Source organism: Lolium rigidum, chromosome 3 (genome assembly GCF_022539505.1).
Source record: "Lolium rigidum isolate FL_2022 chromosome 3, APGP_CSIRO_Lrig_0.1, whole genome shotgun sequence".
NCBI classification, from domain to species: domain Eukaryota; kingdom Viridiplantae; phylum Streptophyta; class Magnoliopsida; order Poales; family Poaceae; genus Lolium; species Lolium rigidum.
In genome coordinates this window covers 260,388,348-260,532,526 of record NC_061510.1, presented here as the reverse complement: position 1 = coordinate 260,532,526, position 144,179 = coordinate 260,388,348, and the positions used below count along the sequence as shown (strand labels likewise).

The window sequence follows — 144,179 nt, the reverse complement described above, 5'->3', positions numbered from 1 at the left end:
ATAACAACAGTTTTTATTTTTTTGGTTTTTCAAAATTTTATGGATTTTCGGGTATATAAGAAAAATAAAACAAGACAAAAACAAACTAGAGAAAAGTAAACTAAGCAAAATAATACTAGACAGAAATAAACTAAGCACAAATAAACTAGACAAAAGTAAACTAAGCAAAACAAAATAAAATAAAAACAGAGAGAGAGGTAGAGTGTACTCCCCGTGTGAACTTACGAGTAGAGCTATGCTCCAGCAACGGCGCCAGAAAATAGTCTTGATAACCCACAAGTATAGGGGATCGCAACAGTCTTCGAGGGAAGTAAAACCCAAATTTATTGATTCGACACAAGGGGAGACAAAGAATACTTATAAGCCTTAACAACTGAGTTGTCAATTCAGCTGCACTTGGAAAAGCACTAGTAACAGGGGTGATGTGAAAGCTGCAGTAATATGAGAGCAATAGTAACAGTAACACAGCAGCAGTAGCAGTAACACAGAGGCAATGGCACCAGAAAATAGTTGATACTACTACTAATGGCATATAGGACCGAGCGAGTATTTGATGATGACAGATGGACCGGGGTTCCTAGCTATCTACACTAGTGGTAACTCTCCAATAACAAGTGATGGCGCGTAGTCGACACGTCCGTTGGGAACCCCAAGAGGAAGGTGTGATGCGCACAACAGTAAGTTTTCCCTCAGTAAGAAACCAAGGTTATCGAACCAGTAGGAGTCAAGGATAACGTGAAGGTTGTTGGTGGCGTAGTGTAGTGCGGCGCAACACCAGGGATTCCGGCGCCAACGTGGAACCTGCACAACACAATCAAAGTACTTTGCCCCAACGTAACGAGTGAGGTTGTCAATCTCACCGGCTTGCTGTAAACAAATGATTAGATGTATAGTGTGGATGATGATGTTTGTTTGCGAAGAACAGTTAAGAACAATTGCAGTAGATTGTATTTCAGATGTAAAGAATTGGACCGGGCTCCACAGTTCTGTTATCACCAGAATTTGACCGGATCAGAGGTGGGCCGCGATTGAAGAATATACATAGAAGAAATACATGAATCGGCCTTATATACCAAATTTGGGCTAGTTTGCCCGTGTATCTGTAACATAGTAGGATACGTGTCGGTTAGAAGGAGTTTGGGCTCGTGCCCGGTTGGGATTATTCCCACGTTAGAGAGTCTACGGACTATAAATATGTATCTAGGGTTTATGAAATAAACAACAATCACGTTCACCACAAACCAATCTAGGCGCATCGCCAACTCCCCCGTCTCGAGGGTTTCTTCCGGGTAAGCATCATGTTGCCTAGATCGCATCTTGCGATCTAGGCAGCACACGTTTATTCGTCGTTCATGCGTTGCTCGTGCTGAAGCCTTTTTGATGGCGAGCAACGTAGTTATCATAGGTGTTTTAGGGTTAGCATTGTTCTTCGTATCATATGCTATCGTCGTGCGACCCTTAGGCATCTAGCCGCCCTTACACCTATCTTGGGTGTAAGGGCGGCACCCCCTTGATCATTATTTAGTAGATCCGATCCGTTATGGTTGCTCCTTGTTCTTCAAGGATTAGTTTAATATCTGCATGGTTAGGCCTTACAAACGGGTTGAAGGATCCAGTGGCGCGTAGGGTGTAGTTTGCTAGCCCTAGACGAGGATGTTCCGAGGATCAACCTCGTGTTGGTTTTTAGGCCTTGTCTAGGGTCGGTTTACGATCACCGTGCGTGGCCGCCGAGCTCAATCACGAGTAGGATGTTCCGATTATGCGGTGAAAACCCTAAATCGTAGTAGGTCGTTTTAGCTTTGTTTTGATCAAGCAGGACCACCATCTGATCGTACACCTCGTACGCATCATGGGTGGATCGGCTCTTTGAGCTGATTCACAGGATAACCTGAGAGCCGATCGAGGCTCGTATTTAACGTTTACGAGGCATCATCCAACACCTTCCTGACCAGGTATAGGTCAGGTGGCACGCCCTTGCATCAGCATCGGACGTGCGTGCCGAAGGCTTTGCGGGCCGTCGCTCGGAGGGACCGGGGCCGGCCGCGAGTCCCGGGAGATTCCCGGCTCTACGGTGTTGCCCGTCGCTGCCCGCCGGTGGGTTTCGACCGCAACACATTCTGGCACGCCCGGTGGGACCATCTTCGACATCAACCGCATCGCCATCTACATCTGAGATGGCGGAAGGCACTCCAGTCAAGTACGAGGATCTGACTGAGGAGCTCAAGAAGAAGCATGACGAGATCAAAGCCGACCTCATCGGCTCTTTTCACAGAACCCGCTCACATGGCATCAGGTGGAAAGGATTCTCACCTGAAGGCGCGCTCGATGGAGTGGACCTGTCCACCCCGTCAGAAGAACGCACCGGGTCGCTGCGTCAGGAGATTAACTTCATGGTGGCTCATTCGCTACACCGCCATTCTGAGAGCCTGGTGAACACTTTGGAGCGTGTCGCTCTGCGCGTGATCCAGGAAATCATGAGCCATCAATATTCTCCGTCAGGACCAGCTCTGGGGACTCACCAAGGAGAGATGCCACTCCAGTCCCGTCCACCGCTGCCGTTCGCGTTGGCAGCACCAGAAGTGCCGAATTCACCGGCATACGTCGTCTACAATATCGGTGGTGACCCTAGTGACTACCAATTCTTGCATGAGGCGCCTAAGGAGATCCCTCACGGATACACGTGCACATATGTGCCGACGGCTAGCGATGCGGGCACTCTCGAACCGAGGCTGCAGCAGCGGGGACTTCCGGAACGACGGGGAGGAACTTCGGGAACCGATCTTGAGAAGCAGACGTGGCTAGCTAAGTATGCCCCCCCGACAAACCTCCGAGCTCAGCTCCTGCGGTTGGCTCGAGCTGGAAAAGCAAGCATGGCTGGCTAAGTATGCCACCCCGGCGAATCTTCGGAGTTCGACGCCTGCAGCCATCACCGCGGATCAGATCTGTACGATCTTGAAAGATCAGTTCGGCATGATGCCGAAAAGGAGGACAATCGGCTATTCCAAGCCGTACCCCAACGAGTACGAGTTGATCCCGCTACCACCCAAATATCGGCTCCCTGATTTCACCAAATTTAATGGATCAGATGGTTCCAGGCTCCATCGAGCATGTGAGCCGATATTTGGCACAGCTGGGCACGATCTCAGCATCGGACGAGCTGCGCGTGAGGTTCTTCGCACGGTCCCTCACGGGATCGGCTTTCGGGTGGTACACATCGCTGCCACCGAGACTCAATCCGGACTTGGAAGCAGTTGGAAGAGCGAGTTCCACATACGGTATCACTCGAGGCTTCCGAGGCTGGCATTGCCGATCTAGCACAGGTACGACGAAGCGCGGGGAAACGGTGGCGAGAATACGTCCGGCGCTTCGGGACCGTTAGGAACCGATGCTATTCGGTTCATGTGAGTGAAAAAGAAGCGAGTCGAGTTGGCGGTGGTGGGTCTCTCATCATCGATCAAAGACGTGGCCTCCCAAGCGGACTACCCTTCACCGGCGCACATGGTGCGAAGCTGTCGGCATATGAACAGCGCCACCCGGATGTTTACCGGGATAAATTCAAGCGTGCGGTGGTCCTGGTTGAGGCGGATGAAGATGAAGGTGCTGCGGGAGATCAAGAGGTAGCAGTGGCTGAATGGACTCGGGGGCAAGCCCCGTGTCCCGTAAATGGGTTAGGCCACAAGGTCCTCCAAAAGGGTTTGACTTCGACGTGACCAAAGCTGAGCAAATTTTCGACCTCTTACTCAAGGAGAAGCGGCTAAAGTTACCCGAAGGCCACAAGATCCCCACGGTGCAAGAGCTGAACGGAAAGCCATACCGCAAGTGGCATAACACGTTCACCCACGCCACCAACGACTTGCAGGGTGTGGCGTCGGCAGGTCCAAATGGCGATAGAACAAGGGCGGCTAATTTTCAGCCGGTACGCCATGAAGGTCGACACACACCCCTTCCCCGCCGTTAACATGGTGGAGTGCACCTACCATGGAGGGTGCCAGCCCGGGATTCTCGTGCAATATCAACATGGTAGGACCTGGGCACCACTGCGGTAAGGACGGAGATGAGGGCAGCTGCTCTCATAGCAAGGACACGAGAGGAAGCCGCTCCACGCGATCGGCTCCGTCACGATGGCAAGCGCTACATCACGAGAGGGAGAAGTGAGGAACGTAAGATATCAGCGACCTCTCTCTGATCACCTCCTCAACAAGTATGTGGGTCAATATGACCAACGCCGGCGATACAACGACGATGAGGAAAGAGATCGTCTGGCTAGGTACGCCAGGAGGCACCGTCGGCATGATCGCGACGAGGAGAGATATGAGCGCCACGCCAAGGAAAAGTCGAGAGAGCAAGACGACGTGGATAGGCATTGGGACTACCCCTTCTTCAGACACTGCTGGGATTCAGGAATGAGCCGATTGCCTACAATCGGCAACTGTCTAGAATGTAGACAAAAGAAGGAGGATGCAGCTAACGTGTCCGTGTTCAAACGTCTAGGGCCTCTCCCGCCTCGGAACAAGAACGCTGAGTCCGCTCGGGTAGAAGATCTCGAGGAACTAGAGGACGATGATGAAGAAGAAGACAGGTATCATCGCCCAAGGTGGTGCCCTGATGGGCTCAGCCGTTCCCAAAAGCGAAGGGTTCAGCGACTACATGGGTTGGAGGAAGCCGAAAGGTTATACCTGCACACGTTGAGGAAGGCGCGGCCTGATCTGGCCGCTAAAATTCAGCGGACCCTGGACGAAGAAGGTCGGCCACAAAGGAAAGAGTGGCGCCCCAGACAAAAGAAAGCCGATGATGAGACATCGGCTGGGACAAACATGGTGTTCATCCTTCCAACGGAGTTTAGTGCTCCAGGATTAGATGAAGCACCTGTGGCACAACTTGACTGCGGCCCGCGGCCGGTCATCTTTGAGAAGCCACGAGAAAGAAGCTACAGGCATCTGAAGGCCCTGTACTTGCGAGGTTACATCAATGGGCAGCCTGTCAACAAGATGCTGGTGGACACCGGAGCGGCAGTCAACATCATGTCATACTCCATGCTACGTCGGTTGGGACGCTCTAGCTCGGATTTGATCAAGACCAATGTGACACTGAGCGATTTCAACGGCCAAGCATCTGACGCACAAGGTGTTCTGAACGTGGATCTGACCGTAGGAAGGAAAACCGTCCCTACGACGTTCTTTATTGTCGACAGGCAAGAGCACCTATGCTGTCCTACTAGGGAGAGATTGGATCCACGCCAAGCTGTTGCATTCAATCCACAATGCACCAATGCCTAATACGGTGGGATGGAGATGAAGTAGAAGTCGTCCACGCAGATGATTCAGCCGAGATTTCAACGGCTGGCATGAGCGTTTGGGAGACATCAGGCCAAGAGCCACTCTCGAGCATCAATTTGGACGACTGCGAGCGCATCGACGTGACAAAGGACGGGGTTAGGCTGGTTTTATCCACCGGCCTGACCGTGTAACAAGAGCAACATCTATGGACAAACGTGGCGATGCCGATCCATGTGATCGGCCCCAAGGATCTATGGAGGAACATTGCAAAACCTTCATTGAGCAATTCAACATGGAGGCCGATTCCAGCAATCGGCCAAAATTATCCTCACCATACATTCTGCCTGGGTTCAACGTCGATCTAATGGGCAATGGGTTTGCGTCGGCTGATGAGTTGGAAGAAGTCCACACTGGTCCTAACATAGCCGACGTCCACATATAGTGCCTTGGCTAACCACAGAGCCGATATCAGCAGTTACCTGACAGAATCGGCTCGGGGGGCACCTAATCAGATGAACATGTGCGATACATGTGCAGTGAAATATTGGGGGCCGATAAAAAATCGGCCTAATCAGATGAACATGTGCGATACATGTGCAGTGAAATATTGGGGGCCGATAAAAAATCGGCCAGTAAAAAAAAATTCTCGCGCAGTTTCTCGCAATGTACAGCCGATGCATGGACATCGACTCTAGTACAAATTACACAGGATCACCTTCTGATTCCTGGAGGGAGTGAACAGTGAGAGCTTCCTCAGCGACAATGAGCCGATTTGGTGCCAGAACCTTCTCTTCAAGGACTTCCAACCCTTTGTCGGTTAAGCCGATTGATGCTTCGCCTTTGATATCGGCTTTCAAGGTAAGAAAAGGTGATCGATGGTGGCACGTTTGCTCAGATTCGCTCAAGTTCGGGTCCATTTATCTGAACTATATGTCTTCACCGCCGTTCTCGCCTTGACTGAGGCTCGGGGGGCAGCCGACTTGGCAGATGCTCTGTTTTTAGAAGCCGATTGGGGTGTCATCGGCTGGCTTTGCATCATGACCTTCTTCGAAGGCGGTGAGTTGTTGCGAGAAGAAGACCATCGAGCCGCTAGAAGGTATCCGAAAGGAGAGCCATCATTATCTACCGAGGTCCGGATCGTCTCGTTGTCGCAAATCACGGCTGGGTCGAGATGTGTCGGGACGACTGAAGGGTATGCAGCCTTGATAAGTGATAACGTTAAAGATCTTACAGAACTCAGGTTTTGGTCACTTGAGAGAATCAAGGAGTACAAAGTATCATGATCAGATAAAGACCGATACGCTGCTATCGGTTCTTTGCGTGGAGACTTAATTTGGCAATCGGCGAAACTGGTAAAAGGACAGAATCGGCTTAGAGATATTCTCTTCATTAATCGTGGGATTTCTTACAAGGAACGAGCCGATTGCTCAAGGGAGGAAGAACAAAAGAAGGGTATGTTGACCAATCTACTACTACTAGGCCTACACTAGTAGATCCTAGTCTACGGGCCGTCGCTGCCCTCGTCATCGTCCTCGGAGCTCTCATCGGCACTGCTGCCGGCGGGCTCTTCGTCACTGCTCCCGTAGCCCTCTACGGGAGCCTCATCCTCCTCGTCATCGTTACTGTCGTCGTCATCCCACCAGGTGCGGAGGCGTTTCGCCGGTGGGTAACCCTCGAGGGAGTCGTCGTCGTCTTCCTCCTCCTCTTCCTCAGAGGAGGTGTAACCGTCCCAGGGGAACAAGTCATCCTCGCTTTCCGATTCCAGCTCCCCATCGGCGAGGAACTGGAGATCTTCATCTCCGCTGGTCAAGGACTTGTCGTCCTCGGACCAGACGGAGGAGGCGTGGTCCTCCTGGTCCCACTCCTCTGGTGCGCGTATGTCCTCCGGCGTCGGCTCGCGGGAGGAGGAAGACCGATAGGAAAGACCGGAAGAGGAAGAGGAGGAAGAGTCCATGGTGGGAGGAGGGTTTTCGAGTGCTACGGAGGAACAGAGGATAAGGAGGGGATGGAGAAGCAAATTGCTCGATGCGGTTAAATAATGGGATATCGGGGAGAGTTAGTGCTACAACAATTTCCGAGGAGACGGTGCCAAAGAATTGTCGAATCGCGCATAGAAGTCAAGAAGGCAAGGCATCATGATGAAAGACTCTGCAGCGGTTCTGCTCTGCCACAACATGACCCGACGAAGGAAAAGCATAATGATTTTGGAAATATCATTTCCAAAACCAGGGGGGCATGTGTTATCACCAGAATTTGACCGGATCAGAGGTGGGCCGCGATTGAAGAATATACATAGAAGAAATACATGAATCGGCCTTATATACCAAATTTGGGCTAGTTTGCCCGTGTATCTGTAACATAGTAGGATACGTGTCGGTTAGAAGGAGTTTGGGCTCGTGCCCGGTTGGGATTATTCCCACGTTAGAGAGTCTACGGACTATAAATATGTATCTAGGGTTTATGAAATAAACAACAATCACGTTCACCACAAACCAATCTAGGCGCATCGCCAACTCCCCGTCTCGAGGGTTTCTTCCGGGTAAGCATCATGTTGCCTAGATCGCATCTTGCGATCTAGGCAGCACTACGTTTATTCGTCGTTCATGCGTTGCTCGTGCTTGAAGCCTTTTTGATGGCGAGCAACGTAGTTATCATAGGTGTTTTAGGGTTAGCATTGTTCTTCGTATCATATGCTATCGTCGTGCGACCCTTAGGCATCTAGCCGCCCTTACACCTATCTTGGGTGTAAGGGCGGCACCCCGCTTGATCATTATTTAGTAGATCCAATCCGTTATGGTTGCTCCTTGTTCTTCAAGGATTAGTTTAATATCTGCATGGTTAGGCCTTACAAACGGGTTGAAGGATCCAGTGGCGCGTAGGGTGTAGTTTGCTAGCCCTAGACAGGATGTTCCGAGGATCAACCTCGTGTTGGTTTTTAGGCCTTGTCTAGGAGTCGGTTTACGATCACCGTGCGTGGCCGCCGGGCTCAATCACGAGTAGGATGTTCCGATTATGCGGTGAAAACCCTAAATCGTAGTAGGTCGTTTTAGCTTTGTTTTGATCAAGCGGGACCACCATCCGATCGTACACCTCGTACGCATCATGGGTGGATCGGCTCTTTGAGCCGATTCACGAGGATAACTCGAGAGCCGATCGAGGCTCGTATTTAACGTTTACGTGTATGCCATGCAGGAAACTAAGCGAGGCATCATCCAACACCTTCACGACCGGGTATAGGTCAGGTGGCACGCCCTTGCATCAGCATCGGACGTGCGTGCCGAAGGCTTTGCGTGCCGTCGCTCGGAGGGACCAGGGCCAGCCGCAGTCCTGGGAGATTCCCGGCTCTACGGTGTTGCCCGTCGCTGCCCGCCGGTGGGTTTCTGACCGCAACAAGTTCACTAGTGGTGTCTCTCCCATAAGATAAACAGATGTTGGGTGAACAAATTACAGTTGGGTAATTGACAAATAAAGAAGGCATAACAATGCACATACATATATCATGATGAGTACTATGAGATTTAATCAGGGCATTACGACAAAGTACATAGACCGCTATCCAGGCATGCATCTATGCCTAAAAAGTCCACCTTCGAGGTTATCATGCGAACCCCTTCAAGTATTAAGTTGCAAACAACGGACAATTGCATTAAGTATGGTGCGTAATGTAATCAACACAAATATCCTTAGACAAAGCATCGATGTTTTATCCCTAGTGGCAACAGCACATCCACAACCTTAGAACTTTCTGTCACCGTCCGAGATTCAATGGAGCCATGAACCCACTATCGAGCATAAATACTCCCTCTTGGAGTTACAAGTATCAACTTGGCCAGAGCCTCTACTGGCAACGGAGAGCATGCAAGAACATAAACAATATATATGATAGATTGATAATCAACTTGACATAGTATTCAATATTCATCGGATCCCAACAAACACAACATGTAGGATTACAAATAGATGATCTTGATCATGATAGGCAGCTCACAAGATCTAACATGATAGCACAATGAGGAGAAGACAACCATCTAGCTACTGCTATGGACCCATAGTCCAGGGGTGGACTACTCACACATCGATCCGGAGGCGATCATGGCGATGAAGAGACCTCTGGGAGATGATTCCCCTCTCCGGCAGGGTGCCGGAGGCGATCTCCTGAATCCCCCGAGATGGGATTGGCGGCGGCGGCGTCTCTGGAAGATTTTCCGTATCGTGGCTCTCGATACTGGGGGTTTAGCGACGAATGCTTTAAGTAGGCGGAAGGGCAGGTCAGGAGGCGTCACGGGGGCCCCACAAGCTAGGGCCGCGCGGGCCCCCTCTAGGCCACGCCACCCTAGTGTGGCGGCGCCCCGTGGCCCCACCTCGTATCTCCTCCGGTCTTCTGGAAGCTTCATGGAAAAATAAGCCCCTGGGCGTTGATTTCGTCCAATTCCGAGAATATTTCCTTACTAGGATTTCTGAAACCAAAAACAGCAGAAAACATCAAGCGGCTCTTCGGCATCTCGTCAATAGGTTAGTGCCGGAAAATGCATAATAATGACATATAATGTGTATAAAACATGTGAGTATCATCATAAAAGTAGCATGGAACATAAGAAATTATAGATACGTTTGGGACGTATCAAGCATCCCCAAGCTTAGTTCCTACTCGCCCTCGAGTAGGTAAACGATAACAAAGATAATTTACTGAAGTGACATGCTATCATAATCTTGATCATACTATTGTAAAGCATATGAGATGAATGCAGCGATTCGAAGCAATGATGAAGATAATGAGTAAACAAATGAATCATATAGCAAAGACTTTTCATGAATAGTACTTTCAAGACAAGCATCAATAAGACTTGCATAAGAGTTACTCATAAAGCAATAAATTCTTAGTAGAGGCATTGAAGCAACACAAAGGAAGATATAAGTTTCAGCGGTTGCTTTCAACTTCAACATATTTATCTCATGGATAATTGTCAACACAAAGTAATATAACGAGTGCAATAGGTAAACATGTAAGAATCAATGCACACAGTTGATACAAGTGTTTGCTTCTAAGATAGAAAGAAGTAGGTAAACTGACTCAACAATAAAGTAAAAGAATGGCCCTTCGCAGAGGGAAGCATGGATTACTATTTTTGTGCTAGAGCTTTTCATTTTGAAAACAAGAAACAATTTTGTCAACGGTAGTAATAAAGCATATGTGTTATGTATAAGATATCCTATAAGTTGCAAGCCTCATGCGTAGTATACCAATAGTGCTCGCACCTTGTCCTAATTAGCTTGGATTAACATGGATTATCATTGCATAGCATATGTTTAAACCAAGTGTCACAAAGGGGTACCTCTATGCCGCCTGTACAAAGGTCTAAGGAGAAAGTTCGCATTGGATTTCTCGCTTTTGATTATTCTCAACTTAGACATCCATACCGGGACAACATAGACAACGAGATAATGGACTCCTCTTTAATGCATAAGCATTCAACAACGAGTTAAAATTCTCATAAGAGATTGAGGATTAATTGTCCAAACTGAAACTTCCACCATGGATCATGGCTTTAGTTAGCGGCCCAATGTTCTTCTCTAACAATATGCATACTCAAACCATATGATCATGAAAATCGCCCTTACTTCGGACAAGACGAACATGCATAGCAACTCACATGATATTCAACAAAGGTAAAAGTTGATGGCGTCCCCAGAAACATGGTTACCGCTCAACAAGCAACTTATTAAGAAATAAGACACATAAGTACATATTCTTCACCACAATAGTTTTTAGGCTATTTTCCCATGAGCTATATATTGCAAAGACAAAGGAATAGAATTTTAAAGGTAGCACTCAAGTAATATACTTTGGAATGGAAGAGAAATACCATGTAGTGGGTAGGTATGGTGGACACAAATGGCATAGTTTTTGGCTCAAGGATTTGGATGCACGAGAAGAATTCCTCTCAATACAAGGCTAGGCTAGCAAGGTTGTTTGAAGCAAACTCAAGTATAAAAGGTGCAGCAAAGCTCACATATGAACATATTGTAAGTATTATAAGACTTTACATTGTCTCCTTGTTGTTCAAACACCTTAACCCAGAAAATATCTAGACTCTAGAGACCAATCATGCAAACCAAATTTTAACAAGCTCTATGTAGTTCTTCATTAATAGGTACAAAGTACATGATGCAAGAGCTTAAACATGATCTATATGAGCACAAAAATTGCCAAGTATCTCATTATTCAAGACATTATACCATTTACCACATGCGGCATTTTCTGTTTCCAACCATATAACAATGAATGAAGTAGTTCAACTTTCGCAATGAACATTAAGAATAAAGCTAAGAACATATGTGTTCATACGAAACAGCGGAGCGTTCTCTCTCCCAAACAAAGAATGCTAGGATCCGAATTTATTCAAACAAAAACAAAAACAAAAACAAACAGACGCTCCAAGTAAAGCACATAAGATGTGACGGAATAAAAATATAGTTTCACTAGAGGTGATCTGATAAGTTGTCGATGAAGAAGGGATGCCTTGGGCATCCCCAAGCTTAGATGCTTGAGTCTTCTTAAAATATGCAGGGATGAACCACGGGGGCATCCCCAAGCTTAAACTTTTCACTCTTCTTGATCATATTGTATCATCCTCCTCTCTTGACCCTTGAAAACTTTCTCCACACCAAACTCAAAACAATCTCATTAGAGGGTCAGTGCATAATTCATATATTCAGAGGTGACATAATCATTCTTAACACTTCTGGACATTGCACAAAGCTACTGAAAGTTAATGGAACAAAGAAATTCATAAAACATAGCAAAACAGGCAATGCGAAATAAAAGGCAGAATCTGTCAAAACAGAACAGTCGGTAAAGATGAATTTTTTAGAGGCACCAGACTTGCTCAGATGAAAATGCCCAAATTTAATGAAAGTTGCGTACATATCCGAGGATCACGCACGTAAATTGGCAGATTTTTATAAATTTTCTACAGCAGGGGCGGCTCAATTTCGTGACAGCAAGAAATCTGTTCCTGCGCAGTAATCCAAATCTAGTATTGACTTTACTATCAAAGACTTTACTTGGCACAACAATGCAATAAAATAAAGATAAGGAGAGGTTGCTACAGTAATAACAACTTCCAAGACTCAAATATAAAACAAAGTGCAGAAGTAAAATAATGGGTTGTCTCCCATAAGCGCTTTTCTTTAACGCCTTTCAGCTAGACGCAGAAAGTGTGAATCAAGTATTATCAAGAGACGAAGCATCAACATCATAATTTGTTCTAATAATAGAATCATAAGGTAACTTCATTATCTTTCTAAGGAAGTGTTCCATACCTTTCTTGAGAGGAAATTGATATTTAATATTACCTTCCTTCATATCAATGGTAGCACCAACAGTTCGAAGAAAAGGTCTTCCCAATATAATGGGACAAGATGCATTGCATTCAATATCCAAGACAACAAAATCAACGGGGACAAGGTTATTGTTAACCATAATACGAACATTATCAATCCTCCCCAAAGGTTTCTTTATAGCATTATCAGCAAGATTAACATCCAAATAACAATTTCTCAATGGTGGCAAGTCCTCATATCATAAATTTTCTTAGGCATAACAGAAATACTTGCACCAAGATCACATAAAGCATTACAATCAAAATCATTGACCCTCATCTTAATGATAGGCTCCCAACCATCTTCCAACTTCCTAGGAATAGAGGTTTCAAGTTTTAGTTTCTCTTCTCTAGCTTTTATGAGAGCATTTGTAATATGTTTTGTAAAGGCCAAATTTATAGCACTAGCATTGGGACTTTTAGCAAGTTTTTGTAAGAACTTTATAACTTCAGAGATGTGACTATCATCAAAATCTAAACCATTATGATCTACAACAATGGAATTATTGTCCCCAATATTTTGAAAAATTTCAGCAGTTTTATCACAAGCAGTTTCAGCAGTTTTAGCTGTTTCAGGCAATTTTGCACGCTTTGCACTAGGAGTAGAAACATTGCCAACACCAATTATTTTACCATTGATAGTAGGGGGTGTAGCAACATGTGAAGCATTAACATTACTAGTGGTGGTAATAGTCCAAACTTTAGCTACATTATTCTCTTTAGCTAGTTTTTCGTTTTCTTCTCTTTCCCACCTAGCATGCAATTCAGCCATCAATCTAATATTTTCATTAATTAGAAATTGGGTGGCATTTTCTGTAGTAACAATTTTATTATCATTATCCTTATTAGGCATAACTTTCAATTTTAAAAGATCAACATCAGAGGCAAGTCTATCAACCTTAGAAGCAAGAATATCAATTTTATCAAGCTTTTCTTCAACAGATTTGTTAAAAGCGAGTTTGTGTACTAATAAATTCTTTAAGCATGGCTTCAAGACCAGGGGGTACACTCCTATTATTGTTGTAAGAATTCCCATAAGAATTACCATAACCGTTACCATTAGCGGAAGGATATGGCCTCGTAGTTGTTACCGAATTATTCCTATAAGCATTGTTGTTGAAATTATTACTTTTAATGAAATTCACATCAACATGTTCTTCTTGGGCAACCAATGAAGCTAAAGGAACATTATTAGGATCAACATTAGATCTACCATTCACAAGCATAGACATAATAGCATCAATCTTATCACTCAAGGAAGAGGTTTCTTCAACATAATTTACCTTCTTACCTTGTGGAGCTCTTTCCGTGTGCCATTCAGAGTAATTTGTCATCATATCATCAAGAAGCTTTGTTGCCGTCCCCAAAGTAATGTACATAAAGCTACCTCAAGCAGCTGAATCCAATAGGTTCCGCGAAGAAAAATTCAATCCTGCATAAAAGGTTTGGATGATCATCCAAGTAGTCAGTCCATGGGTAGGGCAATTCTTCACCAAAGATTTCATTCTCTCCCATGCTTGAGCAACATGTTCATTATCTAATTGCTTAAAATTCATTATGCTACTTCTCAAAGATATAATTTTAGCGGGAGGATAATATCTACCAATAAAAGCATCCTTACATTTAGTCCATGAATCAATACTATTTCTAGGCGAGAGATAGCAACCAATCTTTAGCTCTTCCTCTTAAGGAGAAAGGAAACAATTTCAATTTTATAATGTCACCATCTACATCCTTATACTTTTGCATTTCACATAGTTCAACAAAATTATTAAGATGGGCAGCAAGCATCATCGGAACTAACATCGGAAAATTGCTCTCTCATAACAAGATTCAGTAAAGCAGGTTTAATTTCAAAGAATTCTGCTGTAGTAGCAGGTGGAGCAATAGGTGTGCATAAGAAATCATTATTATTTGTGCTAGTGAAGTCACACAACTTAGTATTCTCAACAGTACCCATTTTAGCAGTAATAAATAAAACAAACTAAATAAAGTAAATGCAAGTAACTAATTTTTGTGTGTTTTCAATATAGAGAACAAGACAATAAATAAAGTAAAACTAGCAACTAATTTTTTTGTGTTTTTGATATAAAGAGCAAACAAAGCAGTAAATAAAGTAAAGTAAAGAAAGACAAAAACAAAGTAAAGAGATTGGATGTGGGAGACTCCCCTTGCAGCGTGTCTTGATCTCCCTGGCAACAGCGCCAGAAAACAGTTGCTGGCGTGTAGTTGACGTGGGAGTTAGAAATCTTTGTGGTGTAACTTTTCCTCAGGTCCCCGGCAACGGCGCCAGAAAACAGTCTTGATGGCGCGTAGTCGACACGTCCGTTGGGAACCCCAAGAGGAAGGTGTGATGCGCACAGCAGTAAGTTTTCCCTCAGTAAGAAACCAAGGTTATCGAACCAGTAGGAGTCAAGGATCACGTGAAGGTTGTTGGTGGCGTAGTGTAGTGCGGCGCAACACCAGGGATTCCGGCGCCAACGTGGAACCTGCACAACACAATCAAAGTACTTTGCCCCAACGTAACAGTGAGGTTGTCAATCTCACCGGCTTGCTCGTAAACAAAGGATTAGATGTATAGTGTGGATGATGATGTTTGTTTGCGAAGAACGAGAAAGAACAATTGCGGTAGATTGTATTTCAGATGTAAAGAATTGGACCGGGGTCCACGGTTCACTAGTGGTGTCTCTCCCATAAGATAAACAGATGTTGGGTGAACAAATTACGAGTTAGGCAATTGACAAATAAAGAAGGCATAACAATGCACATACATATATCATGATGAGTACTATGAGATTTAATCGTGGCATTACGACAAAGTACATAGACCGCTATCCAAGCATGCATCTATGCCTAAAAAGTCCACCTTCGAGGTTATCATCCGAACCCCTTCCAGTACTAAGTTGCAAACAACGAGACAATTGCATTAAGTATGGTGCGTAATGTAATCAACACAAATATCCTTAGACAAAGCATCGATGTTTTATCCCTAGTGGCAACAGCACATCCACAACCTTAGAACTTTCTGTCACTGTCCCAGATTCAATGGATGCATGAACCCACTATCGAGCATAAATACTCTCTCTTGGAGTTACAAGCATCAACTTGGCCAGAGCCTCTACTAGCAACGGAGAGCATGCAAGAACATAAACAACATATATGATAGATTGATAATCAACTTGACATAGTATTCAATATTCATCGGATCCCAACAAACACAACATGTAGGATTACAAATAGATGATCTTGATCATGATAGGCAGCTCACAAGATCTAATATGATAGCACAATGAGGAGAAGACAACCATCTAGCTACTGCTATGGACCCATAGTGCAGGGGTGGACTACTCACACATCGATCCGAAGGCGATCATGGCGATGAAGAGACCTCCGGGAGATGATTCCCCTCTCCGGCATGGTGCCAGAGGCGATCTCCTGAATCCCCCGAGATGGGATTGGTGATGCGTGTAGTTGACACACGTCCGTTGGGAACCCCAAGAGGAAGGTGTGATGCAGACAGTAGCAAGTTTTCCCTCAGAAAGAAACCAAGGTTTATCGAACCAGGAGGAGCCAAGAATGCACGTTGAAGGTTGATGGCGGCGGGATGTAGTGCGGCGCAACACCGGGATTCCGGCGCCAACGTGGAACCTGCACAACACAACCAAAGTACTTTGCCCCAACGAAACAGATGAGGTTGTCAATCTCACCGGCTTGCTGTAACAAAGGATTAACCGTATTGTGTGGAAGATGATTGTTTGCGAGAAAACAGTAAAACAAGTATTGCGAGTAGATTGTATGCGATGTAAAGAATAGGACCGGGGTCCACAGTTCACTAGAGGTGTCTCTCCCATAAGATAAAAGCATGTTGGGTGAACAAATTACAGTCGGGCAATTGACAAATAGAGAGGGCATAACAATGCACATACATGATATGATAAATATAGTGAGATTTAATTGGGCATTATGACAAAGTACATAGACCGCTATCCAGACATGCATCTATGCCTAAAAAGTCCACCTTCAAAGTTATCATCCGAACCCCTTCCGCATTAAGTTGCAAAACAACAGACAATTGCATTAAGTATGGTGCGTAATGTAATCAATAACTACATCCTCGGACATAGCATCAATGTTTTATCCCTAGTGGCAACAAGCACATCCACAACCTTAGAACTTTCTCGTCATCGTCCCGCATTTAATGGAGGCATGAACCCACTATCGAGCATAAATACTCCCTCTTGGAGTTAAGAGCAAAAACTTGGCCAGCAGCCTCTACTAATAACGGAGAGCATGCAAGATCATAAACAACACATAGGTAATAACTTGATAATTAACATAACATAGTATTCTCTATCCATCGGATCCCGACAAACACAACATATAGTATTACGGATAGATGATCTTAATCATGTTAGGCAGCTCACAAGATCCAACAATGAAGCACAATGAGGAGAAGACAACCATCTAGCTACCGCTATGGACCCATAGTCCAGGGGTGAACTACTCACTCATCACTCCGGAGGCGACCATGGCGGTGAAGAGTCCTCCGGGAGATGATTCCCTCTCCGGCAGGGTGCCGGAGGTGATCTCCAGAATCCCCCGAGATGGGATTGGCGGCGGCGGCGTCTCAGTAAGGTTTTCCGTATCGTGGCTCTCGGTACAGAGGGTTACGCGACGAAGGCTTTAAGTAGGCGGAAGGGCAACGCGGGGGGCCACACGAGGGCCCCACACGCTAGGCCGGCGCGGCCAGGGCTTGGGCCGCGCCGCCCTAGTGTGGCGGCGCCTCGTGGCCCCACTTCCTTTCCCCTCGGTCTTCTGGAAGCTTCGTGCAAAAATAGGCCCCTGGGCGTTGATTTCGTCCAATTCTGAGAATATTTCTTTACTAGGATTTCTGAAACCAAAAACAGCGAGAAAACAAGAATCGGCTCTTCGGCATCTTGTTAATAGGTTAGTGCCGGAAAATGCATAAATACGACATATAATGTGTATAAAACATGTAGATATCATCAATAATGTAGCATGGAACATAAGAAATTATCGATACGTCGGAGACGTCTCAGCATCCCCAAGCTTAGTTCTGCTCGTCCCGAGCAAGTAAACGATAACAAAGATAATTTCTGGAGTGACATGCCATCATAACCTTGATCATACTATTGTAAGCATATGTAATGAATGCAGCGATCAAAACAATGGTAATGACATGAGTAAACAAATGAATCATAAAGCAAAGACTTTTCATGAATAGTACTTCAAGACAAGCATCAATAAGTCTTGCATAAGAGTTAACTCATAAAGCAATAAATCAAAGTAAAGGTATTGAAGCAACACAAAGGAAGATTAAGTTTCAGCGGTTGCTTTCAACTTGTAACATGTATATCTCATGGATAGTGTCAATGTAAGGTAATATAACAAGTGCAATATGCAAGTATGTAGAAATCAATGCACAGTTCACACAAGTGTTTGCTTCTTGAGGTGGAGAGAGATAGGTGAACTCGACTCAACATAAAAGTAAAAGAATGGTCCTTCAAAGAGGAAAGCATCGATTGCTATATTTGTGCTAGAGCTTTTATTTTGAAAACATGAAACAATTTTGTCAACGGTAGTAATAAAGCATATGAGTTATGTAAATTATATCTTACAAGTTGCAAGCCTCATGCATAGTATACTAATAGTGCCAGCACCTTGTCCTAATTAGTTTGGACTACCGGATCATCGCAATACACATGTTTTAACCAAGTGTCACAAAGGGGTACCTCCATGCCGCTCGTACAAAGGTCTAAGGAGAAAGCTCGCATTTTGGATTTCTCGCTTTTGATTATTCTCAACTTAGACATCCATACCGGGACAACATGGACAACAGATAATGGAATCCTCTTTAATGCATAAGCATGTAGCAACAATTAGTGTTCTCATATGAGATTGAGGATATATGTCCAAAACTGAAACTTCCACCATGATTCATGGCTTTAGTTAGCGGCCCAATGTTCTTCTCTAACAATATGCATGCTCCAACCATTAAGGTGGTAGATCTCTCTTACTTCAGTACAAGACGGACATGCATAGCAACTCACATGATATTCAACAAAGAGTAGTTGATGGCGTCCCCGGGAACATGGTTATCGCACAACAAGCAACTTAATAAGAGATAAAGTGCATAAGTACATATTCAATACCACAATAGTTTTTAAGCTATTTGTCCCATGAGCTATATATTGTAAAGGTAAAGAATGGAAATTTTAAAGGTAGCACTCAAGCAATTTACTTTGGAATGGCGGAGAAATACCATGTAGTAGGTAGGTATGGTGGACACAAATGGCATAGTGGTTGGCTCAAGGATTTTGGATGCATGAGAAGTATTCCCTCTCGATACAAGGTTTAGGCTAGCAAGGTTTATTTGAAACAAACACAAGGATGAACGGTGCAGCAAAACTCACATAAAATACATATTGTAAACATTATAAGACTCTACACCGTCTTCCATGTTGTTCAAAACTCAATACTAGAAATTATCTAGACTTTAGAGAGACCAAATATGCAAACCAAATTTTAGCAAGCTCTATGTGTTTCTTCATTAATGGGTGCAAAGTATATGATGCAAGGGCTTAAACATGAGCACAACAATTGCCAAGTATCAAATTATTCAAGACATTTTAGAATTACTACATGTAGCATTTCCCGATTCCAACCATATAACAATTTAACGAAGAAGATTCAACCTTCGCCATGAATACTATGAGTAAAGCCTAAGGACATACTTGTCCATATGCAACGATGGAGCGTGTCTCTCTCCCACACAATGAATGCTAGGATCCATTTTATTCAAACAAAAACAAAAACAAAAACAAACCGACGCTCCAAGCAAAGCACATAAGATGTGACTCGAATAAAAATATAGTTTCGGGGGAGGAACTCGATAATGTTGTCGATGAAGAAGGGGATGCCTTGGGCATCCCCAAGCTTAGACGCTTGAGTCTTCTTAGAATATGCGGGGGTGAACCACCGGGGCATCCCCAAGCTTAGAGCTTTCACTCTCCTTGATCATATTGTATCATTCTCCTCTCTTGATCCTTGAAAACTTCCTCCACACCAAACTCGAAACAACTCATTAGAGGGTTAGTGTACAATAAAAATTAACATGTTCGGAGGTGACACAATCATTCTTAACACTTCGGACATTGCATAAAGCTACTGGACATTAATGGATCAAAGAAATTCATCCAACATAGCAAAAGTGGCAATGCGAAATAAAAGGCAGAATCTGTCAAAACAGAACAGTCCGTATCAATTGGTATAGCAAAAAAGGCTCTTCGGCATCTTGTTAATAGGTTAGTGCCGGAAAATGCATAAATACGACATATAATGTGTATAAAACATGTAGATATCATCAATAATGTAGCATGGAACATAAGAAATTATCGATACGTCGGAGACGTATCAATTGGCGGCGGCGGCGTCTCTGGAAGGTTTTCCGTATCATGGCTCTCAGTATGCGGGGGTTTCGCGACGAAGGCTTTAAGTAGGCGAAAGGGCGGGTCAGGAGGCGTCACGGGGGCCCCACACGCTAGGGCCGCGCGGGCCCCCTCTAGGCCGCGCCGCCCTAGTGTGGCGGCGCCCCGTGGCCCCACTTCGTATGTCCTCCGGTCTTCCGGAAGCTTCGTGGAAAAATAAGCCCCCGGGCGTTGATTTCGTCCAATTCCGAGAATATTTCCTTACTAGGGTTTCGAAACCAAAAACAACGAGAAAACAACAACTGGCTCTTCGGCATCTCGTCAATAGGTTAGTGCCGGAAAATGCATAATAATGACATATAATGTGTATAAAACATGTGAGTATCATCATAAAAGTAGCATGGAACATAAGAAATTATAGATACGTTTGGGACGTATCAATGAGTGACAAGTGTTGGGTGAACAAATTACAGTTGGGCAATTGATAGGATTGAAATAGCATTAAGATAGAACATCAAGTTTATTAATCATGTAGGCATGTTTTCCATATATAGTCATACGTGCTCGCAATGAGAAACTTGCATAACATCTTTTGTCCTACCAGCCGGTGGCAGCCGGGCCTCAAGGGAATCTATCGGTAATTAAGGTACTCCTTTTAATAGAGCACCGGAGCAAAGCATTAACACTTGGTGAAAACATGTGATCCTCATATCTAAGTCTTCCCTCCAGTTATCCCGAGTTGTTGTCGCTCCGGGGCCTCGGGTTCCGGACATAGACATGTGCAAACAACTTGTAGATACAATCTAAGCAATAATTATAGAGCTTAAATCTAAGATCATGCCACTCGTGCACTAGTGACAAGCATTAAACACAACAAGATTGCGAGCAACAATAACTTCACAACCTTTATAGATAGGCCGATCATAATGTAACAATTCATCGGATCCCAACAAACACAACACCGATTACATCGGATGGATCTCAATCATGTAAGGCAGCTCATGAGATCATTGTATTGAAGTACATGGGAGAGAGAGTACCAACTAGCTACTGCTAGAACCCGTAGTCCATGGGGGAACTACTCACGGAGCATGATGGAGGCGGTGGCATCGATGGAGAAGCTTCCGGGGGTCGATCCCCGTCCCGGCAGGGTGCCGAAACAGGAACTTCTGACCCCCGAAACTTGGTTTCGCGATGGCGGCGGCGCCCCTGGAGTCTTTCTGAAATATGATCTGTTGATGTAGGGTTTTCGCGTCGCGAGGGAATATATAGGCGAAAGGGCGGCGCGAGGGGGTGCCTGGGGGGGCCCACCCCATATGGCGGCGCGCCCCCCTCCTTGGCCGCACCCCCCTGTGGTCTGGAGGCCGTGGGCCTCCCCCCTGGATTGTCCTTCTGGCTCCGTGTGTCCCTCGGAGAAATAGGAGGTTTGGCTTTTGTTTCGTCGAATTCCGAGAATATTGCCCGAACAGCTTTTCTGGAACCAAAAATAGCGAGAAAACGAGAGCCGGCACCTCGGCATCTTGTTAATAGGTTAGTCCCGGAAAATGCATAAAATCATTATAAAGTGTGAGCAAAACATGTATGTATTGTCATAAAACTAGCATGGAACATCAGAAATTATAGATACGTTGGAGACGTATCACTCCCCTGACCTTGCCGCCGATACCACCTGAACCGCCGCGCGATGATCTGTCGATCTATCCGCACGGTTTCGCCGATCTCTTCCTCCTCTGGCAGATCGCCACCTTTCTGGATCTCGCAGAGAATCGCATCCGGCGATTGGCGATCTCCGGTGAGCTGGTGTCCTCGTCGTCGACGCGAGCGCGTGCCTGGGACCGACCTGGCGCGGGTGCTGTGCTGGCAGCGCCTGTGCTGTCGCTCCCCAGGTGCTGTGATGTGCTGGTGCTTGTCGGCGTAACGCCGGCGCCTTCCCTGGACTTGCAGCTGCTACGGCCACGCGGGCACTGCCTCGCCATGCTGTGGCTTCTGCTTCCAGGCGCTGGTAAGCTTCACCTGCTTCCCCTCCTTCTCATCACCATGCCTGTGCACCTCCCATGCTACTGTGCTTCTTCCTCCTGTGTCTTCCAGGCATTCTGCTGATCATATGATCATACAGGGCCTTGTTATTGTTGCCTACGCATCCTATGCCTCTTCTCTGCAAACCCTGGCCAATCCACCAAGCTCTGGTCACTGGCCAGTGTGTGCTTCTTGCTGTTCCTAGCCATTGTTGCTTGCTTACTGCTTCTATCATGCCATGCCTTGTCATGCCATGCTGTACATGATTATGGGGCTGCTTATGCTTACTGGCATTCTTTCCTTGCTTGTCTAGGTGTATAACTATGCCTGTGCTTGTTAATGATGCTTACAGTCATGCTGTGTTGTGTCCTTGACACTTGTGACTCCTATGAAATGCTTCTGTGCCTTCTGTGAGATCTAATGATCTATTGGATAAGTAAATCCTGGTGGCTATACTTTCTGTCTTGCTTGACTTGATCTAATTGATCCATTTGATCAATTAAATGTCAATGGTTGGTTACTGATGGTTTCTGTGGATGAATGGATGGTTTGCTTAACGATACTTGCTTGCTCAAGCAGGCTTATGCTACTGTGGTATGTGTTGTTTCCATCCATAGCTCTCTGGACTTGATCCAGTAGCTAGGATGCAATGATACAAGCTCTTGTTGCCTTTCAGTGGTGCTACTACATACTTGTGCATGGATTGATCATTTATTCATGCCTGTATGAATTACTTATTGATGAACTGCTTATGCAGTGTTGATTACATGACTTGCTATGCATGATTTAGTTTTCCATGCTTAATTGGAAAGCAAATGGAGTCTGAATCCATTACTGGATAGTGATGATTCAATTGTTTGGATTTACTTTGGATGGTTTTGTGTTTGTTGTGACCTTAATAGCCTTGCTACTGATTGGTTGCTCACACAATTAACTTGATTTGTTGGCTACTCATCTTTGCTGGCATATTTGGGAATCATAATTGATATGAATGCCAATATGTTTGCATGTGAAGAAATTTAGGGTTTTCCTGATGGTTACTTGCTTAGGGTCTTACTGTGTAGTCCTTGGTAACTTCTATTTCTAGTATACCATCTACTGGTGCTATCTGTGCATGTGTTCTTGTTGGTGTGCATATTTGTGCATGTGTTCTAGTCTATATGCACAAGATTGTATCTGGGTGGTTCTAGTTTTAGTGGTTCCTCTTCTGCCAGTGATCCTTGGTGAAAACCAAGTGATGATCTACCCCTTGAGCATCTGCTCAAGTCCATGACATATGTCATGCATGAACAATGGATTGGATCCACTCCAGGAACTAGGTATACCTTGTTCCAGCTCCTAGAAAGTAATTTTGTGTTGATGCAGACTTCTGATTTGTTTGGTCACATCCCTTCACCTCCAATTCTTGGTTGATTTCCTTAGGTCACCATGTTTCTCTGGTTGATTTCTTGATGGTTTTGGATGGATTATTGTTTCTGTGAGGTTTGTGCTGTTCTTGAGCAAGAACAGTGAAGAACACTAGATGTTCTTGGATATGGCTTGCTGAATGATGCTCTGATCGACTGTGCATGATTTCTAGGGTTTCTGTCCTATTTATTACTGCTGTGGTTCTCTTCTGACATTGACACCTTACCCTGGCCTGTCTAGTGACTCACCTATGGGTGTTGTGCTGTTGCTGCATAGCAACAACATGTGCTGTGGTGAAACTTGAACCCTGTGTGCTCAGTTTTGGTCTGCTGCCGCTCTTATCCTGGTACTGTCCAAGTCTTTGGACAGACACAAGTGTCAATGACACTTGGTTTACTGACCAAACTGAATATGTGTTAGTTTCTTAACCCCTGGCTAGTTTCATTGTTTGTTTTGCAGGTTTTTGAATGTGAATGTGACCATAGAAGAATCCTTCCAAGTCCTTAGTCTAGGTTTTTAGTTTAGGATCAAATAATGTAATCTTCTTTTTATTTCTGTTTATTTTCCATTAATTCTTGTATCAAGAATATTGTAAAAACAATGTATGTTGTGTTGTTATATCAATAAAGCTCAAATTTTGCTTATGAGCCTTATTTGGATTTGTAATAATTCTATTTATGAATAATTGTTGTATTTATAATTCAATTTGAAATTCAAAGTCATTTAAATTTATAAGTTGTATTTAAATTATGATTTCCTTTTTCTATAATCACTTTTGCTTATTGTTTAATATTATCAATTTATTATTACTTGTCAAATGAAATCAACTCCCAAATCAACAAGATACAAAAGAGATCATGTCGAAATTTACTAACTCACATTGCCTAACCCTAATTGCAAAATGAGAGAGAACCTCGATCCCTCTTAGGTTTAGTTGCAACAAAGCGCGAAAATTTTCCTCGTTTTGCGATGAAATGCACATCCCATTTCTAAATCTACCCTTCGTTGATCCTATGTTCTGGATTATTACACAGGCTCACTATCCTGCGCGCTCTACCTCCCCTCTGGAGTCGAAGTGCCCGTTCACTATGCACTTCGAGTTTTTCATCCACATCACCAAGAACCCTCTCGGCAGAAAGAAATTCCTAGATAAGTTCGTGGAATTTAACACTAGTCGAGAGCCAGCCTCCGTGAATCTATGAGAAGATAGTTGCGGCCAGTGCCGGTGGCCCATCAAGGTTCTCTTTGATGGACAAGACCAGATGTACTTTGAGGCTGGCTTAGAGAAGTTTGCCTACACTTACTTCCGGGGATCGAATGTCTCCTACTCCGTTCCTACGAGGACGATGATGACATGTACGATTTGCACAAGCACATCGACGACTCAGATCTCTAGGTCCCGAAAAGAAAAACACAAAATTGCTTGAAGAAAAGGCTTCCGTCGGTTAAAATAAATGAAGAAACGAAAAAAGAGGAAATTATTTCCTTGCAGCAGAATTTACGCGCCGCTTCAACCCTGAACCAAGCCCTCGCCGCCAACGCCGCCTTGCCGCTGACACCGAGGAGCAGCATCGCGGCGGCGGTGGTAGTGGTAGTGGTAGGCTGGTCCATAGGAGTCCCTGTGCATGGCGCGGGTGTTGGCGGCGCTCAGGCCGATAGTGCAATACTCCATCGGCGGCACCCTCGTCGGCCTCGCCATCTCCGACCGCTACTTCTCCCTCGCCGCCGTCCACGGCTCCTCCATGCACCCCACCTTCGAGGACAGGACAGGTAATTAAACAACCCCTGCCCCCTCTCACGGATTCGTCTCGCGCGACCTCATCTCTGACCGCCGCCCGCCGCCGCCGCCGCCGCCAGGTGAATACGCGCTCGTGCAGCGGTCCGACCTCGCACGCTACGACCTCTCCCGCGGCGAAGTCGTCACCTTCGTGTAAGCCCTCCTGCTCTCCGCCGCCGCCGAGTCCCCCGCCGGACGGGGGTTACCTGGGCGTTTTCTGAATTCTGATTGGTGCTCTCGACGGGCTGGATCTTGGTTCCTGATGCTGCTGTCTGTCGCCTGTGTGTGTGTATGCAGGTCGCCGGTGGACCACCGAATCAGGCTGGTCAAGAGGCTCATCGGGATGCCCGGCGACTGGATCAGTGTCCCGGAGACGGCGGAGATCCGGAAAGTACCGGAGGGGCACTGCTGGCTCGAAGGGGACAACGGCAGCGTCAGCTGGGACTCAAGAGTCTACGGCCCTGTAAGAAATTTCTTCTTCTCCCCTACTCAAGCGTCATCTTGCTAGTCACGAGTACATGACTGGGGTAGTAGGTCACTCCAGGCTGCAGAACTACATATGAATTGCACGATTCACATCTGAGTTTGATGCCGAGTCATGAAAAATAGTTGGTAGCTTAAGTTGCAAAATTTGGTTGGAAAAAAAAATAATTTTTATACAAGCTGGTGATGCATATATCAGCTTTAAAACTACAGCCCATCTCCTCACCCAGATTTGTTACAAGATAAAACTGTGATGTCTACCTATCGTTCAACTACTTGGACCCTCCTTTGTTCAGAACATAAAACTGAGCCAACATGAAGTCTCTCCTTTGTTCTGAGTCATTATTATTATTATTTTCAGCCGAAGTGCACGTTTATCTTGTATTAGCATCTTCAGCTGATGTATACGACTTTTATGTTCATGATAAGTCAGAGGACGCCGACTTTTATGATAGTCTTTATGCATCCATGTATTCCTCTGTTTAGATTATACTTATTGCATTAGCTCCTTCTGATCAAGAGCCTAATGGGAATGCTAAGCAGAGATGGAGCTCGCTGTTGGCTCAGAGCCAAATTTTTTATAGATTGGGTTGCAATTTTTCTGTAGTAAAATTGAGCAAGAAACCTGGTGCATAGCAGCGCTATAGCTTCTTTCCATGCCTGAATCTGTTACTTCCTCCGGTCCAAATTAATTGGCGCAGCCATAGACTGGTCCAGTACAAGTGTACTCTTGAGCTGCGTCATTTAATTTTGGCCGGAGGGAGTAACAAGATAAAAACTGTCCCAGACACTTATCGCTTGATTACTTGGCATGCTGAACACCGGATACGAACAAGTCAAATTCCTCAGCCCTTCTATGCCAATGAAGGCCAAATATCATCCATTGCAGTTCAGGTTTAAACATAAAACCTAGCCAATATGAAGTCGCTTGTTTCTTCTGAGTTTGTTTTATCTCAAAGTGCATTTTGATCTTGCATTGCCTCTTTATGCAGCCTTGAATTCCTGTTCTTTCATTATACATATTGAATTAGCTTGTACAATGAACAAACGCCTATTTGAGCTATGCAGAGCGGCGGCTCGCACTTGTCTTAGTGCTATTTGTGATACCTATATCATGTCGAGTTTGCTTGGTATTGTACCACTGATGTAAAAATCCAGAACACTGGTATTTCTTTCTATGTTTTTGGTTGAAAAAATGCCCCATTATGATATGGCAGTTTAAGTGCTCAATTGTGAGTGGTGATGCGAACATTCCGTAATCCATAGACTGCTTATTTTTGTATTGACATTTTTCTGTCGTTGTTTAAGCCCTAACTAGAACTTGAAAGATCCATCAAATCGTTATAACAATGCCTCCTGACTGTTTGCTATCTAATAATGCACGAATTGTGATATCCTCATAACAGAGTTTACCCAAACCATCTGGCGACCTCGACCATATTTAAACATGTGTGACTTGTCTCCAAGCCATAGTAATTGAATTTCTATGCAATCGGTTGTATTTTTAATGAACAACTTGTTTGTTCTGCAGATTCCTCTTGGCCTAGTGCAGGGGAGGGTTACACACGTGGTGTGGCCGCCTCACAAAATTGGCCGAGTCAACAAGAGGCTGCCAGAAGGAAGGGTCATGCCGCAGCGACACTTTTAGCCTCTCTTCTTGGTCGGTTGTCCTGCAGTTTTGTTTTCTCCATTGTAGTGCATGTAACATTAATGGCAAAAGCCTCTCAACTGATGAAGGTAGCAAAGTAGAGGACAGGACAATACTGTCGTTGAGAACTTCTCGAATTGTACTGACACATGCCCGTTTCAGGGTCGCTTCTGCACTTGAAGTGGTTGAACCTCTGTGGTGGTCTTTACCTCCCCACACCCGCGCACAATCAGGCGATACCTGAATCTGATCAATAGTAGTCAGTGGTTCATTTTGGAAGTGCTTGTTAGCAGTAGTTGTTTCTGATGAATCCCCTTGTGCTGATCCAGTGTGTGAATGAAACAGATGGGATAAAGCCGGTTAATTTAATTTTTGTCGCAGTCTCACTAATTTGTGTGCTGCAGACTGGTCCAAGTTCTAACAAAATTATTTGATGAATCAATCTTCCTCTTTTGATCAACCAATCTGTGCACCATCTTGGTATCTCTGTTGTTTCACATGTACTGAAACATGAGTGGCTGAGGACTAGGGTCCTTTGGGTTAGGTTATCTGCATGCGACTTGCTCTGCTGATTGTTTCAACCAGAGCACCTGTGTTTTGTATTACTTTTATCACGGGGCCTCCTTTGTTTGGGCTTTGGATTCTAAGATTCTGCTGTCAATCCTGATTCCTGAGAATCAGCTGTGATTCTTGATTTCTGGAATCAGAAGTAGTCTGTTTGTTTACCCTGTTGTGGGATACTATGAGAATCAGAATCTGTGTGTTTGTTTACTTTGCTGTTTGGACAGCTTTACGAATCGTAATTAATGTAAAATGTATGTTGTGTCTTTATTTGTGCGTGTTTTAGTTTCTGTCGGGATTTTATCGAAATGACAAGTATGTATACAAATATTTAAGAAATTGAAACCATCATCCAAAATGCACGTTCAATTACCAACCATCATCCTAAACGTACATCAACCATCACCCGAAAGTAGTGTGTAAAACTAAACTCCATCTGTAGCTGCCAATAATCCATCAACTATTCTCTCCCTGGTTACTTTCATGAGAGCATCATCACCATGAACAATGTTAGATACTCGACCAGTAGATGGAGGTAGTAGATCCCCCGGCATGTAGTACTCATCATGATCACATCTATCAAACTCTTTATCTCTCAAGTGGTTGTCCCTGATAAAATTATGAAGTGCCATACAAGCAACAATGATCAAAGCTTGCTTGTCACAAGGGTAAGATGGCATATGCAATAAAATACGCCACTTCATCTTTAACACACCAAATGCACGCTCAATGACATTGCGTAGCGACAAATGGGCATGGTTAAAGATTTATTTTTTACCATTGTGGGGGGGGGGGGGGGGTCACCATGGATAAATTCTGGCACATGGTATTTTGTCGACTTGTATGGAGCTAGATACCCCTCACAATTTGGATAACCCGAATCAACAAGATAGTACCTACCTGAAAAAACATCACATGTATTGTTATGTAATATAGTATTGTATTATGGTAATGTAATAATACAAGAAACAATTGTAATGTTACCTTTCGGCGGGTGTGGAAACTTGGCTGCATACTTCACCAAAGTGTCCTTAAATATCCTTGTGTCATGTGCCGATCCTGGCTATCCCGCAACTACAGAGGTGAATCTCATATCAAAGTCGCACACTGCCATGATATTCTGTGTTGGATACCCATGCCGACCAACATGGTTCACTATCTCATCAGCTGGAACAACCACAGGGATATGAGACCCATCAATTGCACCAATGCAATCATCAAAGTGAGGAGAAAATCAAGAATCTCGAAGCCTTTCATGCACGGATATTTTGGCTTAATAGTATCTACAGCCATCTTGTTCAAGCACTCTAGGACATAGTTGAATTTCCTGTGTATTATCTCGGTTGACCGCTTGAATCGATTCTCCACTTGGCTAACGGATTGAGGACCTTCCTTGTTGACGTCAAACCATTGTTGACCGGTCATGATAGGAATTCTCCTATTCCTTTTGGTTAAGAACTTCTCACCGTACATCACGGCAACATGTGCAACTCGCAGGTAGTACTCCCTTCTTTTCCTTTTTGCCGCAGCTTCAACCATTTCAGAATTAACTCCATCCTCATCCGCTCTCGCTATGACTTGTGCTCATCTAAAACACAATATAAAAGCAAATAAAATGTCATGATACATAGACATAAATTAAACATAACATCATATAAAATATCACCATACATAGCCACAAATTAAACGGAACAACAAATAGAATGTCATCATACATAGCAGTAGCTTCCGCATCCCAAATTGCTTTCTCTTTTACTATCTATATATGTATATGATTAAATTAAATTTACACAACCATAAACTAGCAGTGAACAACATAGCAGTATTATTCATATGTGAAAAAATCTAACAGGGAGCAATTCTAACAAGAGCATTTTCTAACAGCATGTACATGTAGCAGTGAACAACCATCTATACGATACAACCATCTATATGATACTACAATTCTATATGATACAATTCAGACGGAGCTAGCGTGATCGATCGATCGACAACATCAACCATGTATTAGATACCATGTACAGGCAGCCACGTATTAGTCCTGAGCATACATCAAAATGGACCAATCTAGTAGACAATACGCGTATATACGCGTGGCCGTGATCTAGCCGGAGTGTTGAGTTCCGGAAGGCTCCGCCGACGAATGTAACAGTGCTTTTTGCCTGGAGTTTGCTGGATCGGTGGTATTCGGTCGTGCGCACCCATGCTTTATTCCGACCGATTGGTTCTGGAGGGAGCGGCGCGAAGCTCTTTTTCTGTGTTGACATCAAGTGACTATGGATCCATGATGAAAGTCGGAAGAAGAGAAGTTCATGAAGGCCGGAGGGGAGGACTAGCTAAGGGAGGTTCAAGTCTCCGCGCTGTTGAGGGACTTGCTTGGTGTTCCGGGCTTCACAGCTGCGGTATGAAAGTGGGGGCGACAACACAGGTGAAGTTCAGAGTCCTACCTTTCAGGGTGAAAACCCAAGGTCCGGCCTTAACTGGTTGTGCCTGGCAATGACCTTGTTGGAGGCATTGTTTTAAGAGCGGGGACTATCTTCAGGGTGAAAACCTAAGATCGTTGAACGGGCGACGATGGTGTTAGCGCACTGTTCCCTTCTTGGAGGCGTCGTTTTTGGAGATTCTGTATTTCAGGTGTTGTCTTGGCGGTGGATGTATTGCTGTTGTTAGGCCCGAGATACTGTAGCGGGACTTTTATTTCTTAGTTTTATTTTTCTTTTTTTGGCTGTGTGCATCCGTAGTGCCATTAGAGTGGTGCATTGTTGCAGAAACTGGGTGTAATTGGTATCGTTTTGATATTAATATATTCCCTTTATCGAAAAAAAATATACGCGTGGCCGGCTGGCCGGCGTACGGTACGCCATAGTACTTTGGATTGTATGTGTATATCTATCTTTCCTGTTGATTAGATGCTAGCTACACTTGAATTGATCCACCCAACCATCGAGAAGACATTTTCTAACCTTCACAGGGACGTGCTGGAGGGAATTGGCGCTGCAGCCGGGCGTGGTGGAGTGGAACGAGTCGACGGCGGCTGGAGGTGCGGATCAGAGCCATTAGGCGTTGGCCAGAGGAGCAGGTGAGGCGGACGGAGGAGCGGTAGGCGGCGGCGGAAGTCCTCGGGCCAGCTCCAGGCGGCTCCGTGGGGGACGTGAGGGGAAAAGATCGTGAGGAGGCAGAGATAAAACGAGGTTGTGCTGAAAAAACGTTTCGGCCCAAACAAAAAAAGCTCGGGAATCACCTATTTTGCTGATTCTGGGATTATGGTTCTCTATGTGTATATTTCTAGAATCAATTCTACACAATCTGAGTATTATGGGAGCTGTTTGTTTCAGATTCTAATTCTACAATAGCTTGAATCTAAGAATCAAGAATTTAAGCCCAAACAAAGGGGTACTAAGAAAAGATGTATATGGATGTTGTATCTTCACCATTTCTGACCTCTATTTTATTCTCATTGGTGGCCAGGGATTTGGCTCATATGACGTTCCGTCAAAGAGGATGCCTTCATTTCCTCTCACTTCAGCGTCTTGCGCACGATATGGATCCCAGCAGCAACTGGCAATTTTATCAAAAAACACTAGCCACTGCTGAAACCCCTCTTTCGTTGAGAGTAGATGTCAGCTCTCAAGCTCCAGTAATGCATACGATAGATTTCACATCATCCACTTTGCATGAACTTCAGGAACAATTATTGTGTTCACTTCTTTGTATGTCATACTGAGCACATAAACTGAACCAGCATGTGCTTTTATAATAGGAAATCCATAAGAAGCCGTTCTGTGTCTAGACCCTACAATGATTAAGGAGTTGCATTTTCATGGTTTGTTTTGTTTGGTGCACTTGACTGGTAGTATTTTGTAACAGGTCAGGTTAATGAGGATGCTCTACGCAGATTTCAGCAGTTGGTAAGTTCAGTACATAAGGTACTGGACTCGTCACTTTATAGGGTAATGAAATTGGTATATGATGCCTCAAGTAACACAAGTCATTGGCTAGTTTCGGTACGAATGCTTTCAACAATACCTGTTCATGAAAATAGCAACTGCTGTAATACTACCTACAGTTCAAGGCCAATGTCACCGAGTTCTGGTTCTGAAAAAAGCACGCAACCGAATTTACTGGAACATCCTTGAAGCCTTAGCTGTAATTTTGTAGATGTGTTTGTACAGTAGGTTGATTTTTGTTTTTGAGCTTAAAGGCAGCTATCCGATTAGATAGAAAGATTGTTATAACATATTAGGCAGAGGCCAAAAGTTGTGTGGCGTTATGGTGTGTGAAGATCTCAACCTACACAGCGTGTCCTCCCATATCTCTGGACTGGTCGTCTCATAGTGTACCTGCCAAACATCATAAGAAACAACACCCACCACGAAGTACAAACGTTTCAGAAGATGAATAGTCGTTTATGGTTTCGAATAGAAAGATGGATGGATTTGTCAGGCGGTAGTTTGTGGAAGCTTTCTCCTGAAAATCTTGACAAACGTACATTATGAAAATTACAGCAACTACTAGTCCAGTATTGTACACACTCATATGTCAAGATCTATCAAAGGTACACTACAGACCTTAAAATTGGCAGGATTCTCAAACTGCTGGAGCATGAAGTCGCTTTCCTCACTGCCCCTACCATACCTTTGGCTTGGTCAGTGAGCACAAGCTGCGCGCCGAAGGCGTTCATGATCACCCTCCTCTTGAACCTGGTGCACGATGGCATCGGTAGCACAAGCTGAGTGTGGTCATGAACGCCAGGCCAATGCCCATGTTCCCGGATGTTGGCTCGACCAGTGTGGTCTGTTTCAGATCAGAAGTGACTTCCGCTTGGTTACGTTTCATATATGGTCTGACCGAGTGACTGATTTCTTAAAGAACAACAGTTGTCTGAATGTGTTAGGAAGTGCTATGCATCGATATATACGCCATATCAAATTAGGATTTAACAGTTGAAATCACAACAGGAACGAGGTAATTGACTGATCAAGGTAGGGAAGAGTGTAGATGTTGAGATCGCCATGATGCTGCATGATGGGGTCTCTTCTTGCCACTGCTCCTACGTGGCAAAGGAATGAGAGGAGCCACCGGCACCGGAGCTGCTGACGACGCTGCTTGGTCCTGCTTGGAAGATAGGCTTGTTCCTCCTCCGCCCTCAGGGGCAAGTAAAATTTAACATTGGGTTCATCTATGTAAACTATAGGGTCAAACTATGTGGTACAGGCTATGAGCCATCAGGCTGCCGCGTGGGAAGATCAGCCCAATGCTGTGAATATGGGATCTCGCGCTGCTTCAACATATAAATCCCGCCCGCAATCCGTGGTCCCATACAAGACAACCTAGATCATCGCAACATTGAAATATGGCGAAGCAATAAAAAATCCCTAGGTATGCAACATATTCTGACTGGTTGCAAAAAAGAAACAATTGAAAAGTGTGTCCGAGAAACATGAAAATCGAACATATGCAACATATATATCTGACCAATACAGACAACAACAAGAAGGGTCTGTTTGGTTCTATGCCAAAGCTTGCCCTGCCAAATAGTTGGCAAGCCGATGACCCTTCAGCTGAGTTTGGTTGGAGACCAAATAATTGGCTAGCCGGCCTACACTGCCCACGCACAGTGTATTTCACGCCAATTCGCGGGCAAAGTGTGGGCGGCCGATTCCTACGCCAAAAAATTGGTCAGCCAATATTGCCAGGGCTTGACGGGGCTAAAACCAAACATGCCCGAAATACATTTGCAACATGGTAAAACTTCCTTGTTGCATAAATTCTTAGAATCTTTAAGTTCTATTCAAGTGTAATAGAATATTTTGGTGGTATTGTTAGGAAGTCAATAAGTAAGCCTAACTCTCATTTGGTGTAGGGAGTCACTATACAATTTCACCACATGACTTAATTTCCATGTGTACTCAAATTTGGTCCATGTGTATATTGCTTCACGAACTCTCGGTTAATTTATTATTTTCGTCTAAAATATCCTAAAGATACGTTGTTTTAGTGGCATCGCATTAATTTTCGTGTTCTCCTAATAATGCCTTCAGATAGAGTGAGATGCCAAGTTACACGTAACCTCATTGCATATAAGCATAAATTGGTGTGAAATGTCCATGCCAAAGCTGCAAGGCCTCTCTCCATTACACTCATAAAGTACTACTCCAAGCTAGGCATACACAAAGGTAGCTAGTTTCAACTAAATGTCGTCAAAAAGATACCACATCTTCGCATATACTTATTCTTGTTATAGTTACGTTTCCTACATGGACAGATAAGTAGAGCCATAGTTCACAATGAGAAATGGTCAAATGTGAAGGTACCAGACATCAATTCTCAAGCTACACCAACATTGGTAAGTCATGGCTCCTATATAATGCCTCCTTTTCAACCTAACACGAAAAAGCATTAGCTTGACGATCGTAGTGGACATTGGACAATGAGTACAAAGTTCATGTGTCCCCGTGGTATCATTCATGGGAGTAGGAGGCAATTAGGATGAGTCCCTCAAGCATGGATCACATTTTAGTTGTGTGAGCGTCCCACCTCGCGCTAGGTTACTGTCACAAAGAGACGGATGGAGGGGTTAGAAGCCTAGAACTGAGATAGATGAAGCAAAAGTGAGGTGTTATGGAAAGGGGCGAGGACATGACATGTGTAGTTGACATCACACGGTTTGGATCTAGTACTAGTACTATGGCGCTAGTTGAGTATGAACGTGAGTCCTTACGTAATTACAGTGACATCGATGGCATTGTCGTACATCATGGCATGTGGGCTGGAGCTTGGAGACTTTTTACATTGTCAAATTCTTGGCTTGGATTTTTAATTTGATATGTCTTACTTTCATTATATACTATACTATTCATATCTGTGTTCATATAGACTAAGAATAAAATGAAGACAATAAACTGCGGATTCTTTATTTCTTTTCATTCTTAGGGCATGTACAATGGAGCCATGGGCGCCAGGATTGAATTCCCGGTCGATCGGCGGTTCAACTTTCCAATCCTAGCGTCTTGGTTTGCGTCGGCGTAAAAGAAAGCATCCAGCGCGTAAAAGAAAGCGTCCAGCGATTGGTCTTATCACTCCCGTACGAGATGAATTGGCAGACAGTTTTGCATTTGTTTTAGCGCCTCACGTTGAAAAGCCACTAGCGCTTAAATCACTTCCTAATTTAATAGCATCTTTTCTCCCTACAAGCGTCTGGATAAGCGGCCAGTGTACATGCCCTTGTGTTTCCATATTAAAGTATAGTTTTCTTACTTAAATTTAATAATTTCTCCATTCATAAAATGATGTCTCAACTTTGTTTAAATTTGAATGTATCTAGAGTTCTAGACCCAATTAAATAATTTCTTACTTTTTTCTCGGTTTCTGTGTTTCTTTCGTTTAATTTAAACTCAATTTTGACTCTAATCCAATCGGACTGATTCTTAATTTCTGATAATCTAAGAAACAAAGCATGGTATCAAATTTAAATGATCATACATGATGCAATTAAGTTAACTTATTACATCTAGCACCCTCCATCAGCATATCACCGGCTGCAAGCTTATGACACCAACCATCATCCACTCGAATGACATCGTGTGCAAGGATCCAGAACACTCAGCTTAGCTGTAGGCGGGACTTCATCCTCAATGAACCATCTTATAGCCACGGCCGTTCTAGAGGCTTCCCTGAGAACAGCCTTGCTAATGGGCCAACACTTTTTATTATTTTCTCTTCAACACCTAGCACTACCATGAAGGGTGTCCAACAAAAGGAACTCAAGTGATACTGCGTTCTTGACAATGCAACATGTTAACTCAACCAAGTTCTTTGCAGAGCTGAATCCTATGATCTCCACACGCTTGATGCAGACATGGCGGTTTTCAGGCAGCTGCCTTAAATGTGAGGGACCTTCAAAAACCGATTCACGCTCCATATATTCCTGAGATTCCTGAAGATGGAACAAAAAATGAAGGAAGTTGAATCGATGGACCCAGTTGAGTGAGAGTAACCCAACAGAAGGAACAGTGACTTACTGTTGAATGTAGATGGGCTGCAGCCCAGTAAGGCATCCCATATAATTTACAATTCCTGAAATCTCAAGGCCCATCACGTTGGCAGCTTGGGACAGTCTTGGGGAACAAAGTTTAGTCCCACATTGCTAGTTGGGAGAGAGTTGGAGTGGTTTATAAGGGCTGCTGTTCTAGTCATTCTAAGTGAGTGAGAATAGAGAGAGCCCTCGCGCACTCCTCCTCCTCCGCCCGCCCCGCCTCGCCTCGTCACGTACGTACGCCCGTCGCGTTTCGTGACTCGACTTCGAGTTCGAGACACACTCAAGGAAGCCTAAATTTTTGCTTGGTGCACCAACTGTGTTGGGTACGTGTCGACCTGTATGTGCATGCTCGCCGCGTGTCCCAGGCCATACAAGAAGACCGATCAGATCTGGAGAACAGTGCTCTTAGATCTCTCTCTCTCGCGAAGTTCCTTTTGCTGTGCTACTCTCTAGTCTTCCCCATCCCGGCGACTGCGTGCACAGCCGTCCGGGAGAGCAGGCCTCCGAAACCCCGTCCGTTGAGATCCTGCACCGGGAGACGGGCGATAAGGTTTTTGGGGAGCGTCTCGGCGCGACTGCTCGCTGCTGTTCGTCTTCTTCTTCGACGGTTCGGCTGCTTCATCGACAGATCCGACTACACCATGGGCGACATCAACAACTCCCATGGTGGTGGTGGTGCTGCTGGTTTTTTCCTCTCCTACCTTGCACTGCTACTTGCTCCATGTTCAGATCTGATGCATGTGCTTAGTCTGATGTGCGTGGTTAAGTATGCTTGTGCATCTGTAATCTTGTTTTCGGTAATTAAACTCACACGGAAATTGCCTAATAATCCAACAATCCAAAAACCTTATATGCATAGGCAATTTTCACCGTCTGGTTTTGCTGCTGCGCTCAAACCGAGCCCTTTTACGGGTTCTCATTTCAAGAGATGGCAGAATAAAACCCTCTTGTGGCTCACTTCTATGGGCGTGCACCGAGTTGCGGAAGGTATTCCCAGAGGTCCGCTTACTCCCGAAGAGGATAAAGCGTTCGGGGATGCCACCGTAATCTTTGTGGGTGCCGTTCTAAGTGTGCTTGGAGACAAGTTGGTTGATGCTTATCTGCACATCCGAAATGGGAAGGAACTGTGGGATGCACTGGACGCTAAGTTTGGTGCTGCCGATGCCGGAGGTGAGCTGTATGCTATGGAGCAGTTCAATGACTACAGAATGGTTGAGAATCGATCTGTGGTAGAACAGGCTCATGAGATACAGATCATGGCAAAGGAACTTGAGCTCCTCAAGTGTGTGCTACCGGACAAGTTTGTCGTGGGATGCATTGTCGCTAAGCTTCCCCCTTCATGGAGGAACTTTGCCACTTCCCTGAAACATCGGAGGCATGAGTTTTACGTTGAGAATATCATGGGCTCTCCGGATGTTGAGGAGAAGGCGAGGGCAAAAGACAAACACACTTGGAGGAACCGATGGACGTTCGTTGCCAATATGGTACGGAAAAATGCCCACAAGTCCAAGGGAAAGAACAAGGGAGTCTCCCGGACTACCAACTTCAAGAAGAAGGGGAAAACGGAGAAGAAATATCCTTGCTGGGTGTGTGGCGAGACTGGCCATTGGGCTAATCGTTGTCCACAACGCAAAGGAAAGAAATGTCAGGCTGGACAGAACTCAAATTCTGTCAGCATGGTCATTGGCAACACAGAGGAAGGAACTACATGGTATGGTAATATGTTACCTACTGTTCTTTCGGTGTTTCAGCCCACGGAATGGTGGGTTGATACGGGTGCCAATGTTCATGTGTGTGTCGACATCTCCATGTTTACCTCTTAACAGGCCCGAGGTTCCTCAGTAATGATGGGGAATGGGTTACATGCTACTGTTCGTGGTGTTGGCACGGTAGATCTGAAGTTTACTTCGGAAAGATCGTGCAACTGAAGAACGTGCTGCATGTCCCTTCTATCAAGAAGAATCTCGTTAGTGGCTCCCGTCTTATGAAAGATGGGTTTAAGTTGGTGTTTGAGTCCAATAAAGTTGTTCTATCTAAATATGGAACTTTTGTTGGAAAGGGATATGAATGTGAGGGAATGTTTCGCTTCTCTCTAGAAGACTTCTGTGATAATGTTGTGAACCATGTAAGCACTAGTGTTAATGAAACTAATGTTTGGCATTCACGACTTTGTCATGTTAATTTCGGTTGTATGACGCTACTTGCTGATATGAGTTTAATTCCGAAATTCACCTTTGTCAAAGGCTCTAAGTGTCATGCTTGTGTGCAAGCAAAGCAGCCTCGCAAGCCTCACAAGCCTGCGAAGGAAAGAAACTTGGCACCACTAGAGCTCGTACATTCAGATCTATGTGAGATGAATGGTGAGTTGACAAAAGGTGGAAAGAAATATTTCATGACTTTGATTGATGATTCCACTAGGTACTGTTATGTGTATCTCCTGAAAACTAAAGATGAGGCTCTTAGTTTCTTTAAAATCTATAAGGCCAAAGTTGAGAATCAACTTGAAAGAAAGATAAAAAGGGTTCGGTCCGATCGTGGTGGAGAGTACTTTTCTAATGAGTTCAGTTTATTATGTGCGGAACATGGTATAATCCATGAGAGGACGCCTCCCAATTCCCCACAATCCAATGGGATTGCGGAAAGGAAAAACCGTACTCTAACAGATTTGGTTAACGCCATGTTAGATGTTTCGGGTTTATCCAAGGAATGGTGGGGGAGGCTATATTGACTTCGTGTCATGTCCTAAACCGTGTTCCAACCAAGAATAAAGAGATTACCCCTTATGAGGAATGGGAAAAGAAAAGACCAACACTCTCCTACCTACGAACTTGGGGGTGTTTGGCAAAAGTGAATTTGCCAATCACCAAAAAGCGAAAGCTTGGACCAAAAACCGTGGACTGTGTCTTTCTTGGCTATGCTGCCCATAGCACTGCTTATAGATTTCTTGTGGTGAAATCTGGAGTGGACGACATGAATGTTGGCACCATCTTAGAATCAAGAGATGCTACATTCTTTGAGGATATATTTCCTATGAGAGATATGCATGGCATGTCTAGTTGGGAATCTGATCCAATACATGAAACTCCTATGGAGTCTGATGAAGAATCTGATGATGAGAGTTCAGATTCTGATGAAGATGACAATGAAGCTCCCACAAGGAGTAAGAGACAAAGGACTGCAAAGTCTTTTGGTAATGATTTCATTGTGTATCTTGTGGATGATACTCCCACTACCGTTTCAGAAGCTCTCGCATCTCCTGATGCAGACTCACGGAAGGAAGCGGTTCAAAGCGAGATGGATTCCATCTTGGCTAATGGAACGTGGGAGTTAACTGAGCGTCCTTATGGGTGCAAACCTGTAGGATGTAAATGGGTATTTAAGAAGAAGCTTCGAGCTGATGGTACTATTGAGAAGTACAAAGCTCGGCTTGTAGCCAAAGGCTATACCCAAAAGGAAGGCGAAGATTTCTTCGATACTTACTCACCTGTGGCGAGATTGACCACCATTCAATTACTACTGTCATTGGCTGCCTCACACGGTCTTCTCATTCATCAAATAGACGTTAAGACGGCTTTCCTAAATGGAGAGTTGGACGAGGAAATTTACATGGAACAGCCTGATGGTTTCGTACTACAAGGTCAAGAAAGAAAGGTGTGTAAATTAAACAAATCTTTGTATGGTCTAAAACAAGCACCCAAACAATGGCATGAGAAGTGATGGCGTGTATTTCACACGTTCGTTGGGAACCCCAAGAGGAAGGTATGATGCGCACAGCAGCAAGTTTTCCCTCAGAAAGAAACCAAGGTTTATCGAACCAGGAGGAGCCAAGAAGCACGTTGAAGGTTGATGGCGGCGGGATGTAGTGCGGCGCAACACCAGAGATTCCGGCGCCAACGTGGAACCTGCACAACACAACCAAAGTACTTTGCCCCAACGAAACAGTGAGGTTGTCAATCTCACCGGCTTGCTGTAACAAAGGATTAACCGTATTGTGTGGAAGATGATTGTTTGCAGAGAAAACAGTAAAAACAAGTATTGCAGCAGATTTGTATTTCAGTATTAAAGAATGGACCGGGGTCCACGGTTCACTAGAGGTGTCTCTCCCATAAGATAAAAGCATGTTGGGTGAACAAATTACAGTCGGGCAATTGACAAATAGAGAGGGCATAACAATGCACATACATGTCATGATAAGTATAGTGAGATTTAATTGGGCATTACGATAAAGTACATAGACCGCCATCCAAGCTGCATCTATGCCTAAAAAGTCCACCTTCGAGGTTATCATCCGAACCCCTTCCGAGTATTAAGTTGCAAAGCAACGAGACAATTGCATTAAGTATGGTGCGTAATGTAATCAACAACTACATCCTTAGACATAGCATCAATGTTTTATCCCTAGTAGCAACAGACACAACACAACCTTAGAACTTTTCATCACTTTGTCCCGGTATCAATGCGGGCATGAACCCACTATCGAGCACAAATACTCCCTCTTGGAGTTAAGAGCAAAAACTTGGCCGAGCCTCTATTAATAACGGAGAGCATGCAAGATCATAAACAACACATAGGTAATAACTTGATAATTAACATAACATGGTATTCTCTATCCATCGGATCCCGACAAACACAACATATAGAATTACGAGATAGATGATCTTGATCATGTTAGGCAGCTCACAAGATCCAACAATGAAGCACAATGAGGAGAAGACAACCATCTAGCTACTGCTATGGACCCATAGTCCGGGGGTGAACTACTCACTCATCACTCCGGAGGCGACCATGGCGGTGAAGAGTCCTCCGGGAGATGAATCCCCTCTCCGGCAGGGTGCCGGAGGAGATCTCCAGAATCCCCCGAGATGGGATTGGCGGCGGCGGCGTCTCTGGAAGATTTTCCGTATCGTGGTTCTTCGCATCAGGGGTTTCGCGACGGAGGCTTTAATTAGGCGGAAGGGCAACATGGGGGGCCACACGAGGGCCCCACACCACAGGTCGGCGCGGCCAAGGCCTGGGCCGCGCCGCCCTATGGTGGCGGCCCCTCGTGGCCCCACTTCGACTCCTCTTCGGTCTTCCGGAAGCTTCGTGGCAAAATAGGACCCTGGGTTTTGATTTCGTCCAATTCCGAGAATATTTCGTTACTAGGATTTCTGAAACCAAAAACAGCAGAAAACAGCAAGTGGCTCTTCGGCATCTTGTTAATAGGTTAGTTCCAGAAAATGCACGAATATGACATAAAGTGTGCATAAAACATGTAGGAGAGTGAATTTGGTGATCATGTGTATAGGTGTGCACCCTTCCTCGATCATCGGATTTGCTTTAAGATTCTAGCTTAATAGACGGCGACCTAACGGCGTGGAATCTGCTTTTCAGCCTGACTCGCCTGCCTCACATGCATATTTTATGAGAAAACCGGCTTGTCCTACCTGTTTGGCCCACCTGCATAAAAGCGGAACAGTGCACTCGTCTTCTTCTTCCTTTTCCCACCGCACAAATCACTCTCTTTTCCTTGCCGGATCCCATTTTCTAGCCATCCATCAGTCTCTCGTCGTTCCATGTCCGCCGCCGGGATCCCCTTTCATGTCCGCCTCTTCCACCGCCACAGATTCCCAGGGCCGCGAGCGCGGTTGTCGCCTACGAAGAAAATGCCATAAACTCCTCCCTAACGCCCCACCCCACCTCCACCCCTGCATCGCGAACGGCGGCGGCGCCCCACGCCCCCCGTCGACCGGCCGGGCTCGTCGTGCTTGCCGTCCACGATTCCCCACGTTGCTGCCCGCGCCGCACGGAAGGAGCTCGGCGAGCGCGCTCGGATTCTAGGGCAGGGACGGACGCCCGCGTGGAGGAGCGAACATCCCCCGAGGCCGCCGGCGCCGGCGCCGGCGCCGTTCAGGAGTAGCTCGACGAGCGCGTTCGGATCTTGGGGGCAGGGCGCAGCCCCGAATCGAGGAGCACTCAGAGCTTCCCGCGATTCTTCTTCCGCGTACGGTCGATGGGGACGGTGGAAGAGGCGCGGAGGGCGCTAGCACCGCGGCCGCGCAACAGTCGGGGCGGACGTGCTCTGCGGGAGGTCGCGGCGGATCGAGACGGCCGTGCTCTGCTCGCGGCAAGTCAGGGACGAGCTGATCTATGTCATCGGCGACTGGCCGGAGGATGCGTCGAGCGCGGGGTCAGTCAAGGCCAAACCGGTGGTGTACATCCCGCTCACGAGGGCGTTGAGGAAGGCAGCGACGATGCGGAAGCCTGTGCTAGATAGGCAGTGGACGCCGAGGGATGCCCAGGAACGCCACGGTGCACTTCAACGAGAGGATGCCAGATCTCCATTAATTTCTCTGTTCTGATTCTCTCAGAATCTTGCCTCGGTGAACACTGTTGATGGTGAATTTGGTGATGACTTCAGTTGACTTTTTTTAATCCCTTGAATGGACATCGTGGTTCCTAGTTTCTAATTAACCTTTTAAGTTAATTTTTAATTCGGAAACAGACTGTATTATTTTTCTTGAAAATTTCTGGAGGTAAAACAATAATTTTCCATTTTTCAGATTTTTTGGAGGTAAATAATAAAATTCTTAGTTGTTAGAAAAGATTCCTGGAGTAAGTTGAAATGTTTTGTTGGAATAATAAGATTTCTAGATTTTTTCTGGAGCTAAATAATAAAATTCTTAGTTGTTAGAATACGTTTCTGCTAGAAAATTCCTGTTCTTTTCTGTACCCACGCAATTGTAATTACTCCAATGGTACACGACGTGTGTATTAGATATTGTATTCTGTGGACAGCAATTCCAGTGCATAGCACCTATGATCAAAAAATCCGCGTCCGTGGGTCATCCCCTTTTAAATCCAAAACTAATAAGATGCATGGACATGGCTCTCTCTCTTGCTTCTTTTCTGCCCATAGGTCGAACGTGCTAAAAAATGCTGCTTGTTTAACTGTTTGCTGCTTGGTGCTTCGATGTTGGCCGTGCTGATCCGGTGCTATCGGTGTGTGCTGGGCCCTGCGCTTGCTTTTCACGGCTGGGCATAGAGATAGGAATCTGGATACAGAAGCGTGGCCTTGCTTTGCTTCCGTGACCGGGACCCCTTAACGTTTTACAAACGTCTGTTAGCCATGTGTCAGCCATTTAGAGGGTGCTCACATACCCACCTGTTCACCAGAGTTCTTTAGAAACATGTAGATATCATCAATAATATGGCATGGAATATAAGAAATTATCGATACGTCGGAGACGTATCAGCATCCCCAAGCTTAGTTCTGCTCGTCCCGAGCAGGTAAAACGATAACAAAGATAATTTCTGAAGTGACATGCCATCATAACCTTGATCATACTATTTGTAAACATATGTAATGAATGCAGCGATCAAAACAATGGTAATGACATGAGTAAACAAGTGAATCATAAAGCAAAGACTTTTCATGAATAGTACTTCAAGACAAGCATCAATAAGTCTTGCATAAGAGTTAACTCATAAAGCAATAAATTAAAGTAAAGGTATTGAAGCAACACAAAGGAAGATTAAGTTTCAGCGGTTGCTTTCAACTTGTAACATGTATATCTCATGGATAATTGTCAACATAGAGTAATATAACAAGTGCAATATGCAAGTATGTAGGAATCAATGCACAGTTCACACAAGTGTTTGCTTCTTGAGGTGGAGAGAGATAGGTGAACTGACTCAACATAAAAGTAAAAAGAATGATCCTTCAAAGAGAAAAGCATCGATTGCTATATTTGTGCTAGAGCTTTTATTTTGAAAACATGAAACAATTTTGTCAATGGTAGTAATAAAGCATATGAGTTATGAAAATTATATCTTACAAGTTGCAAGTCTCATGCATAGTATACTAATAGTGCCCGCACCTTGTCCTAATTAGCTTGGACTACCGGATCATCGCAATACACATGTTTTAACCAAGTGTCACAATGGGGTACCTCCATGCCGCCTGTACAAAGGTCTAAGGAGAAAGCTCGCATTTTGGATTTCTCGCTTTTGATTATTTTCGACTTAGACATCCATACCGGGACAACATGGACAACAGATAATGGACTCCTCTTTAATGCATAAGCATGTGGCAACAATTATTATTCTCATATGAGATTGAGGATATATGTCCAAAACTGAAACTTCCACCATGAATCATGGCTTTAGTTAGCGGCCCAATGTTCTTCTCTAATAATATGCATGCTCCAACCATAAAGGTGGTAGATCTCTCTTACTTCGGACAAGACGGACAAGCATAGCAACTCACATGATATTCAACAAAGAATAGTTGATGGCGTCCCCAGAAACATGGTTATCGCACAACAAGCAACTTAATAAGAGATAAAGTGCATAAGTACGTATTCAATACCACAATAGTTTTTAAGCTATTTGTCCCATGAGCTATATATTGCAAAGGTGAATGATGGAATTTTAAAGGTAGCACTCAAGCAATTTACTTTGGAATGGCGGATAAATACCATGTAGTAGGTAGGTATGGTGGACACAAATGGCATAGTGGTTGGCTCAAGTATTTTGGATGCATGAGAAGTATTCCCTCTCGATACAAGGTTTAGGCTAGCAAGGTTATTTGAAACAAACACAAGGATGAACGGTGCAGCAAAACTCACATAAAAGACATATTGTAAACATTATAAGACTCTACACCGTCTTCCTTGTTGTTCAAAACTCAATACTAGATATTATCTAGACTCTAGAGAAACCAAATATGCAAACCAAATTAGCAAGCTCTAAGTGTTTCTTCATTAATGGGTGCAAAGTATATGATGCAAGAGCTTAAATATGAGCACAACAATTGCCAAGTATCAATTTATCCAAGACATTTTAGAATTACTACATGTAGTATTTTCCAATTCCAACCATATAACAATTTAACGAAGAAGAAACTTCGCCATGAATACTATGAGTAGAGCCTAAGGACATACTTGTCCATATGCTACAGCGGATCGTGTATCTCTCCCATAAAGTGAATGCTATGATCCATTTTATTCAAACAAAACAAAAACAAAAACAAACCGACGCTCCAAGCAAAGTGCATAAGATGTGACGGAATAAAAATATAGTTTCAGGGGAGGAACCTGATAATGTTGTCGATGAAGAAGGGGATGCCTTGGGCATCCCCAAGCTTAGACGCTTGAGTCTTCTTAGAATATGCAGGGGTGAACCACCGGGGCATCCCCAAGCTTAGAGCTTTCACTCTCCTTGATCATATTGTATCATACTCCTCTCTTGATCCTTGAAAACTTCCTCCACACCAAACTCGAAACAACTCATTAGAGGGTTAGTGCACAATAAAAATTAACATGTTCAGAGGTGACACAATCATTCTTAACACTTCTGGACATTGCATAAAGCTACTGGACATTAATGGATCAAAGAAATTCATCCAACATAGCAAAAGAGGCAATGCGAAATAAAAGGCAGAATCTGTCAAAACAGAACAGTCCGTAAAGATGGATTTTATTAGGGCACCAGACTTGCTCAAATGAAAATGCCCAAATTGAATGAAAGTTGCGTACATATCTGAGGATCACTCACTTAAATTGGCTTAATTTTCTGAGTTACCTACAGAGAATTAGACCCAGATTCGTGACAGCAAAAAAATCTGTTTCTGCGCAGTAATCCAAATCTAGTATTTACTTTACTATCAAAGACTTTACTTGGCACAACAAAACATAAAACTAAGATAAGGAGAGGTTGCTACAGTAGTAAACAACTTCCAAGACTCAAATTTAAAACAAAAATACTGTAGTAAAAACAGGGGTTGTCTCCCATAAGCGCTTTTCTTTAACGCCTTTCAGCTAGGCGCAGAAAGTGTATCTCAAGTGTTATCAAAGGGTGGTGCATCTACAGCGGGGTTTGGAGTTTTCTCAACCATGCATAGTATATTAGATACATAAGTTTCAGCGTCTCCCTTTTCATTAGTCTTGGGCTTGCTACTCTCATCGAACAAATTTTCAGGAACAAGCCAAGCATAGTTATTTTCTAGTGCATCATTCATAGCTAGGAGTTTACATGGTATTGGTGCTTTGATCTCCCCACCATCATTAGTATTATTAGTGTACCTTATTCTATCCATGTCCATTTTTTCAAGGAGACCAACAAAATTAGTATGAGAACCAAGCATATTAAATTTAGCAAAGACCTTTCTAGCCTCTCTTGCTAGACCACCAAATTCTCTAAGAAGGGTTTCTAAAACAAAATCTTTCTTTTCCCCCTCTTCCATATCACCGAGTGTAAGAAACATGTGTTGCATTATAGGATTGAGATTAACAAATTTAGTTTCCAACATGCGAACTAAAGCGAGCAGCAGCAATTTCATAAGTAGGAGCAAGTTCTACCAAGTGTCTATCTTCAAAGTCTTCAACGGTACTAACATGACTGAAAAATTCTTCTATATTGTTTCTCCCAATTATAGACCCGCGTCCTACCGGTATGTTTTTTGTGGTAATATTAAAAGGAAACATGATGAATCAAGTAAAGTAAATGCAAGTAACTAATTTTTTTTTGTGTTTTTAATATAGCAAACAAGACAGTAAATAAAGTAAAGCTAGCAACTAATTTTTTTGTGTTTTGATATAATGCAGCAAACAAAGTAGTAAATAAAATAAAGCAAGACAAAAACAAAGTAAAGAGATTGAGAAGTGGAGACTCCCTTGCAGGCGTGTCTTGATCTCCCGACAACGAGCGCCGGAAAATATGCTTGATGGCGTGTATTTCACACGTTCGTTGGGAACCCCAAGAGGAAGGTATGATGCGCACGAGCGGCAAGTTTTCCCTCGGAAAGAAACCAAGGTTTACCGAACCGGGAGGAGCCAAGAAGCACGTTGAAGGTTGATGGCGGCGGGATGTAGTGCGGCGCAACACCAGAGATTCCGGCGCCAACGTGGAACCTGCACAACACAACCAAAGTACTTTGCCCCAACGAAACGGTGAGATTGTCAATCTCACCGGCTTGCTGTAACAAAGGATTAACCGTATTGTGTGGAAGATAATTGTTTGCGAGAGAAAACGAGTAAAAACAAGTATTGCAGCAGATTTGTATTTCAGTATTAAAGAATGGACCGGGGTCCACAGTTCACTAGAGGTGTCTCTCCCATAAGATAAAAGCATGTTGGGTGAACAAATTACGATCGGGCAATTGACAAATAGAGAGGGCATAGCAATGCACATACATGTCATGATAAGTATAGTGAGATTTAATTGGGCATTACGACAAAGTACATAGACCGCCATCCAAGCTGCATCTATGCCTAAAAGTCCACCTTCGAGGTTATCATCCGAACCCCTTCCAGTATTAAGTTGCAAAGCAACAGACAATTGCATTAAGTATGGTGCGTAATGTAATCAACAACTACATCCTTAGACATAGCATCAATGTTTTATCCCTAGTAGCAACATCACAGCACAACCTTAGAACTTTTTGTCACTGTCCCAGGTATCAATGCAGGCATGAACCCACTATCGAGCATAAATACTCCCTCTTGGAGTTAAGAGCAAAAACTTGGCCAGAGCCTCTACTAATAACGGAGAGCATGCAAGATCATAAACAACACATAGGTAATAACTTGATAATTAACATAACATGGTATTCTCTATCCATCGGATCCCGACAAACACAACATATAGAATTACGAGATAGATGATCTTGATCATGTTAGGAAGCTCACAAGATCCAACAATGAAGCACAATGAGGAGAAGACAACCATCTAGCTACTTGCTATGGACCCATAGTCCGGGGGTGAACTACTCACTCATCACTCCGGAGGCGACCATGGCGGTGAAGAGTCCTTCGGGAGATGAATCCCCTCTCCGGCAGGGTGCCGGAGGAGATCTGGCGGCGGCGGCGTCTCTGGAAGGTTTTCCGTATCGTGGTTCTTCGCATCAGGGGTTTCGCGACGGAGGCTTTAAGTAGGCGGAAGGGCAACGTGGGGGGCCACACGAGGGCCCCACACCACAGGTCGGCGCGGCCAAGGCCTAGGCCGCGCCGCCCTATGGTGGCGGCCCCTCGTGGCCCCACTTCGACTCCTCTTCGGTCTTCCGGAAGCTTCGTGGCAAAATAGGACCACGGGTTTTGATTTCGTCCAATTCCGAGAATATTTCGTTACTAGGATTTACGAAACCAAAAACAACGAGAAAACAGCAATCGGCTCTTCGGCATCTTGTTAATAGGTTAGTTCCAGAAAATACACGAATATGACATAAAGTGTGCATAAAACATGTAGATATCATCAATAATATGGCATGGAACATAAGAAATTATCGATACGTCGGAGACGTATCAAGAAGTTTGAAAGAACTTTGACATCTGTGGGCTTTGTTGTTAATGAAGCCGACAAATGTGTGTACTACCGCCATGGTGGGGGTGAGGGAGTTGTCCTATGCTTGTATGTGGATGACATACTAATATTTGGGACAAGTCTCAAAGTGATTGAGGAGGTAAAAACCTTCTTATCTCAATGTTTCGAGATGAAAGATCTTGGAGAAGCTGATGTTATATTGAACATCAAGTTATTGCGAGATGAGAATAATGGGATTACTCTTGTGCAATCTCATTATGTTGAGAAGGTGTTGAACAGATTTGGCTATGCTGATTGCAAATCTTCTCTCACACCTTATGATCCTAGTGTCTTGCTTCGAAAGAATGAAAAGGCAACTAGAGATCAATTGAGATACTCTCAAATCATTGGTTCACTCATGTATTTAGCTTGCGCTACGAGGCTCGATATCTCGTTTGCTTGTGTGCAAACTTAGCCGGTTTGTGGCCAACCCGGGAGATGATCATTGGCATGCTCTTGAGAGAGTAATGCGCTATCTAAAGGGAACCATGAGTTACGGAATTCATTATACCGGGTATCCAAGAGGACTTGAAGGGTATAGTGATTCCAATTGGATTTCTGATGCTAAAATTAAAGCCACAAGTGGATATGTTTTCACTCTTGGTGGTGGCGCTGTTTCCTGGAAGTCTTGCAAGCAGACCATCTTAACGAGGTCAACTATGGAAGCAGAACTCACAGAATTAGATACAGCTACTGTCGAAGCGGAATTGCTTCGTGAGCTCTTGATGGACTTGCCTATGGTTGAAAAACCAATACCGGCTATCCTCATGAACTGTGATAATCAAACTGTGATTATCAAAGTGAAAAGTTCTAAGGATAATATGAAAAGTTCCAAACATATCAAGAGGAGACTGAAGTCTGTCAGAAAACTGAAGAACTCCGGAGTGATAGCATTGGATTATGTCCAAAGTGCTAAAAATCTGGCAGATCCTTTCACAAAAGGACTATCAAGAAATATGATAGACCTTGCATCGAGAGAGATGGGTTTGAGACCCACTTGAGTTGCCGAGGGGGTAATCCAACCTATGTAATCGAAAATTCCGTGAAGTAGGACCTGGGAAAACAAACCGGAGCAACTGAGTTGAGAGAAAATTTATACTCCCACTCCGCTGCAGATGCAATTCTCTCATAGCTACTGTAAGGCAGGTTGACAATGTCTTAATGTGTTGTGATCGGCTCTTGATGAGCGAAGACGCCGTCCTACAGGGCGATCTTTTGAAGAACACACCTATATGAGTGACACTACTGGTCATAGTGTGGGAGATTTGGGTGAATCTCTAGTAAGCTCATGAAGGGCCGAGGAGTATGACTTATAAGCTCCACCCGAGGGAAGGCTAAGGTAGCCTAGTACCGTGCCGGCATTGAGCGAAACTTGCTTGCACAAAGGCTCGACAATTCAAGGCATAGTCCATTGTTCGGTTGTAGTCAAGCGTAGCACCTTGCCTAGGTGGAAGTTCAACTTAACGGTCTCCACCGAAGTGCGGGTATATTAAACGGTGAATGGAACTAATGTGTCATCCGATGTGCATATGAGATCTGGTGGGGGATTGTTGAATGTAGATGGGCTGCAGCCCGATAAGGCAGCCCATATAATCTACAATTCCTGAAATCTCAAGGCCCATCACGTTGGCAGCTTGGGACAGCCTTGGGGGACAAAGTTTAGTCCCACATTGCTAGTTGGGAGAGAGTTGGACTGGTTTATAAGGGCTGCTGTTCTAGTCATTCCAAGTGAGTGAGAATAGAGAGAGCCCTCGCGCACTCCTCCTCCTCCGCCCGCCCCGCCTCGCCTCGTCACGCACGCACGTCGCGTTTCGTGACTCGAGTTCGAGTTCGAGACACACTCAAGGAAGCCTAAATTTTTGCTTGGTGCACCAACTGTGTTGGGTACGTGTCGACCTGCATGTGCATGCTCGCCGCGTGTCCCTGGCATCCTACGCGTGGCAACGCGGTCGGGGCGGCTCTCCTCCCAGGCTATACAAGAAGACCGATCAGATCTGGAGAACAGTGCTCTTAGATCTCTCTCTCGCGAAGTTCCTTTTGCTGTGCTACTCTCTAGTCTTCCCCATCCCGGCGACTGCGTGCACAGCCGTCCGGGAGAGCAGGCCTCCGAAACCCCGTCCGTTGAGATCCTGCACCGGGAGACGGGCGATAAGGTTTTTGGGGAGCGTCTCGGCGCGACTGCTCGCTGTTGTTCGTCTTCTTCTTCGACGGTTCGGCTGCTTCATCGATAGATCCGACTACACCATGGGCGACATCAACAACTCCCATGGTGGTGGTGGTGCTGCTGGTGCGACCTTCCCGGTCGCGATGTACGTGTTTTTCCTCTCCTACCTTGCACTGCTACTTGCTCCATGTTCAGATCTGATGCATGTGCTTAGTCTGATGTGCGTGGTTAAGTATGCTTGTGCATCTGTAATCTTGTTTTTGGTAATTAAACTCACACGGAAATTGCCTAATAATCCAACACTTACATCCAAGAACAAAGTCTCCAAGGAGGTTGATGCATCCAAGAAAGAAACCAGATAAAAATAATCATAGGATGGAGAAAATGTCTCTCACCTAATTTGAATAGTCAGGTGCTTGAGGTAGATGAATTTTGTAGGCAGCATTGGTGTATTAGCCACCAGCACAACAAATATATGTCATGTTCAGATTAATTATATATACACAAGGTATGACTGCTTTCGTATGCACATATTGCAACGCTGCATCACCAAAAATCTTATGAGTATACCTCATTCTCTGAACCTAAATTAAGAGTATCAAGATTTGGCATAATGGATGGCAGCTCGGCACGAGCATAACGGACGACGGTTGGCACAGCGCATGCGCAAGTCCTTCATGCGCAATGCTTCTCTGAGTGAGAGTTTTATATTTTCTCCGCTAAAGTCAATACTGGAGAGATTTGGAGCTTTTCTCTCTATCACTTTAAGCTTCCAGCATGCAACAACACTTATGCAGCTGAGCCGCTGCAGCATGCAAGGTATCTTTAGGAAAATTATCTCCTTGCAATCATTAAGTTTCAACTGCTTCAAAGCGGGGGAGTTGGAAAGAAGGCACCCTAATTCATCCCCAGTAATACGCACAGAACACAGATGCAGACTTGTTGGGCTTCTGAAGGGCTAAGTTTAGCCATGGGACGGAAGGCACAAGAGCCAAGTTGAAGATGGCGAATTGAGTTTTAAACCCCATCTGATAAAAGTGAGCATGGGAACTTTTTATATAGCCTAGTGTGCTGACGGCCGCGCCGTACGCCGACAGCCAAATGTCGGGACCGTCGGCGTACAGGCTGGCCAGCCCAGCCCCTCAGTACGCCCCTCGGCGTACATGTACCCTCGGCGTACGCCTCGCTATGCCGACGGCCACCCTCGGCGTATTCCTGACCGCCGGCACAGCTGCAGGGTGGCAGCCCGGCTTGGCCGTGCCCTAACGGAGACGTGGCAGTGTCACGTCTATGCCGAGAGGCACCGTCGGCATAGCGCACGACCATTTTTCATTTGTTCCTCCCGCCAAAATGACGTCACATGCAATGCATATGCCGAGGGACACCATCGGCATAGCACATGTTGTGTTTTCCTTTTTCCCCGCCAAACTTTCCCGCTCCATTTCTCCCGCCCATTCTCTCTCGCCAAGTTTTCCCGTCGTTTTCTCCCGCCCACTCTCCCGCCAAGTTTTCCCGCCGTTTCAGCCCCTCGCCTACCTATATATACCCATGTGTTCTCCTCCAACACAACAACACAAGCAGCTCAACAAGCTAAACAAGCAAGGAAGGGTGCTTCGTCCCCATGGCCGGAGGAAAGGGTTAGGAAATCTTCCGTGGTGGAGTTTCTCGAAAATGTCTTTGGTGCACATGCCCTAGGACATCTTCGGAAACTCCGCCTCAGAAAAATTTCCTCGCAAGCGCGTGAAAGCCTCCATCTCCCGTAACATTGTTGGGGAAAGGGTTGGGAAATCTCCCATGACGCAGCTTCTCGAAGATGTCTTTGGTGCACATGCCCTAGGAAATCTTCTGAAGCTCCGCCTCAAACTTTTTCCCCCGCAAGCCCGTGAAAGCGTCCATCTCCCATAACATTTTTCGGGAAAGGGTTGGGAAATCTCCCGTCGTGGAGCTTCTCGAAGATGTCTTCGGTGCACAGGCCCTAGGCCATCTTCGGAAGCTCCGTCTCGGAACAATTTCCCCGCAAGCCCGTGAAATCCTCCATCTCATGTAACATTGTTGGGGAAAGGGTTGGGAAATCTCCCGTGGCGGAGCTTCTCGAAGATGTCTTTGGTGCACACGCACTAGGAAATCTTCGGAAGCTCCGCCTCGGAAAAATTTCCCTGCAAGCCCGTGAAAGCCTCCATCTCCCGTAACATTGTTGGGGAAAGTGTTGGGAAATCTCCCGTGGCGGAGCTTCTCGAAGATGTCTTTGGTGCACAGGGCCTACGACATCTTCGGAAGCTCCGCCTCGGAAAAATTTCCCCGTAAGCCCGTGAAAGTCTCCATCTCCTGTAACATTGTTGTGGAAAGGGTTGAGAAATCTCCCGTGGCGGAGCTTCTCGAAGATGTCTTTGGTGCACACGCACTAGGACATCTTCGGAAGCTCCGCCTCAGAAAAATTTCCCCGCAGGCCCGTGAAAGCCTCCATCTCTTGTAAAATTGTTGGGGAAAGGGTTGGGAAATCTCCCGTGGCGGAGCTTCTCGAAAATGTCTTTGGTGCACATGCCCTAGGACATCTTCGGAAGCTCCGCCTCGGAAAAATTTCCCCGCAAGCCCGTGAAAGCCTGCATCTCCTGTAACATTGTTGTGGAAAGGGTTGGGAAATCTCCCATGGCGGAGCTTCTCGAAGATGTCTTTGGTGCACACGCACTAGGACATCTTCGGAAGCTCCGCCTCGGAAAAATTTCCCCGCAGGCCCGTGAAAGCCTCCATCTCTTGTAAAATTGTTGAGGAAAGGGTTGGGAAATGTCCCGTGGCGGAGATTCTCGAAGATATCTTTGGTGCACACGCCCTAGGACATCTTCAGAAGCTCCGCCTCGGAAAAATTTCCCCGCAAGCCCGGGAAAGCCTCCATCTCTTGTAAAATTGTTTGGGAAAGGGTTGGGAAATCTCCCGCGGCGGAGCTTCTCGAAGATGTCTTTGGTGCACATGCCCTAGGACATCTTCGGGAGCTCCGCCTAAGAAAAATTTCCCCGCAAGTCCGTGAAAGCCCGAATCGGCTGGAGGACGACCAAATTTGAACTACAGGTAAATGATATAATTCTCAAGATTTTTTTTGTAAAAATCATCTTTAGTTTCAGAACATGCTATAACTTTCATGCCATTTCTCTCCCGCACTTTCTCTCCCGCCCTTTCTCTCCCGCCCTTTCTCTCTTGCCATTTCTCTCCCGCTATTTATCTCCCGCCCTTTTTCTCTCGCCCTTTCTATCCCACCATTTTTCCCGCCCTTTTCTCCCGCCAAGTTCCCATGACCTAACCAAGCTCAAACGAAGGCACAATGCCACCCCCCACACCACCGCTGGGGTGTAGTCAATGGTGTAGACCGCGCGGTCAACAGATTAGGGTTTTCCTGGAAATCAAGCCTCGGAGGTGGGAATGAACCCAAAAAAAAGTGTGTGTGAACCACATGGTATGTACACTAGCATGGTGTGGTGTTGTTTGATCCAATGTTATACCCCCCGGGTGCGTCCAGCTACACGCACATGCACTGACGGCACTTAGACATGTTCTGGACGTATAGGGTGGAAATCACCAGGCGGGTGAACCGGAGGGAACCTTGAGATAGTATGGATCCATCCATCGTTGGTCATGTTGTCCGGATGGTTGCCGTATGGCCGTCTCAAGATGCTTAACAAGATCGTCAAGCATACCCTCACCACGACCTTCACGCATCTCAAGGCGGGCCTCACCAAAGACAACCCCCTATCCCGCCTCGTTGCTAGCCTCGGCAACCCGCATACGACGTAAGTTTTCCTCATTTTCATCCTCTTTCCGACTTTCGTTCATGCATGGCTAAGTGCTAACGACATATGAATTTGTGAAATTGTAGCCTGACTTCAAGGCGGCCTACGTGGCCGCTCATCAAGAATATCAGGAGTCCTTTCACCGACACCAGAGGGAGTTCCAGGAGTACATGACGTATGTACATGTAAGTTTCAACCTTTCTTTTCGCAAATGATGACAAGTCCCACTTTCCCCTTGTTTGATGCTTTATTTCTACAAAGTCTGACATGCAAACTATCTTGCAGGTGTCGATGGTGGCCACTCAAACTGGACAAACAGTGGAGTTAGGGCCGTGGCCTCCCTTGCCGGGGCCGACGCCATTGATGCCATTGAAGGAAATTTTCTCTGCGACATACTATGGGAGTACACCGGTAAGTTCTTCGCCAAACCGAATACTATTGGTTTTTCTTTGTCTCGCAAGTTGCTAACATCTAGGGAACATGTATGTAGGGAACGGGATATTCCGGGAACCAGGGTGGTGGGCGTGAGATCACACCGGTTCATCATGGTAATCCTTCTCCCGGCCATTCTCGTGGCCCTTATGCCGGTACTTCTCCCGGTTCTTCTCCCGGCGCTTCTCACGGTGGTTCTTCTGCAGCTTCTGCTGCAGCACAGTATCGTCAGTCCTCGCCTCAATTCAACAGTGAAGAGCTCGCTAACCTCTAGCTTTTCCTAGGAGATCACTAGGCCTGGAGCTAGACATGTAGTACCATGTATTTCTAGTTCATGCTATGACACTACTATGTAGATTTGGATGATGTTATGACACTATGATGTCTATTTGCTATTTGCACTTCATGTTATGTCTATTTGCTATTTGCACTTCAAGTTCCTGTGAATTATCTGTGAATTTATGTGGTTTGATGTGCTGCCCAACTAGCAAAACAACCAAAACAGCAAAAAAAAAATGGCCACAGATATGGCGAGGGCCTTGCCGTCGGCATAGCCGCGGCGTAGGACCAAATGGTCAGGGCTATGCCGACGGCCCGGCTACGCCGAGGGTCGCACCGTCGGCGTAGACGTAGCCATGCCCACCCAGGACGTGCCACGTAGCACCATATGCCGATGGTGCGGCCCTCGGCGTAGCGTCGCCAGGCCCGCCCAAGACGTGCCACGTAGCAGCATATGCCGACGGTGTGGCCCGGTACTCCGAGGGGAGGGCCCAGCCGTCGGCCTCTCCGCCTACGCCAACGGCCGCAGCTACGCCGACAGCCATGTGGGCTCTCCCGAGGTGAACCTTGCCCGAGGGGCAACGCCGATGGCAACCCTCGGCGTAGCTTGCGCCGACGGCCAGGCTAGGGCGGGCGGCCGTCGGCATAGCGTAACATTCCTGTAGTGCAATATAAGGAAATGTACTGTCACCACCACCTAAATTAAGACTTCAATATCTTCAAACCAATTCTTGAGTGGTTTCTAACTATGCAGTCAATTTTGCCGCTCAAATTTCCTCCATGTCCCTTTGAGCAAAGTGTTTTCCAGCCCAAGGTGAGGTTGGGATAATATTTCCAGTAATGTAGAAAGGCGCGAGAAAGGCAAGCAGCACGAGCAGCATCACGCATTGGCATTAGGGATCGTATATGATGCCACATTTCCTACATTCCATGGAATTCCAATCAGAAAAAGAAAAACTGTCGAACCACATGGAGTATCATCTACTCCTGGTAGCTATCTGTATGACTACACATGGCGAGTTGTATTACTATGGAAACAGACAAGGTTCCGACAGCCAGGAGTTGTGCCGATGACATTTTGTCGGGGCTGTCGGCAAAAGGCTCGAATAGGGCTGCTGGTCGGTTCCTGGTGGTGGTCTGCTTCCGTGGCGTCCTACAACGATGAAGTCGGCATGACGGTGCGTTGTGTTTGTCGGTTCTCCCGAGCTCTCGGGTGAGCTTCGGCACGACAACGCAGGCCGTCCAGTGTTTGCTCTTCCTCGAAGTAGTCTAGTAATAGTCGCCCATTTGATCCCTGCATCTGGTTGTAGCTCTTTGTTAGTCTTGTTCTTGTGTGTGGGTGTAGTGTTACCTTGTAAACTGGGTTCAGCTCTTTGTATCATGTTCGCCGTTTGTGGCGTTATAAATTTAACGTTGTGCCATTTGACCTTTTATCTAAAAAAAATAGGGCAGGCCGTGAAGAACACCGTCGGCACATGAAAGCCATCGGTGTAGGGAACCTGTGCCGACGGCCACCGTAGGCCGTCGGCATAGGCCCGATCAGGTTGTCTCCACAAAATATCGCTGGCATAGAATGGGACGCGTGGCCCCGGGGGTCCCCAACATGACGGCGAGGCAACGACGTCAACCCTATAAAACATTTTTATAAGAAAATGTATCTACAAAAAAAAGTTAGATCTGATTTCAATGGCCTACAGTCGTTTACTGATTTTTTACATTACTCAAAATCAAAAATAAAATAGGAACAACCAACTATATAATGGTGGTAGTTGACAAGTTCAGACGGTACGCGCATTTTATTCCACATCACCCCTTCACATCAGCTAAGGGCATGCCCAGCGCATAGCCTCAGGTGACTGCCCTAGACACCACGTAGGTTCGGATTGCTAGGGTACCTGCTCTACAACTTGTAAAAGTCTCTTCGTCAAGAGGCGGGATCTTAAGCGCAAAAGGCATGATCCTGAGAGAGAGAGAGGGAGAGAGAGGGAGAGAGGGAGAGAGAGGGAGAGAGAGAGGGAGAGAGAGAGAGACAGGGAGAGGGAGAGGGAGAGGGAGAGGGAGAGGGAGAGAGAGAGAGAGCATGTGCTATTCTCCCGGTGGGGCCATCCTCTCTTTTTCTCTGGAGGTAGTCAGAACCCGACGATGCTTGAATTGGAGAGATGAAACCAACTATGATGCTTCTGGCAACTTTATGAACTGACGAAGCAAGTTTTTTTCATATGCCACCATTGCTGATGCCCTAATGTGGCAGCAGCATATCTAACGAATCTGTTCAAGCTACACAGCCTTGCCAAGGTCATGATCTCACATACGGGTCCCATTTTCACTAGCCATTTTTGTCAATATTTCTTCTCTCTAGTGGGCAGCGAACTCAGGATGAGCTCTGCGTATCCCCCGCAAACAGACGGCCAATCGGAACGAGCAAAACAGTGCTTGTAGATCTATTTGCGCTACTTCACATAAGCATGCCTAGAAAAGTGGAGCCAGTTACTCTCGTTGGCCGAATACTGGTACAATATCAGCTACCACTCAGCCATCCAAATGGCCCCTTTTGTGGCTCTTTATGTACATTAACCAAGACAGTGCGGAATTGATGCTACATACACTTGCACAAATCCTCCATTGCAGGAGTGGATGAAAGAACTCAAGAAAGTTCAGTTGGTTAGCAATAAAATTTGCACCCTTGCTGGCAGTACATGAAGAACCAGGCTGACAAAAAATGCACCAAAAGAACTTTCCAAGTGGGTGAAGACATTTTCATCAAGCTGCAGCCGCGCATACAACAATATGTGCTTCGACTAACCAATTTGAAAGACCGAAGATGTCGCCTAGAGGGGAGTGAATAAGCGTTTTGAAAAACTTCTACGATGGGGGTTTGAACAAGTATGGAATAAAACTAGATTTTACTTGTCAAGCACAAAACCTATAAACTAAGTTTTTTCTATGTGCACCAACAACCTATGCTAAGCAAGATAAGTAACAAGGTGATAGCAACATATAGAACATCAACCACGAAGGCTATCTCAAAATAAAGTGCATAAGTAAAGGAGCTCGGGTTGAGAAGTAACCGAGGCACGCGGAGACGACGATGTATCTCGAAGTTCACACTCTTGCGGGTGCTGCTCTCTGTTGAAGCGGTGTGGAGGCACAAGGCACTCCAAATTCCACAAAGGCACACCATATTCTCCTTGAGCCTTCCCACCAAGAGGGAAATCCTCGATGCACTAAGGAACCTTTGAGGGTGGTCAGCGAACCCGTACAAGTTGGGGCAATCTCCCAAGTAACAAGCTGGAGGCAAACTCCACAACAATCAGAGTCTCTCAAGTAAACCAACACAAAGGCTACAAGGCCACAAAAGGCTACAAGGCCACAACAGGCTGCAAGACCACAAAGGCTACAACACTGTCTAGGTTTCCAAGAACCCAAGAGGAAACACTCACGAACTCACGAAACCGAATCTCCGTAGAGAACTCAAACCAATGCACCTAATACAGTGGCAAGAACACCACTAAGATGCTCAAGTGTTTCACTCCCAAATTTCAACAAAACTACTCAAAGCTATTGGGGAATAAGAGAAGAAAAACAAAAAGATGGAGAAACACCAAATTTCTCCAAGATCTAGATCTAGTGAGTTCCCCTCACAAAGAGAAGGATTTGATTGGTGGAGTAGTTAATCTAGATGTCCTCTCTCTTTTCTCTCAAAAATATTAAAAATTATTGGAGAAATCAAGAGGTGGAGGAAGCTCTTCAAGATCAGCAATGGAGGAGAGAGAATGGAGTGAAAGAGCTACTAAAAATATGAAGAAGAAAAGGTATAAATAGTGGGGAGAATATGTCTATTGGGACCAAAAACAGTCAGATTCGTGACCTGGACCTATACTACCTCTTATTATTGGACCGGTACTACCTCATCGTGAATACAACAACACAAAAATATGAAATGAGATAGAGAAAATAGTGGAGGGGCGAGGTGGGCTGGAGATGGTCAAGGTGCAGGTGGTCCTATCCCACCTGTTGGACCACTGGTCAGAACCTGCTCTTTGGGTAAAGGGATGGCCCGGAAAATTTCAAGTCTAACAAGGGTTAAACCAAAAAATCTCATTTTAAAGTAACTACACCTACATGAGTGTCATTCAGCAGTGACATCAGCCATGTGCTGACTAATACTTACATAAAATTATGATACAAATCTAAAACATAATTGAAACATAACTGAAACACGAATATTTTGCGAAACAACCTAGTTACGTTAGCAATGATGTCATCAGTTTCACTTTTGCTCAGAATGCTTCACGATATTTTTCATGTATCACTTTAGTTTCGCAAAAGTTTCACTTGTGTTTCAATTATTAGTTTTATATTATACAAATGTCGAAAGCCGCACTAATCTAAAAGCATAGATTTAATGGTAGATATGACACCGGTAGCGCCGCCGGGGCAAAGACCTTGGGGCGTGGCGTCGGCGGGGGCCCTTCCTCGCTGTTGAGTAGTGGACGGCGGACGAGTTCCCTCCTCCTCGATGCTGCGCCTGGTCGGCGTGGATGGATGGGTGGCGGCGGCCTGGCGCTGCAGACTCCCTCCTCCCATCGGCTCCCCCCGCAGCACGTCGGCAGGGGCTGGTGGTGGGCGGCGGCCAGGCCCATGGTCTGCGCCATTTCCCCCCGGCCGCTCACCGGTACATGGAGATGGTCTCGGGCTTCTCCCGCGACACGAGGTTGCCCGGGGCAGCAGCCTTGGGTTCGACGGTGGAGGCAACCTTCTTCTTCGCCGGAGGAGGTCGGCTGGTTGCTGGGGTGGCGGATCACGAGATCCCTCTACCCGGCGATGAAGATCTAGTTGACGACGAGCTAGCGGCGAAGGGGCCACCGGTGAACACCGCGCCTTGACTTCGTTCTTGGCGGATGATGGCGGCGGCTATTGGCGGCGTTCCCCTGCGAAGGCATCATCTTTGCTGGCCTCTCCGTTTTCTCTCGCCGAGTTGGGGACTCGCGGCTGTCGGTGAAAACCATGTCAAGATTGGCGGGCGATGGCGGTGTTAAGCGTCGCTTCCTCCTTGAAGGCATCATCGTCGCAGTCCACGGGAACTCACTGATGCTGCTCCAGGGGAAACCCTAGATCCAGCAAGGATCGGACGATGACGGCGCTCCCTGCGTCGTGCTACCTCTTGGGGCATCGTTTTGGAGCTGCGGCTGGATGATGGAGGTGTTTTTGGTGGAGTGATGTTCATCTACCATGTTGTCGTCGATGATTCTCAGCGGCGTGGAGCTGCGGAGTATCGAAGACGGGCGAGGACTGCTGAACGCGGGCAGGATGGTGACATCGACGGCAGGCCTGGCACGGTCAGTGCGTTGATCTCGCTTGGAGACGGGTTCGAAATAGATAGCGGTTGCGAACTCTGCGACGTGTGCAATGGCACACCCTCATGGTTTTGCTTTTTGGATGATGTGTGTTGGTTTACCGTCAGGGAGTATAGCCTTGTTCATGGTCCTCCCTTCATCGTAGGTATAGCGAGTTGTCGCTAGAAAGGAGGCTTCGAGTTGATCTTTGTATTTTCCTTATAAGGTATTGCGAATAATTTAATAAAGAAGAAAGCTCTATGTATCATTTGGATGCAGAGGCTGGAGCTATACTCTTTGATGAAAAAAATATGACACCGATAGGTACCGTCGCCTATAAATTCGTTGCGGTCGGGTTAAACCCTTTTGGCCCTAGGATCGAACCTGCGCTCAGCATCCACATGAACATACGCCGCAGCCCGCGGGAGCAGAGAAATCCGCGCTCGTAGCTGAGAAGCGCCTAGAGCTCGTCGGTGTGGAGCCTCGACTCCCTTCTGGCTTCTCTAACCTCCACCACTTCTTTCCCGCTTCTCTCTATCTAGCACCCATTGGTGGAGCAGAGGAAGCAGCCGGCCGCAAAATCGCCGCGACGCCGCGGGAGGCACTATCAGCAGGGAGCGCCCAGAGCTCGCGTAGCACGCCGTCTCGTACCCCGTTCTTTAGTAGCGGCTCACCGCCTCACCCGTGTGTCGGCCCCTCCACCCTCGTCGAGGTGGCCTTTGTCGAGTGTGAGTGTGCGTAGTCTGCAGTGTCTCGTCGAACATGGCATTGATCTTCCCTTGGAAAAATTTGATGTCAGCGATGCAGAATTCGCCCAGCTCAATGCACGCGTTGCTCTCGCCGGCCGGAAGGTGGAGATAATGACCTTGGTGTTGGGGATTTGACAGCGACGAGGTGGCACTGTTCTTCCAGCTCTGCCGTGGAGTGGACACCATAACCTTGGTGATTTACAAGGGAGAGAAGTAGGTGCCGTGGCGGAGGATGGTGGCCAGGAGTTCCGGTGGCAGGTCTGACCTCCGACGTATAGACGTGAGCTAAAATATCAAGCCTAAACCTATTGGTAGTTAATGACCATGTACTGCTGATGCGTTCTACTATCAGGAACAGAGGAGAGGGTCGAACCTTGACCCTGTAGGATTACCTATTACCCTAGTAAAAGAGGTGCGGGCTAAACCTGAACCTGGTATTTCTCCTTAAGATTGGAGGTCCAGCAACCGGTTCAACCTGAACCTGTGTTTCTCCCTTAGGACCGGACCATTTGCATGACTAGGAGATGGAGCGTGCGGGGCGCGAGCGAGGAGAGCGGGAGCGGCACTCGCGCGAGAGCCAGCGGCGAACGAGCTTGAAGAGCTAGCCGTGAGCGGGAACTGAAAGTTCAATATCGGTAACCTAGAGAGGGTGAATAAGTTCTACAAAGATTTCCTTGACTTGTTTGCAATTTTAGGCTATGTGGATAAATAATGTGGCCTAATGCAAATTAAGTGGAGCACCCTATATGGCAAAATACATATATCAGAAATTTCGAGCTCGATGGCTATCATAAAATAAGTAAGTGGAAAAAAATAACCGAGACATGTGGAGACGACGATGTATCCCGATGTTCACTTTCTTGAGGGGAAGCTAGTCACTATTGGAGAGTTGCGGTACCACGAAGGACACCGAACGTCACGAAGGCACACCTTCTTCTCCATGAGCTCCTTCCACGAAGTAGGAGCTCGTTTCACCATGTAAAGACCTTAGGGAGACCTTCAATCTCATACAAACTTTCCGGCTCGATCACAAAATTAATCGCTCACGGCGATCGTTACCACCTAGGAGTCCTCAACCTACAGGAATAATCGGAGAGAGAAACTTGATAAAATGGCTCAAATCGAAAAGTATATGGTCGAAACAGAGAGGATGAAGAAATCTTCGAGATGCATGGATCAACTCTCAAAATTATTGGACAAATCACAAGGGATCTAAGATTTAAGGTGGGGAATAGGATGGAGTTCTTGAGACCCTTGTCAAAGAGGATCTGGATCAATAGGAATGGGAAAGTTAAGGTTCCGAGAATTTTGAGTTGCCTTATATAGAAGAAAACGTAGCTGTTATAGTGCAAAACCGCGCAGAAAAAACAATGGCCGGCAATAGCCGGTCGTACCAGCTAAACTTACCAGAAACAAAAAGTTGGGCAAAAGAAACAGAAAAGTCATCAAACTCGGCAGAAGCGGCGACGCAGTGGGGAAGAAAAAACGGCGCAGCGCGTGAACGGGAAGAAGCGGCTGCTGGAGCTGGGGACCGTGTGGAGTGCTTCCAGCGCGAGGCAGGCGGGGGCAAGGATGGGCGCGTGACACGCTACGCGCGATCGAGGCCAGGAGAGGACGTCCACGAGCGGCCTGGCGATGCATCGGTTGGAGAGCGAGCGCAGGGCGTGCGGTGCAGTGGGCCCGCGCAGCGTCTGGGAGCAGGCAGAGCGACGCGGGCGGCTCGCCGGTATGACCGGCCACGCGCCCGGTCATACCGGCCCTTTTCTCTGGAAAAGCAGCGTGGAGAGGGAGAAACAAAAACGTGCCGGCCGGTTCTGACCGGCCAAAACTCCTGTTTTGGCTTCTTTTTTAAAAAATTCCTTTGGCGAAAAGTGGAGCAAATTTTGAGCCTCTTTTAGGTAAAAACTGAGCAAACTTTAATCATCATCGGGATCAAGAATATTATAGAGAAAAAGATAAATGCAATAGGCGGAATATTTTTGTGGTGAACAAAAAGTGGTAAAAACGAAATGGCAAACGCCGAGCAAAAAAATCGAGCCACCTTTAGAGAGACGGAAAAGTGGAAACCAAAGGTGTCATCTCGTAGCGAAGATAATGTGGATAAAAGATGCCAAACGAATAGGATTGATTTGAGCCAAAGAACCAAATAACGACTCTGACCCCTCTTAATAGTGTAGGGTCCTATACTCAAGAAAAATCGAAAAGGGAAAACTACCTTGTCGCGCTCTTCGAGCGCTCCTTTGAACTTCCTCTCGAGCTCTTCCTCTCTCTGTTAACACCATGACCTGACACCATAAGAGGACGAGAGAATTAACCGCGTCCCGCTTGACCTTGATGATGGCGCTCATGGTTCATTCAAGCCGGAACACTTCATTTGATTGCATGCTCTAGATCTTGGTCACCAATAGCTCAACTCATGAGCCTTCGAGGATTGCGACACCGACTTCGAGCCAAACCTTTCTCTTGACATCAACTATTTTGAATCCAACAAATGGAGTTCAAGCAAAACATATGGATTATTCCTTCAAACAAAAAGTCAATGGAAATATTAGTCCATAGAAATTGTCATCAATTACCAAAAATAACATTGGGGCAAAGTGCCCTTACAGGAGCGTGGAGCGGGGCGAGGTCAACGCGAGCGAGAGTGCCATGGGGCCGGCCATGCGGGCGGCCAGCGAGCGGACAGGTGGGGCTAGTGCGAAGGGGCGAGCGAACGAGAAGAAGCGGGCGAGCAACGCTAGCCAGCATCGGTGCACGGGAGCGAGGCGGCGTGCGCGTGCGAGCGGAGCGAGAGGGAGGCGCAGCCTGGCTGGCCCGGTACTGGGGTGGGCACAGGGGAGCGCAGTACCCCGGCCGGTACTAGGACGGAAGTCCACGCGGTAGTACCGGCCATCCGAAAAAGGTTTCCCTTTTTTCTTTTTCTTTTGAAATAGAGGTAAACTTAGAAATGCAATATCTAGAGTTTGGGATCTTCGAATGAGGCGAAACCAATTTTGTTGAAAAATATGAAAACAAGTGGGGGAGGATTTTCTATGAATTTTGGGAGGCGCAACCTCCAACACGAGAAACTAAGAAAATTGCCAAACTTGAAAACGCAACAAGTGACACATGTGGCATGTGGAATCCGTTTTCGATGAACTAGAGCTTATCATAGAAATGAACGCAAATTCTAAAACATCAAATGGATAAGAACAAAAAACAACCAAGAAACATGATGCAAAGCATGCAAAGGGTTCGAGCTCTCTCCGAACGATGCGGCCAAGTGACTTATTTGAGAGCCCTCTTGCTAGTATGAGAAACTATCCTACACACCCGGTCTTCCAAAAATAAGAGACTGGTAAGAAAGAGAACCTATCAAGAGCAAATATTATCCTTGCGCATTCCACTCTAACTTGATGATGATGATCTTGACCGCATTAAGATGAAACACATTTCTTGATTGTGCTTGGTTGATGAAGTCTTGTTGATTGCTCCCTCATAATCCACCATGGGAGAGATTCTTCTTTGGCATGTCGTCATATATCCATGACCACCATATGGATGGCAAGATCCATCTTCATCCCTCGTCTTCATTGCATGCCACCGTCTTCATTCTTCTTCTTCATTGCACTCCACCATCTTCGTTCTTCATATTGTTGATGCCTTGAAGATATGCATGAGAACTCGCTCCTTCTTATTATTATTATTACTATTATTATTATTATTATTATTATTATTATTATTCAAGACATACTTGTCACTTGATCTTCTTTATTTTCTTTTTCTTACAACCTTAAAAATAACATATGGTGCAAGCATTGCCTATGGATAAAACCTATAAGAGAAACTCAATGCAACCATTAGTCCATAGAGATTATCATCGATTACCAAGACCACACATGGGGCTCCATGTTCTATCACCAACTATAAGCTCTCAATCAGATACTATGGACCCTGCAATTTTATCAAGTGCATCAATCCAATAGCTTATGAAGTGGACTTACCCAAGGAATCCAAAATCCACCCAATAATCCTTGTTTATCAACTGCGTAAAGTTCTTAAACTAGGTATGCAAGCTTCAACTTCACTTCCTATCATTATTGACGTCGTGCCTACTCCTTTGCAAATGCTGGCGCAAAGATGGCGAAACACACCAAGTGGACGCAGAGAACAGGTGCAAATCCAATGGTCCACTGACAGTAAGTGGGACGTAACCCGGGAAGACAAACTCGAGCTCCAGGAACGCTACCCGGAGACATTGTCTTGGTGTCAATCCAAAACTCAAGGGAGAGGGATGTTAGCAGCTATACTGCTGCTAAGGACAGCAACGACCTTGGGCACCATCAATGGAGGCCCATTAGATCGATCCAGCCAAATCGAAGACACATCGTCCCAAAATGGACCAAGTGACCAAGTTTTGTTTCGTCCCAGATATAAGGGTTCTCTCCTCCTTTCCAGAACGACATCGTTCAAGAACGGTGGCAGCGGAAACCTTTCTTTCCTTCTAATAGCATAGATTCTCTAAATCTGAACTAAATTCCTGGTGTATGAACTATAGTGTGTGTTCTCACAGTGAATCCCAAGTGTATGCTAATTGCTAACAAGTAGACTCGTAAAGAAGCTACTTTAGGCGGGATATACACAAGGTATCTTAAGCTATTATATCTCGAGGAAGGTATATTTATTGATTCTAAATTTACTAGCATATGGTTGAAATTGTTAAATACCAACATATGAAACTTATATTCTCTGGGGTTTGCATTGGTATGGCCTAGGTCTTATATAGTGTATCATTTTGAGCCCATATCACACCAAGCTTTCTATTTTCGAATTAGGGAACAAAGCCCTACTTCTACATTAAAGTGATGAACACGGCCCTTTATTGCATCATCTCTTGTTTCAACACACAACACCAAGTAGCAGCCAACAAATAGGTAGTAGTTGACAATGAGTGGAGGACAAAGAGTAAGAGCTGAGGCGTGATCAAAGCATCATGGGAATATGAGGAAAACGGGAAGAACCCCTCAGGCCAAGTTGGGTATACACAATTTTTCTGGCCGAAGTATGTACGAACATGCAAAGCTCCACTTTGGACATTATCCTTCCAGGAATGGGCTCTCCGTGATAGCGTACCGCATTCCATTGCGTCTGAGGCGGAAGTCGACCCTAGGCGTATCCTTGCTACTTGTGATGAAGAAAGAGAGATCACCAATGTTTGCGCCTAGTCTCAGCTCCTTCCTCTGCTTTCTTCTCTGAACCTAGTCTGTCCTTGGCAGTGCGCCAATTGTCTCTGTTGTTTTCTAGTCAGTTTGGGTACGGCTTTTGTTCGAACAAGATTTGGTCTATCCAATGCTGGAACATCGGAAGCATGACTGCTGAGAATAGGTGCATTTCGCTGCGTAATAAAAAACTTAAGAGTGCATTTGTGGTGGTTAGTTTACAACAAACCTAAAAGGAAGATTTTGACCACTCCATCACGAAGTGTTGGGCCTCGGGGATATTTTGACATGTTGAAATTATTCTCCTCTGATGGTGTTTCGGGTAGAATTTTTTGTTGTATAATAATGGTTTAGTGCACATCGGTATGTGTACTTTTAGACTCTTGATGTAGTTTGTGTTTGCTCGGGGTGATAGAACGTGTTTTTCTTTGATCCAAGTAGAAGATACCTTTGGTACTTTAGTACTTATGAGTGTACCATGTAAGTATAGGCACAAAACTCTTTCAGCGAACACAAGCATAAGCCTTAGAATATACCAAGGTCGGCATATACCACGAAAGGATATGTATGAATTGTACTAAAAGACCAAGAAAATGATCCACATTTTCGGGTACTTCCAATTATGGCCTATCCAAAAGTCCAAAACATTTGGTGGAAAGTGAAGACTTAAAGCGTTCGAACACACGTTGTAATTTGCACGGGAGCCTGCAAAAGTTAATTGGTAAACACGGTAGTATAGAAGTTAATTGGTATGCCAGTCATTCAAGTGTTTTCCATCAATTGAGCGCATAACTTCTTATTATACGGTACCGATCCTACCGCAACATGCATGTTCCTTAAACTATATTGAAAGGTTGTTGATAGCAAGCACTCCCAGATACCTATATTGTTGAAACAGAACCAAACTGCAAAAGGATCCCCTTAACTCGCATAAGGACCTCCTAGAAATGGGTATCTCTAGGCTTAGTGGTTACCGTAGTGAGTCCAAGGTTGAAGGATGACCTGTGTACTATTTGAGAATTGGAATATGGTGAGATGGAAGCAAAACTGTGTATACATATAGAGCGAAGCATATAAGTTGGTACTAAGACATAGTGTATTGAAGATGGAAGCATGGCATATTCACTAATGGAGTACTTATTTGAATTTTGAAAGTGAACAAACAGAAGCACATGTAGAGGTACTAAGAAATATAGTGTAGTAAAAGTTGAAGCATGTCGTGTGTAGTACACTTAAGAACTTTTGTGGTAGAAGGAAGAAGGAAGCACACATCTATACGTAGGAAACTTAGTGTACCAAAGGTTGAAGCATATCATATGTACTAACGGATTACTTTTTTGAGGACTAGGTAGCACATATACTCGTAGTGTCAAAAATATTGTAATCATGTCAAATAAAGTACTAAAGCACTTTAGTAGTGACGAACAAAATAACGGAAGCACATAAGAACTCACAAGAGGTTTGTGGTAGCAAGGAACTAGGAAACGCATGCACGTGCAGTAGATCGGGGAGGAGGAAGGAGATTAGCATACATGGCGTAACACACAGTAGAAGTTGCTGGAAATCTAAGGGCATGTACAATGGTAGAGAAGACAACAAATAGAAGTGGTACAATGTATTATCTCTTACTGTCCTTCCTTGCAACAAGTAAGAATCAATTAAATTTTATAAAGAAATATGTTTGCTAAGGGAAAACAAAGGCTACAATTGAGAAAATAGCATTCTCTTATTTCATAAGAGATTATCTTTTAGCTTAGTGAAGGTAGTCTTCTCTTTCTTCAATATCTCTCCTTCAACTAAGCAAAAAAATCAATGTGGCAACCGTAAAAGGAAGGTTATCGTCACCCCATTGTACATGCCTTAATACGGAGTACAATGAAGCTAACACCTCATGTGATTTGGGGGATCGTTAGTAGAAAGCTAACAACTACAGTAACTACCCCGCATGTCTATCGGACGCCCCAGAAATCACGAACTGTGCGGCAATAAATCTGATGGACACTAGGGTTCCCATAACAAAACTATGCCAGTCATTCAAGTGTTTTCCATCAATTGAGCACATAACTCCTTATTATACTATACTGATCCAACCGCAAAATGCATGTTTCTTAAACTATATTGAAAGGTTGCCGATAGCAAGCACTAAGTGGTTTGTTTCCTATGATTTATCCTCCCAGATACCTATATAGTTGGAACAAAATAAAACTAAAAAAAAAAGGTATCCTTACCTTTTATAAGGACCTCCTAGAAATGGGTATCTCTAGGCCCCCAGTATATGTTTTGGAATAAATATTGCCAACCACCATGTTCTATAAGTAGCTGAAATGGGCATTTACTAAGGAGGCTCATATATAGTTTTAAAACAAGGTGTTGTATATCGGTTCCTATGCCATAGCAAAAACAATGTTGAGCATGCTCCTCCTGTTGCTGTTTACACTTCCTGAAATAATAGATATGGATTTTACAGAGTTGGTTTTGAGTCCAGGGAGTTGCTAAAACACTTAAAAAGAGTTACAGGAACACCATCGTCAACTATATGAGGGATGATATTGGTAAGCATTGGAGCCTGCCCGACTGATTAAAATAGCCAACATATTAATCAGGATATAAAAAATTACTGAGGAAAGAGGATCACTCTCCCGGAGACCTCATTTGTTAAAAAAATAAGGGCTTGATCAATCCATGTCCATTAAAGTTGGGAAAGCCCCATCATCCGTAGAACTTGTTGTACAAAAGGCCACAACAATTTTCTGTTAGCCTTTTCAGAATCATACTTTAATATTGTTATTTTGTGATCCAAATTCGTATACTAAAGGGAGGCTAACTTCTGACGAGCGGAGCGAGGCCCGTCGCCGGAGGCTTGGGCCGAAGCGTAGCGTAGTCAGAAGTTAGCCCATATGTCGTGCCCTACAGGGACGCCTGCGGGGGGTGCGGGGGCGGCAGCCCCCGCGGTACTGGATCGTTGCCACCGCCTATTTATATTCCCCTGTAAGCCGCCGCTAGGGTTTATCATCGCATCATTGTACACCCACGGCGTTTGTAAACACCACCGAAATAGTGAAGTTTTGCTGGCTGGCGCCCGTGGTTTTTCCCTTGTGTGTTGCAAGGGTTTTCCACGTTAAAATCTCGTGTCCTCTGCGGTGTTTTACTTTTCGTTCTTCGTTTATTGTGCATCTCAAATATAACAAGTGGTATCAGAGCCCGTGTTCTTTGGATCTAGGGTTTACGAGATGTCGTCACCGAAGTTCGATCTACCGCAGCTGGACTACACCACGAGATTTGCTTTGTGGCAAGTGAAGATGAGGGCGATTCTCGCCCAATCTTCAGATCTGGATGAAGCGATCGATGCTTTCGGCGAGAAAGCGAAGGATACCTGGACCGATGCGGAGAAGCGGAAAGACCGTAAGGCTTTATCGTTGATTCAACTCCATCTGTCCAATAATATTCTAGCGGAAGTGCTGCAGGAGAAAACCACCGCCGAGTTATGGGTCAAACTAGAGGAGATCTGTTTGTCCAAGGATCTCACGGGCAGATTGCACGTGAAGATGAAGCTGTTCTCGCATAAGTTGCAAGAGGGAGGTTCGGTAATGAATCACCTATCTTCCTGGAAAGAGATTGTTTCTGATTTGCGGTCTATAGAAGTTAAGTATGAGGATGAGGATTTAGGTCTTCTTCTTTTATGCTCGCTGCCTAATTCTTTCGGTAATTTTCGTGACACCATATTATTGAGCCGCGACAAACTAACTCTCGCGGAAGTTTATGATGCTCTCCAACAAAAGGAGAAAATGAAATTTATGGTGCAGGCTGAAAGTTCGTCCTCCAAGGCGGAGGCGTTAGAGGTCCGTGGCGGGACTCGAGCAGCGAGATAACTACTACCACAACAACGAGAGATAAGAGCAAGGGCGATAGAGGTCGCTCAAAGTCCAAAGGACGTGACAAGTTCTGCAGGTATTGTAAGAAATCTAGCCACAATATTGATGATTGTTGGAAGCTGCAGAACAAGGAGAAAAGGAACGGAACTTACCAACCGAAAAATAATGATGGTAATGGTAAGGCTGCCGTTGTCACCGGTAAGGGTGAGAGCTCGTCGTTGTTGCTTGGTAGTGATAGTTCGATGGAGATTGCTTAGCTGTTTTGGCTGCATGTGTTTCACGTGATGATGAATGGATTCTTGATACTGCATGTTCGTTTCATATTTGCTGTAACAAAGATTGGTTCAGTTCTTATGAGTCTGTGCAGAGTGGAGATTTTGTGCGTGTGGGGAATGACAACCAGATGCAGCATTGTTGGCATTGGTTCCGTTCGGATCAAGACCCATGATGGGATGACACGCACGTTGACAGGAGTGAAACACATACCCTCCATGGCGAGAAATTTGATCTCTTTGAGTACCCTTGATTGTGACGGGTACAAGTACAAAGGTGGGAACAAACTTTTGAAGGTATCATCAGGTTCTCTCATTATTATGATTGGTGATATGAATTCTGCGAAATTATATGTCCTTAGAGGTAGCACTTTGCCCGGTATTGCTGCTGCTGTTAGTTCCGATGAAACTAGTAAGACTAACCTTTGGCACAAGCGTCTTGGACATATGAGTGAGCTTGGCATGGCAGAATTGGCAAAGAGAGAGCTAATTGATGGCTGCGATTTAGGTAATCTTGAGTTCCGTGAGCACTCGCATCTTTGGTAAGCATAAAAGAGTAAAATTTAATGCTTCCGTTCATACCACCAAAGGCATTTTAGATTATGTACACGCTGATGTTTGGGGTCCGTCCCGTAGAACTTCTAATGGTGGTGCTAATTACATGCTTACAATTATTGATGATTACTCAAGAAAAGTGTGGCCATATTTCCTGAAACATAAATCTGATGTTTTTAATGCTTTTAAGAAGTGGAAAGTTATGGTAGAAACCCAAACTGAAAAGAAGGTTAAGATACTCCGTACTCGACAATGGTATGGAATTTTGTTCAAATGAATTTGATGAGTTTTGCAGCAATGATGGGATGGTAAGACATCATACCATTCCGTACACCCCTCAACAGAATGGCGTGGCTGAACGCATGAACAGGACCATTATTTCGAGGGCTCGCTGCATGTTGTCTAATGCAAAGATGCATAGAGGTTTTTGGGCTGAAGCAGACCTCCACCGCATGTTATCTCATCAACGAGGTCACCTTCTGTTCCACTTGATAAGAAAACTCCAATTGAGGTATGGTCCGGTTCGCCTGCTGATTATTCAGATTTGAGAGTTTTCGGTTGACCGCTTACGCTCATGTTGATAATGGAAAGTTGGAGCCAAGGGCTGTTAAGTGCATCTTCCTTGGTTATGGTTCGGGAGTTAAGGCATATAGATTATGGAATCCTGAAACTAAGAAAATTGTGTTGAGCAGGAATGTCGTTTTTAATGAGGCGGTTATGTTTAATGATAGTCCGTCTATCGATATTTCGATGCTATTGATTCTCCCGATGTTTCTGATGATGAGCAGCACAGAATTGGCGTGCAGGTGGAGCACGCAAAGGAGAATGAAAATGTGTTTCCTGAAACCAACAATGATGATAATGATGTTCCACCTTCACCACCTTTTGTTCAGCGACAAGGACGGTCTATTGCTGCTGACCGCCCTAAGAGAAATATTACACCTCCTACCCGATTAATTCAAGAATGTGATATTGTTGTTTATGCTTTGAGTTGTGTCTGAACGGGTGGAGCATGATATTGAACCAGCTACATATACTTGAAGCCATTGCTTCGGTTGATAAAGATAAGTGGGTAGGTGCGATGCAAGAAGAGATGCAATCGCTTGAGAAGAATGGCACATGGGATGTTGTGCACTTGCCTAAACAAAAGAAGGCTGTCCGCTGCAAGTGGATATTCAAAAGAAAGGAAGGTTTGTCTCCTAATGAGCCTCCACGGTTTAAGGCAAGGTTAGTAGCAAAAGGTTTCAGTCAAATTCCAGGTGTTGACTATAATGATGTATTCTCCCCGGTTGTGAAGCATAGTTCTATTCGTGCTTTCTTTGGTATTGTTGCTATGCATGATCTTGAGCTTGAGCAGCTAGATGTAAAGACTGCTTTACGCATGGTGAGTTGGAGGAGGATATATATATGGACCAACCTTGAAGGTTATGTTGTGCACTAGTAAGGAGGATCTTGTTTGCAAATTAAAGAGGTCCATTTATGGTACTGAAACTAGTCGCCACGACGAGTGGTATAAAAGGTTTGATTCATTTATGCTTACACATGGTTTTGAGAGATCTCGGTATGATAGTTGTGTGTATATCAAGTTTGTTAATGGATCACCTATTTATTTGCTGCTATATGTTGATGATATGTTGATTGCTGCCAAGAGCATGAAAGAGATCACTACTTTAAAGAATCAATTAAGTAGTGAGTTTGAGATGAAGGATCTTGGTCCTGCTAAGAAAATACTAGGCATGGAAATCAAAAGGGACGAGAAAGTCTAGTTTGTTGTTTCTTAGTCGGGAAAAGTACATTGAGAAAGTTCTTCATCGTTTTAATATGCATGATGCAAAGTCGAGTCATTACTCCTATTGCTTCTCATTTCAAGTTGTCGGCTTTGCAATGTCCTAGCTCTAAAGATGATATTGAGTACATGTCTCGAGTTCCCTATTCTAGTGCTCGTTGGTTCCTTGATGTATGCCATGGTTTGTTCACGTCCCGATCTATCATATGCTATGAGTTTGGTCAGTCGATACATGGCTAATCCTGGTAAAGAACATTGGAAAGCTGTTCGGTGGATTTTCAGGTACCTTCGCGGCACATCAAAAGCTTGCTTGAGGTTTGGCGAGGATTGGTGAGGGGCTCGCCGGATATGTGGATTCAGATTATGCTGGCGATTTGGATCGAGAGAAGGTCCCTCACAGGTTATGTGTTTACTTGTTGGTGGATGTGTCTGTTAGTCTGGAAGGCTACTTTGCGGGATGTCTGTTGCACAATCTACTACCGAGGCTGAGTACATGGCTATTGCTTGAGGCGGGTAAAGAGGCTCGTTTGGCTGAAAGGGTTATATACTGAGCTTTGTGGAGATAATTCTTGCATTAAGTTGTTCGATGACGAGTCAAAGTGCTATTTATCTTACTAAAGATCAGATGTTCCATGATAGGACAAAGCACATTGATATTAAGTACCACGCAATCGGAGATGTGGTTGCAAAAGGTAAAGTGAAGGTATGCAAGATTAGTACTCATGATAATCCTGCTGATATGATGACTAAGCTCTGTCTCTGTGTCCAAGTTTGAGCTTTGCTCAAGCTTGGTTGGTATAACTCGTTTAGCCCAAGTGGCTATTGGCGCCAGCAAGTGTTTTCTTTGTTGATTCAGGTGATTGTTGAAGTTCATGCTACAAGGAATTTGTCTCAAGGTGGAGTTTGTTATTTTGTGATCCAAATTCGTATACTAAAGGGAGGCTAACTTCTGACGAGCGGAGCGAGGCCCGTCGCCGGAGGCTTGGGCCGAAGCGTAGCGTAGTCGAGTTAGCCCATATGTCGTGCCCTACGGGGACGCCTGCGCGGGGGTGCGGGGGCGGCAGCCCCCGCGGTACTGGATCGTTGCCACCGCCTATTTATATTCCCCGTAAGCCGCCGCTAGGGTTTATCATCGCATCATTGTACACCCACGGCGTTTGTAAACACCACCGAAATAGTGAAGTTTTTGTCTGGCCGGCGCCCGTGGTTTTTCCCTTGTGTGTTGCAAGGGTTTTCCACGTTAAAATCTCGTGTCCCCTGCAGTGTTTTACTTTTCGTTCTTCGTTTATTGTGCATCTCAAATATAACAAATATTACTCCATCAAGTTTATTTGTATGAAATTCATGTATTGTTCCATGAAGGATTAGAACATCCTCCATAATGTATCTTCTATGCAAAAAGTTGTTTAGGTCAAACGAATGACATTAAGGCAACACATGTTAAAAGATTAGTACATACATTTGTAAAAATGTGTAAACTTAAATTTAGCATATAAATGCTTATTCGCTTCCAAACCTTTAGGTAGCAAGGTGATAAATCCAAAATTCAAATGATGAATAGGTAGGTTTGCTTCATGGAAATCATTGAAAAGAGCCACAAAAAGGTTAGACCTATAGACAGTAGAAGGGAAGCTCTTTCTAATCTTGGCATAATCCCCATAAAAAAAACCATGGCATAATCAATAGATTTAATTTTCTTATTGCAATTCAATATTCATATGAAGCATTTGACTCGAGACTCTTAGATCTTCGTGAGCATCTCTACCACTTCTTTCATTGTTGGACGATACTTAGGACACTCCTCCGTGCAACTATGTGCGATGTCCAAGAACGCTTCCACCTCCTTTGTTTCCTTCTCTACTTCGATTTGGAGTCGACAATCTGCAATCTCTAATGACAAGCCAGCCTCAACCTTTTCCCTCGCCCATTTCAACGGCTCTACTTCCTTCCCGCCAATGTTCTTCATCGGCCAGCTAGGTCGGCGACCTGCGACTATCTCTATCATTAGAACGCCGAAGCTGTACACATCCGCTTTTATGCTTGCTCCCACTCCTTGACGAATCTCCGGTGCCATGTACCTATTAATATTGCATAAACAACAATATTACACGTGCCATTTTGAAGTATAGTGATCTGATTTTGAAGAGAATGACATCTACTAAACAAAGAGCATTGTATAATTAGATACATGTTTTTTTTCTCTTAAACTAGTAGTATTATATTCTTCAAAACACTAGTACCAAATTGATATGTGTTAACGTAACTAGCACGCTTGACTTCACCGCAACAAGAAATTTGAGACCGGCGTGAGAAGGTTGTCTGTTTTATGTACTTTTAGCCAGTGCTTTTGTTTTATATATGCAGGTAAGTATGCAACTATGCAGCATCAGTTCAGGTAATATTGTGTCGCAACTCGCAACTCCTGCCTTCTAAACCAGCAATCACTGGGCCACTAATTGCTGCAATTCGTCCCCAACCTAGAAACAATGCCGGTTGCTGGAATTTCAGCTGAACTTTTACTTCCAACCCAGCCATTGCTAAATCATACCCAATTCTGAGAATCACAATCATCGTCTGATGAATTCTCTGTTGAAGTTTTATTCCCGGGTCAATCTTAAACTTGATTTTGCACTGGGGCACTTGCGACATCGAAAATAGGCGTGCGCAAACCGTGAGCGCGATCTGGGGCGCTGTAATTCGAAATAAGTGCAGAGCATTACCCCACTGTGCCGGCGGCCTGCGTGCTGACATGCGACGCGGCAGGGCCGCCGGTGACGACCCTGGCATGTCCGAAGTCGGCGAGCTTGGCCTCGAATCCCTCGTCGAGCAGGACGTTGCTGGACTTGACGTCGCGGTGGAGTACGGGCGGGTGGCAGTCGTGGTGCAAGAAGGCGAGCGCGGCCGCGACGCCGCGGGTGACGCGGAGGCGCGCGATCCACGGCAGCAGCGGCGTCCCACCGGCGCCGTCTCCGTGGAGCCACGCGTCGAGGCTGCCGCGCTCGAGGAGCTCGTAGACGAGCAGGCGGTCGCGGCCGGTGGCGCAGTAGCCAAGCAGGCGCGCGAGGTTGCGGTGGCTGAGGCTGCCGAGCACCTCCAGCTCGGCGCGGAACTCGCGGTTGCCGGCGCCGGCGGCGTGGTCGGCCGAGAGCCGCTTCACGGCCACCGCTCCGCCGTCCGGCAGCACGGCGCGGTACACGAACCCGAAGCTGCCGTCGCCGATGATGTTGTCCGGGGAGAAGTCGCCGGTGGCCCTGGCGAGGTCGTCCAGCGAGAGCTTCTTGAGCGAAGCGTCGATGGAGGAGCCGTACAGCGACCACGACGAGGAGAGCTCCGTCGATACGCGGACGGGGAGGGAGGAGGACGACAGGCAGCGGCGGTCCGGCTCGAGGAGGCGGTTCTTGCGATGGCGGCAGAGGAAGGCGATGAGGAGGCAGGGGAAGGAGATGGCAGCGAAGGCGGCCACGGCAGCGACCAGCGCTAGGTAGACGCGGTCCATGGCTGCCGGGCCGGATAGCTACGGAGGTGGGATCACCTATTGATTCTTGCGATGGAGGAAGACGAAAGAGTGGCCCGTATAGCAGGAGCGTTCGGCGGGTTCCGGCTGATTGTTTGTCCTGAGAGGGAGACTTTGACTTCTGACTTCTCCAGTGTCCAGTCTCTCAATTTCCACTCACATCCATATCCTTCTAGGCAGAAGAGGACATGATATTCCACATCCACGTAAGAAAATTATACACATGGTAAAAATATTTAAGGGCATCTCCAGCGGCGCGACGCATTTCGGACGCAAATTGTCCGCTGGCGTCCGTTTGCGTCGCCTGGCGGACGCCAAAATGACCGCTAGGGGCGAAATGTCCGTTTGCATCGGGGGCTACCTCCAGCGGTCCGACGCATTTTGGACATGCAAGTGTATTTTTTGGTGCTACTTCTTGTCATTTTTGTTGAATGAGCAAGTTTAAACGCGAAAAAGTAGTACTCAATGATGTCATGTTGCTCCAATCGAATTAACCGGATACTTCAATGGAATAGATTCAAACATATTTAACCTACAAAGAAGAACAAATTTAAAAACATATAAACTAAAACTAATTTTTAGCCTTCTTGTTAGAAGGCCCTGTCTCGTCGTCGAAACTCCTGCGCCTCTTGCTTGTCACCTCCTCGTTGGAACTGGAGGACGACGCGCCCGTCGAGGAGTTGAAACTGGAAGAAATGGCGTCTTCGTCGTCATCGCCGCGCCAGCGCCCTGGACTTCTTCCTTGCCGCCGCCTTGTCGTCCGCCGCCTCCTGCGCCTCCAACCGGGCGAACTTGGTGTCGGAGTCCTCCTCCTCCTCCTGGCCCTCCTCCTCGTCCTCGACGTCGCTGGCAGCGCCGCCTCCGTCCTCCTCCTCGGCCTTCGCTGCCATTGCCGCCTCCGTCCTCCTCCTCCTCACTCGGCGTGGAGGCAGGGTCGCTGGGCGTGGAGCCCGGATCGCTTGGCGTCGCAGGGGATTCCCACCAATGCAGAAATCTGGGCGACTTGCCCTCGCTCTCCGAGTCGGACGGCAGCGTGTAGTCGCTCATGGCGTGCCGGTGTTGAAGAAGAAGAAGAGAAAGAAGAAGGAGGCGGTTGAACTTGAATTACCGTAGACGCGGGGGTTATAATGTGCGGGGATTAACGGCGGCGCGTATAACGAAGAGGCTGGTGGTTGCTCTTCCGCGGAAGTTCGGCGCTCCATTGCGGCGGTTGATCGCCGCGGTTGCCAAACCAGCGCCCGTTGTGAATTCGAGGCCGATCGAACCTGGGTCGCTGCCATGAGGGCCCGTGGGGAAGCGAGCGGGCGTTTGGCGCGACCGCGGAGCGTCTGCGGAGACGCAAACCTAGGCTTGCGTCTCCGCGGACAGCCCGGTCACTTTGCGTCGCCCCGCTGAAGGTGGTGCCAGAGGCATTTCCGGTCCGCGCGGACGCAAACGGTCGCCGCTGGAGATGCCCTAAGGAGAAGTTTTAAAACAAATCATACTCCCTCTAGCCCATAAAAGGACGTCTTAGATTTATTAGACATCCGTAGGCACTATTCAGATTTACATAAATTTAAGATATCTTTTTGCCTTTCAAAGATAAAGGAAATCACTGACACGTCCAGGCCCCCTCCTCCTCTCCCGAACCCCTCCCCAACCCTAACCGCTGCCGTTGCCGGTAGCGCCGCCGGGGCAAAGACCCTCAGGGCGTGGCGGCGGGGGCCTTTCCTCGCCGACGTGGGGGACGGCGGACGGGCTCTCCCCTCCTTGACGCACGCGGCGGCGGCCGGCGCGGATGGTGATGGGCGGCGGTAGCTCTTGCATTGCGGTCCCCCCTCTCCTCCCGTAGGCTTCCACCCGCAGCACACCGGCAGGGGCTGGTGGTGGGCGGCGGCCAGGCGCTCGGTCTGCACCATGCCCTCCCCCCCCCCCCCCTCCTCTCGTCGGTGCGTGGAGGCGATCTCGGGATTCTTCCACGTCACGAGGGCGCCCGGGGCAGCAGCCTTGGGTTTGACGGAGGAGGTGGCTCTCTTCTACGCCGGAGAGGGTCGCCCCGCGGTTGGTGGTGGTGGATCTTTTGATCTATCACCGCGCGGCAGCGAGATGGAGGGGCATGGAAGCCGGTGATGGTGTCGCCGGTGGAGGGTTGGATTGACCAGCCCGGGATGGTCGCCGGCGTGGGGGTCCGGCCTGTATAAAGGCGGCAGTCCTAGGGCCTCTCTTGCATGAAGAGGAGGACCTACCGGAGGCCTGGACTCGTGACTTGGCCGGTGGGTTGAGTTCCGGAAGGCTCCGCCGGCGAATGTAACAGTGATTTGCCTGGAGTTTGCTGGATCGGAGGTATTCGGTCGTGCGCACTCATGCTTTTATTCCGACCGATTGGTTCTGGAGGGAGCGGCGCGAAGCTCTTTTTCTGTGTTGACATCAAGTGACTATGGATCCATGATGAAAGTCGGAAGAAGAGAATTTCATGAAGGCCGGAGGGGAGGACTAGCTAAGGGAGGTTCAAATCTCCGCGTTGTTGAGAGACTTGCTTGGTGTTCCGGGCTTCACAGCAGCGGTATGAAAGTGGGGGCAACAACATAGGTGAAGTGCAGAGTCCTACCTTTCAGGGTGAAAACCCAAGGTCTGGCCTTAACTGGTTGTGCCTGGCAATGGCCTTGGTGGAGGCATTGTTTTGAGAGCGGGAACTATCTTCACGGTGAAAACCTAAGATCTTTGATCGGGCGACGATGGTGTCTGAGCACTGTTCCCTTCTTGGAGCTGTCGTTTTTTGGACAGTCTGTAATTCAGGTGTTGTCTTGGCGGTGGATGTATTGCTGTTGTTAGGCCCGAGATGACTTTTATTTTTTAGTTTTCTTTTTTTTTAGCTGTGTGCATTTGTAGTGCCATTAGGATGGTGCGTTGTTGCAGAGGTTGGGTGTAATTGGTATCTTCTTGATATTAATATATTCCCTTTATCAAAAAAAAAAAACTTCAAACAGAGACCGAGCTCAGGTAGCCCTTTATTTACAAAGACTTATTCAAAGTTTTATAGAGTCTAAAATATAATTTTAGAGATAGCCAATGATATATAGTACAATGATGTAAAATCTTAATACAAACTACTTTATATTTTAGGCTACACAAAAATAATAGATTCTGACAAATTTTACAGAGAATACTATAAAATTTAGATTTTGTCAATTTTACGTAGCCTAGACTACAAATCAGTTTGAATTGAGATTTTAACATTCATCATTGGTTACCTCCATTTGGTTTCGAACTTCTTTTGGAACTTTAAAATACGAACACTCCAGAGAAAGTATCATATTTATGGAGAACCTTATATGATGCCAATATTATATTTTGTACTTATGGAGAACCTTATATGATGCCAATATTATATTTTGTATGTTTTCTACGAAAGCCGAATATGTGTTTAGCTTCAAAGGAGAGCAGCTAAACTGAACAGATAGTAAAACATGCAAAGACAGTTAACAGAATGAGCAGCAATACCAAACTCAGACTTAATTTGCCGTCCCGTCTAATGTCTAGCTCCAGCAAGCGAAATCTGGGCATATGGCAGCCATTGCAGCAACTGGACTAGGCAGTGGCAGCTTTTTTTTTTTAAGGATTCCATGTGCATTCCATATGACAACAAAGAACACAATACAGTTACACACCCCTAAAACCTACTCGAAACGTCCGGAAGGACATATGTAACAGGACAACTACAGAAAAGACTCCCCGAAGTAAAACATTATAGAACATCCACTGGAGAGCATTTGAGGCAATGGCGGAGGTACCAACAAATGCAATTACCACCAAGCAAAAGAACAAGGAGATAAACAAACAGACCTGTTTGGCACGCAGACACATAGATGAAACAGGAGATATATAAACAGGACGATGGAAGCCTATATTTCACAGCCTGATTGCTGGGTGTTCAAGTACTTCGCTGACAAGCCTGCCTAACTAAACAAACCACGAGTACGCCACACAAAATCTGCCCAGCAAGTCATGCGGCATCAGAGGCAGTATGTAAAGGGCAAAACGATTCACGTCAGAGAGCCCCACATACAGAGCAACAGGGACTAAACACTAGTATCAGATAATTAAGCGCAGCGGTGCTTCAGGGTTTGCACTTGGCAAGCCCCGCCTTAATCTAGCATCGGACCACGCCCACGGCCTCGGGCGCGCCATGGTCCTCCCCTTCTTCCCCTGCCACGACCTGCGAGGCAACTGAGTGTGAATGGTGACAGGTCATAGTGTGCAAAAGGCACAGAAACATGGTGTGTCGGGCGGAGTTTACCGCGGCCTGGAGGGAAATACTCATCGGGTTCGCCATCAAAGTAATCGTTCTGCTCGACCCTTCTTCCCCTGCCACGCCCTGCGAAGCCATGGAGAATAAGAACCATCAGAGGACACAGGACAGGGCATGCAAAAAACCCAAAGAAGGATGATATGTCAAACTGAGCTCACCACGGCTTGGAAGGGGGTGATACTCATCTGGTCCACCATCAAAGTATTCACTCTGCTCCATTCTTCTTCCCCTACCACGCCCTGTCCGTGAAGCCAGAGAGAACGGGAGTCTCGTTAGGTAGGGGCATGCAAAAACCACAGGAACATGATAGATCAGACTGAGCTTACCGCGGCCTGGAGGGGGGTAATACTCATCGGGTTCGCCATCGAAGTATTCACCCTGCTCTTCATAGTACCCGCCCCTGCCACCATAACCATAATCATAGCCATAGCCACCACGCCGACCACCTCCGTAGTAGCCACGCCCTCTGCCTCGTCCTCTTGGCCAACCTCTCCCTCTGCCTCTACTGGTGTACTCATATCCATCCTCCTCCCACTCTTCACCCCAATCATAAGGAGGAGGCCCATTGCTCATAGCTGCACAAGAAAATGGGCAATGAACTATGGCCAAGCTTTATCACTTGGGAACACAAAGCTGAAATCCAAAATGGAGCCAACTGAAGCGCTCCTCACTGAGAATGCAGGAACACCAGTTTTTAAAAAACAGACACATGAGACGAGTACAACATGCAAAGGAAAACTCCCTATAACAGAGCAAGATAGGGTAAACCAGTAGTACAGAATGCAAAAATCATATAAGGTGCTGATGTTCAACGGCCCTATGGGCTGCAGCCTGAAAGTTATGTGCTCAAGAAGACATGAGAAAGAAACAAAAAACCTCTGCCCCCCCTGCCTCTTCTGCCACCACCACGTCCACCACGACCTCTCCCACGACCAGTGGGAAAGGATCCTAAATTGCCAAGAATAAAGTTATGACCAAACTGGGATACATGTATAGAGAAACAGTGGAGAGGATCAATTTAGAGTAACACCTTCATGTTCATAGTCAAAAGCAGGTCTGACCTCTTCAGCTGGTATGGGTGGCTGGTACCTAAGGACATGACCAAAAATAACAAGACAAATTTAGAGCCAGTCTTCAATATCAAAGCAGCTGAATATGAACTGAACCCATTATCTGGTTGTACCAATGAGGAAGAGGACATTTGACTTACCCTGTAGATGATGTATCCAGCGCTTTCTTGGACAATGTTAGGGTAATCATTGATATATGACGAGTTGTCTCTAACCTGTGGTAGAAGTGCATTAGTGTGACCATGAGTATTTCTTCTTTTTCTGAAGAAAGGAATATATGTACACCCGTACGGGAGAAGGCCTTCTTCCAAAGGCTCCCATGTGTCGGTGATATCAACAGATTCAGTAGATGTGTTCTGATGGAGACCCGCTATCCTTCTCTGATGAACAGTCATGTGTCAATTAGGAAAACAAGCAACCACTTTAACAGCAGATATCATAGTGCATAGTGAGTTACTACTGTACTATTTACCTTGATCAATTCAGCAACCATGACTGTCTTACTTATGGCTCGACCCATGGCTTTGATAGTAATCTCATCGTGCCCATTTTCCTGAAAAAAAAAATCACATGGGAATAATATATAGTAAGAACAGGAAGAAGTTTATAGCTCTGTTATGCACTAAACGAAAATGAAATCAAGATTAAAAAATACTGTCTGGAGATTGTGAAAGGTGGAATAGCATTGTTGACCACTGACCACGAACAAATTTTCAGAAGAAAAAAAAGACCAGATAACGAGGTGAAGAGACAATAGATAGAAATCGCAATGGTATCTTCTCTACAATTATGTGAACTGCACACAGGTTCAGATCATTTTATCAAGCTGACAGGCTTCACATAGTTCAAGCCTCATAATCGAATGGTAAGTAACTGAAATAAACAGAGACTGATAGGCTTCACAGAGTTCTGCTGTTAGGATCGAACAGAATTTAAGGGACAGAGAAGCACTATGAAATAAGAACCAGGAAAACCCATGCATTCATGTAAGGTATTGCAATGGCAACAACCATGTAGTATGGCATCATAAGTCATTAACAAAAGTTCCAAATGTGAAATACTGAAAGGTGACTCTTATTGAGCTGCACATTTGGCTTGTGAATAGAATGAGCAAGCCTAGTCGGTGCAGTGAGAGATTAAGGAAGTTTTGGCGCCCGTTAAGCCAAGTAAAATAATAATCAAACTGAGTTTGATCATAAAGTTGGGAGGCAAACAGGTGCAGAATCTAAAATCTGAGACAACTAAGTTGGGACTGAGGGAGCATGATATTTTATTACAGTGGTAAAGAGACACTAAAATGAGCAAGCAATAACATCATATGCATGCGCAGGCATCCGTCAGTGCCCGTGAAATTACCACTATCTAGATTTTCAGACTGCAAGCATTTCCCGGCAGTTCTCAAGCATGTCATACAGAGGATTCCAGATTTCTCCTGCCTATCAGACACCAACAATGAGGCATAGAGAGGGGATCACCTCGAGCAGCGACATCCCGTAGCCGATGTAGTTCCTCATCCTCCCGAGCGCCGTGATCCTGATCTCGTTGTCGCTAATTGGCGCCTCGTTCCGAGGCTTCTCCACCCTCTGGTACCTGTCCATGCCTAGGAATCAACACAGCCTGTGGCATGATGTCAGTATCCCAGCAACAGCATAAAGTGTGCAGAAATAAAGATAGGCATGAATAGAGTTACAGAGATGATGAGACTTGCAGAAGAGCTGGTAAATATATCGAGTATAGTAGTACGTGTTTTAGCAATCTGAGAGTCGCCGTGCTGTAAGATAAGAAATGGCTCTTCGTTTAGAAAAACGAGAAGCGGCACAGCAAAGTTGAGGGAGGTAAATGGCCGAACGAGCAAATGGGGATCGCGGGCGACACGCGGCGTCCTGATCCAGGGGAGCAGTTCCGAGGCGCCGAGCCTACTAAACCGCCGGAATGACGGCCGCGGCAGGGATTTCATGCCGCAAGGGCCCGCCGGTAACGCCCCTACCAGACTACGCGCGCTCCTCGACGGCGACGAGGGCTCGAATCGCGCTACTAGCCGCCGCGGGAACCGAAGTCGAGCCGAGGGAGGGGGCGGGGAAGAGGAAGAGGAGGAAGGAGAAGGACGATCGCACCTTGCGGACGCTCTCGCTCGCCGGAACCCGGGCGTGCACGGAGGAGGGCAGAGCGAAGGGGCGGAGTGGTTCTCGCGGGGAGAAGGGGAACTAGGGAACCTCCGGTGGAGTGCGTGGGGGGAGTGCGGATGGATGGCGTGGGTAATTTCTGACCGTTCGTTGGCGCGGGTGTGTGGCCTGGATGGACGCGTGGGAGGACGGCGTGTCGGATCCAGGATAACGAGGGGGTTGCGTGTCGCTGGCAGTTGGGGTTGAAGGACAGGTGGGAGGGGCTGCGTGTCACCTAGGGGGAGGGCCGGGGTCACCTTTGCGAGGAAGAGAAAATACAAAATAAAATGAGCTTCCAACACTCCTCTAGCACTTTAAATTAAGGTCTACAGCAATTCCATGAAATTCGTGAAACAATTTCAATCACACTGGAAAAGTCCGAAAATACCGAAACACTTCCAATGATGTTTCTCTCTCACATTTAGTGTCACATCAATTTTGGTGTTCCTCTGAAATTATTCCGATAACACCGGAATGACTTGGTGTTACTCTCACGTTTACCACTGAATATTTCAAGCTTTATTTTGGAGAAGATGATCAGATTGGGTCGATGACGATTTCAACTCGAGAAGGGGATGATGAGTACATCCTTGCAATGGATACACCCATTGCCCAGCTACGCATGCTCAAGTACCACAAATACAAAGAGCTTTACTAGAGCTCACTCGACAACTCAAATATTAGGTATTTTCGTTTTTAGGAATTATTTCTAATATTCATGTGAATATGACGTTGACTAATTCACAAGTGTTTGCCATATATTTAGTATTGAAGACCGAGCATGAACAATAGGGGAAGCATTTTAGCATGATAACTCATGGATATGGCAGCAATCGTTCAAGGACCCACATGGTGCTACAAGTGAAGATTTTGGGACTTCGGATCTACCGTGATGGGGCATGAAGACATGGTCGAACTATTCAACATTAAACTTAAGAATTTCGTCATTCATCATTTATAGGTGCTATGACACCTCTATATTTGGATTAGGCCCATTTAATTTCATACCATAATAATTAGTTAGTTTTTTTAGTATGTATCCTGTGGTCTGTGGAGGGAACCGACCTACTGTTGGATTTGGCCGCTCCCAACATGGCTGGCTGAAATCGCCTCAATTCATCCTTAAATATCCCGCAGTTATTTAGACTTGGGATTTGTTTAGTCAAAAGGCCATGGGAGAAAACAAAACTTTTAAAAAAGTTAGACCATCAGAACAACTCCGTGTTCCTAAGGATTGTGTCCAATGACAAGATGAAGACACATCACTAGTAGGAAAATCCTTATAGGCGAAGCTTAGTTCTGTGACGCACCATTAAAAATGCGCCACAGAGTGCGCCACAAGAAATAGCTTAATTTTGTGGCGCACCAAGGAACACTGCGCCACAAAAACTTTGTGGGGCCCATACCCAGTCACGCCCAATCATTGGTTTCACTTTTTCTACGGCGCACTGCACTTGGTGCGCCACATAAATAACGTATTCTGTGGCGCACTGACCTAGGTGCGCCACGCGAAATAGCGTGTTACGTGGCGCACCGGCCTCGGTGCGCCACGGAAATAACGTGTCCTATATCATGGCCGTACCCCTCCCTCGCCCGTATACCACTCTCTCCCCCTCTCCCTCTCCCCGCGCCGCCGCCTTCCATGGCGGCGCGCCGCCGCCGCCGCCGCCGCCTTCCTCCGCGAGGGCCGCATGCCGCCACGCTCCACCCATCCACGCCACCAGCAGCACAAGCCGCTGCGGCGTGGAGGAGGAGGGGCCGGCGCGGCGTCAAGGTGGAGGAGCCGCCGCGACCTCCACCCCTGCCGTCGTCGTCGGTGAGCTCCTCCACAACTGTCGTCGTGTCGTCGGTGAGCTCCCTCCCCTCCCTTCCCTCTTCCTCTCCCGCGCGAGCACAAAGTGCTCGATGAAATGCTGCTGTGATTTTGTGCTGTTGTTGTGCTCGATGAAATGCTGTTGTGCTCCCCTTTTCTTATTCTGTATAACTTGGCTAATTACATGGATTGAATTATGATCCCATTGATGCCATTTATCTGGTATGTGCACATGGATTGAATTATGATCCCATTGCTTGCGGTTGTTGCTCGTCAAGCACTTGCATGAAAGCCTTGATTAAGTGCTTTACTTGAAGCTTTGGCTTTAGTGAAGTGTCATGTGCAGGTCATGCTGCTATTGCTTGATTAATTGGTGCTATGCTTGTTACTGATGGAGCTATAGTTGATTAATTGGTGCTATGCTTGTTACCGATGCTGCTATATTGCTTGATTAATTGGTGCTATGCTTGTTACTGATGCTTGCTATATTGCTTGATTAATTGGTGCTATGCTTGGTACTAAATTGGTGCTATGCTTGGTACTAAATGGACATGCTATATGAACACCAGCTACTAGCGATGACATGCTATATTGGCTCTATATATATCTGCTCCAAAGGTTCCATTTGGAGCCTGGATTGCTCACTTGGTATTGCTTGCTAGTTGGACATTTGGTTGGTTTTGATGTTACTGGTTCATTTAAATGCATGAAATGCTACTATGGTATGCTACTGTGGTATCCTTGTGAAGAAAATGATGGATCCTTGTGAGCTTATGGTATGCTACTATGCTACTGTGGTATCCTTGTGAAGATTTACTTGATGGATTCTTGTGATCTTATGGTATGCTACTATGCTTATAATGCTCGATTAGTGGGGATGCTTACTTGGATCATGTGCATATAGTTCATATAGTTCCCTAAAAAGAAAGAATGCTCCCTGGCCGGATGCTTGATGTCTTGGCTCAGCCAATGATGCAAAGGCTGAGGCAAAAACTTGGATAAGAACGAGATACTAAAATGTGTGATTTAAATGGAATGCTTATGATGGTATACTAAAATAGAGATATTCACATTAGGGAATCATGTAAATGAATGCCACTCGTGGTATCCTTTTCTTGTTGGCTTTGATGAAAATAGAGATATCCACGAGTAGGGGATCATGTAAATGAATGTCATCGTGGTATCCTTTGAAGAAAAAGGACTGTTTCGATGGTTTTAAAAGGCTAGGTGGTGCTAGGTGATTCAGTTGGCTACCAAGACTTGTCTCATCCGGTTAGCTGGGATATGCTATGTGTTGTTGCTTGTTTAGGCATATCTATCACTTACTGGATTTCTCGGTTCTTGATTGGCCTCTCTTTTGCCAGCATCACTTGGTCTATATACCAAGTGATGAATAATCCCTTTGGAGCATCTGCTCCATGCATGCTATGTGTGTTTGGGCATCTTGACTTATGTCACCATGGTTGCTTGGTTTGTTGGTGTTTTTGTACTTGCCGATGATTAGATGGTTGGTCGATCACTCGTACACTCGGGGGTGGAGCAAGTGAGCCTGGTGTGATGGCACAAATATCAATATCTTGTGCATCCTACCTGGCCTCACTTACTCCATCCCTGGATGTTAATATTTGTTTCGACCAACAATGTATGAGGCATTCCATTTAGTTCATACTATTCAGTTGTCTATTATTTGAGTTGGCACTTCTTAATTGCATTGGCCGATGATTAGAATGTTTGGTCACTTGTACACTCAGGGGTGGAGCAAGCGAGCCTGGTGTGATGGCACAAATATCAATCTCTTGTGCATCCTACCCGGGCTCGCTTACTCCATCCCCGAATGTTAATATTTGTTTTGACCGACAAAGTATGAGGCATTCCATTTAGTTCATACTAGCTACTTCTTAATTGCATTGGCCTTTCTTCCATTTTAGTGCCGATGATTAAATTGTTTGGTCACTTGTACACTACGGGGTGGGGCCGGTGAGCTCGGTGCGATGGCACAAATATCAATTTCTTGTGCATTCTACCCGGCCTCACCGACCCCATCCCGGAATGTTAATATTTCTTTCGACCAACAAAGTATGAGGCATATGATATCTAGTTGAGATACCACTTGGCTCTTTCTTCCATTTTAGTGCCGATGATTAGAATGTTTGGTCACCTATACGCCGCAATATACTTTGTAGACGGGCCCCCTTTCCCCGGCCGCCGTTCAGTGAACGAGTCTTTGACGAGACAACAACGCCGACCTGCCTCTCTGGCGCATCACCACTTTTCTTCTCTCGCCGTCCAGTACGTGAACGAGTCCTTAATGCAAAGACGGTGTCGGCCTCCCTAGCATCATGCCGACCCTCGTTGCCGTGCTTCGGGCCGTGTCTCGGGCGCCCTGCACTCTTCGCCTTTTTGCCGGTGAACGAATAGACTAATCGTTGGAATAAGGAAGCCGATGACGGCCGATCGCAATTTAATCTTGCGACCGGCCGTCATCGGTTTCCTTATTCCAACGATCGTCTATTGGTTCACCGGCAAGCAGGCGATGCAGAGGGCGCGGACACACGGCCCGGCGCGGCAACACGGCCCGGCATAATGCTGGGCAGGCCGGCACGGTCTTTGCATCAAGGACTCGTTCACTGGACGGCGAGGGACTGTCGTGGTTCTGCGCCGGAGAGGCAGATCGGCGTCGTTGTTTCGTCAAGCACACGTTCACGGAACGGCGGCCGGGGAAAGGGGGTCCTTCTGCAAAGTATACTGCGGTGTATACTGCAACTATGGTTGTTGACCAACAATGTATGAGGCACTTATTCCATTTTGTCATTCCATTTGCTTTGAGATTTTCAAAATGCCGATGATTAAAATGTTTGGTCACCGTACACTCGGGGCGGCGTAAGTGAGCTCGGTAAGATAGCACAAATATCAATCTCTTGTGCATTGGACTTGGTCTCACTTACACCGTCCCTGAATGTTAATATTTGTGTTGACCAACAATGTATGAGGCATTTATTCCATTTCTCTTGTGCATCGGACTTGTTGGTCTCACTTTCTTCCATTTTCATCATAGTAGGAACTCGGATGAAGGACCCCGATGCAAGCGAGCCTGGTGGGTAGAGATGAGGGAGCAAAGGAGGAACCGGATGAAGACTACTTTGTATCTCGAAATTGTGAATTTTGTATGAATTAAGAGTTGTACGCAAAACATTTGACACTTGCCACTATATATGTATCTCGATCGGGCTCTAAGTAATGTGATGATGATGTCTATGTTATATCTGTGCAATGTACATGGTATTTATATTATATCTGAATGTTGTTGTATATAACCTGTATATACTGTATATTGCTGTCTATAAACTGCATGTGTATAGCGAGGCAGCACAAAATCGTGTATAATACAAGCAAATTCGTGGCGCACCGAAAACCAATTCTGTGACGCACGCTTTTCCGTGGCGCACCTAAGAACACGTGCGCCACGAAACCTTAATTACGTGGCGCATGGGCAGGTGCGCCACAGAAACCTTATTTTTGTGGCGATTTTTCTGTGGCGCACCTCCCATGCGCCACAGAATCCATTTTTGGTGCGCCACTGATGAGGCTTTTCCTACTAGTGCACATCGGAACCTCAACTTTCACTAAAGCTTTCATTTTTATTTGCGATATATCCAAATTGCCATTTTAGTTCTTGATTGTTCTAGATTGCTTGAAAGGATAAAGATCCTTCGTCAAATTGACCGTGCTTTCGAACCTCCTAGGAGGTTGATTTAGTGATCAATATGGACCAACATGATCTAGTAAATTCATCAAGATCATTTTTCCCTCAAATCAACAGTGTTTCTCATCGGAAGATCGATGCTAACAACATGTGATCTGAACGTTTAGTTGGTTTAGGTCGGATCAGGGCGTAACAGTTAGGCCAAGCGGGCACCATTGGCTCATCGCCAGCCAACCCTGTCCATAAGAGCAAGTATAATAAGTCCTAGTCAGCTGGCTATAAGGATTAAAATAATATATTCATGCTTAGTTGGAGGAGAGAGAGGAGGAGAGAGAAGAGGAGTGGGCTCTCATGCAAGAGTCAGCTCTATCACGTGCTCCTAGGCACTTTGTGAGAGTGAAATGTGGACCATCCATTGATATAGTAGTACATGATTATAGCTCACTATTATACATATTGGCTCTATGTTAGCTACAAATGACATGGCACATGACTTATAACCAGCAGCTGGATATACTATTAAACTTGCTCTAAAGGTCGTCTTTCTTACCACTCGTAGATCAAATGACTACACCCTTGCTCCTAAAATTCAAAAAAAGTTAAGTAAAGTGGGATGGATCCCTCTTCGTTGTTAGATAGAAGATCAGTAACATAACATATTTGTACGCTTGATCGAACCTGCGAATTTTTTGTTACAACTTTCGTTCCTAGAATGTAAGATGTTAAACAGAAAACAGATGTAAATATATCCGAGCCAATGGATAAAATTAGATCGTTTGCTACCAGAATAATCAGGTACGGCTCTACATGTACGGATCTAAGAGCATCTTTAACCGAGCCCGTAAATCTCGTCGGAACTGAATTTTTTCGGCGAATTTACGGGTTCGGGCTGAAACGCGCGTAGATCAGAGACCGAATACATGGGCCGGCCTGAATACGAAGTTCAGGGGCCCGAGAAAATCCCCGCACGGCCCCTATTAAAGGGTTCGCGGAGGGGAGTTCGGTTCGCAAACTCTACTCCCCTCCGCCGTCTCCTCTCCCTCCGCCGCCGCCAGTCGCCCACTCTGACGAGTAATCCACGCGCAGCCAGCCACCGATCCTCCGCCCGCCGCCGCGCGATGGTCTCCCGTGGAGGTTCAGACGGCCGTGCCGCGGGATTGGGCGGAGGCGATTCGCCGCCGTGTCTAGGGATGGCAATGGGTACCCATGACCCGTGTACCCGTCGGGTAAAAACCCAATAGGAGTACGGGTATGGGACAAAATATTACCCATGGGTTTGTAAATGGGAAAATATCATACCCATCGAGTAGGACGGGTACGGGTATGGGATCGTAGAACCCATACCCATGTACCCGTATACCCATCTAAATTTGATAAGTAGAACACTGTAATATTCTAAAGTACTTAATTTCCCCCCTAATCATGCCTTTACATAGCTATGTTGAACGTCACGCTTTTTGGTCTCACAATTACTAGTAGGTTAGTGAGGATTAGTCCCCTATTTAGGATCGCTTCACCTCATATCATATTTTTTGATCAATTTGATATGTTATAAGCGCGGGTATTTTTACCCGCGGGTATCCATTTACCCTGCCGGGTGACGGGTATGGGAAAAACTTGTACCCGTTCACGGGTATGGGTACGGGTGATGGGTAAGATTGAAGGTGACGGGTACGGGTATGGGATGGCTCTACCCGCACCCATACCCTGCGGGTGCCATCCCTAGCCGTGTCCGCCCATCTTCCCAACCGAGGCGGAGCGGCGGAAGTGGAAGAGAAGCGAGGGCGCGCGCAAGAGGAGCGCTCGCCGCTGGACGAACTGGGGGCTCACGCCCCCAGGGAAGCTCGCGCGCTTCGCCAACCAGGGCGAGGGCTCCTCCTCCGGGCAGTCGAGCCGCGCACCGCGGCTGCCCGTGGCGGCGAGCGGCGAGGAGGACGACCTCGTCCCCGCGCGGTCGCCTACATTCTCCGCCGGGGACTACGTCCACGGCAACGACGAGGAGGAGGCTGTCATGGCGCAGACATGTGCCATCAGCGAGGCGGAGGCGAGGGCGCGCTTCGTTGGGAGTAGGCCGACACCGTCCGCCAGGTGAGGGAATACGAGGCGGCCCGCCGGGAGGCCCGCGTCCGCAAGGTCAAGCTCGAAATAGTCGAGTTTGGCAAGGACGACGCGTGAAGACTTCCACGCCGCCGACCATCTCCACCAGCACCGGCACCGCCGCGCGCCATAGCTCGAAATAGGCCGCATTTTGCTTATTAGCTAGGTTAAGGTTGCCGGTGTACCAGTATTTATGTCAATTGCAAGAACTATGTAAATATCGATCCTCAATCGGAGCATCTATGTCATCTATAAACTATGATCATCGCCTCAAATAACCCGCGCCAATTCTAATTTCTTTTTTCAGTTCCATTTTACGGGTTCTATTTTGCGCCACTGCGAATTTCGTCACAACTCGCATTTTCGGTGAATTAAACTCGACGTTTTCAGTTTGCGTTTTTTCGGGCTCTACTAGAACTGGTTTAGCAGAAGACGGATTCTGGTAGTACTCACCCGCCAGGGTCCGGGCGGCGCACCAACAAAAAGGTCGTCCATGGACTGGGTCACTGTGAAGGGTACGCGTACGCCCCTGTCGACCTCTCCACGCCGACGGGACCCCCAGGCGGACTCCATCTGTGCGCGTTGCTCCGGCAGGGGTCGCCAGCACAGGGAGGGTCGACCGGGACGAAGCAGGTCATACCTGCCGGCGCCCGACGAAATGCCTGCCTGGCTCAGCCGTCCCCGTCAGGTGTTCGAACCAATGCCTGGGCGGGCGCCGGAGCTGTGTGCCGCAGCTCCAGCTCCAGCTCGCTCGATGCAGCAACCGGGTGCGTGTGTGTATGTTCGAGCTGTAGCACCATGTGTGATGATACCATTTCTGCACTCCTAAGTTCCACTGTTCCTTGGGTTATCTTATTAGGTCAAGCTCAGATCCCAGATGGTCCTTAACAAAAACCTGGATTGCGACTGTGTCAACGTATGACCAGGTCCATCATCCAACTCAAAAGGCTATCAGCAGTTGCTTAGCCTGGTACACTTGGTAGTACTACACTAGTTATGCTCTGCTTGCCCATTGTCCATTGACTTGATGACTTGGCCGGTCGTCTTCCCCTCTTTCAGACAGTTCACACCGTTGCTGACGCCGGGACAAGAGCTCACCTACTATGTTGGAAGCTCACAATTGTGCTCCTCCTCCTCCTCCTCTTCCTCCTCACTGGTCTCAGCAGCACATTCGTCTGGAAGCTCTGCAAACAGGCTCAACCTCGGCCATTCCTGGTGCGATTACGCGAGCATTGTCACTGATGCCTTCCCATGCCAGGTAACACTATGATTCTCTTCCTGTGTTCGTCTGTCAGACGGACCTGGATGCATACGTTGATTCCAGTGCCAGTCGTCATTGCAGTTGATTTCACTTACCACTTCTCCATCCACTGCAGTTGATTTCACGATCCAGAGAACAGGGAGGGGATTATCTGCTTATTTCGGTCATCTTTCTGTCTGGACACAAGCTCGAGCTTGCAACCTCAGCTAGGGGGAATGACCATCTAAGCACTGCAGGTTTTTCCCATGCCAGGTACCACTATGATTCTCTTCCTGTGTTCGTCTGTTAGACGGACCTGGATGCATACGTTGATTCCAGTGCCAGTAGTCATTGCAGTTGATTTCACTTACAACTTCTCCATCCACTGCAGTTGATTTCACGATCCAGAGAACAGGGAGGGGATTATCTGCTTATTTCGGCCATCGCTCTGTCTGGACACAAGCTCGAGCCTGCAACCTCAGCTAGGGGGAATGACCATCTAAGCACTGCAGGTTTTTCCCATGCCAGGTATGATCTTCCACTTTCTCTTCATGTGCTTGGTTGTTAGGCCTGGATGCGCCATTGCCAGTAGTCTAGTATACCACCTCTCCATCCATGTCTGGTCGATTCTACTAGTTTACTTTGCAGAATCTCTTAGTGTCTTGGCCACTAAATATTTGTTCATATGTGTGCGCTTTCTGGTAGCAATCGGGTATAGGCATTCAGAGAGACAGAGGGAAATGTCTTTACCACTTATTTTGGTGGGTCCGTCCATATCATGTCAGTTAAGTCCAATCATGTACGCAGCATTTATTGACTTGTTGATATATATGAGAAGCACAGCTTATCTCCAACCATAACAGTAGAAATTGTGATAAATTGGAGCTCTATTATCGTATATTAAAAATATGTTTATTGTAATGTCTAGCCAAGCAAAAAATGCACAGGGAATTCGTACTCGGCGTAAACAATTGGACTTACCTTTAAGCCGTTATTATTAAGCTTGCAATTTGCTTTCCCTTTTTTTAAACACAAGCCCCAGTGTGGACTGCCATCGTTGACTGGGGCCCACTTCGTACAACACTAACTCACACCTTCTTTCTACATGATCTAATAATTCATATGCTGCGTACTGTTTGAAAAATAATAATACTCCATATTGTGGTTATCATTGTGGGGTCATGCAGGATTTTAAAAAAGCCGTGCTCTCTTTTTGTTGTTTTCGTTCGGGACATGACTTCACCAAGTCCTTCTTCCCAGCTGCCTTCTTTGCCTATTCTTCTTCAGAACCATCCTTGAATTGTCTTTGAATCTTTCTTCAGGTATCTTCTCTCTTCCAAGGAACTCTTACCCAATGCTGCCCATGCAAGCATAGAGAGCAACTGAGAGCCTGAGACCCGTGATCTTGGTCAGAGAGCAACCACATGGAAAACGGTAGGCAGCCTGAGTTCACCATTGAACTGTCCGCCGTGGTTGCCCAGGGACCAGGGAATGATTTGGGTACTTGCAGCACCAGTCAAGATTCCATCAATGGATTGTCCAGCAGATATCTGTTAGCCGGTAGCCCTGAACCTGACACTGATGTTGATTTTGAGCTCCTGTGGAGACTACGGAAGTATTTAGTACTTCTTGGAGTCCTAGCAGTTGGTGTGACATACAATGCTGGATTAACACCACCAGGGGGAATGTGGACACTAAACAAGGATGGGCATGATGCTGGTGACCCAGTCCTGCATGTTGGCTACTCTCTACGGTATGAGCTGTTCTTTTACTGCAACGCAACAGCCTTTGCTGCGTCTCTTGTCTTAGTCATCTTGCTTCTAAGTAAGAGTGTGTCGAGGCGGAAGATGTGGATCTATTCAATACGGTTGACCATGATGCTGGACTTAATTAGCCTGCTGGGGGCCTTCGCTGCTGGAAGCTGCAGGGCACCGAAGTCATCCACTTTCATCTGGGTTCTAGTCTTTGCTGTTCTTGTGTATGTTGTGATTCATACCCTAGTATCCAGAAGGAGCTGCGGGGCTTTTAGAAAAAAATTGAAGGAAAAGTTACATACAGTGGTGGATGGAATTCTATCCAGACGGGGTGCAAGCGTCCCCGATAGGCAAGCAAGCAGCCATCTGGAGAAAGATGTTGAGGAGGCTCGTAAGTTCATTTTGATGCTTGCAACTTTTGCTGGTACCATCACATACCAAGCAGGATTGAATCCACCTGGAGGCTTTTGGGCTGAAAATCAGTATGAGCATCGTCCAGCTACGTCAGTTCTCCGCAGTAACTACCTTCACCGGTATAATTTTTTTGTTAGCTGCAATGCGACTTCTTTTGTGGCATCTTTGGTCACAATCATTCTGCTTCTGAGCCCAGAATTGAGCAGCCATGGAATAAGGTCCAAAGCAGTGACTGTGTGTGTGGTAGCTGACCTATTCGGTCTGATTGGGGCCTATGCTGCAGGGTGCTGTAGGAGTAAAGGAACATCTCTCTATGTTGGGGTTATTGGTTTCATTGTATGGATCTGCTTTGCACTTTTAGCCGGGGCATTTGTTTGCAAACCTGTAGCAGACTGGCTGAAAAAGATCAAAAATCTTAAGTGCATTGATACATTTGGTCGGATCTTTTCACTAGAGTCAGATCAAAACATACCAGGAAATTCAGAGAAAGATAATTCGCATGCAATTCATCAGCGTACTGCAGAGCTCGCAGCAGATATGCCACAAGAAGACAATGCTTCTGAAACAGAACTCCGGGTTCCAGAGATCAAAGGGGATGAATCCCATGGGGAGCATCAGCATGCAGACAAACAGCAAATCATAATTGCTGAGGAGACTGTACCAAGATCAGAGCAACTATTGGTGAATGGCCTGCGATCAGAAAATACAAAAAATATTGTGTACAATCAAGATCAGTTTACAGACTACCAATCAGCTGCAAAGGATGCAGTGTCTGACACAGGACATCCATCAATCAGATGCCAGCAAGCTACAAATACTGTGGGCAGTATGTCTAGAGTTGATAATCAATCTGCAGACAACAAGCAAGTTGAAAATAATAAGGAACAGTCTTCACCAACTGATATCTCAGAGACTACAGTAAATACTGTCGACAATATGCCCAACAAGCAAGTTGCAAATACGAAAGTACAATCTTCATCAACTGATGAACTGAAGAATGTAGCTGAGCTAGTGGATGACTTCTCTGATGAATTAATGACAGATAATCACTGCAATGGAGCCACCAACGGTGTCACGGTACAGATAGTACATTCTGATGTGCCCACGGAAACCAGTGAGCTTGAGATTGTCGAAACTAATAAAACTGCTGTAACTCTGGAGAATGGCAAGAATGAAGAAGATCCCAGTGAAGTTACCAGCCATGAAGATGCTAATGGCAGTGCAACTTCAGAGCATCTGAAGAAATCGCGCACATATCTACTTCTCCTTGCCATTCTTGCAGTATCTCTGACTTATCAATCGGGTCTGAATCCGCCAGGTGGCTTCTGGTCAACAACAGAGAATAATCATTTGGCCGGTGATCCAATCCTCGAGGACACTCACCATCCGCGCTATATTGCATTCTTCTATCTGAATGCAGTTGCCTTTGTTGCATCCCTTGTCATGATTATTATGCTCCTCAACAAGAGGGTGAGCGACAAGGCTACAAAACGATTTGCTCTTCAGATTGCAATGATAGTGGACCTTCTTGCCCTAACGGGAGCTTATGCTATGGGGAGCTCCAGGAAGACAAACAATTCCATCTACATTTCATTTTTGTTGCCGGGCCTAGTACTTGCTTATGTTGTTATCCATGTTATGATAGCACGTGTAATCCCTAAAGAGGGGAAAAGATTGGCGGCTATGCTGAGGCACTTCTCGTGCAAGCATTTATGGCCCAAAGGGCATCAGGCTGGGGATGTTAGCGGGAAGGACTGGGAGCGGAGGCGTAACCTACTGTTGATGCTTGCTGTTGTAGCTGCAACTGTTACATACCAAGCTGGTATGAACCCCCCAGGAAGTGTATGGTCTGATGACAAGCATGCCAGTGGAACTCCAGGCAATCCAATCCTTCAGCAGAATCATTCAAAACGGTACAATGTGTTCTATTACTCAAATTCATTCACACTTGTGTCATCTGTAGTTATCACAATACTACTTGTGAACAAGGCATCCTGTGAGCATGGCATCAACTCATATGCACTGCGAGTATGTCTGGTTGTGGGCTTGGTTGGTCTCTTGATTGCCTATGCCGCAGGAAGCTGCAGGAAAGCAAAAGAATCTATTTATCTCATCATCATCGCCATTGCAGTTCTGATCTCTCTTGTGATTCAAGTCCTTATACTCTCTTCGACACAAGAAACAGTAGGAGGGCCACTGAGCACATTCGTGGAAGAGCAGCTGAAGCGGCTTCTTCGTCTCAAAGAGGTCAGGCAAGTAGCTGTTTCTGAGCCGCAAGGAAGTTCAGATCATCATGGGAAAAGAGAGAGAAAGAGGCACAAATATCTGATGCTCATTGCAGTTTTAGCAGCCTCCGTCACATACCAAGCTGGTCTGAACCCGCCTGGTGGTTTCTGGTCTGATGATGCTAACCACATCGCAGGCAATCCAGTCCTTCACGATATCCATCCCTGGCGCTACCGAACATTCTTCATCTTCAATGGTATCTCTTTCATGTCATCTATTGTCGTGATCATGTGCCTATTGAATAAATCTGTCAGGAAGAAGGATGTTCCGCTTCAGGTACTGCACTTGATCATGATACTAGATCTGCTAGCTCTCATGACAGCTTTCGCCGCGGGAAGCTGCCGGAAATTCAGGACTTCGGTGTATGTCTATGGGCTAGTGATTGCTGTTGTAGTATACCTTGTGATTGCAATAGGTGTAGCGAGCAGCATTGCGAAATATCTGAGACAAGGGGGAAGAGATGAGCAGCGGCCCCTCCCAAGACATCCTGGAAGTGCTTCGATAACAAACTCGACGGTTGCACAGCAAGTTTGAAGGCTCTGTTTCTATGGGGCAAGATTAAGAATCGGTTTCCATTCTTATCTACAATTAGTTTGTGTGTTGTAGCCAACTTTTTTCCCGAAAGTTCCATCCAGCTTAACTTGAAAGCTGTTAGGTGCTGTTGTGTATTCCAGCATGACTGTAATTTGGACTCGAGCCATAAACTGCATTTCTTTTAGGCGTCCATACACTCTTAGACATTGTAATGGAACTGCAAGCATGCAATGTTTAGATTAATTACGTGTTTTCTTGGAACAACTTAAATTTGGAGTATTTATTTTGGGCACATATAGTACATAATTATTTTTAAAATCTATCTTGATAACTTCAAAATCCCATCAATTTAGCCTACTTAGCTCAGTTTGTGCCTGTTTTGCTTTTATCCTTGCAGAGTTTCTAGCTTCGCATTCTTTTTGCCCCTTCTCGTTTTTTGTTGGAACTCTGCACTCTTACGATACTCTTCTGTATATAACTAGCAGAGTGACCCGGTGGTTAGATTTTTCTGTAAACAATTATTTGTCATATTTGCTTCAGTTTTGAACCTTTGATAAAAATATACAGTTTTGATAGTATTAAGTTTACTTGTTCTTCCAGGAGAATTGGTATTAGAGTTTGAGTTTTGTTTCCCATTGGATTTCATTTTCACTGCATTAAGATCAACAAATATCAAATATACTTCAAAGAATTCCTTTAGTCTGTGTAACGTCAAGGTTCCTTTATTTGTCATATTTGCTTCAGTCTCTCTTCTGAAGCCCAAATTCATATTACTAAGGTGCTGAACCCTCGCGTTCTTTCATTCTTCTAATTCTATCTGACATCACGCCGTTCCTCTTCCTCCCCTAGATAAGCCGATTCCCACTACAGTTTCTTTTAGAGCATCTCCAACAGGCACTATATCGCGGCGCGCTAAAACTCAGATTCTGCGCGCGGTAAACAGCTAGTGCGCGCTGGGCCAGTTTTTCCCCCGCCGGAGGCGCTAAAATACAGCGCGTGCGCGGGCGGAAAAAATGGTCCTCCGCCGGGCGCGGCAAAATACAGCGCGCGCGGGCGCGGAAAACAGTTTTCTAGACTATTTTGCATTCACAAATATCAAATAATCACACATAATTCATGAAACAAATGATGTACCATAATTTAAATGGACACAAAGTGCAACATACATCACATAGTTCAAGAACGACACACAAAATGACATAGTTCAACAATGACACACGACATATGGTTCAAATCGACAAAGTGGAACACACAATTTGCATATCACAATTGCATATCACACTTCCGCATTCTCCAAGTCAACACCTTCTTCTTCTTCCTCATCTTCTTGGGTTGAAGGAGGAATAGTAGCATTCCCCCTTCTCGGCGGCACCGATGTGCGGACGTTTGGTCGACGGCGCCTTCCCCCTCCTCGGCGCGGGCCACGCGTTGCCGGCGCCCTGCGTGGCTGCCATGTGCGCGGCGGTTGCGCCTTCGTGCAGCACCCCGCGCGGCGGGACGAAGAGCGCGCGCGCAGCAGCCGTTGCATTGCCGCCATCGGCGCCGCCGCTAGGGTTTGGTGGCGGCGCGGCGGAAGTGGCGGCGGCCGCGGAGGGTGGGACGGAGTAGGGAGGGGTTGGTGGGTTGCCGGAGGGGTCGTCCATCGTCGGGATTTCACCGGCGCCGCGCGAAGACGGCGGATTGGGCGCTCGGGCGGTGACGCGGAAGAGGAAGTTTCAGCGCAGGGGTTTTTTAGCGCTTGGACGAACGATACCGCGCGCTGTAGCCGACGCGTCAGATATGCCACTCCGGTTTGTGCAAAACGCCGCGCGCTCTAAAAATTTTACAGCACCACGCCGTTTACCGTGCCTGATTCCGTGACCGGCCGTTTTTTTGCAGCACGGCCGATATAGCGCGCCTGTTCGATTACAGAAAGTCGAACTAGAGGCGGATGAGTATCGAATGAATGGATACTCTGATATAGAATGAGAAAAAGCAAATTTGATTAATGCTACTTCTATTAGTTTGGAACAATTAGAAAAGTCTAAAAATGAAACCCTTTATTTTGAAAAACAAAGGGCAATGAATCAGGTCCGACAACGGGTTTTCCAACAAGCCGTACAACGGGTTTTCCAACAAGCCGTACAAGGAGCTCTAGGAACGGGTTTTCCAACAAGCCGTACAAGGAGCTCTAGGAACTCTGAATAGTTGTTTGAATACCAAGTTACATTTCCGTACGATTCGTGCTAATATTGGCATGATGCTCTTATCTGATTGCGCCTCTTTTGGTGGTGCCACCAAGACCTTGAGGGTGGCACTTCGAATAAAAATCTTACGTAGTTGTGCTATTTTATTCCCTTCAGAGTATCAGGAATAAGACAGACTTTACTAAATCGAGCTATAAAGACTATAGCCTCTCAAACGCCAACATGGGCTTAAGGAAGATCTATTAAAATGGTTCGAACACAAGAATCTATTTGGCCAACACACCAGGTTACTCAGGTTCCAACGGTAAATCATAGACACAACAATAGCACATGACACCAATTCATAGACGGACAGATCCTTAAAACATCAGCTACAAAACCTTAGGCAGGGGAAGGGACAAGTATCAGATGTTCGTTTTGACAAAAAGATATAGCTGAGAAAGCCCAGCAGCTCAAGCCTTGAGCTTGCCGTAGAACTTCTGCTTCTCGTCGGTGGTCTGGAAGCGCCCATGCCCGAACTTGGAAGAGGTGTCGACGAACTTGAGCTTGATCTCCTCCAGGGCCAGCCGCGAGGTCTGCTTCAGGAGGGACTGGCGGAGGGTGACGACACGCTTCTTGGGCCCAACACAGCAACCCTTGATCATGAGGTAGTCAGCCTTCACCACACCGTAGTGGGGGAAGCCACCCATGGGGGTGATGTCCTTCTCAGTCCTGTAAGAACAAGCAATGAAACACAATCATTAACACATAATACTGAACAATACAGCAAGAACCATAACTAAGATTTCACCAAAATGCAAGAGCTGACAGAACAAAAACAAACCTGTCAAACTCGGTAGAGGCATCATGAGTTTCCTGTCCAACCTTGCCAATCTTGTAGACCTTCTTGTTCATCTCAGTCCGGTGGTGGTAACCATTCTGACCAGCACGGGCAACAGTGTAGGAAACCCTAGCAGGATGCCAGGCACCGATACAGGCAACCTTGCGGAGACCTCTGTGGGTCTTGCGGGGAAGGCGGGTGACACCCCAACGTGTCACGACACCCTCGTATCCCTTACCCTTGGTGACACCAATGATGTCAATCATCTCATCCTTCTGGAAGACAGCATCAATGGGGACTTCCTTCTCGAAGAAGTTGTAGCCATAGTCCACCTTGTCAGCGATGGTGCCACCATTGATCTGGATCTCCATGAGGTGAGCCTTCTTCTGCTTCAAGCCCTTCATCTTCCTAATCTGAATCACAACAAGAGGAAGGTGAGCAACATTTCTGGATGTGAGTTAACAGGCAGGATAGAGTGGCATAAGACAAACAACAATCATAACAATTCTGACCTGGGTATGGGCGATCACACGGATAACGGTACCATACTTCTTCATCTTCTCAAGCTGCAGCTGAATTTCTTTCTTGCCTGCATCGCTATCGTACTTGAGAGCATACTTGGTGAAAGCCTTCTTCTTGCTCTTGCACCAGTTCTTGTAGAACCTCCTCCTAACATCCTCACTGAGATGCTGAGCCCAGACGGTGTTGAGAGTACGAAGGCCACGAGGAGTCTTGACGTAGGCAACAAGTCCAACAATGACAATCGGCGGCGTCTCAACAATGGTGACAGCCTCACAGGTCTCCTTCTTGTGCAGCTCTGAAGAACATCAAAGAGAACGCTATTAAAAATGGAACAGCAATTTTAGAAGTTCAAACAGAGACTGCACAGCTTAGCGCAGAGACTGCTGAGATGATTCAACTTCAAGTAAGTAAAGCATGAGAAACATTGGTAGACATACTTGAACCAGGCTTCTCGACCTCACGCACGATGTGAGTCATCCCAGCCTTGTAACCAAGGAAGGCGGTGAGGTGGCATTGTTTGCTGGTGTCATCCCTGGGGAAGGCCTTCACTGCAAATACAGCATCGGGTTTGTCAGATTAGCAGTCGTTGGAAGCAGCATAACATTAACAAGCAAGCAAAGAGCTGAGCTAAATCTAAGATAACTGACGCAGTATCTATCGTGTATCTTGACATACATGAGAAATCTCAACAAGACCGGATAACTGGGTACTCATGCACATCAAAGGTATCCGGGCTTACACGCAGCAACAAACTGAAACATACTACTAAGCAGCTATGTCACAGGCTCATGGCACGATCTAAGCAAAGCAGATTATTGCACAAACTTCTAGATGATAGCCTACTACTACGCACGACAGTGGGCACTAATAATTTCATCAAGTTTACCCAAAAGAGCAGCGCAATGTTTCATCGCATACCACAACATAACCGACCTACCAAGCAGGCATGCCAGACTGTACGACCAAGCGAGCATACAAAGCGTAGCATCGACTAGTAGCATGGTGAGGCGATGGGCAAGCAGACAGACGTACCCTTTCCGCGGTGGCGGGAGCAGCGCTTCCTGGGGAGGAAGCCGAGGGATCCGTGCCTCGGGTGCTCGAACTTACGGTGCGACATCTTCCTTCCTTCCTTCCCCTGCGGAAAGCAAACCAGAAATCCATCAGATCCGCGGCGGCACAACGCAGCGAGACGGCGGCGGCCCCAGCATGGCGACAAGAAAATGTCTGCCGGCGCCGGAACGGGGGAGCGGCGAGGCGAAAGGAGGGAGAGCCGGAGAGGGAAGAGGCGGCGCAGTTTACCTGGGAGGTGGTGGCGGCGGCGGATGGGGGAGGGTGGTGTGTGGAGGAGAAGGGCACGTAAACCCTAGGACAGCTTATATAAAGGTGCCACCCGGGCGAGGGTTTTGTTCGGACGGACGGAAATGCCCATCGGGCTATGAGGCTTGGGGCCTTGGGCCGTTGCTCTGGTCTACCTGTGGGCTTCGACCCATTATATTTTTCACGATTTGTTCTTGATTATCACCACTCAAAAAAAATTATGGCTAACAGACTGAAAGTGGTGTTACCGGATATAATTGCCGAGGAACAGTTGGTCTTTGTGCCTGGGAGGCTGATTACAGACAATATTATTTCCGCTTACAATGCATTCATTTCATGAAGCGGAATAAGGCGAAGAAGAATCGTTTTTGTGCGCTTAAATTGGATATGCGCAAGGCTTATTGTATGATGGATTGGAGCTACCTTGAGACACTCATGATCAAGGTGGGTTTCCACCGGCTATGGGTCCAAATGGTAATGAGGCTAGTAACCACTGTTTCCTTCCAAGTTGTCGTCGTGGTGAACAGATAGATGCCATGGGATGTCTTAAGTTGGGGCCGAATGGACGCTAGAGGATTCGGGGGAGGGTTTTTGGTATGGATGGAGAGGTTTCCGGATGGATTCCTCAAGAACTTGGCCTTGGCCGAAGGTAGAAGATGATGAACACGAGAGTTATTTCCTCCTCAGATCTTTCTATTCATCGATCATATGAGGTTACAAGTTTTTGGCTACAGCATAACACTTAGATCGTACCCGCGTATGGGTGTACCCCCTCTCCTTATATAGGGGAGAGGGCGGCTTACAGGGGAAGAAACCCTAGAAACCCTAATGAGATCTTTGACTAGACAAACTACTTTACAAAGCTACTTTAGCTACCGGTGATGCCGGTATGCCTTTAATCAGAAGCCGTGACATCCTCCGGCACCTTTTACGTCATCCTCTGCCTTTGGCGTTGTAAGGGTATTTTACCCTTATCCATTATTTTGGTAACAATGACACCGTGCTAGAGTATTTGGCCTAATATGTTTATAAGGATAATCTCAGGTATTAGGCAATGAGGCATAAATGGTGTATCAAAGGAACAAGAAGGCTAAAGGAGACCCCCACTTCAACAACAATCGAAAAGGGGTCTACAGCGAGAATCCAGCTCGCAGCCCGGTCCAACCGGCCAAGAACCGGCCGATCCGCGCGCGCTGCTCGGTCCACCGGTCCCCAACCGGGGCAAGTCCGGCGCACGACCCGGTCGACCGGCCGCCAACCGGGCTCCACACGAGAATATAGCAAATCCGGTTGCCGACCGGTCAGCCGGCCTACAGACCGGCGAGTCCGGCGCACGGCTCGGTCGACCAGTCGCCAACCGGGTGCCAACCGGCCGCCAACCGGAGGAGCTCCAGGACGATGCAAAGGGTGTCCGGTCGCTGGTCTGGTCCGACCGGCCTCACCACCGGGCTGTCCAGTCTGTGGCCCGGTCAACCGGGTTTGTCGAGGGAAAAGCTGAGGTGGCAAGTGACCAACGGCCATATTTCGAAGAACACTATAAATAGGCCTTCTCCTACCTCTGAACAGTTAGGCACTACACTATAAGCCGTTCTTGAGCTCTCTCTCTCTTACTCCATTGCTAGAAACACCAAAAGCCTCGGATCTACCTCCTCCTCCACCCAAACTCAAATCCCTCCGGGAATCGTTAGAGGAGGACCCGATCTACTCGTTCTACCAAGCCAAATCTCATTCCCCCTTGTATTCATCGAGAAGCTTGCTTCCTAGGGTTCCTTGGAAACCCTAGGTGGGCAAGAGGAGTCCGGAAGCATCCGGGCTGTGGATTTGCTCCGGGCAAGATTGTGAAGGTTTGGAGGCTACCTCAAAGTCTACCACAAGTGAGTGAGCTATTCCTTCGTGGGATAGGCTCCGGAGAATAGGGTGAGCCTTCGTGGCGTGGGGAATCCTTCGTGGGACCTCCACCCCTCCAAACGTGACGTACCTTGTTGCAAAGCAAGGGAACACGGGAATACATCCTCGTCTCCGCGTGCTATCGGTTATCTCTAACCGAACTCCTTACTTGTGATTTAATCGCCCGTGAGAGCCTTCGTGCTCGAGTTAGTTGTATCCTCATATAGGTTGCTTCACCTAGTTTGCATTAGGCTCACCTTTATATTCCGCAAAGCCTAATATTGCAAAGAAAGAATTAAAACTTGTAGAAACCTATTCACCCCCCTCTAGGTTTACCATCTCTATACTTTCAATTGGTATCGAGCCCGGACTCTTATTAAGGGCTTCACCGCCTTAAGAGTGAGATGGATAAACTCTTCGAGGGTCTAGATGACGACTCTAACCTTTCGGTTAAAGAGATGAAATCTAGACTCTTGGCATATGATGCCGAGAAGAAGAAAAAGGAGGATGAGCTACAAAACCAAATGACAGAAATGTCTTCCATGCTTAAGAAATTAACTAGTGGACCTCCTCCTAGTACGGCTTCGGCCTCTCTAGGGAATTTCCATGAAGTTAATCATGACTATCCCAAAAACACTTCACCCATGCCTCATATAAACCATAGTGGGAATGTTCCCCATTTTGATGGAACTCACTTTCCTTTTTGGAAATCTTCTATGGAATCTCATATTCGCAGCTGCAGTGTGGAGTTATGGGAGATCATTGTTCATGGATACCGGGAGCCACAAGATCCCATTCGGTTGACCTCCACCGAGTTCTACAACCGTAAACTCAATGCCTCCGCACGTGACAAGATTAGAAGTGGCATCAACCGCAAGCTTCTTGATCAAGTCAATGACATCGACTCCGCTAAAGAGTTGTGGGATCGGATCGTAGTACTCCAAGAGGGATCCGATTTGATCCAATCAGCTCTTTATGAGACCGCAAAGCAAGAGGCTCACCAGTTCATGATTCGAGATGGAGAATCTGTGGCCGATGCCTATGCTAGGCTTGGTGCTCTTAGAGTAAGAGTCAAGGGACTTGGTGTTGAGAAGTACAATGATCGCTTCGAGATGAATGAAGCATTCATAAAGTCCAAGGTCATTGCTATGATTGTCGTCAAGCAAGAAGACACCAACCTTGCACTCAACTTGCAAATCATGACCAAGAGTGCCGATCTCAACTCCGATGATCTCGTCTCCTATGTGGCCGCCAATGAAAACATGGCCAAAGCGGGAAAGAGGCTCATGGCAATGAACCGTGTTGACGAAGCCTCGCACAACCATGAAGGGTCACACAACCTTGCTCTCAAAGCTAGGGCCGATCATGGAAGCAAAGAAGACTATGAAATTGAAGAAGAAGAAGAAGAGATGACTTCAACTAGTGACATGGCTACCGACTTTGCTTTCTTTGCCAAGAAATACAAGGCAAAGTTCCCAATGCTCCTCAATGACAAGAAGAAGAAGAGAACGTGCTACAATTGTGATGAAGATAGCCACTTTGCAAAATGAGTGCCCTTATGAGAAAAGGGTAGACAAGCCAAGATTCATCAAAGGGGTCAAGCCAAGATTGAAGCCAAACCCAATCAACGATCGATACAAGAAGAACAAGGGAAGAGCCTTTGTTGGGGCCGAGTACTTGTCCGATGATGAAGAGGAAGATGAGGAGAAGGAGGTCGGGGTGGCCGGCTTGGCTTTCTCTAAGCCCGGGTCACTCTTCACATATGACTACTCCAAGGACTACTCCATGGAGAATGATGTTGGTTCTTCCTTCATGGCAAGAACAACTCAAGATGATGACTCCGATGACTCTCCCTCCTCTACAATCGTTGGCTCTTGTCTTATGGCAAGGGAAACCAAGGTAATGGAACCTCCACCTTCCCTATCTAGTGTTCTTGATGATGAAAACGAAAATCAAGAAGAAATAATTGTGCTTAAGGAACTCTATGATGTTAGATGCACCCTTCGTGGTGAAGCTCTTGTCAAGTTTGATTTCTTGATGGACTCACTCAAGGAAAAGGATGATTCCATTGAGGAATTAGAATATCATTTAAATGAGAAGGAACAGAGATTCAATCTCCTAAGACAAGAGCTAAAAACCGAAAGGTGCATATCTCAAGGTCTTAAGCAACAAATTGAAACTTATGAACTTGATAAAGTTAAGGACCTAGAAACTATTGATAGGGCTCAATCTTTGACTCAAGTGCTCCATACCTCAAAGGAGGAACTTGAAGTTGCTCATGCTTCTCTCACTAGGGATCTTGACCACCTTGAAAGAGCTAACAAGCTTGTTAAGGATGAGCTCAAGAAACTTGGAGAGAACCATGACCTACTCCAAGAAACCTACACAAAAGCACTTGAATCAATGAAGGATCCCATTGTTGTTGAAAAGCATGCTAGTTCCCCTACCTCTTTTACTAGTGAGCATGCTAAGCTTGTTGAGGAACATGTTCGTTTACAAGAGGAACTCTCTTTGCATGTTGAGACCAATGCATATCTTGAATCCTTGGTGACTAAATATGGTCTCGACTATCATCCTAATGAATCCTCTTGTGAGCAAGCATCTATTCTTGAGGAAAATGTTAGGTTAACAAAGGAACTTGCAAAGTTCACCACCGTCAAGAACAAGATGGGATTGGATGACCTCTTGAGTAAGCAAAGGTCAAACAATCAAAAGTTTGGACTTGGATATGTTCCCAAGTCTCACAAGAAGAAGAACTACAACAAGGAGAAAACCGCTCAAGATAAGAACAAGAAGGTCACTAATAATGGCAAAGCCTCAAAGGGCAAAGCCACTAGTGGTGACCGCATGGGGCCAAACGATCACTATGCATTATTTGTTGATTATTATGGTGATGTCTATGCTAACTATGTTGGCCATCCTAATGGCTATGCTTATAGAGAGTACTCAATTTGGGTACCAAAAGATATTGTTGCCATTGCAAAGGAACCCATTAATCGATGGGTTCCTAAATCCTCTACTTGATTTTGTAGGGGTATTCCTCCGGTGGTCCAAAATGGGTGTTTGATAGTGGATGCACCAATCATATGACCGGAGGAAGAGGTGTGCTTGATCAATTCATTGAAGATATCAACAAGAAGTCAAGCATTACCTTTGGTGATAACTCAAAGGGAAAGGTACTTGGGTATGGCAAGGTAGCAATCTCTAAGGACTTGTGCCTTGAGACGGTTATGCTTGTTGAATCCCTTGGCTATAACTTACTTTCTATATATCATCTTATCGATGCCGGTTACAATTCATATTTTACTAATTATTGTGTGAAAGTCTTTAGGAGTGACAATCTCAAATTGGTCCTCGTTGGATATGTGGAGAACAACCTTTACGTGGTTGACCTCTCGAAAGAGAGCTCCTCTCACTCCACATGTCTAATGGCGACCAAGCATGACGAAGGTTGGTTGTGGCATCGCCGCCTTGGTCATGTCAACATGAGGAATCTCAAACAACTCCTAAAGGGTGAACACATTGTGGGACTAACCGGCATTTCTTTTGAGAAAGATCGTGTTTGCGGTGCATGTGTAGCCGGAAAGCAACTCAAGAAGAGACATCCTATCAAGAGTATCGTCACCACATCTAGGCCTTTGGAGCTCCTTCATTTGGATCTCTTTGGGCCACCACATTATGATACTGTTGGTGGGAGCAAGTATGGACTCGTCATTGTTGATGATTACTCAAGATACTCTTGGGTCTTTCTCCTTAAATCTAAGGACGAGACCCATAGGGAATTCATTGTCTTCGCCAAGAAAGCTCAACGTATGTATGAATCCGAGATCAAGGCGATAAGAACCGACAATGGCACCGAGTTCAAGAACTACACCATGCGAGAGTTTGTCGATGATGAGGGCATCAATCATGAGTTTTCGGCGCCATACACCCCTCAACAAAATGGTGTTGTTGAAAGGAAGAACCGGACTATCATTGAGATGGCAAGACCATGTTGAGTGAATTCAACTCACCCCACAACTTTTGGGAGAAGCCATCTCTACGGTCGTCCACTACTCCAACCGGCTCTTCCTCCGTCCCCTCCACAACAAAACTCCTTACGAGCTTCTTACCGGTAACAAGCCTAATGTCATGTACATTCGTGTATTTGGATGCAAATGCCTTGTTAAGAACAACAAAGGAAAGCTCGGTAAATTTGAAACTAGAACCATAGAGGGCATATTTGTTGGTTATGCGGAGAACTCTCACGCCTATAGGTACTACAACCGGTCCACCGGGACTACTGAAGTATCTTGTGACGTGGAGTTCTTGGAGGATAATGGCTCCCAAGTGGAGCAATTTGATCCATGTGTTGCAGGAAATGATGATGATCCATCTAGTGCCATCAAGCATATGGGCATTGGACACATTCGGCCCATGGAAATTCATAGTGATGATCAAGATGATGGAATAGAAGTATCAAGTACGGCTCAAGTGGAGCCTAGCTCAACTCAAGCCGAACCATCAAGTGCAACTCAAGAACCATCCTCCACTCAAGTTGAGTCACATTCCGAAGAACAAGAAGAAAGTCCTCATCCCACGGAGCAAGACCATGATGATGATCAAGAAACATCCTCAACTCATGTTCAAGCTCAAGTGGTCCCTCATGATCAAGCACTAGCAAGAGATGAATTCATTGATCATGAAGGAACCATTCGAAAGATCAAGGCCGCTACAAGGGCAAGTGACATGAAAGTAGATCATGTCCTTGGTAGCATCTCAAGAGGAGTGGTAACTCGTAGACACCATGCATTACTTATCACTTATTGTCAACACCATGCTTTTGTGTCTAGTTTTGAACCACTCAAGGTACATGAAGCCTTGGTTGATCCGGGATTGGGTAATTGTCATGCAAGAAGAATTGGAGTGTTTCACTCGTAATGAAGTGTGGTCTCTAGTTGAGAGACCCAAAGATCATCGCATCAATGTTATTGGGACCAAATGGGTATTCAAGAACAAGCAAGATGAGAATGGCATTGTCATACGAAATAAAGCAAGGTTAGTGGCGCAAGGGTTTGCCCAAATAGAAGGTATGGATTTTGAGGATACCTTTGCGTCGGTAGCCCGTCTTGAAGCTATTCGTCTTTTGCTTGCATTTGCATCTTTCCACAATTTCAAACTATATCAAATGGATGTGAAAAGTGCATTTTTGAATGGTCCCCTAAAAGAAACCGCATATGTGGCTCAACCCCGGGTTTCGAAGACCCATGCCGACCCAACCACGTGTATTTACTCCATAAGGCACTCTACGGTCTCAAGCAAGCTCCACGTGCTTGGTATGAGTTCCTTAGGGATTTCTTACTACATGATGGGTTTTGCATGGGTACGGTCGATTCCACCCTTTTCACCAAACGGGTTAAAGGGGGTGGCCTATTTATATGTCAAATATATGTTGATGATATTATCTTTGGTGGAACTAACCCCAATCATAACAAAGCTTTTGAGATATTGATGACTAGGAAATTTGAGATGTCCATGATGGGAGAGTTGAAGTTCGTCCTAGGCTTCCAAGTGAGGCAACTTGCAAAAGGCACCTTCATCTCTCAAGAAAAGTATGTGAAGGACATGCTCAAGAAATTCAACATGACCAATGCAAGCCCAATGAAGACACTCATGCCCGTAAAGGGGCAACTTGGCTCATGTGACGGTGAGAAGGATGTGGACATAAAGGTATACCGTTCCATGATAGGATCCTTGCTCTACCTTTGTGCCTCTAGGCCGGATATCATGCTAAGTGTAGGGATGTGTGCTCGTTTTCAATAGGCTCCCAAGGAGAGCCATTTAATGGCGGTCAAACGGATTCTAAGATACCTTGTTCTTACTCCTACTCTCGGGCTATGGTATCCAAAGGGGTCAACCTTTGAACTCATTGGCTATTCGGATTCCGATTGGGCCGGTGATAAGGTTGACCGGAAGTCTACTGATACGTCCAATTTGCATCACTATTTTATATCATAATTTGCTGTTATTCATTGATATATTTCATATTTGGAGATGATACTTATGTTATTTCATCTATTTTGCATGTTTCATGATTATTTGGGGATCGCGCACCGGAGCCAGGATTCTGCTGGAAAAAGCACCGTCAGAATGCAATATTTCGGAAGATCAACAGTTGACGGAAATTATATGAAAATTCCTATTTTTCCAGATGACGAAGGGAGCTAGAAGGGGGAGCTGAGGAGGGCCGCCATGGGCCCCCCTCACAGGCCGGCGGGGGCCCTGCCCTGGCCGCGCCGCCCTGTGAGGAGGGGGCCCATAGCCTCCTCTCGCCTCCTTTTCTTCGCGCACGCCTTCGTCCCGAAAACCTAAGCTCGAGGGGTACGTCGAAAAGAGCCACAGCCGCCTCTGCGGGGCGGAGAACACCAGAGAGAAAAGAGCTCTCCGGCAGGCTGAGATCTGCCGGGGAAATTCCCTCCCGGAGGGGGAAATCGACGCCATCGTCACCGTAATCGAGCTGGACATCATCTCCATCACCATCACCATCATCTTCATCATCATCACCGCCGTCTCCACCGCTGCACCTCGTCACCGCTGTAACAATTTGGGTTTGATCTTGATTGTTTGATAGGGGAAACTCTCCCGGTGTTGATTTCTACTTGTTATTGATGCTATTGAGTGGAACCGTTGAACCAAGGTTTATGTTCAGATTGTTATTCATTATCATATCACCTCCGATCATGTTCCATATGATGTCTCGTGAGTAGTTCGTTTAGTTCTTGAGGACATGGGTGAAGTCTAAATGTTAGTAGTGAAGTATGGTTGAGTAATATTCAATGTTATGATATTTAAGTTGTGGTGTTATTCTTCTAGTGGTGTCGTGTGAACGTCGACTACACGACACTTCACCTTTATGGGCCTAGGGGAATGCATCTTGTACTCATTTGCCAATTGCGGGGTTGCCGGAGTGACGAAACCCGAGCCCCCGTTGGTATATCGATGCAGGAGGGATAGCGAGGATCTCGCAGTTTAAGGCTGTGGTTAGATTTATCTTAATTACTTTCTTGTAGTTGCGGATGCTTGCAAGGGGTATAATCACAAGTATGTATTAGTCCTAGGAAGGGCGGTACATTAGCATAGGTTCACCCACACAACACTTATCAAAACAATGAAGATTAATTAGCCGTATGTAGCGAAAGCACTAGACTAAAATCCCGTGTGTCCTCGAGAACGTTTGGTCATTATAAGTAAACAAACCGGCTTGTCCTTTGTGCTAAAAAGGATTGAGCCACTCGCTGCAATTATTACTCTCGCACTTTACTTACTCGTACTGTATTCATCTGTTACATCAAAACCCCCTGAATACTTGTCTGTGATCATTTACAGTGAATCCTTCATCAAAACTGCTTGTCAACACCTTCTGCTCCTCATTGGGATCGACATTCTTACTTATCGAAGATACTGTGATACACCCCCTATACTTGTGGGTCATCAAGACTATTTTCTGGCGCCGTTGCCGGGGAGTGAAGCGCTATTGGTAAGTGCAATTGGTAAGGGAAATTTCTACTGTTTGTGCTGATTTTATTTCTGCCTGCTGCTATAATTCATTATGGAGAGATCTTCTCTTGAGTGTTTATTTGGGAAATCTACTACTACTGCAAAGGTAGTGGATGAGGCGCCGGTAAGGAAGAAATACCATACAAAATACCTATGAAAATTATTGAACGTGTAGTGGGCAACCGTTATACAGGGGATGGAACTGTCCACCCTGGAGATCATTTATTGTTCTTACATGAATTATGCGGTTTATTCAAGTGTGCAGGTATTGCTATGGATGAAGTGAGGAAGAAACTATTCTCTGTATCGCTGTCTGGTAAAGCGGCGCATTGGTATAAATTACTGGATAATGGGGATTCTCTTGAATGGAATGATATTGTGCCCCGGTTTTATTCTAAGTTCTATCCTCCAAGTGAGATTCACAAAGATCGGAATCGCATATATAATTTTTGGCCTCATGAAGGAGAGAGTATTGCCCAAGCTTGGGGGAGATTGAAGTCTTTAATGCTCAAATGCCCCATTCATGAGCTTCCTGGTAATATTATTATTGATAATTTCTATGCAAGACTTTCTTTTCAAGACAAGACCTTGCTTGGATACTTCTTGTTCTGGATCATTTACACGCAACAAGGAAGAGTTTAAAAGGGACCTTCTTAATCGGATCCAAGAAAATACCGAAGGATGGGAGAACGACAAGGATAGAGAATCGAGTATAAATTATGATTATAAATGCATTGAAGCTTTTATGGATACCGATAAATTTCGTAATATGAGTGCTACTTATGGTCTTGATTCTCAAGTTGCTGCAAATCTTTATAAGGCTTTTGCTTCTCATTATGAATTGCCTAAGAAGAACTTTGATAAGTATCATGAACCGTATAAAGATAAAATTGATTCATCTATAAATAAATGTGTTGTAGTTGAAACCGTAGATCATGTTATTCCCGAAGCTTATATTGAAAAAACTCCTTTCCCCGCTAAAATGAAGGAGTATTCTGTTATAAATAGTGCGGTTCATAAAAGTGAAAAGAAACCCGTAGAACCCGAAGAACAAATAAAAGTTGAACTCCGTCGTTGCAATTATTAAAGATCTTGTGACTGAAAATGTGGAGGATGGTCATATTATTTTCACGTGAAGATGCCTCTAATATTGTTTCGCATCCTAATAAGTCTAGGAAAGCTAGTGTTCCTATGCTATCTCGTTAGAATTGGTGATCATTGTTATTATGGTTTATGTGATATTGGTGCAAGTATTAGTGCTATTCCTTATGAGCTTTACACGGAGATTATGCACGAAATTGGTTCTTGTGAACTTGAAGATATTGATGTGGTTATTCGGCTGGCTAATAGAGAAACTATCTCTCCAATTGGTATTATTCGAGATGTTGAAGTTCTATGTGGTAAGATTAAATATCCTGTCGACTTTTTGGTACTTGGTTCTGCTGCTAGTAAATATTGTCCTATCATCTTTGGTAGACCTTTTATAAATACTTGTGGAGCTATTATAGATTGCAAGAAAGAGAAAATTTTGACTAAATTTGCTGGTGAATCTTATGAGTTTAACTTCTCTAAATTTACCAAAACTCCTTATAAAATTGATTCGCCTAATAGTGATTTTAAAGTTGAACAAGTGTGCATCTATTGCTCTTGCTCCTAGTAATCCTTTGCAGCAACATTTGGAGAATAATGAGAGTGAAGTTTTCAGGGAAGAAAGAGATGAGCTTGATGAAATTTTCCTTCGTCAACCTATTCTTAAGCATGATTTACCGGTGGAAGATCTGGGTACAACACCACCACCAAAGGAGGATCCTGTCTTTGATTTAAAACCATTGCCTGGTAATTTTAAATATGCTCATATTGATGATAAGAAAATATATCCGTTATTATTAGTTCTAAGCTTTCAGAGTTTGAAGAAGAAAGGTTATTGGAAATACTGAAGAAACACTGAGGTGCTATTGGCTACACTCTTGATGACTTGAAGGGGATTTCTCCCTCTATTTGCCAACACGCCATTAATATGGAAGATGATGCGAAGCCTGTTGTTGAACCTCAGCGTCGTCTAATTCCTAAGATGAAGGATGTGGTAAGAAATGAGGTATTAAGACTCCTTGAAGCCGGTATTATATATCATATTGCTGATAGTAGATGGGTTAGTCCTGTGCATTGTGTTCCTAAGAAAGGAGGAATGACTGTTGTGCCTAATGATAATGATGAGCTCATCCCTCAAAGAGTAGTTGTAGGTTATAGAATGTGCATTGATTATCGAAAAGTTAAGTTTACTAAGAAAGATCATTACCCTTTACCATTTATTGATCAAATGTTAGAAAGGTTATCTAAAAATACTCATTTTTGCTTTCTTGATGGTTATTCTGGATTTTCACAAATTGTTGTTAAAACTAAAGATCAAGAGAAAACCACTTTCACTTGTCCCTATGGAACTTATGCTTATAGGCGTATGCCTTTTGGTTTATGTAATGCTCCTGCTACTTTTCAAAGATGCATGTCTGCTATTTTTCATGGCTTTTGTGAGAGAATTGTAGAGGTATTCATGGACGATTTTTCCGTCTATGGAAATTCTTTTGATAATTGCTTGCGGAATCTTGATAAAGTTTTGCAGAGATGTGAAGAAACTGACCTTGTTCTTAATTTGGAGAAATGCCACTTTATGGTTAATGAAGGAATTGTATTGGGACATAAAATTTCCGAGAGAGGTATTGAAGTTGATAGGGCTAAGGTTGAAGCAATTGAGAAGATGCCCTATCCTAGGGATGTTAAAGGTATTCGTAGTGTTCTTGGTCATGCTGGGGTTTTATAGGAGATTTATTAAAGACTTCTCCAAGATTTCAAAGCCTCTTACTAATCTTCTTCAAAAAGATGTACCTTTTGTTTTTGATGATGATTGTAAGGAGGCTTTTGAAACTCTAAAGAAAGCCTTAACAACTGCTCCTATAGTTGAACCTCCTGATTGGAACTTACCATTTGAAATTATGTGCGATGCTAGTGATTTTGCTGTAAGCGCTGTTCTTGGACAGCGAGTAGATAAAAAACTGAATGTTATTCATTATGCTAGCAAAACTCTTGATGTTGCTCAAAGAAATTATGATACAACTGAAAAAGAACTGTTAGCTGTAGTCTTTGCTTGTGATAAGTTTAGATCTTATATTGTTGATTCAAAAGTTACAATTCATACCGATCATGCTGCAATTAGATATCTTATGACAAAGAAAGATGCTAAGCCAAGGCTTATTAGATGGGTACTTCTTTTGCAAGAATTTGATTTACATATTGTAGATAGGAAAGGTGTTGATAATCCTGTTGCTGATAATTTGTCTAGATTGGAAAATATTGCTTATGATCCTCGTTCTCGTTAATGATAGTTTTCCAAATGAACAATTGGCTGTAATAAAGGTGAGCTCGTGAGACAGTCCTTGGTATGCTGATTATGCTAACTTTATTGTTTCCAAGTACTTGCCTCCAACCTTTTCAGCTCAAGCAAAGGAGGAAATTCTTTTATGACTTGAGGCATTATTTTTGGGATGACCCACACTTATATAAAGAAGGAGTGGATGGTATTCTGCGAAGATGTGTTCCCGAATATGAACAACAAGAGATATTGAGTAAATGTCATGGTAGTGCTTATGGAGGACATCACGCCGGAGATAGAACCGCGCAAAAGGTTCTACAATCAGGTTTTTATTGGCCAACTCTCTTCAAAGATGCAAGGAAGTTTATTTTATCTTGTGATGAATGTCAAAGGGTTGGTAATATCTCCGTACGCAATGAAATGCCTATGAATTATACTCTTGTCATTGAACCATTTGATTGTTGGGGATTTGACTTCATGGGACCTTTTCCCTCTTCGAAGGTAACACTCATATACTTGTTGCTGTTGATTATGTTACTAAATGGGTGGAAGCCATACCTACAAAAAGTGCTGATGGTGAGACCTCTTTAAGAATGCTTTTAGACATTGTTTTTCCTAGATTTGGAGTTCCTAGATATATTATGACAAATGGAGGTTCTCATTTTATTCATGGTGGTTTTTAGAAAGACTCTTGCTAAATATGGTATTAATCATAGAATTGCTTCCGCTTATCATTCTCAAACTAGTGGGCAACTAGAACTATCAAATAGAGAAATTAAATCTATCTTGCAAAAGACTGTTAATAAAACTAGAAAGAATTGGGCTAGTAAATTGAAGGGAGCACTATGGGCTTATAGAACTGCTTATAAAAACCCCATGGGAATGTCACCTTATAAAATGGTTTATGGAAAAGCTTGTCATTTACCTTTAGAACTAGAGCACAAGGCTTATTGGGCTGTTAGAGAACTAAATAAAGATCCTAAACTAGCCGGTAATAAGAGGTTGCTGCAATTAAGTTCTCTAGATGAATGGAGAAGTGAAGCTTATGAAAATGCTAAACTCTTTAAAGAGAAAGTTAAGAAATGGCATGATAGAAGGATTATCAAAAGAGAGTTTAATATTGGGGATAAAGTCCTATTGTATCGGTCTCGTCTCGGATTCTTTGCGTGGAAATTACTCTCAAAATGGGAAGCACCATATATTGTTGAGGAGGTGTATCGTTCGGGAGCAATTAAAATTAGTTCTCTCCAAGGCAATGCCACGCAAGTGGTGAATGGACAAAGACTCAAGCATTATATCTCAGGTGATTCTTATAATGTAGATGTTGATGTTATTCGAGTGGAAACACCGGAGGCTTCCATCAAAGGTTAAATTGACAGTCCGCCGTAACCCGACTTTGAATAGGTAACAAGTACAGGTAATAAAAAGTTCGCGATTTACTTTCCGAACAATGTTTTTGCTGTTTTTGGAAAATATGAAAAATTACGAGATCGAAACGGAGTGGAGGAGACGCACGAGGGCGTGCCCCCATAGGCCGGCGCGGGCCCCATCCTGGCCGCGCCGCCCTATGAGGAGGCCACCTCGTTGCTCCTTTCCGACTCTGGTTCGACCTGGTACTTTCCGTTTGTTGTGAATTTTTTTACTATATAATCCCCCGGACCCCTGGAGGTCCGTATATCATTTTCTCGACGTGTTTTGTTTCGAGCTGTTTCTGCCAGGATTTGCTTCGGATCTAGAGGTGTCATGTCTTCGTCAGAAACTCCGAAGGACAGCTCCTGCAAGGACTTTGACAACTTGTATATGGACGAGCTGAGGATGCATCCCAAGGAGTTGCTGCTCGTTGATGGGGAGCTGCAGATCAAAGATGTCCAGGGTCCTAAGGGAGAAGGAAGCTTGGAAGACAAGATGGAGAAGCTAGAGCAAGATGTTTTCAACTACAAGAAGATGGCCGAGCGTGAAGTGGATATCTTCCACAAGATTGTGTCTGAACTCATTGCTGAACACGAGAAGGAAACTGCAAAGCTATGGGGCGACATCCTCTCACTTCACGACACCACCAACAAACTCCAAGCTCAACTCTATGACGTTCGTAATCAGAATTGTGAGTATGAAAACAGGTTTAAACACATAAGCCATGCTGCTAGTTTCAGGATTCCCGAGACCAAGATGTCGTTTGTTGATGGAGAGCCTCTTCCTTGGAAGTCTGAAGACGGGAGTTCATCACCGCCACAGCCAAAGGAGTAATCCATCATCGGTATTGGCATCCCCTTGGTTTGTTCCAAGCTTGGGGGAGTGTCGCGGTATCACATCATCACTACCTTTTACTTTTTACTATCAAGTAGTGTCATATCATGAGTAGGGAAGTTATCATATAAGATGGGTTGCAGTATGGAAGTATCTCTCCTTTAGTTGGTTGTCTATGTATCCCTTGGTGTGAGTTATCGTTATGAAATATTAATGAGAAGTCTTATCATTTACATATTGCACATCTTATTTTAGTTTGCAATTTCTAGTATATGATTGATCTTGATTTTAGTATTGGTACCACTTTGGGAGCATTGAGTAAATCTATTTGGTTTTGGCAAACTTAGCATTGGTCAATAACAACAACACCTTGAGGTTTAAGTAGAAAAGAGAAATACATATAGTTGTTTCATTGTCTTCCTTTCTTGTTAGCTCATAGCTTATTATTCTGAAGTTAAAATTGTTTGTGCTTGCAAGAAAGATGCATGATTATGTCTATCACATGTATATTTGTTTGTTTCCCTCAACTCTTATGCTTGCTAATTAACCTTGCTAGCCAAAGACCCGTACTCGAGAGGGAATGCTTCTCGTACATCCAAACCTGAACCCAAACCTATGCCATTTGTGTCCACCATATCTACCTACTGCATGGTATTTTCTGCCATTCCAAGTAAATACTTCATGTGCTACCTTTAAACAATTCAAAATTTATTACTTCTTATTTGTGTCAATGTTTTATAGCTCATGATGAAGTATGTGGTGTTTTATCTTTCAGTCTTGTTAGGCAGCTTCCACTAATGGACTAGTGGCTTCATCCACTTATCCTATAATTTTGCGAAAAGAGCTGGCAACGGGGTTCCCAGCCCCAATTAATCAACTTTCATTAATAATTCTCTTCTCATGTTTTGCTCTGATTCATCAGTAAGCAACTTAATTTTGCAATAGACACTCCTCCATGGTATGAGATTGTTGGAAGGCACCCGAGGATTCGGTTAGCCATGGCTTGTGTAAGCAAAGGTTGGGGGGAGTGTCATCCTTAAATAAACTAAAGTACATGTGTAAACAAAAGAGAAGAGGGATGATCTACCTTGTTGGTAGAGATAACGTCCTTTATGGGAGCCGCTCTTTGGAGGTCTGTTTGGCAAGGGGGTTAGAGTACCCGCTACCAGTCGTTGACAACAACAAACACCTCTCAAAACTTTACTTTTATTCTCTTTATATGATTTCAAAACTGAAAAAGCTCTAGCACATGATTTAATCCCTGCTTCCCTCTCGCGAAGGGCCTCGTCTTTTACTTTATGTTGAGTCAGTAATTCCATCCATCTCAAGCAAGCATTTGAGTTGTTGTGATCAAACCATTATATTGTGATTTGCTTCATCATGTCTTTACTCTTCCTTGTTTAGTACAAGTTTTATCTGAATGAATATAGCTTTGCAAGTTATCAATGATCATTATGATTGAGTATGCAAGTTTACCATAAGCTTTAACATAAGAGCGCTGCTCAATAGATAAGTATAACCTGTTAATTGTTCTCTGACCAAGAATGAAGTTTGCCATCACCAACTATGATTTCTTATGCACCTTTATTTGTGATTACCTTATACTTGTTTCAAGTTGAATTATATGAGGAAGTTGCTTACTAGAATGTCTTGTGTGAATGAATATGATGCTTTTTGTCCGTATTTTATTTATCGACTCTTCACTCCATAAACATGTGGTATTGTTTACCGAGTTCAGTTTCGCTTGGGGACAAGCGAAGTCTAAGCTTGGGGGGAGTTGATACGTCCAATTTGCATCACTATTTTATATCATAATTTTCTGTTATTCATTGATATATTTCATATTTGGAGATGGTACTTATGTTATTTCATCTATTTTGCATGTTTCATGATTATTTGGGGATCGCGCACCGGAGCCAGGATTCTACTGGAAAAAGCACCGTCAGAATGCAATATTTCGGAAGATCAATAGTTGACGGAAATTATATGGAAATTCCTATTTTTCCAGATGACGAAGGGAGCCGTAAGGGGAGCCGAGGAGGGCCGCCATGGGCCCCCTCACAGGCCGGCGCGGCCCCGCCCCGGCTGCGCCGCCTCGTGAGGAGGGGGCCCACAGCCCCTCTCGCCTCCTTTTCTTCGCGCACGCCTTCGTCCCGAGAACCTAAGCTCGAGGGGTACGTCGAAAGAGCCACGACCGCCTCTGCGGGGCGGAGAACACCGAGAGAGAAAGAGCTCTCCGCAGGCTGAGATCTCGCCGGGGAAATTCCCTCCCGGAGGGGGAAATCGACGCCATCGTCACCGTCATCGAGCTGGACATCATCTCCATCACCATCACCATCATCTTCATCATCATCACCGCCGTCTCCACCGCTGCACCTCGTCACCGCTGTAACAATTTGGGTTTGATCTTGATTGTTTGATAGGGGAAACTCTCCCGGTGTTGATTTCTACTTGTTATTGATGCTATTGAGTGGAACCGTTGAACCAAGGTTTATGTTCAGATTGTTATTCATTATCATATCACCTCTGATCATGTTCCATATGATGTCTCGTGAGTAGTTCGTTTAGTTCTTGAGGACATGGGTGAAGTCTAAATGTTAGTAGTGAAGTATGGTTGAGTAATATTCAATGTTATGATATTTAAGTTGTGGTGTTATTCTTCTAGTGGTGTCGTGTGAACGTCGACTACACGACACTTCACCTTTATGGGCCTAGGGGAATGCATCTTGTACTCGTTTGCCAATTGCGGGGTTGCCGGAGTGACAGAAACCTAAGCCCCCGTTGGTATATCGATGCAAGAGGGATAGCGGGATCTCGCAGTTTAAGGTCTGTGGTTAGATTTATCTTAATTACTTTCTTGTAGTTGCGGATGCTTGCAAGGGGTATAATCACAAGTATGTATTAGTCCTAGGAAGGGCGGTACATTAGCATAGGTTCACCCACACAACACTTATCGAAACAATGAAGATTAATTAGCCGTATGTAGCGAAAGCACTAGACTAAAATCCCGTGTGTCCTCGAGAACGTTTGGTCATTATAAGTAAACAAACCGGCTTGTCCTTTGTGCTAAAAAGGATTGGGCCACTCGCTGCAATTATTACTCTCGCACTTTACTTACTCGTACTTTATTCATCTGTTACATCAAAACCCCCGAATACTTGTCTGTGAGCATTTACAGTGAATCCTTCATCAAAACTGCTTGTCAACACCTTCTGCTCCTCGTTGGGATCGACATTCTTACTTATCGAAGATACTGCGATACACCCCCTATACTTGTGGGTCATCATCTACCTCCGAGGCTTGCCAATTTATTGGCCGGTCATTGGTGAGTTGGTCAGCCAAGAAACAAAACTCCACCGCTCTATCCACCGCCGAAGCCGAATACATATCCGCGGCATCTTGTTGCACTCAATTGTTATGGATGATGCAAACCTTGAAAGACTATGGTGTGTCTCTTGGTACGGTGCCTCTTCTTTGTGACAATGAAAGTGCACTTAAGATCGCCAATAACCCGGTTCAACATTGTCGCACCAAACATATTGACATTCGCCATCACTTCCTACGTGATCATGTTGCCAATAAGGATATTGATCTCACTCATGTGGGAACAACCTACCAATTGGCGGATATTTTCACTAAGCCTTTGGATGAAGCTCGCTTTGTTAACTTGAGAGGAGAACTTGGTATTCTTGATCCTAAAAACTTGGATTGATTAACTTCTTGCACTATATTCTTGCATTTATCTTGATATCTAGCTTAGAGGCATAGCACATATGGGGATAGTCATCCTACCATGTCTTGGTAAGATGCATACCTATGTGTGCAACATAAATAGACCCAATGTCATTATATGGACCCAAGCATGTCTCTTCGAGGTCTCATGACATTTGCGCTTTTGTTATCACCAGAATTTGACCGAGTCAGAGGTGGGCCGCGATCAAGATGGACTTGAAGAATATATATATAGAAGAAATACGTGAATCGGCCTTACATGCAAAGTTTGGGCTAGTTTGCCCTTGTATCTGTAATATATTAGATTACGTGTCGGTTAAGAGTTAGAGTTTTACCCGTGCACGGTTAGGTGCACGCCTAAATTAGAAAGTCCTTTGGACTATAAATATGTATCTAGGGTTTATGGAATAAACAACAACCAATGTTCAACACAAACAAATCTCGGCGCATCGCCAACTCCTTCGTCTCGAGGGTTTCTCCGGTAAGCACCATGCCGCCTAGATCGCATCTTGCGATCTAGGCAAGACAAGCCTGCCCACGTTGTTCATGCGTTGCTCGTGCTGAAGCCTTTTTGATGGCGAGCAACGTAGTTATCTTAGATGTGTTAGGGTTAGCATTGTTCTTCGAATTACATGCTTTCGTTATGCGACCCTTGCACATCTAGCCGCCCTTACACCTATCTTAGGTGTAGGGGCGGCACCCCGCTTGATCGTAGTTTAGTAGATCTGATCCGTTACGGTTGCTCCTTGTTTCATCAAGGATTAGTTTAACATCCGCAATAGTTAGGCCTTACAAAGGGTTGGAGGATCCAACGGCGTGTAGGGTGACGTTTGCTAGCCCTAGAAAGGACGTTCCGAGGATCAACCTCGTGTTGGTTTTTAGGCCCTGTCTAGGATCGGCTTACGGTCACCGTGCGCGAGCGCGAGGCCCAATCGTGAGTAGGATGATCCGATTATGCGGTTAAAACCCTAAATCGTCGTAGATCTAGTCAGCTTTATCTTGATCAAGCAGGACCACCATATATTCGGACACCTTGTCCGAATCATGGGTGGATCGGCTCTTTGAGCCGATTCACAGGATAACCTGAGAGCCGATCGAGGCTCGTATTTAATGTTTACGTGTATGCCATGCAGAAACTAAGCGAGGCATCATCCACACCTTCCCGACCAGGTATAGGTCAGTGGCACGCCCTTGCGATAGCATCGGACGTGCGACCGTGAGGCTTTGCGGGCCGTCGCTCCGAGGGACCGGGGCCAGCCGCAACCCTAGTTGTTCCCGGCTCTCACCGTGTTGCCCGTCTCTCGCCCGCCGGGGGTTTCTGACGTCAACACATTCTGGCACGCCCGGTGGGACAACCTTCGACATCCACAACATCGCCATCTACATCCGAGATGGCGGAAAGCACTCCGGTCAAGTACGAGGATCTGCCTGATGAGCTCAAGAAAAAGCATGACGAGATCAAGGCAACCCTCGAAGCCGAACTCATTGGCTCTTTCCACCGAACCCGCTCCCATGGCGTCAGGTGGAAGGGTTTCACACCTGAAGGCGCACTCGATGGAGTGGACCTGTCCGCCCCGTCGAAGAACGCACCGAGTCGCCGCGTCAGGAGATCAACTACATGGTGGCTCATTCGCCGCACCGCCACTCCGAGATCCCGGTGAACACTTTGGAGCGTGTCGCTCCGCGCGTGGTCCAGGAAATCATGAGCCACCGGTATTCTCCGTCGGGACCAGCCTCGGGGACTTTCAAAGGAGAGATGCCACTCCAGCCCCAGCCGTTCGCATGGGCAGCACCGGAACCGCCGAACTCATCGGCATACGTCGTCTACAAGATTGGTGGTGATCCTAGTGACTACCAATTCCTACCTGAGGCACCCAAGGAGATCCCGCACGGATACGCGTGCGCATACGTGCCAGACTGCAATACCTGGGCACTCTCGAACCAGGCTGCAACAGCAGGGGCCTCTGGAACGGCAGGAGGAACGTCGGGAGCCGATCCTGAGAAGCAAACGTGGCTAGCTAAGTACGCCACTCCGACAAACCTCCGCAGCCCAGCTCCTGCAGCTGGCTTAGAACCGGAAAGCAAGCATGGCTGGTTAAGTATGCCACCCCGGCGAATCTTCGTGGTTCGACACCTTCAGCCATCACAACGGATCAGATTTGTGCAATCCCGAAAGATCAGCCTCAGCATGATGCCGAAAAGGAAGACGTTCGGCTACACCAAGCCGTACCCCAACGACTACGAACTGATCCCGCTACCACCCAAATATCGGCTCCCGGACTTCACAAAGTTTAGTGGATCGATGGTTCCAGCTCCATCGAGCATGTGAGCCGATATTTGGCACAGCTCGGGCACGATCTCAAGCATCGACGAGTTGCGTGTGAGGTTCTTCGCACGTCCCTCACAGGATCGGCTTTCGGGTGGTACACATCGCTGCCACCGAACTCCATCCGAACTTGGAAGCAGCTTGGAAGAGCAGCTCCATGAGCAGTATCACTCGGAGGCTTCCGATGTTGGTATTGCCGACCTAGCGCAAGTACGACGTAAGCGCGGGGAGACAAGGTCGAATACGTCCAGCCGCCTCAGACCATTAGGAACCGATGCTTTTCGGCTCATATAAGTGAAAAAGAAGCAGCCGAGTTGGCGGTGGTGGGTCTCTCATCATCGATTAAGGACGTGGCCTCCCAAGCGTACTACCCTTCATTGGCGCACATGGTGCGTAGCTGCCGCATATGAGCAGCGCCACCCGCATGTTTACCAGGACAAATTCAAGCGTGCGGTGACCCTGGTTGAGGCAGACGAGGATGAAGGTGCTGCGGGAGATCGAGAGATAGCAGTGGCTGAATGGACTCGAGCGACAGGCCCCGTGACCTACAAATGGGTGAAGCCACAAGGCCCTCCAAAAGGGTTCGACTTCGACGTGACCAAGACGGAGCAGATTTTTGATCTCTTACTCACGGAGAAGCATATAAAGGTACCCGAAGGCCACAAGATTCCCGCGGTGCAAGAGCTGAACGGAAAGCCATACTGCAAGTGGCATAACACGTTCACCCACACCACCAACGATTGCAGGGTGTGGCGGCAGCAGATCCAAATGGCGATAGAAAACGGACGGTTAATTTTCAACCAATACGCCATGAAGGTCGACACACACCCCTTCCCCGCCGTAAATATGGTGGAGTATACTTACCATGGAAGGTGCCAGCCGGATTTCTCGTGCAATATCAACATGGTAGTACCTGGACATCACTCTGGTAAGGACGGAGATGAGGGCAGCTGCTCTCATAGCAAAGATACAGAGGAAGCCGCTCCACGCGATCGGCTCCGCCAAGACGGCAAGCGCTACGTCACAGAGGGAGAGGTGAAAAACATAAGGTATCAACGACCTCTCTCTCGATCACCTCCTCAACAAGTATGTGAGTCAGTATGACCAACGCCGGCGATACAACGACGATGATGAAGAAGATCGTCTGGCTAGGGACGACAGGAGACGTCGTCGGCATGATCGTGATGAGGAGGAGCACGTGCGCCGTGCCAAGGGAAAGTTGGGGGAGCGAGTCGACGAGGATAGGCACTGGGATTGTCCCTTCTTCAGACACTGCTGGGATTCAGGAATGAGCCGATTGCCCACAATCGGCAACTGCCCAGAATGCAACCAGAAGAAGAAGGAGACAGCCAACGTGTCCGTGTTCAAGCGCCTAGGGCCTCTCCCGCCACAAAGCAAACGAGCCGAGTCCCCTCGGCTGATAGATCTCGAAGATTCGGAAGACGAGGGAGAAGAAGAAGACAGGTACCACCGGCCAAGGTGGTGCCCCGATGGACTCAGCCGTTCCCGTAAACGCAGGGTTCAGCGATTGCGCGGCCTGGAGGAAGCCGAGAGGTTATACTTGCATACATTGAGGAAGGCAAGGCCTGATCCGGCCGCGAAGGTTCAGCCGAACCCCGGATGAAGAGGGTCGTCCACGGAAAATGGAGTGGCGCCCTAAGCAAAGGAAAGCCGATGATGAAACATCGGCCGGCACAAACATGGTGCTCGTTCTTCCGACGAAGCTTAGTGCTCCACGATTACACGATGCACTCAAGGTGGACGACGAACAAGCGCACCAACATGATAAAGTCGGAGATTGGGCTGGTTTTATCTACCGGCCCGAACGAGTAGCGAGAGCACGTCAATAAGCAAACGTGGCGAGGCTGATCCTCGTGATCGGCCCCAAAAATTTATGAAGGGACCTCACAAGACCTTCACCGAGCAAGCAATGTGGAGGCCGATTCCAGCAATCGGCCAAAATTATCCTCACCATCCATTCTGCCTGGGTTCAACATGTTATCCAATAGAGCCGATACCATCAATTCTCTTGACAGAATCGGCTCAGGGGGGCACCCAGGTGGATAAAACACGAGGATATGCAGTAGAAGTGTCTCATCCTTTGATGATGGGTATTGAAGTATGGGGGCCGATGCATAAGTCGGCCGTAAAAAATTCGAAAAATTCGAAAAATTTTGAGCACAGCCGATGCAGCAGACATCGACTTAAGGATATAAAAGCCGATGTAGGGCCATCGAATCAAGAGGAATAACTGTTACGATCAGAGGGTCAGTGGGGCACGAAGGGAGATTTTAATGGAAGAACTCCTCAATGGAGTAGTTTAAGGGCTCGGATCCTCTCTTCAAGAACAATGCCAAGAGCAGCCTGGACGTGCAGATCAGGTCAAGGATGGATTGTATTAGATCCGCCAAAGGAAAGGAGCCGATCTGGCCGGCAAGGTGCAGGAAGAACTGAAGAAGCTCGGGGGCAGCTCACCCCGAAGGTTCCCTCGCTCCGGAGAGCCGATTCCTGATGGGCATCGGCTGGCTCTGCATGGTAGCTCTCTCAGACATGGCCTAGCCTAAGTCCATCTGTCTGAATGGCATGCCCTCGTATCTGTTCGCCTTGGTTGAGGCTCGGGGGAAGCTGGCCTGATGGAGGCCCCGTTTTTGAAAGCCGATTGGGTGGCCATCGGCTAGTCCTGCGCAGCGATTTTCGTCAAAGGTGGTGATCTGGCGGAACTCAAGTTCATCATTCGAGAAGATGAAGGGTAATTCATGAAGACTTGATGCGTTGACATCGGCTTATTGAGTTTTGACCAAGATTCCGGTCACCCTGTGGTCGAAGAGAGAAAGGGCGGATTACGAGAGGCCGATGCGTTGCCATCGGCTCATTGAGAATCGGTTCAAAAGAAATCGGCAAGACCAAATTGGGGAAATTTCTTCATTAATAAACAGGATTTCTTACAAAGGAAGAACTGATTGCTCAAAGAAGGAAGAACAAAAGAAGGGCCTATTGGCCAATCTACTACGGCTAGGCCTATACTGGTAGATCCTGCTCTACGGGCCATCACTACCCTCGTCGTCGTCCTCGGAACTCTCATCGGCACTGCTGCCGATGGGCTCCTCGTCGCTACTCCCGTAGCCCTCTACGGGAGCTTCATCCCCGTCTTCATCGTCGCCGCCGTCGTCGTCCCACCACATGCGGAGGCGTTTCGCCGGCGGGTAGCCCTCGAGGGAGTCGTCGTCGTCGTCGTCTTCTTCTTCCTCTTCTTCGCAGGTGGGGCAGCCGTCCCGGGGAACCGGTCGTCCTCGCTTTCGACTCCAGCTCCCCGTCGGCGAGGAACTGAAGATCTTCATCCCCGCTGGTCAAGGACTTGTCGTCCTCAGACCAAATGGAGGAGGCGTGGCTCTCCTCGTCCCATTCTTCTGGGGCACGGATTTTCGGCGGCGTCTCGCGGGAGGAGTCGGACCCGTAGGAAAGCTCGGAGGAGGAGGAAAAAGACATGGTGGCACAGAGGGTTTTTTGGTGCTAATGCGAGGAGGACGAAGGAGGCGCAAGCTGTTTAGAACGGTTAAATAAAGGGGATATGAGAGAGATTCAATGCCACAGCAGTTTCCGAGGAGATGTTGCCCAACAGAAAGTTTTGCGGCCACGTGGAGAAGTGGAAGGGGCAAGGCATCATGATGAGGATTCTCGCGGCGGCTCGCCCTGCCACGACATGACCCGACGGAAGAAGAGCATAATGATTTTGGAAATATCATTTCCAAAACCAGGGGGGCATGTGTTATCACCAGAATTTGACCGAGTCAGAGGTGGGCCGCGATCAAGATGGACTTGAAGAATATATATATAGAAGAAATACGTGAATCGGCCTTACATGCAAAGTTTGGGCTAGTTTGCCCTTGTATATGTAATATATTAGATTACGTGTCGGTTAAGAGTTAGAGTTTTACCCGTGCACGGTTAGGTGCACGCCTAAATTAGAAAGTCCCTTGGACTATAAATATGTATCTAGGGTTTATGGAATAAACAACAACCAACGTTCAACACAAACAAATCTCGGCGCATCGCCAACTCCTTCGTCTCGAGGGTTTCTCCGGTAGCACCATGCTGCCTAGATCGCATCTTGCGATCTAGGCAAAGACAAGCCTGCCCACGTTGTTCATGCGTTGCTCGTGCCGAAGCCTTTTTGATGGCGAGCAACGTAGTTATCTTAGATGTGTTAGGGTTAGCATTGTTCTTCGAATTACATGCTTTCGTTATGCGACCCTTAGACATCTAGCCGCCCTTACACCTATCTTAGGTGTAGGGGCGGCACCCCGCTTGATCGTAGTTTAGTAGATCTGATCCGTTACGGTTGCTCCTTGTTTCATCAAGGATTAGTTTAACATCCGCAATAGTTAGGCCTTACAAAGGATTGGAGGATCCAGACGGCGTGTAGGGTGACGTTTGCTAGCCCTAGAAAGGACGTTCCGAGGATCAACCTCGTGTTGGTTTTTAGGCCCTGTCTAGGATCGGCTTACGGTCACCGTGCGCGAGCGCGAGGCCCAATCGTGAGTAGGATGATCCGATTATGCGGTGAAAACCCTAAATCGTCGTAGATCTAGTCAACTTTATCTTGATCAAGCAGGACCACCATATATTCGGACACCTTGTCCGAATCATGGGTGGATCGACTCTTTGAGCCGATTCACAGGATAACCTGAGAGCCGATCGAGGCTCGTATTTAATGTTTACGTGTATGCCATGCAGAAACTAAGCGAGGCATCATCCACACCTTCCCCGACCGGTATAGGTCGTGTGGCACGCCCTTGCGATAGCATCGGACGTGCGACCGTGAGGCTTTGCGGGCCGTCGCTCCGAGGGACCGGGGCCAGCCGCAGCCCTAGTTGTTCCCGGCTCTACCGTGTTGCCCGCCTCTCGCCCGCCGGGGGTTTCGACGTCAACAGCTTTTCACATAGGGGGAGTAATCCCCGCCCCTCATTGAGCCTTCATTACAACTTGATTTGACTATATAAGGCCAAATGATCTTATTGCAAAATTCATTTCAAAATGACTTATGATTCTTGATATATATTTCGACTCATACCCATTGTTGCTATTTACATCTTGTTTGGATTTTCTCTCCAATGGGTATGCCTAGAGAACCTTGTTTTTCCAACCCCATGTCTATGCTCTTCTCATCATCATCTATCTATCTATATGTACATGTCATCATCTGAGCATTCACACACATTTACACAAAGAATAGGGGCAAAACGAGGAAAAATGAGACAAAACTGGGCAATTTGCCCATGGCCGGTCTCTGGTCCGGTCGGACCGGCCTCTGGGCCGGACCAGCCGGTGCCAGGTCCGGTCGACCGGGCGCGCGACCGGTCGCGCGACCAGTTATGAGTGGAGGAGGATACCCCTTGGGGTCTTCTTCCTCATTACCCCCAAACCTCCACACCTCCATTGCCGCCGCCCCCATCACCTCCCACATGCTCTAGGGCCTTCCCACCACAAGAAATCCCTCAAACTCCACCAAACCATAGATCGGGCCCCTTGGAGCAACTCCACCAAAGGATTTGGTCCCTCTCAAGCTATTTTGGGAAATCTTGGAGTTCTTGGTTTTCAAGCCCTACCTAGTGTTCTTCTTGCTCTCTTGATCAAGGAGAACCATGTCTTCGGGTAATGTGATCTTCCCTTCTCCCTATTCTCTTGTCCTCATCACACATTGCCAATTCTTGACAAGATTTGGGAAATTTTAGGGTTAGGGTTAGGGTTTGTAAGTCCTCATACCTTTAGAGTGTCTCACAACACAATGCACTTCCTCCACTCTATTGCTATAGTCTATATTCAAGTTTATGAGTTTTTGTATGATTTTGGGGTAGAAAATCTGGGCACAACTTCACATTTCGACAGATCCGGTCACCAGCCCGGTCAACCGGCCGCTCAACCGGCCGGCCCGGCGTGCGGCCCGGTCAACCGGTTGCCAACCGGCTCGTCCGGTCTGCTGCCCGGTTGGACCGTCCTGTGCGCCGGATTGCCCAGTTTTCGCACAATCTCATCAATACACTTGGATATATGCTATGCTTTTTGGCTTCCCTCTTATTGATGACATGTACGCTTACCCCACTGCTTTCCCTGCTCTATCTTCTCATTCACAGGTAGTTGGAGTGGTGAGGCACGTGGCAATGTTTCCAAGAGAGGAAGGACTGCTGATCCTCCCCACCGTTCTAGTAGTCGCGTACCCCCTCAAGCTCATCAGGGTACTGACATTGGCAGCTCAGCTGGGGGTAGAACCAGGTCTGTTGGTGGCAAGAAAAAGGATAAGCATGCCGCCCAAGAGGATGATGAAATAGTGCCAACTTTCAATGTTGGGAATGCAAACCGTGTTGAGTGGCAGGAAATGAGGACGGTGAATCCGTATCGCTTTGAGCAACGGACTTACACTCGTGGGGACAAGTTCTTCTAGACCAAGACACAAGCAGCCCTATGGGATGGTTACTATGATTCTCATGAGTTTATGAAGAATGGTGATATTGTATCGCCCAAGGCCATCAATCCTGACGAGCTTGCCTTGCATGAAGCCACAAAGTACCGCTTTGTGGTTGAAACCTTGAAGGGTATGGGATTGTATGACCTTGTGTGCCTAAAGCCTGATGATCAACAAGAGGATCCTACCTTCTGTCCCCTCCTTGTCCGTCAGTTCCACTGCACCGTCTTCTTCCATGATGATGCGGATCGCACCATCACCTGGATGACTGGCAAGGAGAAGTACTCATGCTCCTACTCTCAGTTCCGTGCAGCCATGGGTTGTGGTGGTGACAGTGCTCTGTGGTACAAGATTCATTCACGGTCCAAGCTTACTAAGGGTGACATCTCCTTCTGCTATCCCGCGAACCCTACACTGGACCTCCCACTATCTCTCGGGATGTACTACTCATATCTTGTCCTTGCCAAGATGTTCCGTGAGAGCCTCATCGGCAAGTCTGGCGACACAAGTGAAGTCCGGAACTATCACCTAAATCTGATGTACTATTGTCATCCTGACAGGGTAAGGAAGATTGATGGCTGTGATCTTATCCACTGTGAACTGAAGCGTGCAGTTATGGACCGCATGACTCCCAACTATGCTCAGTATGTTCAGCGGCTCATCAACTACATTGTTCCCGCTCCTCTCAACATTCTTGGTGAAAGAGTCATCATGGACCCATTCAGGATACCCACTCAGGAGGCCACTCGTCCGGACGTTCCCTCCATGATGCCCTCCACTGAGCGCCGTTCCAAGGAACACGATGATCATGATGCTAGCTCCAGCTACTCTCGGCGCTCCAAGCATGGTGCCGCTCGCTTCTTCTCCAGCATGTGGCAAATGTGCAAGAACACCAATGATGTTGCACATGAGAGCCTTACTGTGAACCAGGAGACACGGAGGCGCCAGAATGAGTTCATGGCCTCACGGAACCACCCTGTTCCTCCTTCTGGACCTGAGATGGAGCATGTGGTAGCTCCTCAGTGGGAGATGCCTCTCCTTACCGATGAGATGATCCAGAACTTCGACTTCTCCGTGTACGCTCATGGTGCCCTCCCTCCTAGGACTGCTCGTGCTCCTACCCCTGCTGATGATGATGGTGATGAGGATGAGGGTGATGCGGCTGCACGCGGAGATGGCGAGAGCTCCTACTCGACCGGGCATGAGTTCTACTGATGGGTGCGATAGCATCTCTCCTCTTTTCTTCGCCTTTTTAGTGTTCCGGTGCCAAAGGGGGAGAAGAGAGTAGAGTCTAGGACCACGGGGTTCTTTGATTGCCACAAGCCATGGGAGTTGCTTTATTTGGATTTTATATGGCTTGTGCTTATTTGCTTTGAGTTTTCAAGAACCATTTGCTACTTCCAATAATTCGTGTATGGATGTGTATGGACGACTATTATGTGTGCTACTCTATGTTAGGATGATTATGTGTGCTATGCTTATATATCTTGATATGCACATCTCCATACCATGCTTGTTTCCTAAAGATATTGGGGGAGCTTCTCATGTTCCACAAATGGTGCACTTTGCATTCAAACGCAAATTCTCCAAGTGCACACATTATGGGGGAGCTGTCGTAATATCTTATATGGAATCAAGGTTTAGAGCTTATCATAATATTTATTTGTGACTCTAGCTCGGTTTGTCATCGTATACCAAAAAGGGGGAGATTGTAAGGGTATTTTACCCTTATCCATTATTTTGGTAACAATGACACCGTGTTGACGTCAGAAACCCCCTGGCGGGCAGAGACGGGCAACACAGTAGAGCCGGGAAGAACTAGGGCTGCGGCTGGCCCCAGTCCCTCAGAGCGACGGCCCGCAAAGCCTCCTGGTCGCACGTCCGATGCTATCGCAAGGGCGTGCCACCTGACCTATACCTGGTCAGGAAGGTGTGGATGATGCCTCGCTTAGTTTCCTCCATGGCATACACGTAAACATTAAATACGAGCCTCGATCGGCTCTCAGGTTATCCTGTGAATCGGCTCAAAGAGCCGATCCACCCATGATCTGGACAAGGTGTCCGAATATATGGTGGTCCTGCTTGATCAAGATAAAGCTGACAAGATCTACGACGATTTAGGGTTTTCACCGCATAATCGGATCATCCTACTCACGATTGGGCCTCGCGCTCGCGCACGGTGACCGTAAGCCGATCCTAGACAGGGCCTAAAAACCAACACGAGGTTGATCCTCGGAACGTCCTTTCTAGGGCTAGCAAACGTCACCCTACACGCCGCTGGATCCTCCAACCCTTTGTAAGGCCTAACTATTGCGGATGTTAAACTAATCCTTGATGAAACAAGGAGCAACCGTAACGGATCAGATCTACTAAACTACGATCAAGCGGGTGCCGCCCTACACCTAAGATAGGTGTAAGGGCGGCTAGATGTGCAAGGGTCGCATAACGAAAGCATGTAATTCGAAGAACAATGCTAACCCTAACACATCTAAGATAACTACGTTGCTCGCCATCAAAAAGGCTTCAAGCACGAGCAACGCATGAACAACGTGGGCAGGCTTGTGCTGCCTAGATCGCAAGATGCGATCTAGGCAGCATGGTGCTTACCGGAGAAACCCTCGAGACGAAGGAGTTGGCGATGCGCCGAGATTTGTTTGTGTTGAACGTTGGTTGTTGTTTATTCCATAAACCCTAGATACATATTTATAGTCCAAGGGACTTTCTAATTTAGGCGTGCACCTAACCGTGCACGGGTAAAACTCTAACTCTTAACCGACACGTAATCTAATATGTTACGTATACAAGGGCAAACTAGCCCAAACTTTGCATGTAAGGCCGATTCACGTATTTCTTCTATATATATATTCTTCAAGTCCATCTTGATCGCGGCCCACCTCTGACTCGGTCAAATTCTGGTGATAACACACCGTGCTAGAGTATTTGGCCTAATATGTTTATAAGGATAATCTCAGGTATTAGGAAATGAGGCATAAATGGTGTATCAAAGGAACAAGAAGGCTAAAGGAGACCCCCACTTCAACAACAATCAAAAAGGGGTCTACAGCAGAAATCCGGTCTGCAGCCCGGTCCAACCGGGCCAGCAACCGGCCAGTCCGGCGCGCTGCTCGGCCCACCGGTCGCCAACCGGGGCAAGTCCGGCGCACAACCCGGTCGATCGGCCGCCAACCGGGCTCCACACGAGAACATAGCAAATCCGGTTGCCGACCGGTCAGCCGGCCTACAGACCGGTGAGTCCGGCGCACAGCCCGGTCGACCGGTCGCCAATCGGGCGCCAACCGACCGCCAACCGGAGGAGCTCCAGGACGATGCAAAGGGTGTCCGGTCGCTGGTCCGGTCCGACCGGCCTCACCACCGGGCTGTCCGGTCTGTGGCCCGGTCAACCGGGTTTGTCGAGGGAAAAGCTGAGGTGGCAAGTGACCAACGGCCATATTTCGAAGAACACTATAAATAGGCCTTCTCCTACTTCTGAACAGTTAGGCACTACACTACAAGCTGTTCTTGAGCTCTCTCTCTCTTACTCCATTGCTAGAAACACCAAAAGCCTCAGATCTACCTCCTCCTCCACCCAAACTCAAATCCCTCCGGGGATCGTTAGAGGAGGACCCGATCTACTGTTCTACCAAGCCAAATCTCATTCCCCCTTGTATTCATCGAGAAGCTTGCTTCCTAGGGTTCCTTGGAAACCCTAGGTGGGCAAGAGGAGTCCGGAAGCATCCGGGCCGTGGATTTGCTCCGGCAAGATTGTGAAGGTTTGGAGGCTACCTCAAAGTCCGCCACAAGTGAGTGAGCTATTCCTTCGTGGGATAGGCTCCGGAGAATAGGGTGAGCCTTCGTGGCGTGGGGAATCCTTCGTGGGACCTCCACCCCTCCAAACGTGACGTACCTTGTTGCAAAGCAAGGGAACACGGGAATACATCCTCGTCTCCGCGTGCTATCGGTTATCTCTAACCGAACTCCTTACTTGTGATTTAACTCGCTCGTGAGAGCCTTCGTGCTCGAGTTAGTTGTATCCTCATATAGGTTGCTTCACCTAGTTTGCATTAGGCTCACCTTTATATTCCGCAAAGCCTAATATTGCAAAGAATGAATTAAAACTTGTAGAAACCTATTCACCCCCCCTCTAGGTTTACCATCTCTATACTTTCAGGCGTCATGGCTTCGATTAAAGCTAAAGTGCTTCGCTCATCTTTGTCCTCTAGCTCTTGAGAGAATCTTTGACCAGACTGCCGACGTGCTACAGTGTAGCCTGTACCGGTTTTCCGGTATCTCATACTGGTTTTCCGGTATCTTTATCTGGCTTCTTACCCTTTGTATCTCAAGCTCTCCTCTTGGGCATATCTCCGGCTTAGATATCATCGGTTGCCTTTACTCCGGTATACCCCTCCTGGTATACCGGATTGTTTCATCCAACACTGTTAACCTGGTTTAGTTTATGCCGGTATCACCTTTCCGGTATCTTTATCTTCGCTCCGGTATCTTTATCCGGTATCTTTATCTTTGCTCCGGTATCTTTATCCGGTATCTTTATCTTTGAGCTCCGGTATCTTTTGCTTCTACCTCAATCTCTTATGTTTCTCGTACTCCGGTATACCCCTCCTGGTATACCGGTTCGCTTCAACTTAACACCAATCTCACTCAACTTTGAGCATCCGGTTTAATATTTAAACCGGTATACAATCTTTATCATGGCATGTTTGCCATAGTCTTGGCCTACCGGGGGTCATCCCCCCGACACAAGTCCTTTTCAATGGAGGGAAGTTACATCAGTTTACCCCTTCGGCGAGGGGTGCGACAAGGGGATCCTATCTCCTCATATCTGTTTTTGTTGGTGGTAGCAAAGGACCTTTCGTGCCTTTTAAAACACCATATTATCATCATAGCTCCATGGACTAAAGGTGGCACCAACCGCTCCGGTGGTCAGCCATCTCCTTTTTGCAGATGACAGCATGTTGCTATTCAGAGCGGATACGGAGAGTGTGGAGAAGGTCCAAGAAATTTTGGATCGGTGTTGCATGGCGTCTGGCCAGCGGATTAATCGGGACAAATCTGCTATCTTTTTTAGCAAGGGATGCCCGAATGGTGTGAAGGAGGCGGTGAAAACTGTCTTGGGAGTTCAGAATGAGACACTCTATGAAAAGTACCTGGGAATGCCTACCGATGTGGGGCGTTGATGTCTACGGGTGCTTCTATTCTTGTAGACAGTGTTGGGCCTCCAAGAGCAGAGGTTTGTAGAACAGCAGCAAGTTTCCCTTAAGTGGATCACCCAAGGTTTATCGAACTCAGGGAGGAAGAGGTCAAAGATATCCCTCTCAAGCAACCCCGCAATCACGATACAAGAAGTCTCTTGTGTCCCCAACACACCTAATACACTTGTCGGATGTATAGGTGCACTAGTTCGGCGAAGAGATAGTGAGATGCAAATGATATGGATGAATATGAGTGGCAATAGCAATCTGAATAAATTATGGCAGCGATTAAACATGCAACGAACAAGTAAACAAACGGAGATTCGATGTTTGGAAACAAGGCCTAGGGATCCTACTTTCACTAGTGGACACTCTCAACATTGATCACATAATAAAACCACTCTACACTCTCTTGTTGGATGATGAACACCACTAATTGTGTAGGGCTACAAGAGCACCTCAATGCCGGAGTTAACAAGCTCCACAACATTCGATATTCATATTTAAATAACCTTAGAGTGCATGATAGACCAACGCAATTACACCGAGTACTAACATAGCATGCACACCGTCACCGACAGACTATGAAAGGAGGAATAGATCACATCAATACTATCATAGTAATAGTTAACTCCATAATCTACAAGAGATTACAATCATAAACTACGTCAAGTACTACATGATGCACACACTGTCACCATTACATCATGAAGGAGGAATAGACTACTTTAATAACATCACTAGAGTAGCACATAGATTAATAGTGATATAAAGCTCATCATATGAATCTCAATCATGTAAGGCAGCTCATGAGATCATTGTATTGAAGTACATGGAAGAGAGATTAACCACATAGCTACCGGTACAGCCCTTAGCCTCGAGGGAGAACTACTCCCTCCTCATCATAGGAGACAGCGATGGCGATGAAGATGGCGGTGGTGTCGATGGAGATGACTCCGGGGGCAATTCCCCGCCCCGGCAGGGTGCCGGAACAGAGACTTCTGTCCCCCGAATTGGAGTTTCGCGATGGCGGCGGCTCTGGGAGGTTTTCTCGGGTTTCGTCAATCGGGGTCGATGTTTTAGGTCAGGGAGGCTTAAATAGGTGAAGAGGCGGAGTCGGAGGGGCTGCGGGGCAGCCACACAGTAGGGGGGCGCACCCCCCTTGGGCCACGCCGCCCTGTTGTCTGGTGGCCCTGTGGCTCTCCTCTGGTCCCTCCTGGGTGTTCTGGAAGCTTCGTGGAATTCTAAGATGCTGGGCGTTAATTTCGTCCGATTCCGAGAATGTTTCCTTACTAGGATTTCTGAAAGCAAAAACAACAGAAAACAGCAACTGGCCCTTCGGCATCTCATCAATAGGTTAGTTCCGAAAAACGCATAAATATGACATATAATGTGTATAAAACATGTAGGTATTGTCATAAAACAAGCATGGAACATAAGAAATTATCGATACGTTTGAGACGTATCAGGCGTCGAGAGGGAGAGCATTCAAATACATCAAAGACAGAATCTGGAACAAAATCCAAGGTTTGATGGAGCGACTCTTATCGGCGGGAGGCAAGGACATCCTCATTAAGTCGGTTTCCCAAGTCGTGCCAATTTTTTCCATGGCGTGTTTTCTATTGCCAAAAGGACTGTGCGATCATATCAATGCTTTGATCCGCAAATTCTGGTGGGGGAGCCGTGAGGGCGAGATAATGCCTTGTTGGGTTTCCTGGAGAGAGATGTGCAAACCGAATAGCATGGGGGCTTAGGGTTTAAGGATATTGAGTTGTTCAATTTGGCTCTCCTTGCGCGCCAGGGTTGTCGCATGATGCGGAATCCTGAGTCGTTGAGTGCAAGGATTTTGAAGGCAAAATATTTTCCGTCCACAGATATGTTGCAAGCCTATTGGTACTTCTCCTTCTCAGGTGTGGCATGCGGTGCATGAAGGTATACAGGTCCTTAAGCAAGGTCAGGTGAGGAGGATTGGCACGTGAGCATCAACAGATCCGTACAATGATAATTGGCTACCGAGGGACGCTATGCTCCGGCCCATGGCATGCTTGGCCAGAGATCCACCTCGGTTAGTGGCTGAGTTGATAGACTCAATCTCTGCAACTTGGAACGAGGAGAAGCTCAGGGAATGTTTCTTGCCAATCGATGTTGATAACTTGATATTATTAAGGAGATTCCCGTTTCTAGCAGGAGACACGATGATTTCTGGGCATGGCACTACGAGCGAAAGGGCGAATTCTCCGTGCGATCTGCATACCGTATGTTGGTGTGTACGCGGGAGAAGCGTGAGGCGTGGCTGGACATCAGGGCCACGAGTTCAAATGAAGCAGGAATAGCAAAGGAGCTCGATCCGGAAAACCCAAGTTCCGTCCAAGATCAGGGTATTTCTTTGGAGATATGCCAACAGTGTATCTGCGATTAACATGAGGCATAGACGGTGCATGGCGGAAGACGACCGCTGCCAGCTGTGTGGCGCCGGTGACTCCTGGCGTCACGCTCTGTTGGATAGCTCAGTGTCTCGATGCGTGTGGGAATTGCTTGATGAAGAAATAACGGAACGTGTGAGTTGTTCGGAGGAAGGCGATGCTAGGGCTTGGATAGCAGGGTTGATCAAAACCCTAAAACACGAGGATCTCACGACAGTGCTGGTTACGCTGTGGGCCATCGGGCATGCCAGAAGGAAGGCGATCCATGAGCAGATATTTCAGAGCCCTCTGTCAGTTCATTTGTTCATGGAGAGGTTTGTGACTGATCTCAAATAGTGCAATGAGTTGAAGAAGAATGAACCGGCCACCGCTACTAAGCAGCGGGCACCGGGATGGATCCCGCCACCAAGGGGGATGATCAAGATTAATGTTGACGCAGCGATGGGCAAGAATGGAGGTTACGGTACGGTGGCGGCGATCACCGGGACGGAGGAAGGGGTGTTCGCTGGGGCATCGACGCTCGTTTTTCCTGGAAAATATGGCGCCAAAATCCTCGAGGCGTTGGCGTGCAGGGAGGCATGTGCTCTAGGCAAGGACATCGATGGCCGGAGGATTATGTTGGCAACAGACTGCAAGAATGGTGTTACTAGCTTGGCCGAGGGGACCCCCCCGGAAGTTATGCTCACATTGTGAGAGAGATTAGGGAATCCATGGGCGATTTCGATGCTCTTGAGTTCCGTCACGAAGCTAGGAGTTCGAATAAGGAGGCACACCGTCTTGTTAGGAGTGCAGTTTACGATGTTCCGGGCCGCCTTGTGTGGCTAGTTGGGCCGCCAGAGGGCTTTCTTGTATTATCGTTTGGCGATCAGAATTATCACCACTCAAGAAAAAACCTCAAAAAAGTTATCACCACTCAAAAAACCTTATTTTCATTTGGCGATCAGAACTATCGTTTTTTTTAGGAGAATAGTGCCCATTGTGATGGGAAAACACCACGAACCCAAGCTTCCTGCGAAATCTAAGTTTCAATTGCATTGGTTTGCCTTCATTATTTTCAATAGCCGTTTCGAGACTAGCAAGGCAACCTTTTTTGTTCTACTCACTATTGTTCTACTCACTAAGACATGTTTTATAAGACGGGGAGTACAAAATTTGTACTCTTTTCTTTGGCCATTCTCTAATCTACACTGACGAGAGCTCCCATTCTAAATTGTGGGTTTACAACCAATTTCCCAATATATGTTTTGAAGAACACATAACTATTTATTATTGATCTATATACTCCTACCAAATTTGACAGATGAGAATATGAGCTTCATCCTGGAAATTATAATCCACCTTGTTTGCATCACTGAAGATATGGATGAAACCATGGATCCATGAGAGAGCAAGAGTAGAACAGAGCCGCTGATCACCACACCCAAGCCCCCATTACACTTTGAAGAGGCAAAAACAGCAGCACACACATTAAGCAAAACCTTGTACAAAAGAATTGCTACGCTATTAGACAATAAACTTCGAAAACAAAATCAGCAACATGACTACAAAAGAGGGAGTCCTCGTTAAACCAGACAGCATTGTGCGCTTCCAAATACCGCAGAAGGGGATAGCACAAACTATTGATTTCTCTGATTACACATATGTCAAAAGAAGATGGCACAAAATATTGCATTTCTCTGATCATAAACGATCACAGTACAGCATAAAATGTATTTGTCTTTGTTCTATTTGAGTCGGTGTTTTTATGCTGAATTAGTATAACTGATGACCAATGCCTTATCTGTACTGTACAAACAACAGAAGTCCACGACGTTGTAGGAAATAATAGCTTTGATATTACTAGGGCAGATAGATCCCTGAAGAATAAACTATACCCGCCACAATTACATGAATCAATTGGTACGTATGTGCTATGCTCTCTACACACTCGATGGCGAACACTCACAAAACCCAAACTCCACCTCTCAAGTCAAAAACACCAAAACGAAAAGGATGATGAAAAGAATCACCAAGAAAGCTATCATCATGATCTGCCCTTTCAAGCTAGCCTTCTTCAGAACCATAGCCACTCTTTTCTGCAGGAATCAAAAATGGGGAACGTTTCAGGCCGTTGGAATCCACCCGAATGAAACTGGGTGAAATATGTTATTCATGTTCGTTGCAATAATATGTGGTGAAAACACACTTTAACTAGAGGGTAGGTGGGGCAGGGAGATAAAACTCCTAAAATGTGTCTTTGGCTATAGCAAGAGATACAATGCATACCTGTACGAAATCAAGCCGATTGGAAGTAGTTTCCATGTCAAGGCTCAGTTCACCCAAAAGTTTCTCCTGTTGGACGTAAAACAAGAGCATAAATACTGAGGCGATAAAGAAATGACATTTGGTGGCACAATATAGTTAACTGAGCTCTTCATGTCCATATGGAGAGAAAAAAAGTCTGTAGAATTATCTGTAGGAAACAAACGAAGGAAATATAAAGGATTCCACACATGTTAATGAGTACCTGTCCGACAAGCTCTTCGTGTATGGTGAGACCTACACCTCCAATTCGCTGGACGCTGGCACTAAGCATATCCAACTCATCATCCTGCTGCCTATTGCAGATATACATCCATTTATCAGTGGTTGTTTAAGCGATGTTCATAGAAGTACACAAAATATCTAGAATAATCCTCTGGAAGGTAGCATTGCGTAAATGCAGAGCTCGTGCTTAAAATATCTAGAATAATCCTCTGAAAGATAGGTTCGCAAAGAAATTACTTCATCAGAAGCATCTGCTGATCAGATTCTGAAGCAATAAAGTCATCATTATCCTGAGCCATGTGCTGCTTGGATCTGCCTAATTCAGAAGGATTGACCGAACGTCCAAACGCAGTCTTGTGTTTCCCAGCTTCAACATTCCGCCGTATGGAAACCACCTAGCCAATTTGAAGTTCATTACATGATAACGCATACTCGTTTTTGCTAGGTAAATTTGGGTTGTAGCTTAATCATTGATGTTAGCAGCAGCATTGACGAATATTCTGTAGTAAAATACCTGGTTGCGGGCAGTGCTTGTCCAGTTCCTCCTTTTCCCAATTTCGACTTCATTAAGTCCATAGTAAGCTGGATCTCTCTCGGCAACTGAAATTGCCTTGTCTAACTCATCCACCTTCAGTGAAACATTAAAGGCAGAAAACAGCTCAGAGATGAAAAGTGACAGGTACAATAAAAGCAGGAGCACACAGTAATTTGGAACAATCAATTCTGAACCTTATCCTAGAAAGAAAATTAGAGAGCCGTGATATAGATTTGGTGGTAAACTCATGTACCTGCCATTGGACGCTTTCGCAGGTGGTTAGCAGTTCTCTAGTCAGATGCACATACTCTCCTGTGTTTTCAGGTGTTTGCTTCCATTGATTGAAAGTGTCTTGTACTTTGTCAATCTGTACAGCAATTGGGCAAGAAAACAAGTTGTTTTAGACATCATCTAAGAAAAAGAAAGGGACTGGTTCTACGAATTCTTAGGAGCACTTTACATGAAGAGAATGGAGTATCATCACTATCAATGAAGCAATCAGATATCGTAAACAAGATTCTCCGCAGGGCAAGAGCATTACTGGCAGTAAGATCAACCACCCTGCACAAGATGCACATAGACCACACAGCACGGACCCAAGGAGTCTGGTTCCCCATTTCAGATTCATGTACCGTCGATATTATTATTATTCACTAAAGACGCATTATGTTCCCTGCAATTGCCTTGCGAATGTGCCGGCATCCGCGCCTATAAATAAATGGATCCGAAGCTGCAAACGCGTGCACCTGGATGCGAACGCACACACACCGATACAGGTAGATAACCAGCATCCACTGGACACACGTAAATCACGGATCACGAACTGGAAACGCCTGTATTCGTCGTAGCTACCGAAATGTTTGGAATTACAAATATGAAACGGGGTGGATCAGCGGGGAGGCGGGGAGGGGGAGGTCACTCACGGAGTCCTGGATCTCGTCCTTGACGATGTAGAAGGGGTCCTGCGCGGGGGTCATGCTCTGATCGTGATCGCCCGCCGGAGCAGATCTCGGTCGGGAGTAGCTAGATCCGGAGGAGAAATTGGAGGGAGCGATGGGGCTGATCTGAACACCTCCCTCCGACCTCAGTTCGGTTTGGTGGCACCGCCGATGGAGAAGACAACGGGGGCACACAAGTTCTTTTCTTTTTTCGGACCAATAATAAGTTTGCTGGGCCGAGCGAGCTTGCATGATTAACAGAACGACTCTTACAAATCTGTATGGGCTACAAAACTCTGTGCTGTTTCGGCCTGGCCATATCGTCCTCTCCCATTTTGCTTCACCTACATTCTTTTTTTCAAAAAAAAACTACACTCCTTTTCCAGATATTTTTTTCTTAGTTCTCGCATCTTCTCTTCCGGCGACAACAACGTGTCCATGGCATGCCGGATAGTCAGTCCATGTCGCCCTCACTGATGAGTTCAAAAGGCGACATGTTTTTTTTTATTATAGAAACATTTTTTTGTCTCATTATGTCCTATTTATCTTTGACTATGTTCTAAATGCATGATGACAAATATTGATTCATTTTCATGATACATTTACATAACTAGTAGTTTTAGTAAGATTTTATCATGTTTCCTTGTCTTTGATATGTGTGTAGGTGCTCTAGATGTCTATGGACAAAGCACGTGGAAATGAGCCAAATGGAGGCAATATGGAGGAGTTACGGGCACTAGCACTTTGCCTTTTCAATGGTTGAAAAGATTCAATTATTCCATCACAATATATAAAGAGTCAAGACTATGGTGTTGTAGAACTCGTCTATACGAATCCAGCGAGCCAAACAACACCCAAATCGGGGTTCGTATGAAAAATGGTGGCCAAAACACTAATAGAGGGCGGCATTTAACGGGCACTAGCACAATCGTGATGATCGTACCGCATGCATGTACCACGGTTTTTGGGTCGTGGAAACGTCTAGAACGGACGCGATTCTCCATGAATTTCATCCCACTTAATCCAAGACTTCCCTTAGGTTCTAAGGTCAATTGGAAGACTATTGGAGGCCCTCCTAGGCCTATATAAAGGAGTGGAGAGCCACCAAAAGATCTAATCTCAATCACATTTGCACACGACGGAGCCATGCCACCTCCATAGGTCTTTGATACGTTGCAAACGTATCTATAATTTTTGATACTCCATGCTTGTTTTACACCAATTTCTATATGTTATGTTTACACTTCGTGACACTTTTATGTATTTCCCGGAACTAACCTATTGACAAGTAGCCACGGTGCCAATTCATGTTTTCTGATGTTTTTATATTTCAAGAAAGTTGTACTAGAAATATTCTCTGAATTGGACGAAACAAAAGCCAAAGTTCCTATTTTACTGTAACGAAGATAGAGCCCAGAGGGCAGACGAAGAAGTGCCTGGATGCGGCCACGCCATGCCTAGGCGCGGGCCACCCCTGGCCGCTCCTAGGGGTGGTGTGGGCCCCTCGGGCGGCCACCGACCTTGCCATTCCGCTTATAAATACATCTGATCGGGAAAAACCTAAATACCTGAGCCTCCATCCACGAAAAGTTTTGTCACGTCCACCATCGTCTCCCCCAGCTCGGGAGGGTTCTGAAGCTCTTTCCGGCACACTGTCGGAGAGGGAGATCGTCACCGGAGGCCTCTACATCGCCATGCCCGCCACCAAAGTGATGCGTGAGTAGTTCATCTCTGTACTATGGGTCCATAGCAGTAGCTAGATGGTTGTCTTCTCCACTTTATGCTTCATGTTTAGATCTTGTGAGCTGCCTATCATGATCAGGATCATCTTTATGTAATGCTACATGTTGTGTTTGTTGGGACCCGATGAATATTGAATACTATGGTTGAGATTGATTATATACTTCTCATATGTTATTTGTGATCTTGCATGCTCTCCGTTGCTAGTAGATGCTCTGGCCAAGTATGTGCTTGTGACTCCAAGAGGGAGTATTTATGCTCGATAGTGGGTTCATGCCTCTAGTAATATGGGAGAGTGACAAAAACTTCTAAGATTGTAGATGTGTTGTTGCTATTAGGAAGAAAACAAAAATGCTTTATCCAAGGATAATTTTGTTGTTTTACTTTACACACTTTGCTTAATGCAATAATATGTTGCTTGCAACTTAATACCGAAAGTGGTGCGGACGCTAACCGAAAGGTGGATTATTAGCCATAGACGCAGTTGGATTACGGTCAATGTATCATGTTGTAATGCCCAAATGAATCTCATAGTAATCATCTTGTCATGTATGGTCTTTATTCTGTCAGTTTCCCAGCTGTAATTTGTTTATCCAGCATGTTATTTATCTTTATGGAGAGACACCTCTAGTGAACTGTGGATCCCGGTCCTTTCTTTTACACTGCAAATACATGTTCTTTTATTACCAACTCCCACGACAAGAACTCTTTTACTGTTCTCTTTATTTCACTGCAAACAAACAT

At 46.0% G+C, this 144,179-nt stretch overlaps 6 protein-coding genes and 1 pseudogene across 7 annotated transcripts; 2 read left to right on the top strand and 5 right to left on the bottom strand.

The window, feature by feature from the left end:
- The first annotated feature begins 25,015 nt into the window (after positions 1 to 25,015).
- LOC124699391 (mitochondrial inner membrane protease subunit 2) lies at positions 25,016 to 27,631 on the top strand. Its single transcript, XM_047231703.1, has 4 exons — positions 25,016 to 25,299; positions 25,387 to 25,459; positions 25,604 to 25,769; positions 27,321 to 27,631. The coding sequence occupies exons 1-4, from the start codon at positions 25,155 to 25,157 to the stop codon at positions 27,435 to 27,437; spliced, it is 501 nt and encodes a 166-aa protein (XP_047087659.1). The 5' UTR covers positions 25,016 to 25,154; the 3' UTR covers positions 27,438 to 27,631.
- An 8,087-nt stretch (positions 27,632 to 35,718) lies between these two features.
- Positions 35,719 to 55,910, bottom strand: LOC124696441 (annotated as a pseudogene).
- Positions 55,911 to 74,342: 18,432 nt separating this feature from the next.
- LOC124703365 (brassinosteroid LRR receptor kinase BRL2-like) lies at positions 74,343 to 76,395 on the bottom strand. The gene is made up of 2 exons (XM_047235579.1): positions 75,518 to 76,395; positions 74,343 to 74,875 (listed from the first exon to the last, which is right to left on the bottom strand). Exons 1-2 carry the CDS (start codon positions 76,291 to 76,293, stop codon positions 74,539 to 74,541), a joined length of 1,113 nt encoding a protein of 370 aa, XP_047091535.1. The 5' UTR covers positions 76,294 to 76,395; the 3' UTR covers positions 74,343 to 74,538.
- A 3,758-nt stretch (positions 76,396 to 80,153) lies between these two features.
- On the bottom strand, positions 80,154 to 83,281 carry LOC124699389 (heterogeneous nuclear ribonucleoproteins A1 homolog). 2 transcript variants are annotated; one of them, XM_047231702.1, is made up of 10 exons: positions 83,145 to 83,281; positions 82,142 to 82,222; positions 81,961 to 82,049; positions 81,810 to 81,884; positions 81,630 to 81,688; positions 81,476 to 81,547; positions 80,926 to 81,174; positions 80,758 to 80,838; positions 80,588 to 80,665; positions 80,154 to 80,506 (listed from the first exon to the last, which is right to left on the bottom strand). In XM_047231702.1, exons 1-10 carry the CDS (start codon positions 83,265 to 83,267, stop codon positions 80,436 to 80,438), a joined length of 978 nt encoding a protein of 325 aa, XP_047087658.1. In that variant the 5' UTR covers positions 83,268 to 83,281; the 3' UTR covers positions 80,154 to 80,435. The 2 variants fall into 2 exon arrangements, with proteins under 2 accessions (XP_047087658.1, XP_047087657.1); XM_047231701.1 differs by having other exon boundaries at positions 80,154 to 80,665.
- A 9,549-nt stretch (positions 83,282 to 92,830) lies between these two features.
- On the top strand, positions 92,831 to 97,893 carry LOC124703364. Its single transcript, XM_047235578.1, has 3 exons — positions 92,831 to 92,957; positions 93,076 to 93,212; positions 94,007 to 97,893. Exon 3 carries the CDS (start codon positions 94,109 to 94,111, stop codon positions 97,670 to 97,672), a length of 3,564 nt encoding a protein of 1,187 aa, XP_047091534.1. The 5' UTR covers positions 92,831 to 92,957; positions 93,076 to 93,212; positions 94,007 to 94,108; the 3' UTR covers positions 97,673 to 97,893.
- A 2,289-nt stretch (positions 97,894 to 100,182) lies between these two features.
- Positions 100,183 to 102,335, bottom strand: LOC124703362 (60S ribosomal protein L3-like). The gene is made up of 5 exons (XM_047235576.1): positions 102,233 to 102,335; positions 101,638 to 101,748; positions 101,191 to 101,495; positions 100,682 to 101,091; positions 100,183 to 100,569 (listed from the first exon to the last, which is right to left on the bottom strand). The coding sequence occupies exons 1-5, from the start codon at positions 102,315 to 102,317 to the stop codon at positions 100,311 to 100,313; spliced, it is 1,170 nt and encodes a 389-aa protein (XP_047091532.1). The 5' UTR covers positions 102,318 to 102,335; the 3' UTR covers positions 100,183 to 100,310.
- Positions 102,336 to 139,425: 37,090 nt separating this feature from the next.
- LOC124703363 (syntaxin-61-like) lies at positions 139,426 to 141,891 on the bottom strand. The gene is made up of 7 exons (XM_047235577.1): positions 141,681 to 141,891; positions 141,011 to 141,124; positions 140,737 to 140,850; positions 140,460 to 140,617; positions 140,203 to 140,293; positions 139,962 to 140,027; positions 139,426 to 139,771 (listed from the first exon to the last, which is right to left on the bottom strand). The coding sequence occupies exons 1-7, from the start codon at positions 141,732 to 141,734 to the stop codon at positions 139,661 to 139,663; spliced, it is 708 nt and encodes a 235-aa protein (XP_047091533.1). The 5' UTR covers positions 141,735 to 141,891; the 3' UTR covers positions 139,426 to 139,660.
- Positions 141,892 to 144,179: the final 2,288 nt, after the last annotated feature.

Bases quoted from the DNA above. Each gene is read 5' to 3' on its own strand.
- LOC124703364 (XM_047235578.1), top strand. From the start codon at position 94,109: ATGGAAAACGGTAGGCAGCCTGAGTTCACCATTGAACTGTCCGCCGTG.
- LOC124703365 (XM_047235579.1), bottom strand. From the start codon at position 76,293: ATGGACCGCGTCTACCTAGCGCTGGTCGCTGCCGTGGCCGCCTTCGCT. The intron at 74,876-75,517 runs GTAATGCTCTGC...CAATATTAATAG, and splicing joins CAGGCCGCCGGCACAGTGGG to GTACATGGCACCGGAGATTC.
- LOC124699389 (XM_047231701.1), bottom strand. From the start codon at position 83,267: ATGGACAGGTACCAGAGGGTGGAGAAGCCTCGGAACGAGGCGCCAATT. The intron at 81,885-81,960 runs GTACGGGTGTAC...CTTCTACCACAG, and splicing joins TTGGAAGAAGGCCTTCTCCC to GTTAGAGACAACTCGTCATA. The intron at 81,548-81,629 runs GTGTTACTCTAA...TTGGCAATTTAG, and splicing joins TTTTGACTATGAACATGAAG to GATCCTTTCCCACTGGTCGT.
- LOC124703363 (XM_047235577.1), bottom strand. From the start codon at position 141,734: ATGACCCCCGCGCAGGACCCCTTCTACATCGTCAAGGACGAGATCCAG. The intron at 140,028-140,202 runs GTACTCATTAAC...TACGTCCAACAG, and splicing joins ACGAAGAGCTTGTCGGACAG to GAGAAACTTTTGGGTGAACT. The intron at 139,772-139,961 runs GTATGCATTGTA...TGATTCCTGCAG, and splicing joins ATCGGCTTGATTTCGTACAG to AAAAGAGTGGCTATGGTTCT.
- LOC124699391 (XM_047231703.1), top strand. From the start codon at position 25,155: ATGGCGCGGGTGTTGGCGGCGCTCAGGCCGATAGTGCAATACTCCATC. The intron at 25,300-25,386 runs GTAATTAAACAA...CGCCGCCGCCAG, and splicing joins CACCTTCGAGGACAGGACAG to GTGAATACGCGCTCGTGCAG. The intron at 25,460-25,603 runs GTAAGCCCTCCT...GTGTGTATGCAG, and splicing joins GGCGAAGTCGTCACCTTCGT to GTCGCCGGTGGACCACCGAA.
- LOC124703362 (XM_047235576.1), bottom strand. From the start codon at position 102,317: ATGTCGCACCGTAAGTTCGAGCACCCGAGGCACGGATCCCTCGGCTTC. The intron at 101,749-102,232 runs GTACGTCTGTCT...CTGTATTTGCAG, and splicing joins CTCCCGCCACCGCGGAAAGG to TGAAGGCCTTCCCCAGGGAT. The intron at 101,092-101,190 runs GTCAGAATTGTT...GTTGTGATTCAG, and splicing joins GTGTGATCGCCCATACCCAG to ATTAGGAAGATGAAGGGCTT.